The sequence below is a fragment of the Muscardinus avellanarius genome (genome assembly GCF_963383645.1).
Source record: "Muscardinus avellanarius genome assembly, chromosome: X".
Lineage (NCBI taxonomy): Eukaryota > Metazoa > Chordata > Mammalia > Rodentia > Gliridae > Muscardinus > Muscardinus avellanarius.
In genome coordinates, this window is record NC_137792.1 from 87,772,936 (window position 1) to 87,917,114 (window position 144,179).

Sequence of the window (144,179 nt, forward strand, 5' to 3'; positions counted from 1 at the left end):
GTAACTCAGAGGGAGAACACCCTTGGTTCCAGTCCCTAGTGTCTGTCTGCCTGCCTGCCTGCCTGCCTGCCTGCCTGCCTGCCTGTCTCCTCCTCCTCCTCCTCCTCCACCACCTCCTCCTCCACCACCTCCTCCTCCTCCTCCTCCTCCTCCTCCTCCTCCTCCTCTTCTTCTTCTTCTTCTTCTTCTTCTCTCTCTCTCTCTTCTTCTTCTTTTCTCTCTCTCTCTCTCTCTCTCTCTCTCTCTCTCTCACACACACACACACACACACACACACACACACATAATAAAATAAAGGTAAGAAGCTAATACATTCTAATTTAGGGGCCTAAAATCTGGTCTTCTGATTGTTAAAAATCAAATTACTGAAACAAGAGCTTGCTTTTCCTGCATTCCTTGATTTACTAAACCATTTGAAAACAAGTCACATTTAACAAGTGTTGGCAACAAAGTTTTAATAATACATTGTTTAATTTTCAGAAATATATGTTAACCATCAATAACACGATCAAGGTTTCATTGCCCTGGATGTTATTTCATTGGTACATTATATTTATATTTACAAAGGCTTTCAAATTCAACAACACAAAACAAAACAGCTTAATTTTTAAAACTACAATGCTTTAAAAAATGTAAACAGTTTATTTTTACATTATTGTAAAAAAGAAGACTCACTCCATTTTAATGTGGCTTAATTTTTTTTAAGTGAGCAAAGCCTGGTGCTCAAGAATAAAGAATGAAAAGAATTCTTTACATAGAAACATTGTGCTCCAGTGTGGCAAAGGAAAAAATTATATATACATGTACAAAGAAAAAAATCTTAAGTCCACAATTTAGACCACACACAAAAAAATCTTGTCCCCAAATTGAGAAATTTATAAAAACCATTTACACATGGTTATTGACCTACTGAAAACCTATATAACATTTTCAAAACAATAACTCAGTCAAAAGATATCACTTTTCTTAAAAACAAAATTTTGTGCAAAAAAATTGTTTAAGCTAGAAATAAAACTATCTCCCAGCAAAAGGCCAAAAGAGCCACTGAAATAATTTAACTTTGTTAGATTTAGTGCATGTAACCAAAAGGCACACACATGTGATTAATATATTAATATCTTTTCATGCAGAATCCTGTGCATGTTTATAATTATATAACAAAAACACAAGCATAACAAAACATAAAGTCTAACGTTTGGCAATGTTAATCTAGCCATTCTTTTCTAGTTTACTAGATCATTTGACATTGCCTCTCAAAAAATATATTATATTTGAAAAACTTTCAATAAAAATAAAAAAATGTTAGCCTGAAACACTATATTTTTTTCTGTCTGATACATATAGAAACTTACTGATATGTCTATTTTAAATTAAGATACACATTTTCTTTTGTTAATAAACACTTTGATTGCTCCAGTGAAGTCAGCAGAGAGAAGAACTTCTGTGTGATCTGTCTTCACAATACCTAAACATAGAAAAAAGGGTTTTTAGTTGATTTGAAAGGAATAGATAAATAGATGTCCTGTTGCCCCAATTACCACATGCCCATGACACTCTAACAGTGGAAGGGTCAGTCCTCTCTCCACGGTCTTTACCAGCTCCCTTTTGGAGCCTTTTCATTATATTGCACTTTTCCCCCTCTCTGAGGCTCCCTTCTACCTACCTGTGTCAGCTGTTTTTTCCCTGGCTTGAGGATATGATAGTTCCTTGGGGCCTGGATTTTCTCCCTGGAGCCTAGGTTTCTAATTCGTCTAATGCTTCCATTTTACAACAAGAAGCTAGTGTGTTATTCACCTGCAGGACTTGAATGCTATGGAAGGGGACCATGTAGGCAAGTTCGTTGTTAACAGAGATCTCTACTGAGGCAGGTAATAAGGTTTACTGTACTGCAGACACACTGAAATGGCCATAAAATGACGTACACACATTTGCTCTGTGAAGTTTGAGTCGTTTTGGTCCATACTGAATATCTACATAGCTATGCTGAATGGCAAAATGCTTAGCTCTTAAAATTGCCAGTTGTGTAAAAGCATTTTTTTGGCACTGGGATGGAACCCAGAGACATTCTACCTTTGAGCTCTGCCCCCAGTCCTTATTTTATTTTGAAACGGGGTCTCGCTATCTTGCTGAGGCTGGCCTTTAGCCTATGATCCTCCTGTCTCAGCCTCCTAAATACTGGGATTATAGTCATGTGCTACTTTGCCCAGTGTGCAAAAAGCACTTAACAAACAAACTCAGTGTCAGCTTACCTCTATTATAAATTGGTCAAAATGGTTATTTTTGTGGCACTGGGGATGGAACCCACGGGCATTCTACCTTCTAGCTACACCCCCAGCCCTATTTTTTATTCTTTATTTTGAAATAGGATCTAAGTTGCAGAGGACCTCACTAAGTAGCTGAGCCTGGCTGAGAACCTACAATATTCCTGTCTCTCAACTACTGGGATTATAAGCATGCAGCAACATGCCAGCTAAATTGTTCAAAATTGTAGATGTAAATATTGATTGGTAATGTAGAGAATAAACTTTAAACAAATTTTTTATGGTACCAGGGATTAAATTTGAGCATTTTACCTCCGAGCTTCACTCCTAGCCCTTTTAATGTTTTGTTTAGAAACAGTGTCTCACTAGATTGCGGAGAGTCTCACTAAGTTGCTGAGGCTGGTCTGGATCACGTGATACTCCTGTCTCAGTCTCCCAAGTTCTGGGATTACAGGCATGTACCACTATGCCCAATTTAAACTAAACTTTAATTGGGAAGTTGTACACAGGATGAGTCAGATAAAATGGTTTCACTTAGATGTACTAAAAACATATTCTGTGTCTTTGGACAATCCTTACCTCCCCTTTCTATATACCTAAAATGCATGCTGTGTAGCAGTAAAAATGGCAAAGGACTTGGGAATATGAGAAAGTCTAAAGAAAAAAATCATTATATATGATACTTTATGAGACTAAAAAATAATGAAGATAATGTTAATGATAGTGTCGACTATATGCCAGACATTTTTCTAGGCACTTAATGTATGTTATCTAATGCTTATCACAACCCTGTGAACCAGAAGTAAAGAGAGAGGGTAATGGAATATATCTATGATCCAACATCCTAGGTTTATGATTTATTTTTTTTATTTGTATAAGTAAAGTTTGAGCACAAAATACTTTCTCTGTCTATAAAATTGCTGTTAGCAGAGCAGCAACATGTCCTGTCCAAGGGGGACAGATCTCGCCAGACTACTAAAACCAGTTGCACAGGTCCCCTCCTTTTTCTTACTCTGATATATACACGTGCATACAGTTGCACAGGTCCCCTCCTTTTTCTTACTCTGATATATACACGTGCATAGAAACTAGAGTCCTCCATCAAAGTATGATGCACACCTGCCATCTCCATGACTTGAGGACTGCAGGTTTGGGGCCAGCCTAGGCAATTAAAGGATACTGTGGCTCAAGGTAAAAATAAAATATGTGTAAAATTATGAATATGGCATGGTTACCCGGGACAATCATTGGTGGGAGGGGGAAGAGAAAACAGGGGTGGGGGGAGAGGGCATCAAGTATAGTTTAAATTTATACCATTTATGTTTAATAAAAAATTAAAAAAAGAATTCAAGACAATAAGATGACAAAGAGTAGTGAAAAAGAGATGTACTGAAATATGATATATTAAAAATTAATATATATCTCGCCGGGCATGGTGGCACACGCTTGTAATCCCTGCGCTTGGGAAGCAGAGACAGGAGGATCATGCAGGTTTGAAGCCAGCCGCGCGCGCTGGCTTAAGAGACCCTGTTTCCAAATAAAAATGTAAAAATAGGTCTGGGAGTGTAAAAATAGCCTGGAGGTAGAAGGGCTTCCAGGAACCCCAGTACCACCAAAAAAAAAAAAAAAAAATATATATATATATATATATATATATATATATATATATATATATATATCTAAAAAAAAGGGTAGGGATGAGACTTAGTGTGTAACCTTCCTGGTTCAATCTCTAATACTGGAAAAAAAGTTCTTAGACTACATCTATGTAGGTATAAAGCAACAAACACAAATCTGAGCATAAATTAATTAAAATTTGTATCTCTTTGAAAAGGACACAGTAAATGTGGTACTTTTTTTGCGTTATTAAGGATTGAGCCCAGGGACAGTCTACCTCTGAACCTCACCCCAGGCCTATTTTTTATTCTTTATTTTGAAACAGAGTCTCATTAAATTGCAGAGGGCCTCACTAAGTAGTGGAGACTGGCTATGAACCTGTGATCCTCATGTCTCAGCCTCCTAAATACTGGGATTACATTTGTGTACCACCATGCTCAGCTTTTTTCTGTATATTTTAGAAGTTTTTTTCCTAAAAAAATGTACTATATTTTCACTTTTCCTCAAATTGTTTTAAAAGCTAGAATTTCCTGTAGAATGTGTAGAGAAATATATAAAGTGAGCCAGGCGTGGTGGCACACACTTGTAATCTCAGTACTTAGGAGGCTGAGACAGGAGGATCGTGGTTCATGGATAGCCTCAAATACTTAGTGAGTCCTTCCACAACTTAGTGAGATCCTGTTTCAAAATAAAGAATAAAAAATAGGGCTGGGGGTATAGCTCAGAGGTAGAATGCCCCTGGGTTCCATCCCCAGTGCCAATATATATATATAGTATGACTAGGAGGAAAAAAGAAAACATCTGTATCACTAAAGTTAAAAGAAGTGGGATTTAATTTTCAGAAGAAAAGAATGTAAAAAGGAAATAGAAAGCAGTATTTCCAAATAAACATTTAGTAAAAGTTGAATAATTCTAACTTGGTTTATTTTTAAATTTTGTGACTAAAAGAGGTGCTAAACTGAAGTTCACATTTGTTGTAATTTTTTTCTTCATAGACAGAATTGTGCATGGAATGGAGAGTGGAAATAACACTGAATGGAGATTAAAATACCTGAAAATTTTCAGTATTTGAATGCTTTATTTATTTGTGGTACAGAGGATTGAATCCAGGGGTATTTTACCTCTGATTATACTTCTGACTCTATTTTTATTTTAAAACAGGGTATTGCTAAGTTGCTGAGACTGGCTATGAAGTACTGGGATTATAGATGTGTGCCCCAGCTTCAAAGCTACTTATTGACAGCTTCTTCTCACTTCCTAATCTGAACATTTTTATATAACTAGAATTATTAATCATTCTCAAAGAATATACTACAAATGACAGGAAATTATAACCTTATAAAATCAAGAAGCTGTAAATTTGTGGCAAGTGGAAAAAAACTTGCTTTCATTGGAATTTAATTCATTTAGTCATCAAATGTTTACTTAGCATCTATTTAACACTAGCTAGACACTAGCAATACAACAAAGACATATAGAAACAGAGTCTCTGTCCTACTTAAGACTACAATCTAGTAGAAGATTAAAGAAGCTTTGTATCTGTTTAACTTGTTTGCATTTCTCTAAAGAGAATGTTTGCCTATGAAATATTATGAACTCCCAAAATTTTTATTAATTCCTTGGTGAATATAAAAGAAGTAAAACTTGTAAGAATTTTGTTACTGAAGCTGGGCATGGCACTGAATGCCTGCAATCCAGTATTTAGGAATCTGAGACAGGAAGATAGTAGGTTGAGACCAGCTTCAGCAACTCAGCCAGGCCCTCAGCAACTTAGTGAGACTCTGTTTCAAAATTTACAAAAGGTGCTTGGAGTGTGTAGCTTGGAGGTAGAATGTCCCTGGGCTCAATCATCAGTATTCCCCCTTCTCTGTCGAAATAAGAAATATGTTTCTGAAATGTATAAAGACAGGTATATGAAAACTATTAGTTGTACGAACTATTCTTTATACACATGCAAAACTCATCATATCCAATATTAGACCAGTGAGGCTTATAAATGCTGATAAGAAAATGTTTAGAGAAAAATATAGGTACCTACCAGTGGAAGTGGTATCTAAAACTTCAGCATCTTCACTTTTATCATTCCCTTCTGTTTTTTCAGATTGCACATCCAAAGATAACATCAAACTTGGGTTTGGAGCAAAGATGGCTGATGTAACAACTGCATTATGTGCTGGGGAAAAAAGTTACCTCAGGATAACCGACAAATTTGATAATAAGCATCAAGACAAATAAGATAATATGCAAAATATCCTTTAAAATAACATAAAAACTGGGCACAGTGGTGTACTCCAGTAATCCCAGCTGCTTACGAAGCTGAGACAGGAGGATCACAATTTTGAGGCTAGTCTTGGCAATTTATTGAGACCCTTCTTGAAATGAAATTAAGAAAGGACAATAGAAGCCAGGGTGGTGGTATATCTTTAATCCCAGTACTTGAGAGGCTGAGATTGGAGAATCATAGGTTCAAGAACAGCCTCCACAAGTAGCGAGATTCTCAGCAACCTAATGGGACCCTGTTTAAAAAAAATAAATTGGGCTGAAGATGTAGCTTGAAGATGGAATGCCTCTGGGTTCAAACCCTAGTACCCCTCTCTACCCACACACACAACAAAGAAAAAGAAAAGAAAAGAAATAAAAAGACAACAAAAGGTCTACGGAGACAGTTCAGTGTAAGAGCACCTCTCGGCCTGGCATGGTGGTGCATGTCTGTAATCCCAGTACTGGGGAGACTTAGACAGGAGGACTTTGAGATTAAAATACCTGATGATGCTGATTAAAATACCTATCAGCATCCTAGTGATATCATTTCAAAATAAAAAAAAACATGTGGGGGGGTGTAGCTCAGAGTTAGAATGCACTGGGTGCAATTGTCAGTGCCAGGGATAGAGTGGGGTAAGTGTAAAAAACTAACATCCAAATATGTCATATGCCATATATCCTTAAAAACTAAGAAAAGTGCTGGGAACAGTGGTACAATCTTGTAACCTCACCTACCCATGAGGCTCAAGAAGGTGGATCACAAGCCTACTGTCGGTTTGGTTAACATAGTGAGACCCTGTTTCAGAGCAAAAAATAAGGTGAGGTTTGGCGGCACATACTTGTAATCCCACCACTTGGGAGACCGAGACAGGAGGATCACAGGTTCAAGGCCAGGGTAAGGTAACTTAGTGAGACTCCATTTCAAAATAAATACAAAATAGTTCTGGAGGAGTAGTTAAGAGTTAGAACTCCCCTGGATCCTATGATAGATAGATAGATAGATAGATACATAGATAGATAGGCAGGCAGACAGACAGAGTATATATCTTAGTGGTAGAATATGCTTGGGTACACTTCCAGTTCTGCAACAAACAAACAACAACAACAACAACAACAACAACAAAACTAACAGAAGTAACTCAGGGCAATTTAAAACCCAGAAATATTTTCTTTTCTTTTCTTTTTGTGGCACTGGTGATTGAACGTAGAGACATTCTGCCTCTGAGCTATACCCCCATCCCTATTTTTATTCTTTATTTTGAAACAGGGTCTCACAAGTACTGGGATTACAAGCATGTGCCACCGTGTGCAGACCCCAGCAATATTTTCTAAAAAGACCTCATCACATACAGTTTCAAAGATTTCTTATATTTTAGACCAGGATAAATTCTTTCTTGGGATAGAAAATCAAATAAGCCAACTCAAATAAAAGCAAAGGCAGTTATAATTGCTAAACTTCTCTATCTCCACTTTATTATTAACTTATGAAATAAACATAAGTAGGCATTTACTTACCTTTGATGCCTTCCCAGAAGTCATTACGATCTCTCCTGACTGAAGTAAACTTGCTTAGGTCATGATAAGTACTCCAAATATAAACATATTTATCTTCTGAACCGCTAACAAGGTAAGTAAAATCATGGCTAAGTTTGGGGAAGAAAGGGTAAAAAAAGAAAAAAATTAAATTTCCTTCTATGAGTGCTTCTGAATTTCTGATACCTTAAACAATACCTGAGGGAGCTTATTAAAAAAATAGGGTCATAGTCTTATGCAGGAGGTTCTGAATACAGAAGTCTGATGTGGGTGCTAGACTTTTTTTTGCGTGTGTGTGTGTGTGTGTGGTGTACCTAGGATCAAATCCAGAGCCTCAAAAATGCTTGGCAAGAGCTCTATCACTGAGTTAACCCCCCAGCCCTGCCATTTGTATTTTCATCAAAACTCTAGTTACCACGACACTAGTTAAACCACAGTGGACAAACAAACATTAAAGATCAAGGGTTCCAGTTAGCCTCAGCAAGTTAGCAAGGCCCTCTAACTTAGTGAGAGGGCCTTATAAAAAATAAAATAACATGGGAGTTATAGCTCAGAGGCAGAATGCTCCTGGGTTCGTTCTCCATTACCACATTAAAAAATGGCATGATGGTTTAGTGAGTTGGAAGAAGTAAAAAAAACTATCCTCTAGTCAGGTATAGTGGTGCAAACCTGTAATCCCAGTATGTAGAAGGCTGAGACAGGAGGATTGTAGGTTCATGGGCAGTGCATGGTTACCTAGCAAGATCATGTTTTGAAACAAAAATAAAATGGAATAAAAGATTGGAGGTATAGCTCAGTGGTAGAGTACCCTTGGGTTTAGTCCCCACCCAGTATCACACAAAATAAAGAGTTCAAATAACGACAAGTAAAGGTGATGTGCACTCAGAATCCCAATATTTGGGAGGCTCAGACAGGTGGACCATAGGTTCAAGGACAGCCTCAGCAAGTTAGTGAGATCCTATTTCAAACTAAGAAAAAATAAAAGCTGGGCATAATGGTGCACATTTTGTAATCCCAGTACTTGAGAGGCTGAGACAGAGGATTATAGATTCCTGGCCAGCCTCAGCAACTTAATGAGGCCCTATTTCAAAACTAAAAAGTAAAGTAAGATTGGGGATAGAGTTCAGAGTAGAACATCCCTGGGTTCAATACCCAGACACTGCCCCCCACAATGCTGGGCTGGAGGTGTAGTTCAGAAGTAGAATGCCCCTGAACTGAATTTCTAGCAATATACGCACATAGGACAATATGTTCTTAGGTGGGTTTTTTTTTTTTTTTTTTTTGTGTGTGTGTGTGTGTGTGTGTGTGTGTGTGGTGCTGAGGATGGAACCCAGGGACATTTTACCTCTTAGCTACATCCCCATCCTTATTTTCTTCTTTTTTATTTTGAAACAGGGTCTCACTAAGTTTCAGGGGGGCTCACTAAGTTGATGAGGCTGGCCTAAAACCTGCGATCCTCCTGTCCCATCCTCCTAGATACTGAGATTACAAGCATGCACCACTATGCCTGTCTTCTTAGTTTTGATACATAAAAGGATCAAGATAATGGGGGTAGTGGTAGAGGTAAGCCTCCTTTTAAAAGCTTACATAAAGTACAAAAGCAAGAAATCTGGAGCTGAGGGTATTCTAATTCTGGCTCTGTAAGTAACTATGACTTTGGGCCAATCACTTCATTTTCTGGGTTTTGGTCTCTTCTACAGAACTGGGGCAATTCTAACTTGTACCTAGCATACAGGCAGACAAGATAATTAAAAACCCAACATAAACACAAGACAAAGATAAATGGAAAATAGGAGCAGGATAGGAAAATTCTTATATCTTTTGAGAATTTCTCAAAGGCAATTTACCTGAAACTTGCTTTGATCTGGCTGCTGCTATTGACATACCCCTTATACTTCATGGACAGTGACAGATCTCTCAGATCATATAGTCTGATTCTGGAGTCATTTGATGTTACCAGTATCTAAAAATAAATGAAAAGAAATGTTAAAAATATTACCTTTAAATAAAACTATAACCAAAAAGGGGGTTACTGACATATAAAACGAATCGACCTAAAAATAGTAAAAGCAGTATTCTATAGGAAAGAGAATACATTATCTGCTCAGATTTTAAAACTCGCTTCAAGGATATATATATATAGTGTGAAGAGAGCTGGTTTTGAATACTATAGTACCTTATTTTCTCCAGGTAATGGCTCAATGCCAGTAATTTTTCTTCCAACCTTGTTGCGCCCTCTAGTAGATCGGACATGTATTTGTGTATGGTATTTCAAATGCTAAAAACAAATCATAAATTAAAAATAACAGAATCAGAAGAAACCTCAAAGATCATCTTATCCTAATTCTTATACAGATATGGTTATCATTTGCCCTAATTTACATATAAGGCAGTTAAAGCCTGAAGGGAATAAACAATTTGTCCAAAGACCACAAATGTGTATTCTTAAGCATTCAATTATGTAATTAACACAAGATAATAATTTACCTCTGTATCATAGAAAATACATCTACCATCATATGTCCCAATCACTGCATATTTGCCATTTTGACAGAAATTTGCAGCTGTGATCAATTTTGTCTGACCATCTACTTCATTCCACAAAGCCACTTTTTTGTCAGGTATGTTCCAAAGGCGGAGCTTTCCATCCAATGACCCACTTAGAAAATACCTGTCATCCTAAAAAAGTGGCAAAAGAAAAGCTTTTATTTTACTATATCAAGAAACAATAAGTAAACCAAAACACTACATATATTAAAAATAATGTTTAAATGTATTGATCTCATTATATAAGTCTTCTTTTTGGTTGCTGAGGACAGAACCCAGGGCTTCATTATGCTAGGCAAATGCTTTACAACTGAGTTCTGCCCCCCAGTCCCAAAGTATTATTCTTCAACAAGGATTACATTGTGTATTAAAAACAATAACAATGGCTTTCCTCAAGGTATAGATGTTAGTAGAGTATTTGTTTGAGGGTTTATTGTGTGGACAAAGGTTCTGTGATCCATAAGTTTGAGAAATTCTGTGGTTGCAGCTAACCTGTATTCTAACTCTTTAAAAAAGGAGATAAAGTAGTGTTTTCCAACTTACTTTACCACAGACTTATTTTTCTGGGAAGGATAGTGGAGTCAGGTAGGAACATCTAACAGGACCAGCACCTTCAAGGTCTATGCTCTGAGAAACACTCTCCTATGCCTTAACCTCCTCTGGAATATGTAACACTGGGAGAAAAGACTAACACCAGTTAGCAGCTTATAGAACCAGTCTTGTTTTAGAACTCTAATACAATGTCAGGAGAGAATCACCTCATTGCTCAATCTCAGACTAGGGGAGATCTCAATCCTGGGCACTTTAACCTCATAGTAGACATCTAGCAATATCTGAAAATATTTTTGGTTGTCATAGCCTGGGACATGGTATGTGACCAGCATCTAGTGGGTAGTTGCCAAGAATCCTGCTAAACATTTTACAATACACCGTAGAGACTTCCCTCCCCAGTAACAAAGAATGTCAATAGTGCCAAAGTTAAGAAACTCTGCTGTAAACCAAACCAGTCTGACCACTAAGCTATTCTCATTTCTGGCAACATAAAAATTCAAGATTAAATAACTAGAGCACCAAAACAAGAGACAGATTCTCTTCTCTGCTAACGATTATTATTCTTACCTACATTTGAACCCTGTCAAAGACAACATACAAATGATAAGACATTTTATGGCTATGGTTTAGTAAGCTCTACTTAGTGACTACCAGAAGAATTGAATAAGTAAAAGACTTCATCTTGGTCCTCTAATTCAAAATTTTAGTGAAATACAACACCTGCATATGTATGTAAGTTTCTACAATTTACTATTTTATTTACAACTCTGCTACTTTCCTTTCAGGAAACATTTTTTTCTGATACTTAGGATTGAACACAGGGGCATTCTACTTTTGAGATATAACTTTTATTTATTATTTTTTGCGGTAGTTGGGATGGAACCCTGGGGCATTCTACCTCACAGATACACCCCAGCCCTATTTTTTATTCTTTATTTTGAAACAGGGTCTCACTGAGTTGCAAATGGCATCATTAAGTAGTTGAGGCTGTCCGCAATCCACAATCCTCCTGTCTCAGCCTCCCAAATGCTGGGATTACAATAGTGAGCCAGTGTAACTGGCTGGCTTTTTTAAATTTTTGTTCTGAAACAGGGTCTTTCTGGGTTGCTAAGAGTCTCATTACATTGCTAAGGCTTTCCTTGAATCTGTAAACCTTTTATCTCAGCTCCCAAGTATTGAGATGACAAGCATGTGCCACCATGCTCCACTCTTCAGGTAACATAGTAGTGTTATATTTTCTAAGAAAATGTAAACACTACCTGTTATTCCTCTCCAGGTCACTTAAGTTTTTTTTAAGTAGGGCTTTTATGTTTCCAAAATACACTTGATATTAGCCAAAAGGCCAAGAAGTGGTATGTTTCCAAAATAAAATAAAAAAAATTATAAAATAATATTAACTGACTCAACAGACCTTAAAAATAAAATACTATATAAATAACTATTACAACCCAATATCTCGTTCTACCCTGATGGCTAAAATGGAGATAGAAGGAACAATTTTGTTTACACTTGCTGACAGGGTAAATCCAGCCTTCTGCTACATCTTTAGGGGACAGTGCAGGGGTGTTCTCAGAAAGAAACCTCTAACAGCCTGATGGGCAAAACTGATTAACAGATCAGGCCAGACATGGTGGTGCATGCCTGTAATCCTAGTACTTGAGAGGCTGAGACAGGAGGATTGTAGGCTACAGGGCAGCCTCAGCAAGGTAGTGAGACTCTCAGCAAATGAGTGAGACCCTGTGTTCAAATAAAAAATAAAATAGGTCCAGAGACGTAGCTAAGAGGTAGAATGTCCTTAGGTTTAGTCTCTAGAACAACAAAAAATTTTATCAGACATTTTAACTTTTCTTTCTTTCTATCTTTCTTTCTTTGCTTCCCTCTTTTTTCTTTATTTCTCTCTCTTCCTCTCTCCCTCTCTCCCTCTCTCCCTCCCTCCCTCCCTCCCTCCCTCCCTCCCTCCCTCCCTCCCTCCCTCCCTCTCTCTCTCTCTCTCTCTCTCTCTCTCTCTCTCTCTCTCTCTCTTTTGCAGGTTTGGAGATGGAACCCAGGGGCATTTGACCACCGAGCTACATCCCCTGCCCTATTTTTTATTCTTTATTTTGAAACCGGGTCTCACTGAGTTGCAAAGGGTCTCACTAAGTAGCTGAGGCTGTCCGCGAACCGCAATCCTCCAGTCTCAGCCTCCCGAATGCTGCGATTACAAGACTGCGCCACCACACCTGGCTAGATCTGCAAGTTAATTACTGAAGGTTTTTCTCCTTTGGTTTAAATCATGTGAAATACTTTTTTCCAGGAGAAAAAATATTAAAGGATATTCTAGATTGAAAATGAGTAAGAAGAGATGGGCACAGTGCCACATGCCTGTAATCCCAGTATTTGGGAAGCTGGGATAGGAGGATCACAATTGAGGCCAGCCTCAGCAATTTAGTGCAACACTGTTACAACAATAAACCAAAAGGGCTGGGAATACAGCTCAGTGATAGAGCAACCCGGGGTTTAATTCTCAATACCACAAAAAAGAAAATGAGTAAAAAGTGATATCAAGATTAAAAATATATAATTGAGGCATAGTAGTTCATGCCTGTAGTCCCAGTTACTTGGGAGGATGAGGAAGGAGGATCACTTGAGCTCAGAAGTTTTAGGCTGCCTTAAGAAACATAGTGAGCCTCTGTCTCAAAGAAATAAGAGCTACAAATGATCAACAATGTTTCTAGATATTAAACAGGAATTCAGTATAACTTGTAATAACTCTTAGGTTTTCCCTTTTTTAGTTTTTCCCACTTTATCTCTTTCTTCCTCAACACTCTGACCATTCCTATCATTAAACTTTCCTTTCTCATTTTATATCTGCTGTTTCTCTTTTTTCTCCATGTCTAATATCTCTCATATTTATTATTTATTTATTGGTACTGAGTATTAAACCCACAGATGTTATCCCACTGAGGTATACTCTCAACCCTTTTTATTTTTTGTTTTTACTTTTAAACAGGGTCTCACTAAGTTACTCTGTACTAGCTCTGAATCTGTGATTCTCTTGTCTTGGCTTCCCAAGTACTGGAATAAAAGGTGTGCATCACCTCTCATCTATTTTTTTTTTTTTTCGGGTCTGGGGATGGAACCCAGGGGGATTCGACCTCTGAGCTATACCCCCTGCCCTATTTTTTATTCTTTGTTTTGAAACAAGGTCTCACTAAGTTGCAGAGGGCCTCACTAAGTAGCTGGGGCTGTCCGCGAACCGCGATCCTCCCGTCTCAGCCTCCTGAATGCTGGAATTACAAGCGTGCACCACCACGCCCGGCACCTCTCATCTTTAATAGGATACTTTATTTATACCCTATATATCTTTTGGGATGACTATTTAATATTATATTTAGAATAAAATATTCATACTTCTACTGTAGAATAGCAGAATATTTACTTCCTTTTCCATTGTTTAAAGCAAAATGGAACACTAATTTAAGCTGATCTTAACTATGAGGCTATTTTTTCCTATAGTTCAACTGATCTCATCTTCCTTTGAACATGACAAAAATATATAAACAATTACTTACTCTTGGATGGAAAGCTATGGCAGTGACGAAATCTATATGTTGAAAACAGCAAAGGCATTCTCTTCTAGAAATGTGCCATAACCTGACTGTTTTATCCATTGAAGAAGAAAGCAGAAAGTAATTCTATGGAGAAAATGATACTGATTATTCATTACCAAATGAAAACCTTACTTATATAAGTGATTTTTCAATTTTATGTACATCAATAACATTTTTACTGTTATATGTGGCTTCAGAAAAAAAGTGATTATTTAATTCATTTGAGTTCAATCTAAGATTTCTTCACATTACCTGTTCCGAAATCAGCATGTCTTATGACCTATGTACAAAGAATTACTCCACGCTTCAGCAGAGAACCAAGGTGTACTTTAGTTGGAACAGCCTGCGCATATTGAAACCTAGTGACAAATATAAGGTGTCTGTATCCTTTCAGTTATTTTTTACACTGATAACACTGGTGAATTTTAATTCATATAGCTCCTGTCACTTCAAAAGTTTTCAAAAAGATTCCTGAATAACGAAATATGGGAATGAAAAATTGTTGTGCAACTGCATGGTCTAGGCAAGAAAGTTAGAGAATAGAAATTGTAAAATCTCTCAAAACAGACCATTTAGAAGTTGGAAGAAGTAGTGTAATTCACTGAGACACTGTGATGGCCCCATCACCCAGGAACCAAGCATCTATCTGTCAACAAGCTTCCAAATGGTTCATTAATTTCTAAGGAATCATTTAATGAATGAAGAGAGAGAGATAGACAGACAGGACAGACAGACATACACAGAGAGACAAGAGAAAGAGAGAGGAAGAGAGAGAGAGAGAGAGAGAGAGAGAGAGAGAGAGAGAGAGAGAGAGAGAGATTGAGATTCACTCAGCCTCCCAAATGTTGGGATTATAAGCATGTGCCACCACACCTGGCAGAAAAGGAGAATTTTGTTCCTTTTTTCTGGCTAGGGATGGTGAGTTTGGAGTGTGATAAGTACTCAGAGGATCATTTCTGTTTGCATTCTGCTACCGTCCTTAAAAATGCATATTATTCACTGGAGATAAGTAGGTAGCTAGACACAAACTAAATCATATTTCTGCTCCTTCGTAGGGGAATTTGAAAGAATACCAGAGAAGAGTTTATAATAATTTTTCAATTTCTCAAATCTTAGAAATGTGAAAAACATTTACTATTTTTGTAATTCTGGTTGTGTATGGTGACTAACTATTGTCTTTTGACACAGGAATAGACTAAAGAGTAATACTTCAAAGTTAATGGAGTTGAAACCTAAATGTCCTACTAGTCTTTATAGTGAAAAACCTTTATGTATATACCTTAACCTGCATAAACCTCAGGTTTTCAATTCTTTTTTGGTGGTACTGGGGATGGAACCCAGGGGCCTTCTATCTCCAGGCTACACTCCCAGACCTAATATATATATATATATATATATATATATATATATATATATATAATATTATATATTATATATTATATATTATTTGGAAACAGGGTCTCTTAAGCCAGATAAGGCTGGCTTCGAATCTGCGTGACCCTCCTGTCTCAGCCTCCCAAGCACAGGGATTACAAGTGTGCACCACCACACCCAGCTCTGATTTCCAATTCTTGATAAGGAAGCATCAATGACCTCCTGTGTCTTGAGGGTATAAAGAGCGAGCACATTACGTTCTGCCTATTTTCTCAGTGCCTCTGAGGATACTTGGCACTTAAATAGGTAATATAAATGGAACATTTACCAATGTTGTAGGCCAGCACCTTGTATTTACTAATTCAATTAATCATCCTCTGCAACTCTTTGAGGAATCTACTTTTATTCTGCTTATTTTGCATGTTGAGGTTAAGGAACCTGCCCAAGGTTATAGAACTTAAAGGTACAGACTAGTAGGATATGAAGCTCAGGAGTCTGGCTCCACAATTTTATCCTTTTTTATTTTTTGGTGGTACTGGAAATTGAACCCTGAGATGCTCTACCACAGATTTGTGTACTTTTATAAAAATGTGATATGAGGGATTGAGTCTAGGGGCATTCTACCTCCATGCCATACCCTTCCTAACTCTATTTTATTTAATTCACTTATGTTTGGGTACTGGGGACTGAATCCAGGGGCATTATACCTCAGAGCTACATCCCCATCTGCTTTTTTCTAAATAAGCACACAGGGTTGTGCTATGTTGCTGAGGCTGGCCTTGAACCTATGGTCGATCCTCCTACTTCAACCTCCCCAGTTTGGAGATTATAGGTATGTACCACCCATCTAGCTCCTATTATTTTTTATTGTGACACAGGGCTTCACCAAGCTGCTGAGGCTGGCCTTGAACATGCAATCCTCCTTTCTTAGCTTCTAATGTACTGGGATTATAGGCATGCACCTGGCTTCTAGCCTTTTTGTGTGTGTGTGGGGGGGTGCAGGGGATTGAATCCAGACGCATTCTACCTTCGAGCTATACCCCCACCATTATTTTTATTCTGCAACAGAGTTTTGCTAGGTTGATGAAGAGCCTCACTACTTGCTGACTCTGTCCTTAAATCTGTTATCCTCCTGCCTCAGCTTTCCAAAGTAAAAAAAATAAGGTTATAGGCACATGCCACTACACTAAGCCCCCCCTTTTTTTTGATGCAGGGTCTCTCCAAGTTGCCCAGGCTGGTCTCAACTTGCCATCTCCCTGCCTCAGCAGAGCGCCTATTCTTAACTAGGTGCTAAAGTGATCACAAGTATGTTTTGAATTAATGAAATGTACAAACTATATATCACAAGTGTATTTACATGGGTTTATAGTATTGTTCTTTTCAGTGTTCTATGAAGGAAAAAGGAGAAGATTGTCAGTGAGATAGGAAGGAAATTGTGAATATATAACATTCCACAACTAAGATGAGTATTTCAAGAAAGATAAATACCATTAAATGATCATATGTTACAGAAAGGTTAAATAAATGAATTTAAAGAAAATGTATTAATTCTAATAAGATAGTTTAGTTAACTTTATGTTTCAACTAGGTTATAGGAAGCAAATAACTGGAAACCTCACACTCATTTTATTTTCTTAAAGTAACTATTTAAGACCCAACTATTTAATCAAACACTTTTCTTGTTGTTGCTGTGAAGATATTCTGTAGACTAAGTTAACATCTAAAACCAAATGAGTTTAAAAAGATCACCCTTGATGATGTGGGTTGACCTTACCCAATCAGCTGAATGCCTTAGAAGTAAGGTTTTCTAGAGGATAAAAATTTTGCCTTAAGATTACAACATTGACTCCTGCTGTTTCCAGTTTGCAAACCTCTCCTACAAATTTGCCTGCCCCCACAACTGTACAAGCCAATTTCTTAAAATAAAGAATAGTCACTAGAATCTAGGAAAGATACGAGTAGAAGGAATGCTGAATAACAGGTACCAAAATAGTTAGATAAGAGAAAAAAAGCTCTAGGATTTTACAGCACAGTAGGTTGTGTAGAATTTACAACAATTTATTATATAGTTGATAATGAACTAGAAAAGAGTTCAAAGGTACTCAACACAAAGAAATAACAAATGTTTAAAGAAACAGATATTCTAATCACCCTGATTTGATCATTATGCATTATATACATTTACTCAACTACCATACTGTACCCCATAGTTATGTACGATTATTATATATCAAATAAAATTTATAAAATTCTTCCAGTTAGTGTTATGTTTCAGAAAAATACAATTTGCTTTAAGAAAGTAAAATGAATACAAGGTTTCCAATTATTTGCTTTGTACTACTTATCCCAGATGAATATGATTATCAGATTAAGGACATCTTGGATTTCCATCTTCTGACAGCTCAGGGGCATAGGACAGGGAAGAAGTACAAAAACACAATTAGGACTCAGGTTAAAAACCAGGCTACCAGGTGAGGTCCAAGGTTGTTTGGGGAGTTTAGGAGAGAGACAATATGACAGATGGATTATAAGCAGCATCCATAACATAGAAATAGGTATGACAGGTGCAGCAATTCAGAGTATATTAAAACCAAGGCTCAGGGAAAGCTTGACTTGCCAATATATACCACTGATATCTTTGCACTACATGACATTTTCCTGACATGCACCAGTGGTTAAAATAGATGGGCACTACTGGTATCCCTGATATTATTTGGTTAATTTAGTTTATTTTCCTCTACTCAAGGCTTTAAAATTACTTTCCCCACAAATTCTAAATACATTTTCGATTCTGATTACTGAAAAATTTTAATACAAAGAAAGTAAAAGGTGTCACGCACAAATTCTAAAAAGGGTTTTCATGCTTCATATAGCTTTTATAAAATTTAAAACGTCCCCTTAAATTTTCACTAAACTATCAAGATGTTCAGTGACAAAATAACCCCTTTAGTACTGAAATAATTTAGGTGTAAGGCGAAAAATCACAAAACAAATTGTTACACAAAATCATCAATTTCAGGAATGTAGCAGATTAGCTTCAAACCAGATTGTAGTAGTTAAGGCAACATTCATTTTGCTGAGGAAAGTTACTTTGCAATGTAACTGCTCATAAAAAAGCAAAAGGAGACAAATAGATCTAGACAAAAGCTGGTAAGCTAAACATTTACTTATTATCCTGATCTGGTCTTTCTATTTTTAAACTTAGATTAACCTGAAGGTAACTCCCACAAAGGATATATGAACCTCCAAACACTTAACTGCACGATAATCATGCAATTAAAACATTTGTTTTTATCCTAAAGTCATAGTTGTATAAAATTAATTTACAATCCAACTAAGAATTTCTTACTTTAGACCATGAAAGATCGAGAAGATCAGCAGTGTGTCCTTTGTATTTGCAAAATGGCCGTTGACGAAAGGGTGCATTTTTGTCATCAGGGTCTTCTTCAGTTCCACTGCATACCTATTTAAAAGTTAGGATAAATTGTGAAACAGAGGTGTAAAACTAGCAAAACGAAAACTGCACACTCTCTCCATATCACCTGTCCTGTCATCAGCTGGTATGATGCCTAAATGAAATCATAAGTCAGCAAAAGCAAAGTCCCGTTTATGTTGATTTACCATTTATCAGTTTTTCCTTTTATCTCCTTGCCCTAGCAAAACCAGGATCATTCCGGAAGCTATATACTCTGCTATCACAATCTTTTCACTCCTCAGCAGAGCCCCTACTTTGTCATTTTTTAAGCATCATTCTTCAGGTAAAGATATAACCAGGTAATGAGTCATGATTGGTCTAAGCTACTTATGATTATTCCATTTCCTTTCCAAGGGATGGCTAGTTTAGACACTAGAATGTACTATAATTTTCATGGATTATATATAAAGGAGAGGGTTGTGGGGTTGGGGAGGAGAAGGGAAGGCTCCTCTAGATATTTATTCACTCTTAAAAAAGGACATACTTAAGGAACATTTCCATTTCTTGCCTCTGAACAATGTTGTCTGCATGTGACATCTAACACTGTAGCAGCTATCTTTATACAATGAGGAGGGAAAGTACAAGAGAAAAAACAGCAGAGTACAAAATCGGAAGATGGTAGGACCCTGTGTCCCTGATAACTCTATTGAGCTGCTAAATTGGCCAATGTTACAAGAACTTTTCCTCTAGATTTGCCTCCTTACTGTTTAAGCCACTTTCAGTTGGGTCTTTGTTATTTAAAGTCAAAAGTATCCTGAGAGAGGTAGGCAGAAAATAATGTCATATATATATGTTAAGCTTTTAGTTAAATAATTTTTCTACTCATTATCCCAATGAATCCTAGCACTTCTCTTAAGTAGATATTAAATGAAGGTGAAGAAATTAGGAAAATATTAAGGCTCAAAGAGGTTAAATTAACATATTAAAGGTCACAGAATCACCTGTGAACAGCTGAAACAAAATAGGAATATAAGTTATCTAACTCTACATCCAGATGGTCCCTCAGCTACAGTAGAGGATGTAGCAAGAACAAAAATACAGAGTGCTAGATAACCCTTGCTTATTTACACAAGTACGGATAGTATGATGGGGATAGAAGAAAAGGTTTATGGAGAAATAGTAAGAAATGTGAGAAGAAAGGTACTTTGAGACCACATCATAAAAGGCCTCGAACTTGTAGCTTAAAAGGTCATTCTATAATAATAATAATAATAATAATAATAATAATAATAATAACAACAACAACAACAACAACAAAATAAAAACAAAAACAAAAAAAGGGCTGGGAGTGTACTCAGAGATAGAATACTCCTGGGTTCAATACCTAATAATACACACACACACACACACACACACACACACAAAGTTTGGATGATCTAAAGCAATTAAGAGACTGATGTGACTGGTGCTTTAATAAGAGAACACTACAGTACTTGGGAGGCCAATACAGGAATATCAGAGTTTGGAAGCCAGCCTTGGCAACTTAGTGAGACCCTGTTTTCAAATAATATATAAAATTGGGCAGAGGATATAACTTTAAGGTAGGATGCCTCTGGGTTCAATCCCCAGTACACACCCCCAAAAAAGGAGAGGGAATTCTAGATGAAGTCAAATACAGTTTGATAGTTTGGATAGAATGAATGCAGGCAGAAAGAGCAATTGGTAAATTTAAAAAAGAATAATGAGATGCACGGAAAGATGGCGACAGAGTGACACAGCACATCACAGTGGTTGTAAAACTCAAAATTTAACCACAATGAATGCATCTTCTTAACAAGAGAAAAAAAAAACAGCAAAAAGGTGAACAAAGTAATGAAAAATTGAACCACGGCAGAACAAATTTCAGAAGACAGACAGGTGATAGCAAAATGCCCTGCACATACCTTACCTGGGGAATAGCGCAGGTAGTGACTGGCTGGGCCATTTTGATCCCATCTGTTCCGTGCTGGGACTAACATTGTGTCCTCTAAAGACCCCAGCAAAGAAGCCAACAACTTGATGTTAAGTAAGTGCTGCAGCACTGTGAGCAGTCAGCACCTCACTTCAGGTTTGAATGAGATATGACAGCCTGGACACCTGGCCAGAACCTGAGGCAACAACAGCAGCACACCTAAATCTCCAGAGACCCAGAGCAGGGATCACTAATCACCTATATGTCACAGTGGAAGATGGCCCATCACAACCACAAGGACTCTTCTGGCAAGCGGTAGACTCACTGGGTTTGAGACTTTTGTGATTCACCCCTGTAGAGGTTGGGCCAAAATCTGCTGTCAAACACAGCACAGGCACATAAGAGGCCCATAGTGCCAAGGGCGCATCACCCTGTGATTACTCTGAACACCTACCACCAGTGTAGACAGAGACAAAGGCTTGGAGCTTGTGGAAAGTGCACAGCCCTGTGCTTATACAAGGTCCAGACAAGAGAAAATACTCAGTTTAATTAGAAAGAATTAATTAATAAATGCCAGAACTAGAGAAACAATAATTTCCATCAAACAAACAACTAAGTAAAGAAGAACACACACTACCTCAAACAGAAGTAAAAATCAAAATGTTAGGAATTAAAAATCAATTCTCAATAATCATGCTGAATATAAATGGCCGCAACTCCCCAATAAAAAGACATAAAGTGGGAAAATGGATTAAAAAACAGAATCCATCTATTGATGCCTGCAAGAAACATACCTTACTAGTAAAGATACTCACAAACTAAAGGCTAAGATAATCCATGCCAAAGGAATTTGAAGGCAGGCAGAAGTAGCAACTATGGTATCAGACAAATTAGACTTCAAGCCCAAGCTTACCAGAATAAACAAAGCAAGTCACTTTTTACTGGTTAAAAGAAAAATCCAGCAAGAGGAAATAATGATAGTCAACATTTATGCACCAAACACAGGTGTAGCCACTTTCATAAAACAAACTCTTAGGCTGGGCGTGGTGGTGCACTCTTGTAATCCCCGTGCTTAGGAGGAGACAGGAGGATCGTGCAGGTTTGAAGCCAGCCTCGCTGGCTTAAGAGACCCTGGTAACAATTTTAAAAAGTATAAAATAGGTCTGGGAGTGCAGCCCAGAGGTAGAAGGGTTTCCAGAAACTCCAGTACCACCCCAAAACAAAACAAAATAAAACAAAACAAACTCTTTATGACATTAAGTTACACATAGATCCCAATACATTAATACTGGGAGACTTCAACACTCCTCTTACACTGCTAGATTGATCTTCTGGACAAAAGTAAAGACGCCTCAGATTTATTTATTTATTTTTAATGTTAATTATTTTATTCCTTGATAATATAATTAAATAAAATGCAAAAAATAAAAATGCAATGTTATTTTTATTTATTATTTTATTTTTTGTGGAAATTATTTATTAAGTTTTTGTAATCATACATCAGTTTGGAATACAAGACTTGAGAGGATATACAAGCACATATCATCAGATAAGCCCTCATCCAAACCCCATCTCATTCCCTCCCCCTCCCTCGATCCCATGCTTAATTGGTGATTATTTTTGATATAATTGTTTACGTACCTCATGAGTTTTTAAGAGATTCCATCCTCCCCCATCCCCTCCCCTCTGAATGGTCACCTTAAATGCTTCTACTACTCGACCTCCTCTTGTTACCCCTTTCCTCCTAGTTCTTGCTAATTAGGGGAAGCATTTGGATTTTATTTTCTGTGCTATTTCTCTGTGCATGCCACATTGCAAGTTCCGATCCCACTCTTGACGGCCCCAGTAGTGGCCTGGCCACCTGGAGGACTCTGATCCCGCCCTCGTTTGCTCCAACACCAGCCTTGCCTCATGGGAGGCCCCGATCCTGGCCTTGCTGGCCCCCCGCACCAAACAAACCTCTCGGCTGGCTCCTCTCCCGGCCTCAGAGGCCCCAGCACCAGCCTAGCTTCACAAAAGGCTCTGATCCCGGCCTCGCTGACCCTGGCACCGGCCTAACTCCTCAGCAGGCTCCTATCCTGGTCTTGCAAGTCCCAGCTCCGACCTTGTCTCACAGCAATTTCCGTTCCCGGCCTCGCTGGCCCCGGCACCGGCCTTACCCCTCGGCAGACTCCAATCCCGGCCTCGGAGGCCCCGGCACTGGTCTAACCCCTCGGCTGGCATCAATTCCTGCCTCGGAGGCCTCAGTAGCGGCCTTGCCTCATGGCAGGCTCAGATCCCAGCCTCGGAGGCCCTAGAACTGGCCTTGCCTCACAGCAGGCTCCGATCCCGGCCTCGATGACTCTGGCCCTGGCCTAACGCATCAGCTGGCTCTGATCCCGACCTTGGAGGCCCCAACACCAGCCTTGCCTCATGGCTGGCTCCGATCCCGGGTCTTGCTGACCCTGGCACTGGCCTAACCCCTCGGCAGGCTCCGATTCTGGCCTCAGAGGCCCCAGCACCGTTCTTGTCTCACAGCAGGCTCTGATCCTGGCCTCGCTGGCCCCGGCACCGGCCCAAACCCTCAGCAGGCTCCGATCCCGGCCTCGGAGGCCTCAGCACCGGCCTTGCCACACGGCAGGCTCCGATCTCAGCCTCACTGACCCCGGGACCGGCCTAACCCCTCAGCAGATGCCTCAGATTTAAAGAAGACCATAAACCCAATGAACATATTAGACACATACAGAATATTCCACCCATCTACAGCTAGTTTCACATTTTTCTCACTCCTCAAGGAACCTTCTCCAAAACATACCACATCTTGGGCCACAAAGTGAACACTATCAAATTACAAAATGTGACATACACCCTTATCTTTTCAGATCACAATGGAATGAAACTAGACATCAACTATGAGAAGAACCAGAGTAACCACATGAATACATGGAGACTGAACACCATACTGTTGAATGAGGAATGGGTCATAGAAAAACGGGTAAAATTAAGAAATTCCTAGAAACAAATGAAAATAGTGACACAACATATTAAAACCTCTGGGATACCCTGAAGACAATATTAGGAAGAAAATGCATATCACTGAGTGATTTCATAATAGAAAAATCACCAAATAAATAACCTAATGGAGTTGGGCATGGTAGCACATACTTATAATCCCAGTACTTGGTAGGCTGAGACAGGAGGATTGCAGGTTTGTGGCCAGCCTCAGCTATTTAGTGTGGCCTTCTGCAACTCAGTGAAATCCTGTTTCTAGATAAAGAATTAAAAGTGGGGCAGGGAGTGTAACTCAGAAGTAGAAGCCCCTGGATTCAAACCCCAGCACCACAAAAACAAACCAAAACAAAAATCTATTGGCATACCTCAAAGTCCTTGAAAAACAGGAAGAGTTTAACACCAAAGCCAGTAGAGGAAAGGAAATTATTAAAATCAGAGCAGAAATCAATGAAGTAAAGACTTAAAAAAAGAGAAAATCAACAAAACCAAAAGCTGGTTTCTCAAAAGAAAAAATAAACAAGATAGATAAACCAATAGCTAACCTAACAAAAAGAATCAATCCAAATTACTAAAATGAGATGAAAAAGGAAATATTACCACTGACAGTGGGAAATCCAGAAGATTATCAGAAAGTACTTTGGAAAACTATATTTCAACAAATGGAAAATCTAGAAAAAATTGAAAAATTTTTAGATAAATACAACCTTCCTAAACTGACTCAAGAAGATATAGAAAATTTAAACCAACCAATAGCAGCCAAAGAGATTGAAGCAGCAATAAAGATCCTACCATCAAACAAAATCCCATTACCAGATGGTTTCCCAATTGAATTTTATAAAACCTTTATAAAAGAGCTTATCTCAATACTTCTCAATTTATCCAATGAAATAGAAAGATATGAAACTTTCCAAATACATTCTATGAAGCTAATATCACATTTATACCAAAATCAAGTAAAGACAGCTCAAGAAAACCATAAAACTTCTAAACAAATATTAGCAATGTGCATGAAAAACCAATCAAAAACATTATACATCATGACCAAGTTGGGTTCATTCCAGCGATGCAAGGCTGGTTCAATATATGAAACAATCCATGTAACTCACCACATAAATAGAACCATAGATAAAAATCACATGATCATTTCAATAGACAATGAAAAAGCATTTGATAAAACCCAAAAACTATTTATGCTAAAAGCACTGCAAAGAATAGAAGGAAATACCTCATCATCATAAAAGCAATATACAATAGGCTCATAGCCAACATCATGTTAAATGGGAAAAATGTGAGAGTTCCTTCTAAAGACAGGAACAAGAAAAGGATGTCCATTATCACCACTTATTTTCAATACAGTACTTGAGACTTTAGCCGGAGCAATAAGGCAAGAGAAGAAAAACAAAGGAGTACAAATAGAAAAAAAGAACTAAATTTTGTTTTTTGTATATGACATGATACTATTCTTGGAAGACCCAACAAACTCAACCAAAAGGTTAACAGACTGATCAACAAATTCAGCAAAGTGTCTGGATACAAAATCAATCTTAAAAAAATCACAATCATTCCTGTATGCCAACCATAAATCCACTTAAAAAGCAATGCAGAAGACACCCGCACTCATGATATCTCTACAAATAATACAGTTACAAATAAACCTAACCAAGGAGGTAAAAGACCTGTACAAGGAAAACTATAAAACAATGAAAAAAGAAATTGAAGACTTTATGAGATGGAAAGTTCTTCCATGCTCTTGGATAGGCAGAATAAATATTATCAAAGTGGCCATTCTTCTCAAAATGATCTACAGATTCAATGCAATACCCATTAAATTACCAAGGTTATTCCTCACAGACAGAAAATATCAGTCCTTAAATTCATTTGGAACAACAACAACAAAAAAAAAACAAAATGGCCAAAGCAGTTCTCAGTAACAAGAACCATGCAGGAGGCATCATAATACCTGGCTTCAAACTATGTTACAAAGCCATAGTAGTAAAAAACAGCATGGAACCGGGCGCAGCGGTGTACACGTGTAATCCCTGGCCTTGGGAGGCTGAGACAGGAGGATCGCACAGGTCTGAATCCAGCCTCAGCTACTTAGGCACTCAGCAACTTAGTGAGACCCTGTTTCCAAATAAAATATAAAAATAAATCTGGGAATATAACCTGGAGGTAGAAAGCCTATGGGTTCTACCCCCAGTACCACAAAAATACATACATACATACATACATACATACATACATACATAACAGCATAGTATTGATGCAAAAATAGACACGTAGACCAATGGAACAGAACAGAAAACTCAGAAACAAATCCACACACTTACAGCCAATTGATTTTTGATAAAAGGGGCCAAAAACATACAGTGGAACACTAAGATAGCCTGTCCAACAAATGGAGTTGGCAAAACTGGTGAACCATATGCAGAAAAATGGAAATAAACCCCACTTTCTCACCCTGCACAAGAGTCGATTCAAGATGGATCAAACCTGGCAATCAGACATTGCAGCTCTTTGAAGAGGGCATAGTTCCAATACTTCAACACATAGGTACAGGTAAAAAACTTTCTCAACAAGACCTCAAAGGCACAAGAAATTAAAAGGAGGATCAATATGTGGGACTGCATGAAACTGAAGAGCTTCTGTACAGTAAACAATCAAGAACCTCAAAAGACAGCTGACAGAATGAGAGAAAATTTTTACCAACTACTCCCCGGATAGAAGACTAATATCTAGAATATGCAGAAAACTCAAGAAACTTAACATTGTTAAGTGATCAAATAACCTAATAAAAAAATGGGCTAGTGAAGTTTGAAGCCAGCCTCACCTACTTAGTGAGGCTCTCAGCAACTTAGTGAGACCCTGCTTCCAAATAAAATATAAAGTAGGTCTGAGAGTATAGCCCAGAGGTAGAAAGCCTCTGGGTTCCACCCCCAGTACCAAAAAAAAAATTTCAAATTGCCAATAAATGTATACAAATGTTCAACATTAATAGCAATCAGAAAGAGGTAAATCAAAAGTACCCTGAGATTTCACCTAACCCAAATTAGAATGGCAATCATTAAAAACACAACAAATGCCAGCAGGTTGTGGAGAAATGGGAACTCTAATATATTGTTGGTGGGAAAATTATTGCAGCCACTTTGTAAAACAGGATGGAGGATCCTCAGAAGAATGAGAATGAACCAACCATGTGATCCAGCAATACCACTTCTGGGTCTACACAAAAGAATGGAAACCAAACTACCAAACTATGTTTATAACCGTATAATTCACAATTGCCAAACAATGAAACAAGCCAAGATATCTATCAACAGATGAATAGATTACAAAACTATGGGATCTATATACATACATACACATACATACATACCATGGAATTTTATTAAGCCATAAGAAGAAAAGATTATGTCATTTAGCCAGGTGTGCTAGTGCATGCTTGTAATCCCAGTACTTGTGTGACTTAGACAGGAGGATCACAGGTTCAAAGCCAGCCTCAGCTACTTAATGAGGTACTTTGCGATTTAGTGAGACCATATCTCAAAATAAAGAATAAAAATTATGGATGCGGTATAGCTCAGAGGTAGAATGCCCCTGGGTTCAATCCCCAGTACTGTAAAAAATTATTTTATTTGCAGATAAATGGGTGGAACTAGAGAACATTATGCTAAGAAAGATTAGTCAGTCAAAAAAGGTAAAAATTCAGATGCTCTCTCTACTATGTGGAAAGAAAGAAGAAAATGAGTCATAGGAAGAACTATAGACAAAGAAGGATAAACTGTAAATGAACAAATAAGGTGAACTAACTGAGAGGGATGGTGGGGGAAAGAGGGAAATTCTCTAATGTACATGATATACATTCACAACCATATCAAAATCAATTACTAAGTCAAACGTAAGAAGGAGGGAGGGGGAGGGAATGGGGTGGGAAGTGGAAAAGGGCTAAATGAGTGATATGTGCATGTATGTCTCTACCATCTTGTACTCCATTAAGATGTCTATAATGCACCAGTAAAAACGATTATATGAATGAAATAAAAAATAAGAATATTGAGGGTTTGATGTAGGGAAAGGGGCAGAGGATAGATAAAAAAACTACCACTATTATTTGTTCAGAAGTTTTTGTTTATAGTGTGGTAAATTGAACCCAGGACCTTATGTATATTAGGCAAGTGCTCTACTATTGAGCTACATAATTAACCCTGTTTAGAACTTTATAGGGGTTTTTTGTTTTTATTTTTATTGTTACTGGGGATTGAATCCAGAGGCATTCTACCTCTAAGCTATATTACCAGCCCCATTTTTAATTTTTATTTTGAAACAGGTATTGATAAATTGCTGAGAGTCTCAAACATTTCTGAGGCTATCCTCGAGCCTGCGATCCTCCTGTCTCTGCCTCCCAAGTACTGGACTTACAGGTGTCTGCCACCATGCCTGGCTAGAACTTTATAGTTTATAAATACATCTTCCCTTGGGAGGCTGAGATCTGAAGGAAAGCCTCAGCTTCTTAGCAAGGCTCAGTGAGTCACCGTTTAAAAAAAAAAAAAAGAGAAAACAAGACTGGGCGTGGTGGTGAACACTTGTAATCTCGGCACTCCAGAGGTGGAGACCAGAGGATTGAGGTTTGAAGACAGCCTCAGCTACTTAGCGAGATCCATCACAAGTCAGTAAGACCCTGTTTCAAAAAATAAAAGACTACCCGGGCGTGGTGGCGCACGCTTGTAATCCATGTGCTTGGGAGGCGGAGACAGGAGGATTGCGCTGGTTTGAAGCCAGCCTCGCTGGCTTAAGAGACCGTTTCCAAGTGAAAAGGTTAAAAAAAATAGGTCTGAGAGTGTAGCCGTGTGAGTGTAGCCCGGAGGTAGAAGGGTTTCCAGGAACCCCAGTACCACCAAAAAAATAAATAAATAAATAAAAGACTAAAAAATAGAACTGGGGGTATAGCTCGGAGGTAGAATGCCCCTGGATTCCACCCACAGTACCTCAAACAAACAAACAAACAAACAAACAAACAAACGAATAAATATATCTTCCTATCAATAATGGAAGTAGATAGTACACTGACACCTGGAGTTTTTTGTTTTTTGGTGGTAGTTGTAATTGGACCCACGGGTATTCTACTTCTAAGCTACACCCACAGTCTTTTTTATTTATTGTTTTGAAACAGTCTCACTAAGTTGCTGAGGCTAGCCTCAAACCTGCAGGCTTCCTTTCAGTTACATAAATAATTGGATTACAGGCATGCATCACACCTGGTTTAAGATGATGTGACTCAAATGTATAAGGTAGAAATGTCCTTCTATCTTATATTTTAATCCTGGGCATTGAATCCAGAGTTGTTCTACCACTGAGCTACATCACCACCACCATCATCATCATCATCATGATCTCCATCATTATTGTCACTTATTTCGAATCAGGTCTTATTAAATTGCTGAGGCTGGCCTTAAACCTGCAATTCTCCTTTCAGTGCCACCTGAGTACTAGGATTATAGGTGTGTACCATGGCGCCCAGCGACACCTGGAACTTTTATCAAGCTCTTCTAATCGGAGATAACTACTGTCCTTCCCCTCCAAATTTGCTGCTAAACTAGTGTGCATTGCTAAGAAATAGTCTCTTCTTGCTGCATAATATGAATGAATTATAAATTTTTTTTTGGTGGTACTGGGGTTCCTGGAAGCCCTTCTACCTCTGGGCTACACTCCCAGACCTATTTTATATTTTTATTTGGAAACAGGGTCTCTTAAGCCAGAGCGGCTTGCTTTGAACCTGTGGAATCCTCCTGTCTCCACCTCCCAAGTGCAGGGATTACAAGCGTGCGCCACTACGCCTGGCATGAATGAATTATAATTTAATCATTACCTATTTTCTGGTCATTTAGATATTTCGAATTTTTTGCTATTAAAAATAGCAATTCAGCCAGGCATGGTGGCACAGGCTTGTAATCCCCATGCTTGGGAGGCTGAGGCAGGAGAATCGCGCAGGTTCAAAGCCAGCCTCAGCTACTTAGTGAGGCTCACAGCAACTTAGTGAGACCCTGTTTCCAAATTAAGTATAAAATAGGTCTGGGAGTGTAGCCCAGAGGTAGAAAGCCTCTGCTTTCCACCCCCAGTACCACACACACACACACACACACACACACACACACACAAATAGCAATTCAATGATTATCCTGGAACATGAATCTTTATTCAAATTTAATTCTTTCCTTATCTTTATATAAGGAGTATTACTGTGTCAACAATTTTAAACTTGAGACTTTTACTGTTTCTTCTGTTTGTCTTAATAAAAGCAGGAAAGATTATTAAAGGAAATTTTAGAAATATAGAAGCACACATTCTACCAGGGAGCAATTCCACCAGTGTCCCCAATCTTTTTTTTTTTTTTTGTGGTACTAGGAACTGAACCTAGGGGTGTTCTACCTTTGAGTTACACTCCCCAGTTTTATTTTATTTTTATTTTAACAACAGGGTTTTACTAAGTTATTTCCCACTAGACTCAAATCTGCAATGTTCCTGTCTCAGACTCCCAAGTACTAGGATAACAGGTGTGCACCACTATGCCTGGTCCCAATATTTTTAATAATTTTGTGCAAGAAACAAAAATTTCATGTTATGAAATTTCAACTTGTGGAGTCATGTTCATGCTCAAAATAGTTTGAATTTTAGAGTACCTCAAGTTTCAGATTAGGGATGTGTGCGTGCATGCATTTGCGGCATTGCACATGTGCACACACACACACACACACACACACACACACACTCACTATTTTCGTTTTTTGGTGATGGAGATGGAACCCAGAGGAGTTCTACCCTTTAGTTACATCTTCATCCCTTTTTATTTTGAAACAGGGTCTCAGTAAGTTATTGCACACTAGTGCACTTTTTTTCTCCAAAGAATATAAAGTTTCAGTTATACAAAATGAGTAAGTTGGGTGTGGTGGTGCACGCTTGTAATCCCAGCATTCGGGAGGCTGAGACCGGAGGATCACAGTTTCGGACAGCCTCAGCTACTTAGTGAGGCCCTCTGCAACTTAGTGAGTCCGTGTTTCAAATTAAAGAATAAAAAATAGGGTAGGAGTTGTAGCTTGGAGGTCGAATGCCCCTGGGTTCCATCCCCAGGCCTGCAAAACAAACAAACAAACAAACAAACAAACAAACAAACAAACCCAAAAGGATTATGTCCTAGAGGTCTAATGTACAGCATAATGACTATAGTTAATACTGTACTGTATACTTGAAAATGTACTCAGAGTGTTGATCTTAAGAGAAAATAGTGAAGAATATAGGAGGAAACTTTTGTTAATGGGAAGGTTTATGACACAGATTATGGTGATGCTTTCATAGTTATATACTTATCACTAATGCATAAAATTATATATATTAAATATATACTGCTTTCTGTATGTCAATCATACCTGAATAAAGTGGTCTAAAAACTATTTTCTAATATACTACAAAATTTGCTTATTTTGTTTTTGTATCTTCTCCCATCAGAATATAAACTTTTAACAATGTATAAGTTTGTCTCCTTTGTTCATTTATTATATAGCTTTAGTTCCTAAAACAGTGACTATCACAGAGTGAGCACTCAATAAATATTACTGGACTGAATAAAGACAAATGCCAACTCATAGAGCATAATGGTTAAGAGAATAAGTTCTAGTCAAAGAAAAGAGCTGATATTTGATTCTGACACTGTATTTACCAACTGTATGAAATTGGTTAGTTAGTATTTCCAAGACTTTTATTTGTAAAATGAATTTCTGTGTTTATTTCATGGTACTGGAAACTGAACACAGGAGTATTCAACCACTAAGCTACATCCCCAGCCATTTTAATTTTTTTTAAATCTGGAGACAGGGTCTCACTAAGGTGCCAAGGCTAGCCTTGAACCTTGCAATTCTCCTGTCTCAGACTCTTGAGTTGTTGGCGTTACAGAGGTAGCTACTGCTTGGCTGTAAAATGAAGTTATTAGCAACAATGCGTAGTTTCATAAAATGTTGCATAACTACATTTTATCAAATTATCTCTCATTTCCTGTCACTCAAGTTAGAGATTCTACCCCCCCAAAAATTTTAAGTAGTAGTTAAATATTAATAGTTATATTGATATCTTACTAATTAAGCACATTAAGCATAATTTTGCCCAAGAAAAAGCATTAATTTCTAGGTTAAAAGCATACTTATGACTCCTAGTGACAAGAAGAAATTTTACACAGAATATTTATACTTGCAATCTGGCCGAATTATGGATTCTTAGAAACCATGAGGTCTAAACGTTTATGCTCAAGCCAATTATTAAAAAATTCCTTTAAGTCTCTGGCATAACAAAGTAAACTAAGCCTCTTCCTTTTGTTCTTATATTTACTGAGTTCCATTTGGAAATCAACACAAATGGTATAATAGCCAGATTCTACACTTATGGTATTACCAATAAGTAGGTCAGTATATCACTCTGTTTGCTCAAGGGTACGTTAGATACTTTCACATTTTCTATTTTATTAGGATGATGAGAAAACAAAAGAGTGAGAAAGTACTTCAAAAAGGGCAAAAACCCCACACACATCAGAAAAATAAACTTCGTTGTGGTAACTATGACTTACTGTACCTAGAGCTAGGTTAAATACAATTTCAAAGCTTGGCATGATGGTGAACATCTGTAATCCTAGTACTTGGGAGGCTGAGACGGGAATACTGCAAGTTCAAGTCCAGCCTCAGTACTTAGTAAGACCCTATTCAAAATTAAAAAAAGGTTGGTTGTGCAACTCAGTTGTAGGTACCCCTGGATTAAATCTCCAGTACCACTTAAAAGGGATAATTCCAGATATCAAGCCAATGCAGCATAAAACTGTCCCCAATTACAATGACAAAAGTGAAAGAAATCCTAAACAATACTTTTTTTTTAGGAAGAACAGATAAATGTTACTTATTTAAAAATCACAGTATTCTGCCAGGCGTGGTAGCACACGCTTGTAATCCCCGCACTTGGGAGGTGGAGACAGGAAGATTGCGTAGGTTCGAAGCCAGCCTTGTTGGCTTAAGAGATCCTGTTTTCAAATAAAATATAAAATAGGTCCGGGAGTATAGCCGGAGGTAGAAGGGTTCCATCCTCAGCACCACCAAAAAAAATAAAAAAATAAAAAAAATCACAGTATTCCAAGAAGGATCACTAATTTTTATCAAAGAACTATGTCAGTCCTTATTTAAAAGGCATTATAAATGAGAAATATAATCTCAGTCCTTGGGAGGCTGAGACAGAAGGATCACAGATTCAAGGACAGCCTAGGCAACTTAGTTTCAAAATAAAAAAGAACTGGGGGTGTGGTTCAGAGGCAGAATTCCCCTGGGTTGAATCTGTAGTAATACCACCACCACCACCACCAACAACAACAGCAAGATATTGTAGTCAGGTGTGGTGGTGCAAGCCTATAGTCCTACCACTTGGGATGCTGAAAGAAGAGAATGGCAGGTTTGAGGCCAGCATCATTAATTTAGCAAGACCCTTTCTCAAAATAAAAAAATAAAAAAGTGCTGGGGATGTAGCCCAACATATCGAGTTCAATCTCCAGTACCACAAGAAAAAAAGGGTTTATATTCAATAAAGATTGCAGTTAACTGGGGTTTGGAGGGGTGGGGGATAGATAGAAGTAGCTAAGAATCTCTAAGTAGGGGCTGGGGATATAGCTGTATTACAGAGTGCTTGCCTAGCATGCATGAAATCTTGGGTTTAATCACTAGCACCAAAAAGACTGGAGTAGGATTGTTGAAATAAGCATAATACAAGGTGGCAGAGAAAGTCCTTGGTTTTTTTTTCCCCCCCTTTGGTGGTACTGGGGTTCCTGGAAAGCCTTCTACCTCCAGGCTACATCCCCAGACCTATGTTATAGTTTTTTTTTTTTTAATTTGTTTGTTTTTTTGGTGGTACTGGGGTTCCTGGAAGCCCTTCTACCTCAGGGCTACATTCCAGACCTATTATTTTTATATTTTTATTTGGAAACAGGGTCTCTTAAGCCAGCGCAGCTGGCTTCGAACATTCACGATCCTCCTGTCTCCACCTCCCAAGCGCGGAGATTACAAGTGCATGCCACCAAGCCCGGCTAGATTTTTTTTTTAAAAAAACATGGTCTCTTAAGCCAGTGCGACTGGCTTCGAACCTGTGCAATCCTCCTGTTTCCTCCTCCCAAGTGCGAAGATAACAAGCGTGCACCACCATGCCCAGCAATACTTGGTATTTTACTTTTTTGCAGTATTAGGAATTGAAATCAGAAGCACTCTATCACTAAGCTACATCCTCGACCATTTTTATTGCTTTATTCTGAAACAGGGTATCATTAAATTACTGAGGCTATCCTCAAACTTGCAATCCTTTTGTCTCAGCCTCTAAAGTACTGAGATTACAGATATGTACTACTGTGCCTGGCTAATACCTGTTTTAGTTGTAATCAATGCCTGGAAACTTTATAATAAATTAAACTAATAAAAACAAACCCCTTTTCCGTAAAGAAAAGCAGTTAAAATTTCCATCACTACATTAGTCAGAGAAGGCTTTATGGAGGAAGGATGCCATGAGAAATGGACAAAGTTTGAATGCAGAGAAAGGAGAATGAAGGCATCAAATAAGGCCAAAAACAGGAATAAAGGCCCAGAGGCAGGAATTCAACACTGATTGCAGTCCTACCACAGTCAGCATGGGATTACATTCCAAAGACCCTAAAGCCTATGAAGTACAGTTCTTTGACTTGACTCAAGTTAGTCTCAACTTAGCCAGGGAAACAAATTGACAAGGAAGATACAGAAGTACATAAGATGTACTATTAGAACACAGTGAGGAACAATTTTGCCTAATGAATTCAGGGAAAATAATGAGTAAGATATTTGAGCTAAATCTTCAAGGATGAGTATGGCTTTGCCTGTGAGGAAAGAGGATAGGGAAGACGTTCCATGCAAAGCAAACAGCATGTAGTACATGAAAGTGGAAGAGCATCTAGGATCCAGACCCATGTCTGACATGGCAAGTAGGATACACAGGCACTACAGAATTAGAACTGAGTTGAAAAAGTAAGATGAGGCAATATAAGGACGGACCTTATTTTAGAGGTGATAAGGAGCCTTCAAAGTATTTTAAATCATAAAATGGCATTTTCTGTTTTTGTTGTTATTTTTTATTTTTATTTTTTTATTGGTGAATTATATTCATACATCATATTGCGGTAAAAAAATTTGTGTGTAGAAACATGCACACATCACTGATTTAACCCCTACCCAATTCCCACCCTGTTGTTATTATTTTTTAATTGTACTCGAGGTTGAACCTGGGGACATTCTACCATTGAACTACATCCCTTATCCTTTTTTATTTTTGAGACAGGGTCTTGCAAAGTTGCCCAGGCTGGCCTTGAACTTGTGATCCTCCTGTCTCAGCACAAGACACTGTTATTACAGGCATGCATCACTGCACCTGGCTTATTATTATTTTAAAAAATATCTAACATGAGCCAGGCATGGGGGGGTACGTGCCTGCCTGTAATCACAGTGCTTGGAAGGCTAAGACAGGATGATCACAGGTTCATAGCCAGTCTCAAAAGCCTAGTGAGGCCCTCATTAAACTTAAGAGACTCTGTTTCAAAATAAAAAAAATAGAGCTGGGGGTGTAACTCAGAGGTACAATACCTCTGGGTCCAATCTTCAGCACTACAAAAAAAGTAAAAAAAAAATGTAATATGGATTTGAGGGGAAGAGATTTTGATTTATTTAACTTTACATTAATAGTTTGGTATCTTCAGTAATATTCACTATGTGGCAACCTTTAAGCATCAATATTTCCATTTGTCAATTGTAATAGAAAACAAATCATAGACTTTCACAACAGTAACCACAAAACAACAAAACATACATACCCCTGTGTCTGTATCAGACTTTGATGAACTTAGACTTTCCTGAGAAGGTGATGGGGACACACGTCCTAAAAACAGCATAAAATTATAAAAATTTAAATAGGTACACATATCCACCCACCCAAAATAATCAAAAGTAACAACACAGCAATGTCTAATTGATAGTAATAGAATGTAATATTCTGGAAAAATACAAATGAAGAACAATCCTACATGTACCAAATTATGTGTTTTATCATTTTTAAATAATATTATTATAAACTAGCTTAATCATTTCCCTAGGTTAGTAAGCATAACACTGCCAAATCTTCAGTATTAGAAATGAGTACATTCTTATTTATTATAACAAGTAGACGGAGGAACAAAAAAGGGGCAAGGAAGGGTCTGGGCTGTGACTCTAGCAAGTTTTACTGAAATAAGTCTTTCTGCTCTAGGAAAGGCAAAAAAAAAAGAAAGAAAGAAAAGAAAAGAAAAAGAAAAAAGAAAAATGATAAAACAGCTAGGACCAGAAAAACTCAATGTATTGTCAATATAGTTAATTTCTTGTCAAACTCATCATCATCTTCAGTTATATAACATAGCACAAACAAATTCACAAAGGTCATTTTTAATTGAATCCAGGGGGATCTACTTCTGAGCTATTTTCCCCCATCCATCGATCCATCTATCCATTCATTCATTCATTCGTTCATTTAGAAACAGGGTCTCACTAAATTGCTATGACCATGAACATGCAAGCCTCCTGCCTCAGCCTCCCAAGTACTAGGATTACAGGTGCACATCACATCACTCACGAAAGTTTTCTCAAAAACAAAAAACAAAACAAAAAAAAAACATGGGTCCTAACTTGCTAGTTTCATGAATTGCTCTAGACTTCTATGCTCATCAAATTGGCAATTTGACTCTTATAGTTGCACCCATGGCCATCTCTTTTTCTCTCCCTTAACTTCTTATTTTTAGCCTTAGATGATTGGTAAGGGAATGGTTTGTGAAGAAAATTGATTACATAGTTACATAATTTTAAGAAAAGGATTCCATACACTAAAAGCCATTATTTATATCAATTTTACGTATATTCCTGAAAATTTACCATAAGATACAGATATATTCTTACATAGGTGAATTTAGTATTTACACACATAATATTCTGGGGTTTTTCTTTTCCACTTAACAGTTTTTCACATACCCCTTTATATACTGACAATTGGAATTTACATTACTGGCTATTTCCTTAATCATCCTTTTTTTGTGTATGTGTGTGTTATGTGTGTGGTACTGGGGATTGAACTCAGGGACATTGTACCCTTAAGCTACACCACAGCCCTATTTTATTTCAAAACAGTATCTCACTAAGTTGATGAGGACCTTGATAAGTTGCTGAGGCTGGCCTCAAATCTGAGATCTTTTAGTCTCAGCCTCTCAAGTATTAATATTATAGGAGTGTGACACCATTTTTTTGTTTGTGGTACTCAGAATTGTACCCAGGGGTATTCTGCCTCTGAGCTATACTCCCAACCCTATTTTATATTTTATTATTTTTTGTGGTGCTTGAGGATTGAACCCAGAGCCATTCTACCTCTAAGCTAAATCCCCAGCCCTGTTTTGATTTATTTGAAAGCAGGGTCTCAATAAGTTGATGCAAGCCTCATGGAGTTGCTGAGGCTGATTTCAAACCTGCGTTTCTCTTGTCTCAGATTTGTAAGTACTAAGATTACAGATGTGGACTACGACACCTGAGTTATTTTTAAATTTTGGAACAAGGTCTCACTAAGATATGGAGGGCCTCACTAATGTGAGGCTGGCCTTAAATCTGGGATCCTCCTGTCTTAGCCTCCCAAGTACTAGGATTACAGGCATGGGCCACCATGCCTGGTTCCAGCTCATTCTTTACTTGTTAGATGTATATATTATTCTTTGTTTTTCTAGGTTAATGAGATCTTTCCTTTTAATCTATGATAGAACTGAAGGTTGCCAGGAAAAATCAAATAACTATGTTCTCAGTGGTTGATAAAATTAACTGTACTAAACTTGAAAAGAAATAAATCAAAAGTTTTGTGATATTTCTTTTTATTGAATTCAGAAGCTTTTTTGTTGAATTCTGTCTTTGTGTTTCAGCTACTATGGTTAAAGTAATGGTTACTGCAAATGATTTCAAGAAAAGTCATTTTATCTTGAAGCAGTACAGGGCATTACAGGTTGACTATCCATTGTCAAATCTTAAGTTATTTTTTTAATATTTGCATAGATTTTACCAGTTGGATCACCCCTGACCTAAAAATCACAAACCTAAAATACTCTAAAATTAAAACTTTTGAGCAGCATGCCAGTACTCAACAATTTGTAGATTACATAATTTTTTTTTTTTTGGTGGTAGTGGGGTTCCTGGAAACCCTTCTACCTCCGGGCTACACTCCCAGACCTATTTTTTATACTTTTTAATTTGGAAACAGGGTCTCTTCAGCCACCACGGTTGGCTTCAAACCTGCGTGATCCTCCTGTCTCCACCTCCCAAGCATGGGGATTATAAGCGTGCGCCATCACACCCGGCTGATTACAGAATATTTTGAATTTTGGATTTTTGGATTAGGGATGATCAATCTGTATTTTACCTAAAATGTAAAAAAGATACAGAAAGACTACCTTCAGTATTGTATTTCATTCGCATATTGTTGAAATAGTCAAAAGCATTTTTTAATGCCCATATTCTCACTACATTGTCTTGTCCAGCTGAGGCAAGTAATCGGCCACAGTGAGAAAATTTCATGGTCCAGACAGCTCCCTATGAAAACAAAAAAGTTCAAAGTTATTGTGTTAAAAGTTTAGAGATACTATTTGAAGTCAAAGGTTAAAATTATGCTGAATTATACGTACAAAGATAATGCTCACATTACTATTAGTACTTATGCCCCAAAGTTCAATGGTGCTAGAATACCACAAAGGGAAACTTTCAGAGCAAAGTCAGGACAAGATGGTTGCAGCTTGCCATAAACTAACAAGTTCAAGACCCCAAAGGTGGCCAGAAATCTTAATTAGAAAAGTACAAGTCCTATTTTGTGATTTCAGTTGCCTAGCTGAACATGATGGGGAAGAAAGCCCTCGCTTTTAGAGAGGCTCCCTAACTAGAGCTGAGGAAAAACAAAGCTCACCTTAGCCATGACCCTTATAGAACTGCACACTTAGAAGAAATACTGGAATAGTGTGGTTGCATCTGGCCTCTCTCATAGAAACAAGGTTCTGTAGTATGTGGCTAGAATCTCTAGATGCTGAAGAGTGGTTAAGTATGTGTGTATGTATGGAGCCTAAAGGATACAAACCCTTAAATTGGAAAAGTCAAAACCTACAACAACAATACTATTATAACTCACATCTGGATGTATCAAAAAGAATGTCCAAGTTGGAAGCACTAGCTCAATTACTGGAATAATATTCATTTCTACAAAATTCAAGTGTAGTAAGAAAACCTGACATTTAGAGTCCACTACAGTGGGATTTTATGTAAATAGGAAGCAATGAGGGAATCAACAGATTATAAGAAAATTCATCAGGTTCCTTAACAAAAGTATTATAATCAACTAAGAAATTTTATGTGTAAACTGGGTGTGTGTGGTATATGCCTGTAATCTTAGTACTTGGGAGGCTGAGACAGAAGGATTGTAGGTTTGTGGCGAGCCTCAGCAATTTGGTAAGTTCCTCTGCAACTTAGTGAGACTCTGTTTCAAAATAAAAAACAAGGCTAGGGTTGCTCCTGGGTTCAATACCCAGTAAACACACACACAGACACACACACACAGACACACACACACAGACACACACACACACACACACACATACACACACATTATGTGCAGATTATAAGCATCAAAATTTAAACTCCAGTCTGGTTGCCATCTGTTGTTTATGATTGCTTCCTTCTAGTTAAGCACTTTTAGAGTTAAACTCTAAATAAATTCCTAGATTAAGGGCATAGCATCTCTTGTCCAGTTCTGAACAAAAGATTACTATCTTCACTGAATTCCTAGGTTTTTTGAAGATATTTGTAATACAATTTGTGTACTTTATTTTTTTTATTTTTTACTTTTTTTGGTGGTACTGGGGGTGGAACCCAGAGGCTTTCTACCTCCGGGCTATACTCCCAGACCTTTTTTATATTTTACTTGGAAACAGGGTCTCACTAATTTGCTGAGAGCCTCACTAAGTAGCTGAGGCTGGCTTCAAACCCATGTGATCCTTCTGTCTCAGCCTCCCAAGCACGGGGATTACAAGCGTGCCTCACCACGCCCAGCCTACAATTTGTGTACTTTCATCTATGCTGGGACACTTGACTTCTGACAGACAATGTAAACCTCTATCTCTCCTTGTTTTAGATGTGTGTCTCACTTCACAAAAAATTACATATGTAACACATAAGACCATATATATTTACATATATATATATGTGTGTGTGTGTGTGTGTGTATATATATATATATATATATATATATATACATATATATATATATATATATGTATATGGCTTCAGAAATATTTGCTTAAATTTTTTACAATATATTGGAGAACACTAAACTTTTTCCAAAGTGGCAACACCCTCTAATTTAACTATTTTCAAGCTTGATAGCTTTGTATGGCTTTCTTAATGACAGAGGCCTAGAGTTTTCATACTTATTACCTCACTTCTTTTTTGCATACCCTTGGGGATTGAACACAGGAGCATTCTAACTCTGAGCTACAATGACAATCCTTTTTTTATTTTTTGTTTTAAAATAGGACCTTGCTAAGTTGCCAAGGATGGCCTCAAACCTGCAATCCTCTTGTTTCAGCCTACCAAGTACTGGTATTACAGGCAAATACCTGACTTCTTGAATAGTAATTCAGAAATATTCTTCATTACTTATTCATTATATCATATTAACTTAAATTTACCCTTCTTGATGTTATGCTAGCAAAAGTACATACATAAGTAGAAATCAGTTTTATATAAGCTGAAGTATTTCTCTCAAAAAAGTATCAATAATAAAAAATGAAAAGGTTGCTTACCATATGTTCTCCACTAAGATCCTGCACCACTTTGATCTGATCAAAATCATAAGGTCCTTTGAAACCATGTGCCGCTTTGAATTTGACTGGTCTTGTATATGGCATTCCTTCATCATCACTTGATGAAGGATCATCCTGATCAGTATGAAACACTGAAGCAAAGACAGAAATCAATTCCAGCTAATATATGTATAGCTATTCTCATGTTTTCATATCTACTATCAAGAAAATTCATTAAACAGAGAAGCAGACTTTGTCTACTACTACATACCATATTGGTTAAGTGTATGGAGTTTAGTGCCAGTCTACCTGAGTTCAAATTCAACTCTGATATTTTCTGTGACTACAGGCAATTTTTTTTCACATTTCTATGCCTCTCGATTCTTCTCATTTATAAAATAGGAATGATCACTGTACTTACTTCATAGTATTTTATGGGATTAAATGAATTAATATAGATAAAAATGCTTAGAACATGGTCTGGCACAGCACAAGTACTACATAACTGTTCAGTAAATAAAGCAAATGAATACAATAATAGCAAAGGCACTGGAAGTTAAGATCTGTGTAAATTTAGAAAACACCTATTTTTGAAAATATTTATAGAAACTAAATACTCTGACAAAACAAATGTTTGTGGTATTATACTGTACTGAGGATTACACCCAGGCTCATTCTACCTTAGAGCTATTCCCCAAGCTCATATTTACGCTTCTGTTTTGAATCAGAATCTCGCTAGGTTGCAAAGAATCTTATTACATTGCTGAGGCTTTCCTTTAACCTGCAATTCTCCTGTCTCAGCCTCCCAAGTACTGTCCATGCCAAGCCTGACAAAACTAATTAACAATTAATTATTGAACAATCAACCCTTCCAGACTGTCATAATCACAAAATATATAGATTTATACTTAATATACATACATTATTTTTAATCATATAATTGATAAAATAACTTATAATTTCCCCAAATACTAAGATGTGAGCTATAAAGACTGATTAAGTACAGTGTTTATTGAAAGCTACAGGCTAAATATAGATGATCATAAATTTATTCACTATTCAGTTGAAATATTCTTATTTTACTTACCTTCATCTCTTACACTTTTAACTTTATTTATAGCACGTTCACCATATTCCTCAGCAAGATGCTTTGCTCTCTTTACTGATTTTCCAAGGAACTTCTTTAGTTGGGTCCTTAGCAAAAATACACAAAAATATTTATTAACACAAATACTGAGGTTTAACAATTCATAAATAAACATATCAGTCATGACTCACTAAGTAAATCATTTTGTAATCAATTTGCTACACAAATAATAGATGATTGACTTCTCAAATTTCTGTTCTATGGAAAATAATTTGGCTAAGTAGGCTTTAAAGGAAATAAAGGCAGTTTATCCTAATTTATAGCATCATATATTCTGGAGCATCAGCTTTCTAATTACTATCTTGCTGTCCGAATAGTAAATGATAGAGGGGGGGCCAAGATGGCCACGGCCGCAGCAACAATAGCTGACAGGGGACAAATAGGACAGGTATTCCTCTGAGAAACCAGACATTAGATTTTGGTTTAATATCTGATCGGAACAATATATAGAGACATTTATAGCCATGACTTCCTAACTAAAATATAAGAAAGAAAAGGACCAAGATGATGGAAATGGCGGCGGCAGCGGAGGCCAGTATTCAGGAGAGGTAGCTAAAACCAATCCAACCCGCCTTGAACTATTGGAAAAAATCTCCCTCCAAAAAGGCTGCTCTTTTCCCACATTCTCAGGAATTCTGGACGACATACTATGTAAGAAAAATGCCCAGGCCGGGCATGGTGGCACACGCTTGTAATCCCTGTGCTTGGGAAGCAGAGACAGGAGGATCGCACAGGTTCGAAGCCAGCCGCTCTGGCTTAAGAGACCCTGTTTCCAAATAAAAAAAGTATAAAAATGGGTCTGGGAGTGTAGCCTGGAGGTAGAAGGGTTTCCAGGAACCCCAGTACCACCAAAAAATAAAAATAAATAAATTAGAAAAGTTTAGAGATTCCTTATAAACCTGGGAATAGATCCACCATATAATCCAGCTATACCACTCCCAGGTATCTTTCCAAAGGAGTTGAAATCAGAGAACTATGATAATATACGCACATCCATGTTCATAGCAGCACAATTCACAATAGCCAAAATATGGAACTAAACCTAGGTCTCTATCAAGAGATGAATGGATTGCAAAATTATGGGAAATACACACAATGGAATTCTACTCAGCAATAAAGAAGAACAAAATCATGTCATTCGCAAGGAGATGGAAAGACTTGGAGGATATTTTGTTAAGTGAGATCAGCCAAGTACAGAAAGAGAAGAGACATATGTTTTCTCTAATATGCCCAAACTAGGGAGTATTAGGGATAATAGAGGGACTCCAGATAATGGGGGGGGGGCTTCAGCAAAGCTAGAAAGGAAGGGTAGGAGAGGAAGAAGGGTGAGGTTGATTAATGGAGGAGCTACATTCGAATATGTGTATAAGTGTGAATGTAGCATGGTCAACCTGGACACTCATTGTTGTGAGAGGGAGGGGAAGTAGGGGGAGGAGCACCAAGTACTGTGTGAATGTATGCCACTGTCAATATGATCCACATTATGATGTGAAACTATAGTGTACCAATAAAAAACATAAACTATAAAAATAAATTAGAAAAGTTTAATATATGATAAAAGAGAAAAGTAAATTATAAGGACTATAGGGATTACTGAAATTGAGAAAATAAAAGAAATTTGCTACAAATTAGAGTATTCAGGGAAAATCTCGCATAGCTGGGTTTAGAGAGATCAATAGGAATGGTAAAGAAGAGAGAGGAGAAAGACAACATCAAGGATAATTATGTCCTTCTAACACTTTTGGTACTTATAATCAGAAAAATAATAAAAGGATGATGAAAAACTTACTGGTCATTTCTTAAATGCCAGATGATTTAAAACTGACCAATAAAACCTCAAGGAATTCAGAGTTAATCAGCCACGAACAAGAAACAGTGGTGGTAGGCAGACATATAAATTGGTTAGAGTGTATATTTTAAAAAGTACTGGGTGTGGTGGCACATGTCTTGGGAGGCCGAGGCAAGAGGACTGCAGATTTTTAGCCAGTCTCAGCAACTCAAGTGAGGTACTCAGCAACCTAGTGAGACCCCATTTCAAAACAAAAAATAATAATAAAATAGGGCTGGGGGCATAGTTCAGAGGCAGAATACCCCTGAGTTCAATCCTTAGTAACACACACACACACACACACACACACACACACACACACACACACGGCAGCTCTCCTATATTTCTAAGAAATGCCTGGAACTCACGTTTTCTGTTTTAACCTTCCACCATCAGTATCTGTTGGTTGAGACTGTAACTTCTCTTCATCATCTGACTGTGCCGCATCAGTACTACAAGAAACAAAAGTGGTTTAGAAAAAAATCAATTCTCCGGCCCGGCATAGTGACACACACTTGAAATCCCAGTATTTGGGAGGCTGAGACAGGAGGATCACAGTTCACAGACAGCCTCAGCTACTTAGTGAGGCCTTGTTTCAAAATAAAGAATTAAAACTAGGTCTGGAAGTGTAGCTCAAAGGTAGAATGCCCCTGGGTTCCATCCCCAGTACTACACACACACACACACACACACACACACACACACACACACTCAACTCTACACTTTTCAAAAATCTCTATCCTTTATTTTCCTAATCAGAATAAGAAAATAAATTAGACTAGTAAGCTTTATATAATTTCAGTTTGAATGATGACCTTGTGAATTTAAAGGCTTCAGGGATTAGAAGAATGAATCTTGAAGCAAGGTACAATGTACAAGTTTCAAGTGAATGCAACTTAGTAACTCATGAGAAACCTATAATAAACAAGGCTTTTTTTGCTGGGCAAAATATGCTGTGTCGAAATGTTAAAAAGTAGCTTGTAGCCAGGGAGGTGGAGTAGGTTTGTAATCCCTGCACTTGGGAGGCTGAGACAGGAGGATTGCGCAGGTTCAAAGCCAGCCTCAGCTACTTAGTGAGGCTCTCAGCAATTTAGTGAGACCCTGTTTCCAAATAAAGTATAAAAATAGGTCTGGGAGTATAGCCTCTGGTTTCGACTCCCAGTACCACAAAAAAAAAAGAAGAAAAAAAAAAGTAGCTTGTAGATATCTTCCTCCCCATTCCTCAGGTACATTATATTTAATAAAAAGCTCTTTTTTGGTTTTCTAGAAATTGTTTCTAAAATCTACATACATTCCATTGTAATGTATCACCTTACTCTAAAGCCATTTTATAGCCCTGTGAAATACTTAGAAAATGTATGATCCTAAAATAAGGTTTCAAGAGTAAGAGTTCATCCCTCATGCCTTTTTAACCTCAATATGTTATTTTGTGCTGTCTCTAATGTAATACAAATAATTTAAGAGAAACTAAATATTATGTGATTTAAGATTTATAATACTTTTCCCAAGTAAGTTATAAAAGAAAATAAAATTAAGGAATACTTACATTAACTAACTCTATTTGAATTTCAGGCTAAATTAATAATAAATTAAATAAAATTGGAGGCTGTCATAATTCATGAATGAATTCCTTGCCACTCTGAAATACTATAAATGATGAATAATGACATTACTCCACCATACCTTACATATTCCTTTGTCCTTCTCATGATGTGTAGAGTGAGAGGATTAATACCTGTTGGCAATTTCTCTTCAGCAAGACTTAAAGGTATTTCTTCGCCAGTATCCAGGTTCTTAATCATTACACTGGCTAAAATTTCCTGAGATAAAAAAATAACATGCAGATGACCTACAACAAATTTAAGTTAAAGATTTTCTAGATACCTTTAATATGGTGCACAATCATTTTAAGGTTTTTATTGAGATATAATCACATACCACAAAATGCTGTCACTTAAAGCACACAATTCAGAGGTTTTTAGTATATTTAAAGGGTTGTGCTATCATTGCTACTAAGTTAGAACATTTGCATCACCCCAAAACAAAACCTCCTAACCATTAGCAGTCACAACTCATTTCCCTTTCCCTCTGGATCCTGGCAATTATTTTCTGTCTCTATAGATTTGCCCGCTCCAGACAATTCATAAAAATTAAATAATATAGTACATAGGCTTTTATGTCTGGGTACTTGTAATTAGCATGCTGCTTTCAAAGTTCATCTATGTTGTATCATGTATTAATACTTTATTCCTTTCAATTCCTAAAAAATTACCATTGTATGGATATACATAGGAATAAAAAATCTTTGGAAAAATGGATATACTAATTATGCTCATACAAACACTGTATAGATATATCAAATTATCACACTGTATCCCATAAATATTTACAAATATTAAATATCAATTAAAAGGAAACATTAAGCCAGGTGTGGTGGCATATGCTTATAATTCCGGTACTTGGGAGGCTGAGACAGGAGGATTGTAGGTTCATGGCCAGCCTCAGCTACCTAGTAAGGGCCTCTGTAATTCAGTGAGACTCTGTTTTGAAATAATGAATAAAAAATAGGGCTGTAAGCTGGATATGGTGGCACACCCTTGTAATCCCAGTGCTTGGAAGGCTGAGGCAGAGGATTGCACAGGTTTGAAGCCAGCCTTCGCAACTTAGTAAGGCTCTCAGCAACTTGGTGAGACCCAGTTTCCAAATAAAATATAAAATAGGGCTGGGAGTGTAGCCTGGAGGTAGAAGGCCCTGGGTTTCCATCCCCAGTACCACACACACACGAAAAGGGCTATGGGTATAGCTCGGAGGTAGAATGCCCCTGGGTTCAATCTCCAGCATCACAAAAAAAAAAAAAAAGAAAGAAAAGAAGGAAAGAGAAGTTGTGGATAATTATACATAATATAAAATTTGCCATTTTAACAATTTTAGGGGGATAACTGGGATTATATCCAGGGGAATTATACCACTGAAATATACCTCTAGCCCTTTTTATTTTTCTTCTGAAAAAGGATCTCATTAGGTTGCTGAGGATCTTGCTAAATTGCTGGAGCTAGTCTCAAAACTGTAATCTTTTCTTGAAGGTGTGATCTTCTTATCTCAGCCTTCCAAGTACTGGAATTACAGGCATGCCCCACCATGTCCAGTAACAATTTTTAAGTATATACTTCAGAGTTATTAAATTACATTTGCACTACTGTGCAACCATCATAATTATCCATCTACAGAATGTTCTCATTTTCCCATTATGCTTTTCCTATTTTATTTTTCTAAGAACAAAAAGAATAAACTTCTACCTCATCAGTAAGCTCTCTCCCAGAGTTGGATCTAGGTCTCTGTGGACCCAGCACTTCACTTGCTATCGTCTGCCCATCAGGTGTTTTTCCATTTTCCTGAAATTATAAGTTTATAAAGAATGCAGATGGAGTCAATTGCTATAATTTTCAATTATTCATCACTACACAGTTCTAAAGAATTCTGTAATTCAGATAATGGAACCCAGTGAAAATATAAATAGAACACTCCATTTCAGTACTTCATTAATCTCAGTATGCTGAAAAACCTTAGATTCTAAAACTACTGCAGCCCATGAAGTAATGGGCAGCAATTATGTATCAATTTATTCACTTAAAAAATGAGTATATATTCTATGTGAACCTGGACAAAATCAGTTCTCTACTAAAACTGCTACTAATTCAGGCTGTACAAGGATATCTCCAAGACAAGGTTTGAAATCTTCTTTCTGTAAAGACCAGATAGTAAATATTTTAAGCCTTTTTTTCAGATACAGTTTCTGTAACAACCCTTTAAAATGTAAAGACTATCCTTAGCATAAACATAAAGAGCCTGTTTAGCCTACAAAAGCAGGCTTCTACTCTAGGGTTACAAGACGATAGTGTCATAGCTCGTAGTCTGCTATTGTGCTTCACCTCAGTTATCAAGTAAATAACTCTTAGTCCCAGAATTTAGCAGTTATAACATTCATGTTATATTGTCTTTTGTGTAGCCACTGACTTGCATGGAAGTTTTTTTATGATTAGGATAAAAACTTATAAAAAGTTTCACAGTTTTGACCAATATAGGTTAGATAAATAAGTAAAAAGTTTAGTTGATGTTTATTACTATCAGTAGTATCACTAATAGAAGCATGTCATTCTGAGTACTTACTACCTACCAGATACTGGTGTATGTTAGAAATTTCATCATGCAAGACACATTCAAGAAAGTTATTTTCCCCATTATATCAATGGGGCATCTGAGACTCAGATGTTAAATAGTTTGCTAGGCTTACCCAGCAAGTTAGTAAAAAGCTAGAGAAGGAAAATAAGGAGGCCCAGCTTGGGACAAAGAAATATTTGGCCTAGGGGAGATAGAGAGCTCAATAATAAACAAATCAGCTAGCCAACATATTAGAAAGTCTCCTAATGCCTATTATCAAATGTAATATTAATTCACCAACCTGGGCAGTAACTATTTTATCTCCACTGGTAGCACTTGCCAAGTCAAGAGAAGGCTGAGAATCCCTTACTGCACTCTCCGAAGTCATGTTTGTAGTTAGGAGAGAATCAGATGTAATATTCTCTTTGGGTATTGCAGTAATAAAAATAACAAGAACAACAATTAGTATTTACACACGATCATATATGTATGTGTGTGTGTGTGTGTGTGTGTGTGTGTATATATATATATATATATATATATATATATAGTGTGTGTGTGTGTGTGTGTGTGTGTGTGTGTGTGTGTGTGTGTTTGTCTGTATAGTGTTGAGGACTGAACCAGGGGACATTTTACCTCTGAGATACACACTCAGCCTCCCCCATTTTTGTAGTACTAGGGATCAAACTCAGAGACATTCTGCCTATGAGCTATACTTCCAACTCTATTTTTTGAAATAGAGTCTAAGTTGTGGGAGCCTTGCTAAGTTGCTAAGGCTATCCTCAAACTTGTAGTCCTCCCATTTCAGGCCCCCAAATTCTAGGATTACAAGTGTGTGCCACCATGCCTGGTACTCCTAGCACTTTATAATTTTGAAACAGGGTCTCACTAATTTACCACATGTTGGCCTCAAACTTGCAATTCTCTTATATCAGCTTCCCAAATACTGGGATTACAGGTGTGCACAACCACACCAAGATTCTTACATGTATCTTTTATTATTTATTTTTATTTACTTTTTATTGTTGTATACATGTGAATATAACATTGTCAACCTTGACACTTGGTATTGGGAGGGAGAAAAATGGGGACACAGGGGGGACACTAAGTATTATGGAAATGTATGTCATTGTCAACATGATCTACATTATGATGTAAGACTATAATGCATCTTATATGTATCTTAAAAGTGCTTTAACCTTTATCTATTTGATTCTTCAAATAAACCCATGAAGAAAGTGGTTTTATTATTCTTATTTCCTATATGGGGAAACCAGGATTGAGACAAGTTATTTAACTTCATTCAGACTATACAGCTCAGAAATTAAGAGATGGAAGATATGACCTTAAGTCTCCAAAGTCCATGTTCAATTCACTATACCATTCTGTTTATCAGATGGTAATAGATGTGAACGTTTTAAGTCTGCTGAAATTTTCAATGGTAACATAACTTATCACTAATGTAAAAATTTATACTTTTTAATCTGTTAATAATGAAATATCTTGTATAACTTGGCCAACAGTATGGTTTCATAGAGCATGAAGTGAATGAAACAAAGTAGAAAGCTAGTTTAATCTCCCAAATCTCCCCATGAAAATAGTTATTTCTGAAGTAATACTTGCCATCTAGATCAGGTGTTTTGAGAGCTTCGAACTCCAATTCGCTTTTCTTTTTCCTTGGTGGTGGAGCAGGTCGAGATGGAGGTGGGGGTCTTGGAGGTGGGAAATTAGTCGGAGGGGGTGGGCGTGCTGGAACAGGTTTCTTTGTACTAGCTACTATATCAGGTTCTGTAGTAAGGTGTCTTGGGGGCTTGGCAGGGGCCGTTTCTTCTACAGCAGCTGAATCTTTAGTAGACAGAGAATGGGAGGATGCAGGGTCTAGAACATCACTTTCTTTGACTTCCATTGCTTCTTTGTTCAATACGTCTGTTTCCATTTCAAGCATATGAAGTGGCTCAGGTGAACTTATTTCAGTTAACTTAGTGGTTTCATTTACTGACTTCCCACAGGTATCATCAGAAGGAAGACATTGTTTTGATTCTAATTCAGTTTCCTCAATGACATTCTGACTTTCTACCTTTTTGCAATCTTCCTGTAGTACCTCATCTATGGCTAACAGTCCAGGTATATTGCTAAGGTCTGTTTCTGCCAAGATAGAACTGGCAGTAGCCTGACTAGAGAGTCCTTGTCCTTTGGAATCCAAAGTTTCATCTTCAAGCTGTAGTACTTTTTGACTCTCCTCAATAATACTTTCAATTATCTAATGAAAGGTCAAAAAGTAATTTTTAAAAATGAAACTATTTACAAAAACATAACCAATCATTTATTTCATACATTGTATGTACCAGACAATGTTCTTAACACTTTATATATTTTACTTTTTACAACCTTATGAAATTACACTCCTACTATCATTTTATAAGTGAGAACAAAGGCATAGAGGGATCAAGTGATTTGTCTAAGGTCAAAGTTACTAAGTGACAAAGCTGTCAGAATCTACACTCTTAAAATGTTATGTGTTAATACATAGTTATAAAAGTTAAATTAACCCTGTAAAATAAAGTTCATGCCTAAACTTGCATTAAGACTCATAAAGTCACAGTTCATGTATATAGTTTTACTGAATTAGTTGCAATAACTACCAGTTGGTTTGTGTCTAGTTAAGAAAAGCATCAGAACCAAAATCCATCTAGGATAAGAGTTTAATTTATTGAGGTCTGAATTCAAGCCTTTGTTAGAAAACGCTAGCAGATACAGAGAGATTAACATTGTTAAACAGATTATGCGTATACTACTACTCTACTATTGAGACTGGTAGCAGGTCTATGAAAAGAGGACAAACAGCTATCCCACCTTGCATTGCCCCCCCCCTATTTTTTATCTGTAGCTTAAAAATTAAGAAAGTCTGGAAATGTCTTCAACCAGTATTTGGCAGAAATATATTTTCTAACTAGTCATGTCATTACTAACACATGAAATTCTCCAACCCATTTATTCCTCCTCTATGTGTAACCACAGATAACTCCTGCTTTCTCAATCCCTTGACTCCAGCAAGTTAATGGAATGTATTACAGAACTGTCCTAATCTGGCTTACCCCAATTACATGCTAACAGAAACTGGATATTATGCTGCTCAATAATACTCACCCTTGGTATTTCAACATGTTCTATATACTAGCTTTTTCTTGATTTTCAAATTTTGAACTCTAGAAATTAATTTTAGTTGGACATGTTGGCACATGCTTGTGATCTAATACTTGGGAGGCTAAGACAGGAGGATCTCAGGTTTGTGGCTAGCCTCAGTTACTTACTGAGGCCCTTTGCAACTTAGTGAGATCCTGTTTCAAAATAAAAAATAAAAATAGGGCTGGAGGTGTAGCTCAGAGATAAAAATGTCCCTGGATTTAATCCCTAGTACTGCAAAAAAAGAAATTACCTCACTTTTACCAAAAGAATATTAAGTAGGTCCACTTCATTTGTCAAACAGGTGGTTACTGAGTAGTAAGGAAGTCACTGATAGCAGAAGATAGATTATAATGGGTTCAAGAAAAAAAAATAAGTGAAAACACACAGAGACAGCAGGTATGGTTTACATTTTCAAAGAGCTTGTTCCTTGCCTAGCAATGCAACAGGCTTCAGCGCTGCAAAAACAAAACAAAGCACTTTTTTTGTGGTACTGGGGATTGAACCCAGAGGCATTCTACCACTGAGTTACACACATATCTTCCCCCTGCTTTTTTTTCCATACTAAGGACTGAATCCAGGGGCAGTCTACCTCTGAGATATACCACAAACATGTGTGTGTGTGTGTGTGTGTGTGTGTGTGTGTGTGTGTGTGGTGTGTTTTGTTTTACTCTGAATTGAACCCAGGGGCATTCTACCTCAAAGCTATACTGCCAGTCCTATTTAACTTTTTAATTTGGTGAGCCCTATTTTATTTTTAAGTCATTAAGTTGCAGAGGGCCTTGCTAAGTTGTTGTTCCTCCTGCCGAACTTGCAAGTATTGGGTTTATAAGCATGTGCCACCACACTTGGCTTCCCTCAGCCCTTTTTTAAAATTTTTATTTATTCATTTCTTGGTGTGGTACTGGGGATAGAATCCAAGGACATTCTATCTCTGAACTACACTCCCACCCCTATTTTATTCTTTTTAAAATTTTGAATCAGAGTGTCACTAAGTTGTGGAAGGTCTCACTAAATTGCTGAACCTGGTTGTGAACCTGTGATACTTTTGTCTCAGCCTCTGAAGTACTGGGATTACAAACCTGTACCACCAGGCCCACCCAGCTAATTTTTGTGTTTAAAAGAGAGTCTGGCTGGGTTGCTAAAGATATCACTCTATTGCTGAGGCTGGACTTGAACCTAAGCTCTTCCTGTCTTGCATCCTAATTATTGGGATTTTAATTAATTAATTTATTTATTCATATATATGTATATATATTTATTGGTGCATTGTAGTCAAACATCACAATGGAATACAAGACATGTGAGGATATCCAAGCACAGATCATTAAATTAGCCTTTATCCTATCTCCATCCCATTTTCTCCCCCTCCCTCAATCCCATGCTTGATTTGGTGATTAACTTTGATATATTTGTTTACGTACATCATGCGTTTTAAAGAGATTCTATCTTTCCCCACCCCATCCCCTCTGATTGGTCACCTTAACTGCTCCTCTATAGGGCCCTTTCTTCAACCAGATCTCCTTATACTAACCATTTCTTCCTAGTTTTTGCATAATAGGAAAAGCATCTGATTTTTTATTTTCTGTGATATTTCTCTGTGTATGGCCTCACTGCAAGTTCCGATCCCACTCTTGAAGGCCCCAGCACCGACCTGGCCTCCCGGCAGACTCTGATCCTGGCCTCACTGGCCCCGGTACTGGCCTCACCCCTCAGGCGGCTCCGATCCCGGCCTCAGAGGCCCCAGCACCGGCCTTGCCTCATGGCAGGCTCTGATCCCAGCCTTGCTGGCCCCGGCACCGGCCTCACCCCTTTGCAGGCTCCAATCCCAGCCTCAGAGGCCCCAGCACCGGCCTTACCTCACGGCAGGCTCCAACCCTGGCTTCGCTGGCCCCGGTTGGGATTTTAAGTGTGTACCACTGCACCCAGCTAACTCCTAGCCTTTAATTTTTTATTTGAAACAGGGTCTTGTTATGCTGTTGATGTTCTTAAAATTGCAATTCTCCCATCTCAGCCACCCAAGTACTGGGAGTACAGGTGTGTGTCACCACAGTCAACTTACAAAAAAATGCTTAGTTATTAATAAAACAGGTTATAAAAAATGATCCTGCATTTTTATAAGCTGAAAAGAAGGAGCCTCTGGAAAGGAAGATAACAGAGCAAAGTTCTAGAGATGGAAAGAAGCCCTACCATGTATTTCATCCAGCATATATATTCTCATCTAATCGTAACATAGTTCTTGTGGTGTAGTTTGATTTCCTTCATTCTACAAAAGCAGGCATCTAGGATAAAGACATGAAGAATTTTGCACAATGTCCCATAGCTAGCAAGCTACGAAGCCAAAATTAAAATCCAGGTCTTTCTTAAAATCCAGTGTTCTTTTTGTATCATAAAATGATATTTTGGATGAGGAAAAAGAAAGAATATCAAATTATCAGTGATCGGTAACATGAAAAAGAGGTCAGAGATAAACAAATTTGCAAATAAGGGAAATAGGAAAAGAGATGATGGAAAGGAATGGATTTGGGCTTCTTAGCTTCTTGTGTCTATATGTAAAAAGGAAATAATGTTGTTGGCTAAGGAGGATGCAAGTGGGCATAACAAGGATAAGGTGAGTATAAAGGTTTGAACTAATCATTGTGCATCATATAAAGGCCCTTCCTAGAAGAGGAATCAAAATGAAGTTGAAAATCATGCCTTCCCTAATCCCCTACCTGGGAACAATTTCTCTCTCCTCTGAACTTTGATCATTCTTACTGTTCATTACAGTATCAACAATATAAATACAGGGAATATATGGGCTAGTTCTACATATGCTTATTCTCCACACCAGATAATTAGTTCCTGAAAAGCAAGGCCCATATTCTGGGGTGCACTGATATGCCCTCATGATACTTATAATATTTATGGTGCCTAGCCTTGTCATTTTCCCTTGGTTTTAGTGAGTAATAAAAAGGGGAAGAGAACAGTGAAAACCCGTAAAAAACACAGAAATGTTCATGCTAAAAGCACTGTCTCCTTCAAAAAGCTCAGTGTTTTCACACTAATTGTAAACCAAAACCTGGATACTTTAGTATAGCACAAGGCATTCTCAAGATCCAGCCCTAAGTAGACTCATCCTCACACATCTGTGCATTCTCCGTCACCATGGCTCTGGTAATGTCTTTCTTCTCTTATCTCTGTCCAAATCTTACCCATTCATCAGGAACCAGTTTGGATGTTACTTTCTCCATGAAGTTTTCCTCATTCCTACCCTCAAGTAGAAAGTAGTTTCCCACTGTGTTCCTATAATAATTTGTAAGTTTATTTCAAGACACTGCATTTTATTTTGTGTTATCCAATTTTTTCTACAAAAATTTTATTAAGTAAAATGTGTGAGCAGGGCCCAGAGTATATCTCCACAGTCTTTATCAATGCCTCTATACTTAATTCAACTAGAAAAGGGTAGAACAAAAAAAGTATTAACTCAAACAGGTGTTGTGTTTAACACCTGTAATTTAAGTCTCTGAGAGACTGAGACAGGAGGATTACAGGTCCACAGCCAGCCTCAGCAATTTAGTGAGACCCTGTCCAGCAATACCACTTCTGGGTATCTACCCAAAAGATAGTAAACCAAACTACCAAACTAGTGCATGTGTATTTATGTTCATAGCTGCACAATTCACCATAGTCAAACTATGGAACCAGCCATGATGTCCATCAACAGATGAATGGATTATAAAACTGTGAGACATGTACACAATGGAATTTTACTCCGCCATTAAAAAAATCCTCAGTTACATCATTTTCAGGGAAATGGATGGAACTGGAGGATATTATGCTAAGTGAGATAAGTCAGTCACAAAAGATAAGAAATCAGATGCTTTCCCTAATATGTGAGAGCTAGGGAGAAATGGGTCATAGGAAGAACTTGAAATGAAAAAGGAAATCCTACAGAGGAGCAAACAAGACAACCTAAATGAGGGGATTGGAGGGGAGGAGAAGGAAATACTCTAAAACACCCAATGTACTTAAACATACTGAAGTCAACCACTAAGCCAAGCAAGGGAAGGAGGGATGGAATGGGGTGGGAATTGGGTAGGGGTTAAATTGGTGAAGTGTACATGTATGTACACACAAATTTTTTTACCCCAATATGATGTATGAATATAATGTACCAATAAAAAATTAAAAAAAATAAAAAATAAATAATGCATCTGGGTTCAATTCCCAATACCACAAAAAAGTGTTACCTCAAGTCTTAAGCTTCACTGTACTGTTCCACAGTGTTTTCTCTCTACCTTTTCAGCTTCTAAAATCCTTAAAATCTCTTTTTGGCTATTATATTTAGAGAGGATAAATTACAAATGAAAAATTACAAATAGTTAACTAGAATAAATTCTTAAAAAGGGAAAGAAAAGTAATAGTGGGAACAATACAAACATTTCAGGTTTCAACAATGAAAATAGGTATATGCATTGTAATATATTTGTTAGATGCACCAAGTAAAATCTGAGTATTAAAATGGGGTAGTAATATGATGAACATCTAAAAATGGTAAAAGTAAATGGCAGGATATAATATTTTACCTACACTATGATCAGGTTAAAGAAAAGGATGCTTAATGGGTGAGACCAGAATGAAATCCTGAAAAATCAAGATAACCATTAAAGTATAGAACTATAAGAAATTCTCATTTAAAAAAAGATTCCATTCCTGTTATGCATGCCAACACACAGTATCACCACTTTTCCCAAAGGGAATTTTTTCCCTTTTAAAGAAAAAGCTATAACTGACATTAAAATATACAGTTCAAGCTGGGCGTGGTGGCACACACCTGTTAATCTCATTACTTGGGAAGCTGAGACAGGAGGATCGCAGGTTTAAAGACAACCTCAGCAAGTAGTGAGACTCATCAACCTAGTTAGACCCTGTCTCAAAATTAAAAAATAAAATAGTGCTGGGGGTGTAGAAGTAGAATGTCACTGAGTTCAATCCCCAGTACCATAAAAATGTAGTCCATTCAATTCTTAAATTCTTTACGGGTAGAAAATTATCTCTCCAATGGGGGCTAATTTGCCTCATACCCTTAACCCAACATTTGGTGATGTTTTTAGACATTTTTGTTTGTCTTGACTGGGGTGTGGGTGGCATCATACTGACATCCTAACAGGTAGAAAAATCCTATAACACACACAAAACCCCTTCCCTTCTTCTCTACAATGTATTATCCAGGCTGCTGGTGAAACTTTGGGGTAGAGAATGTGTCATTTTGTTGGCCTCCAGAAACTCATTAGCTAGAGTAGTACCTAGGGCATAGAAAACATTAAAAACTTTATAAAACACATATTCTTTTTCCAAAGTTTTACCCTGATACTGAAATTGCCCATTTTTCAAAATATTTAGCTTGTGCCCAGTGTCTTTTAAGGAAACCAACTTCTGAAGATTCATAGCACTGACTCTGATTAATTAATTAATTAATTAATTTAGTGGTACTGGGCGCACCCAGTTTTGCTTTATTTTGAAATTGGGTATCACTATATTACCATGTGGTGGCTTCAAAACTGTGCTACTGCACCTAGCAGCACTGTGTGTGTGTGTGTGTGTGTGTGTGTGTGTGTGTGTGTGTGTGTCTGATACTGGGAATTGAACTCAGGGACATCCTACCTCTTGTCTATACTGACAGCCCTATTTTTATTATTTATTTTGAAACAGGGTCTCACTAAGTTGCAGAGGGCCTAAGTTGCTGAGGCTGGCCATGAAACTGTGATCCTCCTGTCTTGGTCTCTCAAATACTGGGATTACAAGCGTGCGCTACCACACCTAGCTAGCATTGATTCTTTAAAAGATATCAAGGATACTATTAGAATAAGAAGTTTTTGGAACCTCTGACTCCTAAAAACATTAGAATTTGCTGCACTGAGCTTTCTAATACCTGTAACTCCTGGCTAACAATCTAAAGAGTAGCCTTAGCTTATTCTAATAAAATACTGGTAGAAAAGTCAAGTGTGGTAGCACATGCCTGTCATCCAAGTACTTGGGAGGCTGAGACAGGAGAATTGCAGGTTTGAAGATAGCCTCTAGTAAGACTTTCATCAACCTAGTGATACCCTGTTTCAAAATAAGAATAAAGTAGGGAATAGGAGGATAGCTTAGAGGTAGAATGCCTCTGGGTTCAATTCCTAGTACCTCATACACAAAATAGAGGCAGAAAAAAACATTTTATAAAATACTGTTTCAGCGTTGTTACCAATTAATTAGAATATGCAAATGACTTCTGAAAAGCATGGTATGTCTTCAATCAGAAATTCAATAGATTCAAGAAACACTAAGCAGTGCTGTGGTGCATGCCTTTAATCCCAGTACCTGGGAGGCTAAAACACAAAGATCATATTTAAGGCCAATGTTGAAGGTTCAAGGCTAGCCTGTGGGAACTTACTGAGACCCAAGTAATGGAGGGGAAACCTCAGCAAAGCTGAAATGGAAGACTAGGAGGCAGAGTAGGCTGAGGTTGATTAATGGAGGCGCTACATCCAAATATGTGTAAAAGCATGGATGTAGCATGGTTAACCTGGATATTCATTGTTGGGAGGGGGAGAAGGGGAAGTGGGGGTTGGGAGAAGACACCGAGCACAGTCTGAATATGCCATTTCCAATATGATCCACATAAAAATAAAAAAATAAAAATATAGTAAGGTTGGGGCTATAACTCAGAGGTGGAATGTACCCAAGTTTAATCTCCAGTACCACACACACATAAGAAGAAATACTAAACACTGCCATGTACACTAAACAAATACAGAAAATTTTTATTTAAATATACTATGTAAATATGATATCCACTACAAACTAATATTGACATATATTTCTAACCTTTTTAGATACATCTTGTTTCAATTCTTGTATAGGGGATTCATTTTCAGCTTTGTATGTAATGTTTTCTGTTTCCTGTTTAAAAAAAAGAAAATAGAGACCAACTGATGATACCCTTTCTCAAGAAATACGTTTAAAGACTGTCCAAAAAGGGTGCAAATGAGAAAATACAGCAATAATAAATCAAAGACCCATAAAAGGTTTAGATGTCTGTATAGTGATTTTATGCCAGCTGGGACAATGTGATTTGCATAAAAGGGTTAACAATCAGCAATTCTGTACTTTTTTTGCAATAGAATATTTACAATTAAAAGTCAAAAATTGCCCAATTTTTTATCAGTAAAACTGTACAGGAAGATAAGAACTTCTGAAGTACCTTTGCAGCTGTTAAGAATTAAAAATTTAGGCAAAAATGGTTGAATCAGAATTCTTTTCCCCAGCCGGGCATGGGGGCATATGCTTGTAACCCCAGTACTTAAGAGGCTGATACAGGAGGATTTCAGGTTCGCAGCCAGCCTCAGCTACTTAGTGAGGCCCTTTGCAAGTTAGCGAGACCCTATTTCAAAATAAAAAATAAAAATCAGGCTGGGGGCGTAACTCAAAGGTAGAATGCCCCTGAGTTCAATCCCCAGCACCATAAAAAAAAGAATTCTTTTTTCCTTTTTAGGTGAAACTATCATACATAAAAAAAAGAAAAAATATTCTCTGGTAAGAGAGAAAGCAAAAAGAAATATTGAAATGTTATCTTTAAGTCATCAAAAGCTTGGTATCAGACAAATGAAACTGTTATATAAGATTATCATTGTTAATTTTGGATAAATTGCTATAATACTAGATGTCATCCACTAAGCCAAGCATGGGAAGGAGGGACGGGGAGGGAATGGGGTGGGGATCGGGTAGGGGCTAACTGGGAGATGTGTGCATGTATGTCTACAAAAGTTTTTTTTTTTATCCCATTATGATGTATGAATACAGTGCACCAATAAAAAAAAAATTTAAAAAAAGAAAGAAAGAGGGAGGGGGAGGGGATGGGGTGGGAATTGGGGAAGGGCTAAATGAGTGATATATGCATGTATGCCTCCACCATCTTGCATTCCATTAAAATGTATGATTATAATGCATCAATAAAAATTTTTTTAATTAAAAAATAATTCTTTTCCCTAAAATATTGCTCCAAAAATGTGCAGAAATACAAAGGCATATAACACAGAAAAACATGCAGAAAAAGTCTTTTTAAAATTCTACATGCTTAGCTGGGTGTAGTGGTGCACGCTTGTAATCCCAGCATTTGGGAGGTTGAGACAGGGGGATCCAGGTTCATGGACAGCCTCAGCTATGTAATGAGGCCCTTTGCAACGCAGTGAGATTGTTTCAAAATAAAGAATAAAAAATTGGGGCTGCGGGTGTAGCTTGGAGATAAAAATTCCTCTGGGTTACATCCCTAGTGCCAAAAAAAATTCTACATGCTTAAGATATATAAAGACTTGTCCAGAAGTTTAATGAAGCACATAAACAGCAGATGAAAAAATTAAACCCACCAAAAATACATATATATCTACGTATACATTTATATACACATACGTACATATATATATATATTTGGGAGGTTATAGAGAGTACAAATAGTTACTGCAGTTCTGCTGGAAAAAAGTTAGGGTAAAATAAAACAATTATATATTTGTAAATAATATCATATAACCATTTTGATAGATAAGTGGCCTAAGACACATAAGAAAGCAGTTAAATATTAAGGTGACACTTATACATGTATCAGGGTATGATCATGATAGGCTCTATGATAAAACTGCTTTAGAGACTATTATGAGTTTGACATGTTAGTGAAAATTCTGCAGAACTTAGAATAACTTTAGTTGGTGAGGTTTATTCCACTGAATTTCTTCCCAGGATTTGGTGAATACTACTAATCTTATACAAATTCCTCTATAGAAAAAAATTGTTTCATGGAATATTAAGTAAAATCTAAACTCTACCATAGGTCATTCCAGCCTAACATGACATGGCCCCTACCTAAATCTTTTGTGTGTGGGGTGGGAGTACTGGGGATTGAACCCCGGGGTGTTCTACTTCTGAGATACCCCCTCTCATCCCTTTTTAATTTTGAAACAGGGCCTCACTAGTTTTCTGAGAGTCTCACTAAGTTGCTGAAGTTGGCCTCAAACCTGCAATCCTCTAGTCTCAGCCCCCCAAGTACTGGCATTACAGGCATGGTTCTACCATGCCCAGCTCCCTGCCTGCCTCTTTGATATCTCCTACATTTCTGAACCCCAATTATACTTTGGCCAACTGGATGGCTCTTTGTCAGTAGGGTTGGCAGCTCCATTGTATTTTATCAAAAAAGCCTTCCATAATTATTTAAATATGACTTATCATTGAAATGACTGTGTTTACTTGCTTATTTTTGTTCTTTCCTGCCCCACTAAAATGTAAGCTCCATGAAAACAGGGAACTTTTTTATGTCCATCACTCTTTGTCCAATACCTATAACAGTGATTGGCACTAACTAAACATTTGCTGAATGAATGTTGAATAATGATGCTCTGTTTTTCTTCAGTTAATAAATATATTTGGGCTTTTGGGGAGAACTGGAGATTGATCCCCGTGTCATTTTACCTCTAAGCTACACCCCCAAGCCCATGTAAAAAAATTTATTTGGAAACAAAGTCTCACTAATTTGCTGAGGCTGTCCTCAAATCTGCAATACTCCTGTCTCAGTCCCCTCCTAAGGACTGGGATTACAGGCATGGGCCTCCATGCCAAGCTAAAATATATTTCTTATATTTATGTATTCCTTTTTTGTGATACTAGGCATCAAACTCAGGGGCATCCCAACTCTGAGCTATACTCCCTAGCTCTTTTTATTTTAAAACAAGGTCCCACTAAGTTCCTGAGGGTCTTGATAAATTGCTAAGGATAGTCTTGAATCTGCAATTCTCTTGTTTTAGTCTCCCAAGTACTGGGATCACAAGCATATACCACCATGCCCAGCTAGTTTATATATTCTTTGATTCTTGATTTTAAACTAATGAAAATCTAATCAAAACCATTTAGAGCTGGGTTCGGTGGCACATGAGTATATCACAGGTTTTGAGGCAAGCCTCAGCAATTTAGTGAGATCCTCAGCAACTAAGTAGAGACCCTGTTTCGAAATAAAAAAAAAATAAAATTAAAAGAGTTGGGGAATATCTCAGAGATAAATTCAATTCCTAGTACCCTAACAAAAACCCAATTAGTAAGATAACCTTTACGAAATGATAAATTGAAAGCTTTCATCATCAAGGACAGTTACTACTTATTGGAGAAGCACCTCCAACCATTCTATCAATTAAGTACATTAATTCAATTATCCTCCAATAACTGTCAAGTACAAGCACTTTTCTTTTTTCCATAACTGGGGGTGGAACTCAGGAGCCTTCTACCTCTAAGTGACACCCCCAGCCTTATTTTTTTATTCTTTATTTTGAAACAGGGTCTCGCTGAGCAAAGGGCCTAAGTAGCTGAGGCTATGGTCAATCGAAATACTCCTGTGAATCGAAATAAGCCTCTCCAAATGCTGGGATTACAAGCATATGCTACCACACCTTGAAACGCTTTTCAAAACAGATGTGGTTATCTTCCTTAAATTAAGCTAAGCAAAAATACACACGAATAATTCCTGGACCTCAACTTAATCTGCTTTAACTAAGTACTTACAACATATAATACCATGGATTAACATTATTAAGGTAATCAAAACTGCCTAACATAGGGCTTTCTTTCTTTTCTTTCTTTCTTTTTTTTTTTTTTTGCAGGTCTAGGTATGGAAACCAGGGGCATATGACCTCCAAGCTACACCCCCTGCCCTATATTTATTCTTCATTTCGAATCCAGCTCTCACTAAATTGCAGAGGGCCTTACTAAGTAGTAGCTGAGGCTGTCTGTGAACAAGGATCCTCTGGTCTCAGCCTCCCAAATGCTGGGATTACAGGCATGTGCCACCATGTTGGGCTTTATAGGGCTTTAACAAAACTCTCTTGGACTTTGAATTTTGAAAGATAGCAGCCCTATAAGGTAAAACTTCTCTTAAGTCATAAGTTTAAAGGAGTGACCTGCAGACTACCTGATCTCCAGAGAAACTAATCAGAAGTTTTCTTAGTGAAACATAACTTAGTATATATAGACAACTACAATTTATAATGTTCTCCCAGTGATATATAAGGTTAGAGCTTTCTAACACCTTTTAAGGATCTAGGGGAAAGGCAATTGAAACCAAGCATGTTCCTGAAGACAACCAACACCATCTTAGGTATATCTGAAACACTCTTCATGTGTTATCCTCTTCAAGAAGGTAGGCCATCTCATTACTAAAATGTAGTACTAAATCCTAGCTTCCTCACCATCAGGCCATTTCTCTAAACCCCACCTATTAGAGTGTCAGAAACATGATTCCATCCTGTCAATTCATACTACAGTTTTGATTCATTTATGTTGGGTTATTAGAGAGCTGATTGTATCTTATTTTCTCGTGGTATTTGGTTATAAGATTTGAGCTTTTTAATTTTAACCAACACAACAAAGTTAAGTTTCCAAAAATCTATTTCATAAAGAATTTGTGCAAATGTGAGCTATAATGGCCAGGCACAGTGGCCTGTGGCTGTTATTCTAGCTACTCAGGAAGCTAAGGCAGGAGAATAGCAAGCTTGAGGCCAGCTTGAGGCCAGGCTGGGGAACTTAGTGACAACCTGTCTCAAAATAAAAAATAAAAATGACTAGGTAAGAGATGGCTCAGTGGTACAGCACCTGCCTAGCATGTGTGAATCCCTCAGTTCAATCGCTCATACTGCAAAAACAAAGTTATCTATACTCACAGAAATCTTCATTATTACCTCCTAAAAACATTAAGCTGAAAGTAATCTTAGCATTCTGGAGGCTGAGACAGGAGGATCATGGTTCACGGGTAGCCTCAGCTACTTAGTGAGGCCCTTTGCAACTCAGTAAGACCCTGTTTTAAAACAATAGGGCTGGGGGTGTAGCTGGGAAGTAGAATGTTCCTGTGTTCCATTTTCAGTGCCCCCTGCCCAAAAATTCATCCCACATCTCATTTTTAGTAGTTAAGAAAGGGGAAACTATTGGCAGTGACTAAAGTGACATTTAAAAATTTTTTAAATGTGGCTTCTACTCTTTTTTGCTGAGAGAAATAAAAAGGGAAATAACTCTTAAATGGCTGTCATATCCATCTATTAATTTCTTTCAATGATATTCCCTTTGTGTGTCACATCTTGGCATTCCACCTGCCTCTAAATGGCTTTCTTTGACTTAAGTCTCTTTCCTTCAAACTTTCCTCCATCCATACACCGGTTTTCTTAATTCCCCAGTAGAAAACTTTAGTCACCATAACTCTAAGACATGTACAAACTAACTTCTTAAGTGCCTTACTTCAAAAATTTAAAGTCCAGGGTTCTTAATCTGACATCCAAGGCTCATCACAATCTGGTTCCAATTTGTTTTTCCAACATACTATCTCTGACATTTATTTCTGGTCACACTAGTATTTCAATAATCCTAGTAAACTGTGCCCTTTTGCACATTAATTAGCTCATAGTGTTTCATCACATACCATACATTCCCAATTGTTCCCTATCTACCTATGCAAACATCCCCCCGTTTCCAAAGCCCAGCACAAATTCAACTTCCTCCTTGAAATTTTTCTCTGCTATTCCAGGTAACAGTACTCTTATGTCTATCTTGCCTTCCCTCTTCCAACCTGCTTATAGTAACTAAACTATTTTACAAACAGGATCTCATATATTGTCTGCTTATATATACAACTCTTTTGTGAGAATATAAAATCACCCAAAATCAGAACACAATCATTTATATTGCTTAAGATATCAACAGATACATTATTATATATAATATATATTCAACAGCCTCAATATATTCATACCATAGAATATTAACAGCAAAAAGGAACAAAGCATTGAGAAAATGTAACAACGTTGATGGGTCCTTTTATCAGATCTCAAAATGTCACATACTATATGATTTCATTTTATAAAAGTACTCTCAAAATGACAAAATTACAGAGATGGAAAACAGAATTAGGGATGATGTGGGGAACAAGGTGGCTGTGGCTAAAAAAGAGTACCACAAAGGGAATCTCCACAAGATGATGCAGTTATGCATGTTGGTTGTGGTAGTGATTACCCAGACATACACATGTAATCAACTAGCATAGAACTATACACTCACATTGCCTGGATGTCATATTCCTGGTTTTGACATTCTAATTATTGTGTAATCACTAGGGCAAGTTGGTGATGGATACACAGGACCTCTCTGTACTATCTTTGCAGCTTCCTATAAATCTGTAATTATTTCAAAACAAAAAGGTAAAAAGGAGTAATATTTAGATTCTTATTTATTTATATATGTATTTGTTATCTAATTTTATTGGAGTTAAGAATAATCTATAATTACTGGGGTAAAGTAAATGCCCCAAACCTATTTGTTATTACCTAAAATATCTTAGAGATAAGGCACTTTCAAATCCTATAAGGATAAACAGAAACTGCCTGGATATAGTCACTGGAAAGCAGTGAATGAGGATGGGAGAAAAGACAAATTTCAACCATATACCTTTGACCTAAGTCATTATTATTATTTTTTTTGGTACCATGGAACCCAGGGGCATCTGCCTCCGAGCTACACCCCCAGCTCTATTTTTTTATTTTTGGTTTTGAAAAAGGGTATTTCTCACTAAGTTACAGAGTGCCTCATTAAGTAGCTGAGGCTTGCTGTTAACCTGCGATCCTCCTGTCTCAGCCTCCCAAGTACTGGGATTACAAGTGTGTGCCATCATGCCTGGCTAACCCTAAATCAATTTCAACCTTGTACCTACATTACTCCTAAAAATGACATGAAAAGATGTTCAACATCATTAGCCATCAGGGCGATGCAAATCAAAACTATGCTGAGATTCCATCTAATCCCAATTAGAGTGACAAGCATAAAGATATCAAATAATAAATGCTGGCAAGGATGTGGGGAAAGAGGAACTCTTACACTGTTGGTAGGAGTGCAAACTAGTTCAGCCACTATAGAGATCAGTGTGGAGATTACTTAGAAAACTGGGAATAGATCTACCATATGATCCAGTTATACCTCTCCTGGATATTTGTCCAAAAGGGTTGAAATCAGAGAACTACAATAACATATGTATATCCATGTTCATAGCAGCAGTTTGTAATAACCAACCCAGGTCTCCATCAACAGATGAATGGATTGCAAAATTATGGGAAATACACACAGTGAAATTCTACTCAGTTATAAAAAAGAACAAAATCATCCCATTTGCAAGAAGATGAAAAGACCTGGAGAACATTATGTTAAGTGAAATCAGCCAAGCACAGAAAGAGAAGGGACTTATGTTTTCTCTAATATGCTCAAACTAGGGAGTATTAGGGATACCAGAGGGACTCCAGATAATGGAGGAGAAACCTCACCAAAGCTAGAATGGAAGGATAGGAGAAGAAGACTGAGGTTGATTAATGAAGGTGCTATATCCAAATTTGTGTAAAAATATAAATATAGCATGGTTAACCAGGACACTCATTGTTGGGAGGGGGAAGGGGAAGTGTGGGGAGAGGGTACCAAGCATAGTCTGAATGTATGACATTTTCAATATGTTTCACATAAAAATTAAAAAAATAAAATAAATGACTTTCTTTAATGAACCTCACTCTTTGCCCATCTTTTCCCCTAGACCACTTCCCTGGCTCCACTGAGCTTTCTCCTCCATTGTCTGAAGTTCCTCTGTTATCCCAGTTGTACATATTACAGAAAACATTATGACCCTTCAATTTCTGTGACTGGCTAATCTCACTTAACATATCAATATCAATCTCAGTACTTTGTATTGGGAAGGGGGGAGATGTGGAGGTAGGAGGGGGCACCACGTACTGCATGCATGACAGTGTGCACACGTGTCACTGTCAACATGATTTGCATTATGATGTGATGCTATGATGCATCAATAAAAGCATATTAAAAAGAAAAATATTTAGCCGGGCGTGGTGGCGCATGCTTGTAATCCCCGCGCTTGGGAGGCGGAGACAGGAGGATCGCGCAGGTTCGAAGCCATACGCACTGGCGTAAGAGACCCTGTTTCAAAAATATAAAATAGGTTTGGGAGTGTAGCCCAGAGGTGGAAGGGCTTCCACGAACCCCAGTACCACCAAAAAAAAAGAAAAATATTTATATTAAATATTAAGTAAATATAAAATAATTTGTCCATGTGGGGGTACGTGCTGGGGCTTGAACCCAGGGACATTCTATCTCCAAACTATACCCCAAGCCTTATTTTATTTTTTGTTCTGAAACAGGTGTTCACTATGTTGAAGTTGGCTCTTCCAGGACCTGGAATTACAGGCATGTGTCACCATGCCTGGCTAAAATAATTCTTATAAAATATTAATAAGGAATTATAACATTAACATCACCTCAGTTTATTTGTGGCACTAGGGATTGAATCGAGAGGCATTCTACCCCTGAGCTATGTCCCCAGACTTAATTAAATTAATGTATTTACTTTTGTGATACTGGAAACTGAACTCAGGGGAGTTCTACCCTCTGAGATACACCCCAAACCTTTTCATTTTTTTTTTTAATTTGAAACAGGGTCTAAATTACCACATATTGGCTTAAACCTGCAATCTTCCTGTTTCAGCCTCCCAAGTACTGGGATTACAAGCATACACCATTATACCCAGCTATGATAAAACCTTTCTTAGTTTAAGAAAAAAGAACATTACCATTAACTTTTAAGTCTCTGTGTATTGTTCAGTGTTTTCATTAAATTTCTCCACCCTAGAGATGACTACTAGTTTATATTTTGTGTTTATCATTCCCTTGAAATTATTTATAGTTTTAGCATGCTTGTACCTCTAAATCATCTAAACAATCTTAAACAATATACTCTTTAATTTGGTATGATTTTAAAGTTAATAAAAATGGAATCACAGTATACTTTTCGGCAGCTCACCTCCCCAATACTTTGGTGCTGAAATCCATCCATATAATTATATATAACTAATTATTTTCTCCTACTGTAAAATATTCTATATAAATATACCACTACTTATCAAAGAGATTGATATCTGATATGTATAAAATAAGATGGGTATACTAGAACTGAAAGAAAGAGCATGTATGAGATCACATGCACACATACAAAAATGCATATACAATACATACTGTATTTGACCTAAGTTCTGTTTGGTGATATTTTTGTACATAAAATGTGTCTTTCTTAGTATCTGGGGGTATAGCTTAGTGGTAGAAAACTTGCCTCATATGTACAAGTCACTGGGTTTAATTCCTAGCGAGTACCTCTTGGTAGTATAATATCAAAATACCAAACTCCTCTGCTTATATTAAGAGGCTGGGATTATTTTCTTATACAGTGATGATATCAATATGTGTCCACAAGGAATATGTTTTGGTTGCTCCATATTTTGTCATGCAACTATCATTTTTTCAGTCAACATACCCAAACACACAAAAGTATTGCATAGAGCTCTTTTATTCTAGAAATCATAACCCAAACAAATATTAGCGAAGATCTAAAATATACTTCTACCCCATTTCAAGAATGCATAATTACACTCAATACGATATAATGGCAATGTTATTTAACAAAACATAAGCTGAGAAAAGCAAAAGCTAGAAGATGATAATTACATAAATGAGAAAAAAAATTAGCAGGATTCCTAAAAATTTATCTTTGAGAAAATACAACTTACCTTAAATGATGAAAGCCCAAGTTTTCCTGGAGACCTGTTCAGAAATAAAAACAGGAAGGTGCTGAATAAAGTAGGCAGGAAAAGAAATACTTTTATGTACTATTAAAGACAAATTTGCATGTTCAAAAATATGTACTTTCCCCCTGCAGTACTGGGGATGGAACCCAGGGGCATTCTACCTCCAAGCAATACCCCCAGCCTTATTTTTATTCTTTATTTTGAAACAGGGTCTCACTGATTTGCAAAGGGCCTCACTAAGTAGCCGAGGCTATCCATGAACCACGATCCTTATGTCTCAGCCTCCCAAATGCTGGGATTACAAGCCTGCGCCACCATGCCCGGCAATATGTACGTTACTTTGTGACTGAAAATTTTTGTTTATATATAGAAAATATGAAAATATAAATGCAGATAAGAGCTGGGTGAGTTGTCGCAAACTTGTAATCCCAGTTCTTAGGAGGCTGAGACAGAAGGATCATGGTCTGCAGAAAGCCCCAGCTACTTATTGAGGCTTTCTACAAATTAGTGAGATCTTGCTTCAAAATAAAGAATAAAAAATATGGCTGGGGGTGTGGCTTGGAGGTAAACTGTTCTTGGGTTCCATCTCCAGTACTGCAAAAAAAAAAAAAAGCAGAGAAGAAAATATATAATCTTACCACATAAAGATTTGAGTACCTTTGGATTATCTGTCTACAAACATATAATACAAGTATCTTTGTAAATAATTTTTTGTAACTCCATGATAAATTTCCTTAAAACAAGCTCTAGATGTCAAACGGGGGCCCAAAGTGTACAAACTTAAGAAATTTGAAAAACTTTCACATTGCCATCCAGAACAGTTATACCAATTATACTCCCAGGCATGTTTAATACTTCTGCCAAAAATGAGTATTTTTAAACTTTGCCAATTTGATAGGAACAAATATATTCAATTATTGTTTTAATTTGAATTTTGATTTCTAGAGTGGCTAAAATTTTCATATGCATTACATATTCTGAAGAGAGAGAAATTTTATACTAATTTTTTTTTTTGTGGTACTTGGGATTGAAACCAGGGGCATTCTACCTCAGAGCTACACTCTCAATCCCATTTTATTTTTATTTTGAAATAGGGTCTCACTAGGTTGTTGAGAGTCTCACTACTTGCTGAGGCTGGCCATGAACCTGTGATCCTCCTGTCTCAGCCTCCCAAGTACTGACATTACAGATGTCCTGCTCAGACGTCCTGCTCAGCTTATTTTTTAATGGAGTAAAACTCTATTCTTAAACACAGACTATTATAGAAACTCTATTATAATATTTATTTTATTAATTTTGTAGTACTGGGGAATGGATCCAGGGTGATCTACCACTGAGGAATATTACCAAACCTTTTTATTTTTAATAATCTTTCTAGGTCACTGAGGCTAACCTCAAACTGGAACTTGGAATGCTCCTGTCTTAGTCAGTTTCCCGAGTGACTGAGATTACAGGCATGTGCCACTGCACCCAGCCTAGATAGAAACATTTTTGTTTTACTTATTTTTGTGGTACTGGGGCCTGGACCCAGGGGTGTTCTACCTCTGTGCCACAGCCCCAACACTTTTTATTTTAAAATAGGGTCTTGTTAAGTTACTGAGTGCTAACCTTAAGTCTGAAATTCTTCCTTCTTAGCCTCCCAAGAACTGGGGTTATAGGCATGTAATACCACTCTCTGCTAAATATATCAATTTTGAAAAGAAACTTTTCATCAATTATTTTCACCCTTCACATTTTCCCAAATAAAAGCACTCTGATATCTGCTTTAAAGCACAAAGGAAAATGACATTCCTGTGGCTACTTATTACACTCCAGGGATATAGTAAAATATAATATACTACATAGTAAGAGACAGTTACATCATTATATGATATTACTAAGATTTTTAAACAAAATAAAACATAATGATCACATGATACAACCTTGGGTTGAAAGGCACCTTTGAGAACATCTAATAAACATAACTTATCTTTACAGATAAAGAAACAGGTCCCAAGAGATTGACTTTTCCTCAAAATTATAATTGGGGGAAGAACCAAAAGAAGCACAGGCCTACTACTATGTTTGTTGTATGTCAAAATGAGTGATGACATTTGACATGGAAATCCTTGACCACTAATCAAAACTAGTTCGATAAAAATTATCTTTGCATAACAGAAAATCAATCCATTTATTAAATAGTTATAAGTACCTTTTATATACAAAGTCTAAAATAAGATAAGTTAGACAATTCCTAGTCTGGATTTTTAAAATGCATGTTTAAAAAAACAACAAAAATGCCGGGCGTGGTGGCGCACCCTTGTAATCCCCGCACTTGGGAGGCAGAGACAGGAGGATTGCACAGGTTCGAAGCCAGTCGTGCACGCTGGCTTAGGAGACCCTGTTTCCAAATAAAAATGTAAAAACAGGTCTGGGAGTGTAGCCCAGAGGTAGAAGGGCTTCCAGGAACCCCAGTACCACTAAAAAAAAAAAAAAACAACAAACAAACAAAATTTCTATAAAATATTGCTTGTTTAATTGTAATGTCTGGTCAATATAAATTTATGTTAACAAAGAAAGAGTTCTAGAAATAAAAACTTTTATATTACCAATTATTTGGTTACCTTGCCAAATCTATAGGTATGTAATAAGAACCTATACATGCAAAGTCTATGACTAAATGTATTCCAATTTCAAAAAAGAAAAAAAATCCATGTCTAAAATAATAAAATACAATCAAAACAACAATGATTAAAAAACTTGAAAAGGCCTTAAATTTCCATGTGGTACAAAATCTTAATGCCACTGTGTATGGGGGGGAGAGCTGTGATAGATAAGCTTTTATAAAACAATTAAGCCCTATATGAACTGGAGAAAGTTAGATAGAAAATCCACTCTCCCCATAACCTTCACACCTTGATAAATGTGGCCAGATTTTTTTAGCTGCCTGTCATTAAAAAAAAAAAAGACCAAAAAGCCAGATTTATCTTTTGTATATAACTGGCTGTAAAAACAGCATTTTCTGGCTGATTCACGTAATCCAAATTACTGGCCAATTACTGACAGATATGGTGATATTTCAGATTACAAAGAGTAATTTCTTCCTTTTGAGACCAGCAGAGTGAAAATAGGCTTTTAAGCAGAGGTATCTTGCTTGAATATTGTTTCTATGATTTATCCTATGTGTGATCAAATCACTGAATTATTCAATTTCTTTAACCTTCTATCCTGTTCTCTCTAAAAACGTACAGTCATTTACTTAGGACTGCTAGGACAATTCAGCAATAGTTTCTTCAGCAGCTTGGAATTTCTCTACGTTTCTCAAAGGTGTTTTGGCAGTTTGTGAGTATTGAGAACCTAAGAACAATTTTCTGGAACAAAGAAAATGTACCCTACAGTTTGTCAAGCTCCAGCCTATTCGACAGAGACAGGATAAAAAAAAGATCATACTGAGCTGGTGATTAAAACGAGGTCTTGCTTATAACTGATGATGTCATTAAACAAAAATTGATAACAAATATCCCCACTGGAAGGTTTCCCAAAAGGGGGCTTGCATATAATAACAAACTATTAATTATTAAACACATACTGAACTATACTAATGTGTTTTTACTATATAACACCACTATTAGGTAGTTTTATTACTTTCTCTGTTTTATAGATTAAAAACTTGACTTGAGCTGGGTGTGGTGGGGCACACTTGTAATCCCCGCGCTTGGGAGGCAGAGACAGGAGGATCGCACTGGTTCCAAGCCAGCCTCGCTGGCTTAAGAGATCCTGTTTCCAATTAAAAATATATTTTTAAAAAGGTCTGGGAATGTAGTCAGGAGGTAGAAGAGTTTCCAGAAACCCCAGGACCACCAAAAAAAAAAAATTGACTTGGGTAGTCAGCTTCAATCTTTTAAATTGCGTAGGCACGGGTACTTTCTTGTGGGGATCCCTCACCCCTGCTTATTTATGTTCAGCAATAACTGAGATTTGTCATTACCAAAGAAGTGGCCTCAAGATAAGTGACATCTGAATAGTCTTTAGTATTCTTGAACAACTCAAACTTATGTGCAACTGGGTCTCTAATTTTAAAGTAAAGTTATACTACTTCAGTTTTTTTTGTGCCTGAAGAAGAAAACTAATGTCAAGTTTAGGGTAGGAAGGAGAAATGGGGAACTAGATGTAAAAAAAAAAAAACAACTAAGTTCTACTCTTGATTTTCCTACCAACTAGTTGCAACACTTAATTAATTAATTAATTAATTAATTTATTTACAGATCTGTGGATGGAACCCTGGAGCATTCAACCTCCAAGCTACACCCCGTGCCCTATTTTTTACTCACTAAGTAGCTGAGGCTGTCTTCGAACCACGATCCTCTGGTCTCACCCTCTGAATGCTGGGATTACAAGCATCCATCACCATGCCTGAATTGCAACATTTTAAATAAGGGCTTTTAGATTTTTCTCCTTTTAGGAAATTATATTTTGTAGGAAATTTTATTTTAAACTTCATTAGTTTGGGGGTGAAGATATGTTTCTTTTTTTACATGTTAAAAGTCAGTATTTTTTTTTTTCACAGAAAAGGCTCATCCTAATCTCCACATAAAATGTTTATTATACTCCTCACAAATGGAGAATCAGAAAACTCTAAAGTTATATGTACATGTTAACACCTGTTTAAATCTTGGTGGTATTTCCAACTTTTTTTTTCGTTTAAATTTTTGTATTGGTGCATTATATTCAAACATCATATTGGGGTCAAAAACTTGTATGTACAAACATGTACTAAAGAAAACCTAACAGACCAAGATGAGAGTGTGTGTGTGTGTGTGTACTAGGGAACCTAGGGGCATTCTAACTCTGAGCTGCACCTCCAGACCTATTTTTATTTATTTTAAAAAAAGCATTGCACTAAGTTTCAGAGGCCTCGCTAAATTACTGAGGCTAGCCACCAATTTGTGATCCTCCTGTCTCAGTCTCAGGATTACAACAAGTGCACTGCCATTCCTGGCTCAGGGTGCTTCTTACCAAGCTTAACAAAAACCTAACTAAATTTCCTTGCCCACTTAATATAAAAACAAAAACAAAAGAATAACAAAAAACCCACAAATTTTAGCCGGGCGTGGTGGCGCACACTTGTAATCCCCACGCTTGGGAGGCAGAGACAGGAGGATCACGCAGGTTCGAAGTCAGCCGCGCGCGCTGGCTTAGGAGACCCTGTTTCCAAATATAAAAATGTAAAAATAGGTCTGAGAGTATAGCCCGGAGGTAGAAGGGCTTCCAGGAACCCCAGTACCACCAAAAAAAAAAAAAAAAACCCACAAATTTTGACATAAACTAATTTTAAACAGAGTAAATATTCTGAAATTAAAATCTATTTTTGGTACTAGGGATATATCCAAGAGTGTTTCACCTCTAAACTGCACACCCAGCCCTTTTTATTTTTAAAATGAAACAGGAAATTGCTAAGTTGCTGAGGCTGGCCTTGAATCTGAGATTCTCCTTTCTCAGCCTCCCAAGTTCTGGGATTACAGGTGTGTGCCACCCCACCTGGTGAAAATGAAAATCTTAAATGAGATGACATAATGTTTATATACATATAGAATGATTAATCAAGCCAATATATCAATCACTCCACATTATTATTTGAAATCCACACTTGCAGCAATTTTGAAATATACAAAAATATTAACTACAGTCACACACTGTAAAATAAATCTTAAGGATTTATTCTTCCTGTCTAACTGAAACTTTATACATTGATTAACATACTTGACTAACATCTCTCAATACCTTCCCCTCCTCTCTAACCCCTGGTAACCACCATTCTACTATCTACTTATCTTATTTTGGTCCTGAGGATTGAATACTGGAGTATTCTACCTCTTTTCTATACTTGTAGACTTTTTAATTTTGAAATAGGATCTTGGTGAGTTCTTAATGATCTTGATAAGTTGCAAGTTGCTGAGGCTGGCTTCAAATCGGTGATCCTCCTGTCTCAGCCTCCCAAGTACTGAGATTACAGGTATATGCCACTATCCTCATCTTCTATTTTTTATTTCTATGAGTACAACTTTAAAAAAAGATTCGACATATAAGATCATGAAACATGTGCTTGGTTTGAAAGTATTTTCTCCAATCCACAGGTTGTGTCTTCACTCTATTAACTGTTTCTTTTGCTGTACAGGAGTCTTTTTAGATTAGTGCAACTCTGATTGTCTATTTTTGCTTTTGTCACCTGTGCTTTTAGGGTCAAATATAAAACAAACAAAAAACATTGCCCAGACTAATATAGAATACAAGCTAATTTATTAGTTTTTCAGCATAGATTCTGAAATTGAAGACTGTGTCTGTCAATGGCATTATCAAATTTAAACATGAAAAGAAACTTCAGAAACACTTTTAAATAGTGTGCTTTAAATAAGTATTAGTATTCTACTAAAATATCTTGCATGGCTTGCAGATCAAATACTAAAAGTAAACTGGGCATGGTGGTGCATGCCTATAATCCCATTACTTGGAAGGCTGAGACAGGAGGATCACATGTTCATAGCCAGGTTTGGCAAGTTAGTAAGGTTTTCTGCACTTTAGTGATGCCCTGTTTAAAAAAAATTAAATATGATTGGGGGGGTATAACTCAGAGGTAGAACGCATCTGGTTTCAATCCCCCAGTACAATAAAAACTAAAAGTAGCGTGTCTTCCTCTATGATTTTGTATAAAAGGATTAGTACTTTCAGATTAATACTTCAGCAACTTTCAATGATTCATTGTATTCTGATTTCTAAGAGGAAGTTATTTTCATATAATAGCTAATGTTCAGTTTATACTAAAAATTCTCATGCTTGAATATAATACATGATAGATGCTTTCTTTAGTCCCTATCTATTTAGTATTTTAATTACAGTAGTTTTCTTTTTGAAGCCAGGGTACTGGTGTTCAGTTCCAATATATTTTAATATTTGTACAATGGTTACTATTTTAAAAAATCTAGCTGGGCGTGGTGGCGCACACTTATAATCTCCACGCTTGGGAGGTAGAAACAGGAGGATTGCGCAGGTTCAAAGCCAGCCGTGCTGGCTTAAGACACCCAGTTTCAAAAAAAAAAAGTATAAAATAGGTCTGGGAGTGTAGCCTGGAGGTAGAAGGGCTTCCAGGAACCTCAGTATCATAAAAAATGTACATTGCTTCAAACACTGCCATGGTGATTTTGTATGAGAGTATAGGAATTATTTTTAAAATAAATTCTGAACTGATTCAGTGAGAATCTTCATATATCTACAGTAAAACTTCATTAGAATAAAGTCATTGCTCCCAAACATAGGTACTTAGTCACTGGGGTATGGATATATGACATTACCTACAACTTACCCAGAAGTTGCTAAGACTCCATAGAAAGCATAATGGGAAATCCTTTATAATCTCTGACATAATAGTACTACATTCAATACAACCCCAGCTACAGGTGCACATATGGAAGCTAAGCAACATTTTATCAACTCTGCTGTAAAGCTTGACACCCTGAAATGTGCTAATCATGACTCTCTAATTTAGTATGTTGAGAATAATATTTATTTACTTTATAAGAAAAAAAATAAATCTAACAGAAAATATATAGCAGTGTGGTAACTTAGTGAGACCCCATTTCAAAATTACAAAAGGGCTAGGGATACAGCTCAGGAGAATGCCCCAGAGTTCAATTCCTAGTACCAAAAAAACCCACAATTATTTAGACCATCTATCTTATTTTATTGTCAAGAAATTGTGGCCAAAAAGGTCACATTAATTCCTTTAACATTTCCCCATTACTTACCATGTACGAGGCATAGTGCCTGTATGTAATGCAGTAAACTAAAAAGACATAATCCCTACCATACTACAATTTACTCTAAGGTTAAATACCTAATTAGGCTTGGGGTGAAGCTCAGTTGTACATTTATCTATTAACATGTGCAAGGCTCTGGGTTTAATCTACAGCATCAAAAAAAAAATAAAAAACTAGAACCCAAAGAGTTTCTTTGCTGGTTCCAACAACCCATGCAGTCTCTTAATTTACTCGCTTAGTCCTAATGTTCCCTTCATGGTTCCACATGGGTAAGTAGCCAGTTAACTGAAACTATAGTCATTTCTTAAAGTTTTGATTTATCTAGATTTTATTCACCATTGTTTTTAGGGAAAGCATGGTAGTTCCAGAGGTTGAAAGGGCAACATGACATCAATCTAGAAGTATAAGCTCTACAATTTTAGCTAAATAGTTAGAATCTAGATGCCTGAACTTTAGTTGACTTTTTCCTCTACTCCCTCACCAGATTATTATAAAGCAAGTGACAGAAACCACTGCAATTCTCCCCATTAACATTTCAATATGCATCTAAAAGGGATAGAGACTTCTATTTAAGATATAAGCACATTATAAAATTTACAATTTGTTATAATCAACATTCAGATTTTGTAGAATGCCTCAATTATTTTTACAGTTGGTTCATTTTAATCAAATAAGGTCCATACACTGCAATCAGATGACATGTCTCTTTCAATCAATCAGTAGGTTCCCCTTCAATCTTTTATTCTTGCAATTCTTGTTTTGAAGAAACTATGTTGTTCATCCTGTAGAATTTCGCATGGTCTGAATTTTGTTGATTGCATCTCCATGGTGATGTGTCACAAGACATATTTTAAAGGAAAAATTGCAGGAGAGATTGGAGAGATGGAATGGGCACATATCCAGGGAAAATTGCAAAAACCTGTAAGAAAAGTATCAGAAAGTCTGGTGCTCAGAATATGCTAAGATTAAAAACAGAAACAGAAACAAAAACAAAAACAACAAAAAAGACAAAGATTTCCTTTAATCTATACTTAACAAAAACAAAGTACGGGTCTGCCTATATGTGGATAAGTACACATCATTATAACAGAAAAGGCTGTCTCAATTATTTTTCCAATTAAGATCACTAATAGTTAAACCAAAAAGTAAAAGACAAGTGTAAAATGAGGAAATGGAATCCCAAAGCATTCAAGGAGATGAAAGTACTTGAATATTCTAAATAAGTTTGGCTGTACTGTCCAAGGCAATTTATTTCTTTTCTCAGTGTATCTGAGGATTTACAAAGCTGAATCCATATCTAAAAGCTCTTAAAAATATTAGAAAGCCAGGTGTGGTGACACACACCTGTCATCCCAGTTCTTGGGAGGCAGACAGGAGGATTGTAGATTCAAGGTAGCCTCAGCAGCTTAGTGAGGCCCTTAGCAACTTAGCGTGGCCCTGTTTCAAAATGAAAAATAAACTGGTTGTGTAGCTCAGAGGTAGAATGTCCCTGGGCTTAATTCCCAGAGCCAAAAATAAATAAAGTAAAAAAAGAATGAAAGAAAAATCAGGGAAAATGGAGGAGGATGCTGTAAGCAAAAACAAAACAAAACAAAAAAACCAAAAAAACCCTCTAATTATTAGTCAACACTGAGCGGGTAAATGTCACAAACCATAGAAAGACTAATTTTATGTCAGTAAAATGTTTTATCTGAGACAAAATTTGCTATATTGCCCAGGCTGGCTTGAAATTCTCAACCCTACTGTCTGTTTCCTGGGTAGCTGGTATTACAAGCCTGTACTACCAAGCCCAGCTTCAAACTAACTTCTTAAATACACTGTTAAATGGCTGATGAATCCTAGGAAGGAAAAATAGGCCTAAGAGTGAGGAAAACTTCAACAAAATTCCGTCATGCAATATTAACTTAAATTTTTTTGATAGATTTACTGGCTTCCAATATAGATCAAGTGCTGTACGTACACACACACACACACACACACACACACACACACTCCAGATTAAAGCACTAAATTGTGTGGTAGTGCATGCCTGTAATTCCAGTACTTGGGAGGCTGAGACAAGAGGATCATAGGCTTGCAGGCAACCTCAGCAACTTAGTGAGGACCTCTGCAACTTAGTGAGACTCTGTTTCAAAATAAAAAAAAATAAAAAATGACTGAAGGTATAGCTCAGAGGTAGAATGTTCCTGGGTTTAATCCCCAGTACCGCACACAAAAAAGCACTAAATTTCCTACCCTACTTGATATTCTTACTAATAACTTAGCTGAGGAAACTGATGATATATGTATCAAATTTGTGGATGACAAAAAGTTGGGACAGACTGGTTATAGACTGGCCAAAAGAATTAAAAAAGATTTCAACTAGAACAATAGATACAGTCTTAACAGAATGTAATGTAGTAGGGATAAATGTAAAATGCATGATGGGAAAGTCACAGCTTAACAGAAAATTATGTAAAAACATTTAGGCTTGGATAGAGTAAGGGCTGAGATATAGCTACCAAAAAACTAATGTGCTCTTAGGCTAAATTAACAGAACTATTATATCCAGAGCAAGGGGTATATAAAATGTTCTGCATCTTCTAAATGATGAGTACACTTAAGAAGATTGTGTACTATTCGGGATATTGTATTTCAAAAAGAACATTGATAAAACAGAACATATTCAAAAGAGAGAAACCAATTTGGTCAATGTTTAGTAACTGAGTAGAATGATATAAAGAACTAAGGGTAGCTGAACTGTAGAAGATGAGGAAATTTAGCTGTATTCAAATGTTTGAGGCATCACACAGCAGAACTAGAACTAAAAGTAGAAAATACAAAGTGGTAGTAGTTTGCTCAACCTGATGAGTTTAGTTATCAGCTGGAGTTAAGAAATAGCAATGAGCTGTTTCCCTGGTAAAATATTTAAAAAGAAATTGAATAACCTTAACAGAGATGCTGCAGAAAGCTTGAACAAATGACCCAGTCTATGGCCTTCTATTTCTAGAGCCACAATCTCTTAAACCACATGTGTAAAATGAAGGAGTTAGATTTAGATTAGTTGAGTCCTTAGGCACCTTCATTTAGTATATAAAGCCTTACTGGTTGTCTACCATGACATTGAGGAGAAAAAGATGAGAAATATATAGCCTTTGCACACAGGTCACAATCTGGTGGGTAAGGCAAAAATATGAACAGACCATTTCAATATAATACTGCAATAACAGACAACACATGACATCCTGGAAGCATACATAAGGAGCACTCAAGTGTATCTAAGAGGGAGAAGGGGATACATTTGGAAAGTAGTCCCCAGCCATTTCCACCACAGAGAATAACATAAGACTATAGAGAACTAGAACTGCTTCAAATAAATGCATACCAAATACTTACTTTGTACCTAAACTGGTACTCACTGAAAAGGATTTTTCTACTTAATCATGGTTACTGTACACTGTCCAAATATAGGCCTGCATTGATTAACAATAGGGATGCATTGTAATAAATGTCCTGTTAGAAATTCTGTTGTGTGACTGTCACAGAGTGTACTTAAACAAAGACAGCTATGATGCCACTAGCAAGATATAATCTTCTGGAACTGTCACTGCATATATGTAGACTGTTGACCAAAAACATCATTGCTAGGCATATGACTAGTTCTTAAGTGGCAAGAGTTGGAAACCTAATTTTTTCTTTTATTATTGGTGCATTGTAATTATATATCTTTTTTTTTTTTTTTTTGCGGGTCTGGGGATGGAACCCAGTGGTATTCGACCTCCAAGCTACACCTCCTGTCCTATTTTTTTATTCTTTATCTTGAATACTGGGTCTCACTGAGTTGCAGAGGGCCTCACTAAGTAGCTGAGGCTATCTGTGAACCGTGATCCTCCGGTCTCAGCCCCCCAAATGCTGGGAGTACAAGTGTGCGCCACCACGCCCGGCTTGTAATTATATATCATAATGATGTTCAGAGTGATTGAAACATACATGTACATATCACTTGATGTGTTTCCCTCTGGATCCTACCCTACTCTCTCTCCTCACAAATATATTATTGAGACTAGTATTAATAACACTTATATATAAACAGCATTATTTGAACTGTTTTATTTAAGTCTAATTTTTAAGAATTAGTCAAGGAGAGCAGAGCTCTTTGTGATTTTTGCTCTGCTTTAGGAATCTTAAAATTTATACCTAGGTAATTGGATTAAGTGAAATTTTTAGGTATGCTGTAGCTGATTTCTTCTTTCCTTTAACTTGACATAGGAACCATTAATTTTTCCAAGTGAAACTTTGCCCCTGTACAGGTCAAATAATAAAAATGAAAATTTCATGAACTGAGGAGTTTATTTTACGGATTTTACAACAGACAAGTAATCACTATAATGTCTATTCATTATTTGATCTAATATGTGTTAAACTAATGCATGCTTTTTTACTTTTTGAATTTATTTTGTAAAGTATATACAGTGCCCAGGCATGGTGGCACATGCTTGTAATCCCAGCATTTGGGAGGCTGAGACCGGAGGATTACGGTTCTCAGACAGCCTCAGCTACTTAGTGAGGCCCTTTCCAACTCTATAAGACCCTGTTTCAAAAATAAAGAATAAAAAAAAACAGGGCTGGGGGTGTAGCTCAGAGATAGAATGCCCCTGCGTTTTATCCCCCGTACCTAAAAAAAAAAAAAGTATATACAGTGAAGCTTTACATATAGGCTAATATTGTTGATGTCTATGTTTTTTTGTGTGTGTATGTGTGTGTGGTACTGGAGATTGAAGGCATTCTACCTTCAATCTATGTGTATAAGAAACATACATGAGTGTTGTTGTGTTTAGACTTTGGTCCAATCCTCAAGGTATCTCATTATGTACATGTAAATATTCCAAAATAAAAAATATTCAAACCGAATCCCAAGCATTTTAGAAAATGGATGTTGAAATTGCACAGTTAATTATAAAGCATAATAAATTAACTCCTGTGACTCATCAATTTACCTTAGAATTAGAACAGTACCAATACAGCAGTTTACTGTATGCTTTATTTATTTTATCTGCTTATCTCTCCCATAGAAGTAACCACTATCCCAGATTCATGTGATGATTCCCTTATTTCTTAATTTTTAGAAATTTCCATGCCGGGTATGGTGGCGCACGCTTGTAATCCCCATGCTTGGGAGGTGGAGACAGGAGGATCACGCGGGTTCGAAGCCTGCCACACTGGCTTAAGAGACCCTGTTTCCAAATATAAAGCATAAAAATAGGTTTGGGAGTGTAGCCAGGAGGTTGAAGGGCTTCCAGGAACCCAAGTACCACCAAAAAAAAAAAAAAAAAAGAAAGAAAGAAAAAAAAGAAAGTTCCATCAAACATGCCTGTATGTGTCTTTAAGCAATATAACGTTAAGTTTTATAATTGTTTTTGGCGATACTAGGGGGCACTCTATCTCTGAGCTAAACCCCTAGACCTTTTTATTTTGAAACAAACAGGGTCTAAGTTGCTGCAAGCTGGTCTCACACCTGCAATGGTTAAACAAACACCCTGCAAACATCCTGTCTCAGCCTCTCAATTACTGGGATTACAGATGTGTGCCACCTTGCATGGCAAGTTTTGCTATTTTTGAGCTTTGTTTTCACTGATGCACTTCAAAGAAAAAAGTGTTGGACACTAAATAACACTGCACTAAAATATCTTGGTATTCTTGTCAGAGTAAAGGTCATGCTTGTCATTTATGTGCACTTAAATCTCATAACTGTGTCCACATCTGCTATTCTTATGGTTTCCCCCAACCTAGGGCTGCTAGATTTAGTAACTAAAAATACAGAATATCCAGTTAAATTCCAATTTCAGATAAGTATTTAAATATTTATCTGAAATTGGAATTTAACTGACTGCCATGTACTTTATCTAGCAACTCTACCTCATCTTCAAGCAAATAGGTGGGGCAATTCATTTTATGATATGCTGGTGTGCGATAAAAGGAAGAAGCAGAAGGAACTGCATGGCCAGTGTCATTATAGAAATATTTATCTAAATATTTTACAGTATTCCTTGAATGGAGAAAAAGATCTGCACATATGTATAGTCAGTCAAAGCTTTTCCAGTCAGTGCCTATGTGTTCAAATGCAGATATATATTATGTGCAGTTACAGAAATGTTCAGTGAACAGTATGAAGGTATTTTAATAGCTTCATTATTTTGTCTCAGATTGCTCCCCCCTGCAAAAAAAAAACAAAAACAAAAACAAAAAACTTAAGATGACTACTGTAACAAACTGACGAAATTTTCTCTTTTTGTGTGGTACTGGGGTATGTTAACTGCAGGGGCATTTTACTTCAGAGCTAGACTCCCAGACCTTTTTTACTTTTAAACAGGGTCTTCTTAGTTGTTAAGGGTTTCACTTTGAACCTACAATACTCCTGTTTCAATCTCTCAAGTACTGACTGGGATTATAGTGGTGCACCACCATGCCCAGCCCCAGTAAAATATCTGGATATGTATATTGACCTACAGCCATTGTTTATACAGATATTTATACAAAACTGTCTTCATTCAACATGTTTAAAATGAGGTTAGCTAATATAGGTCAAATAAACATCAACAGCCAATTTTCTAGATGACTATCAATTAAAAGTATATATTTTAAAAAAGATTGTTTTATTTATCCAGATTGTTTTAAGACACTCTTATCCTTTGATAAAAAGAATAATAACATTTCAGATGCATTATTCCTATATCAATCAAAAATTTATGAGTCTGCTGGTCGTGGCGGCACATGCTTGTAATCCCCGGACTTGAGAGGCTGAGACAGAAGGATCGCACGGGTTCGAAGCCAGCCTCAGCTACTTAGTGAGGCTCTCAGCAACTTAGTGAGACCCTGTTTCCAAATAAAATATAACATAGGTCTGGGAGTATAGCCTGGAGGTAGAAAGCCTCTGGGTTCCACCCCCAGTAGCACACACAAAAAATTGATGAGTCTTATGAAATATTAGTTAGAATTTGCTTCTCAATTCTGTCAACTCATTATCTCTACATCCTACTACAACCCAGTACTAATAGCTCCTAGATTTTTTTTTTTGGTAGGTACTAGTGATTGAACCCAGAGGCATCCTAACTCCGAGCTACACCCCAGCCCTATTTTTTTTATTCTCTACTTTGAAACAGAGGACCTCAGTACGTAGCCGAGGCTGGCCACAAACATGTAATCCTCATATCTCAACCTCCCAAGTACTGGGATTAAAAGCATGTGCCACCATGCCTAGCTTAGTTCTGAAAGAAATGTGTACAAGAGACTATACCAATTAGACTACCCAAACAGTAGTTAGTTGTACTGCTTTACCATGCTTAATGCAAAATTAACATTTTAAAATCAGTTACTGGCAAACAGTAAGAATTTAAGTTGGCATTTCAGACTTTCAGTGATGGGTTTCTCTGCAGGCAATTACTGGATCTTCAACACTCAAGCCTTAGGGTAATTAAGATCTAAAATTATGACATGAGTGCTTAAGTCTACATTTTTTGTAGTACTGGGGATGAAACCCAGGTACATTCTACCTCTGAGCTACACCCCCAGCCCTATTTTTTATTCTTTTTTAATTGATAAACATAGTTTAATTATTTACAAAGTTCTTAAAAATATAGTAAGATAGATCCAACACAGTATTATATGAATTGCATGAGCTCTGAAGCAAAAAAGTAACTTATTTAATTCTGCCATAATCAAAAGATCATCTACTAGCAAACATTAAAGACCCTCACATGAATTATCAGGCAACTACCTCTACAGATGTGATACACACTTAGACACAAATCACTTAAACCATGTATGTGTACACATCCTGACATGAAGATAAGAAATACATATATAATTCCTATTTCCCCCCCAAAAGAATAAAAATACATCATTGTAAATAAATAGACTACCATTTGGTAAGAATAAAGTTCAGTAATATGGCTCTAGTTATACTCTGTTCTTTGGTCTATGTAATTAAGCTATAATTTACTTTATTGGTTTCAACTATTGCATCTTCCTAAAAGGCAACTTATACCTTATTTAGGTGAAAGATAGTGCTACATTTTTTTAGAAGACTTAAAGCAGAGAGACTTAATAATATGGAATTTTACAAAAGACAAACTTGAAATTTAAAAGACAATAAAGGGCTATTTCATATAAACTCATGGTAAAATATATATAGTATGTGCATAAAATGCAGATTTTTTCTCATTATTTTCATCTTTGTTGTTTCATTCTTCAAAAACTCAGTATTTTGAAAATTTGCAATGTAACAAGAAAGTATATTTTTAGTTAGGTATCTTAACGAAAAATGTCATTTAAAATTAAAAAATGAAAAGGAAAGCATAATGATAACTTAGAAATTAGTAGACTAAATATTTCTTAATTTAGAAAAATCTTGTCTTACAATATTTCTTCCTAATTTTCCTTTTTCCACTGACTTATATACTATTATGAGCTATATATGTAAAGTATTTTTTAATTTATTTATTTATTTTTATTGGACATAAATGGTATACATTTAAACTATACTTGGTGCCCTCTCCCCCCTGCCCCTGTTTTCCCTTCCCCCTCCCACCAATGATTGTCCAGGGTAATCATGCCATATTCATAATTTTATATTTTGAAACAGGTTCTCACTGAGTTGCAAAGCGCCTAAGTAGCTGAGGCTGTCCACAAACTGTGAACCTGTCTCAGACTCCCAAATGCTTGGATTACAAACATGCACCACCATGTCCAGCGTTAAATCTACTTTTTAAAAGCAACATTTTTTTTTTTTTTGGTGGTACTGGGGGTGGAACCCAGAGGCTTTCTACCTCTGGGCTATACTCCCAGACCTTCTTTTTTTATATATTTTATTTGGAAACAGTGTCTCACTAAGTTGATGAGAGCCTAAGTAGCTGAGGCTGGCTTTGAACCTGTGCGATCCTCTTGTCTCAGCCTCCCAAGCGCGGTGTGCGACACTACACCCGGCATAAAAAGCAACATTAAATTTCAATGTTTTTGCCGGGCATGGTGGCGCACACTTGTAATCCCTGCGCTTGGGAGGCAGAGACAGGAGGATTGTGCAGGTTTGAAGCCAGCCGCGCGCGCTGGCTTAGGAGACCCTGTTTTCAAATAAAAATGTAAAAATAGGTCTGGGAGTATAGCCCGGAGGTATAAGGGCTTCTAGAAACCCCAGTACCACCCCCCAAAAAAATTTCAATGTTTTCAAAAGGCCAGACCTCAGGAGCCAGCCTATGTTCAGTTTTTCACTCATTAGCTGTAAGTAGATTCTCTGCCTTATGGGCTTTGTGTTTCTCTACCCTTTATCAGAAAACACACATACACACAGTCTGTAAACCTTCTACCAATACACACACCTTTTATAAACCTTCAACCAACACAAACACACACACACACACACACACACACACACACAATCAATAAACCTCTCTCTCTCTTCTCTCTGTAAACCTTCTACCAATAGGAAGGGATCAGTATGCGGACTAAACCTACATTTGTCACCTGTTTCACATTCAACAAAATAATTAGGAACTCAAAGAACTACCTCCTACATAACAGAAATAAAATATTAGTGCAATCTCGTTCTTAATATCCCCATTTCCAAACTTTTCATTATACTTCATAAAAGAATATACCAACACCATTGTACAACAGAAAAATGAACTACCAAGGTCTTTTCTTCTTGTCAGTAAGAGGACTCACTATTTTAAGCTCAGAAAAAAAGGTTGTTGGCTCTGAAGAAGCCTCTAGTCAGGCTGCAAAATCCTGGACAGACTCCTAAGGAGGTAAAAAGAAGCAATGAAATGAAAGGAAGGAGTAAAGTGTGAGTCAGCTGAAATAAGCCGGTTGCTTGGGCAACATTTTTCTTCTCGGAAGGTGACTACAGGGCTTAACAGAGAACTAGTCTATAGTTTTATTTTTGTCCCCCATTTTTGCCTTGCCATAAGGAAAACAACAATAATAACAAAAAAGTGGCATGAGCTTAAGCAGTGGTTTAACCAACTTTAACAAGTAGTACAAAGAATAGCTTGCCTTTGGAAAGAAAGTATTGAGATTCTAAGGTCCTTGAGGTGAACAGGATAAGAACAGAGATAAGGGCTTAGCCAGTCATTAAAGTAAGCAGCTAATTAAAGGGTTTTGATTTCTAAAGCCTAGCAAGCTTGAAACAGTAAGATCTGATAGTAAGCCAAGACCAACAATAAGTGCTAAGTCTAAGCAGGAAATCAGAAGGTTTCTGATGCTCAGAAAACACTGGCACAATGACTTTTTTGCCCACTGAGGTAAGGCAGAAAAAAAAGCAGTAGCAGCAAAATTAAAAAATAAAGATAACCAATCTCAGATTGAACAACAAAAACAAAGAAAATGACTTTCAATTTAGAGAAAAAAGAGAGAGGAGGGGGACTCAGAACAGAGCTCAGAGCCACAGAGGAGATACGTTGGCCTCACGCCCAAGGACGCAGCAGCAGCGCGTTACTGATGGCAACAGCGGCGAGTTCACCGGACGGCTACAGACCAACGCACTCAACAGCCCACCAGGATCCAGAGAGGAGCAGCGGACAGTGAGCCGAGGTGAGCCGCTGTGGAACAGCCAGGCAGAATTTGGCAGATTTTGGCGCAGGGAGCATCTAAAGCTCCCAGTGGCTGGACTCAGCACACCCTGCAGGGACTCAAAGCAGAGCTCAAAACCAGAGAAGAAATGCGCCAGCCTCATGGCCGAGGGCGTGGCAGCGGCGCCATAAAGCCACTGGCAGCAGCAGCAGTGAATTCACTGAGTCCACTACAGCTCCAACAGCGCACACAACAACAGTGAGTCAAATTGTGGGCCCTAGAGGAGAAATCCCAGTACTGTATTCCCAGGGACTTGACCCAGTGGGGGAGTGGCGGTGGCAGAGATATCACAACATAGGAGAACGCCCAGCCTGGCACCCCCCATGGTCTAAAGCAGCCTCGATTGACTCCCTGGGTCTGAGACTCTGCGATACAACCCAGTAAAGGAGTAGTGGGGACTGAGATACCACAGACTCAAGATCCAGAGCAACTTAAATGAAGTCATAGTGACCCAGGGAAAACCCAGAGAAGGCACAAACTTCCTAAATCATGGGAAAGAGGAATAACAAAGCAGCAATGAATGCCCACAAAACCACAACATCAGAACCCGATAAAACAAATTCAGAGATTTCTAGAAGATCAAATCAGGAAAATAACTGTAGAAATAAGAGGTGTTTCGAAAAGAAATCAGTGAGAGCCAAAAAGAGATAAAGGATGCAATTAATGAAGTAAAGGCCTCAATTCAAAGTACAAACAACCGATTAGATCACATGGAGAACAGAATCTCACTTCCAGAAGATGATCAGTCCAAAAATGAACGCATAGTTTCTAATTTAGAAAAAAAAATCAGACAGCAAGAATCTGACATTGAAGAAATATGGGCCCATTTTAAGAGAGCTAACCTAAGAATAATTGGAATAGAGGAGGGAAAAGAATTTGGTGAAACCAAAGGGATCTCTTCAAGGAAGTAATAGCAGAAAATTTTCCAAACACAGAGGAAGAGGTCGATACTCAGGTCCAGGAAATTTATAGAACTCCCCTTAGACAGGACCGGAGAAGAGGATCCCCAAGCCACATAATTGTCAAAATGACCAATGTGGAAGCCAGGCAGAGAATCTTAAAGGCAACAAAAACAAAGGGCCAAGTGACATTCAGAGGCAAACCAATTAGAATCACTCCAGATTTCCCAAAGCAAGTCATGAGAGCCAGAAGGGCTTGGAGTAACATATTCCAAACTCTGAAAGAAAACAACTTCTAGCCAAATATTTTCTACCCAGCAAAACTTTCTATCAAATTAGATGGGGAAATAAGAAGCTTCCATGACAAACAGAAACTGAAGGAATTTATGTCTTCAAAACCAGTGCTAGAGAAAATACTCAAAAGAGATGAACTACAAAGAAGAAATAGGTAACACACACCAGAACCAGAGAAACAAGATTTTCCACCCAACAGACAACTAAGATTGGTTATCTGTGGAGATTCATTATTTATGTTAGTCTTTTACCTATCTCTAAATTGTATTGTTTGCTTTCATTGTTGCTAATTTTTAGGATTTCTAGTTGGAATATTAATATACCTTCAGATATAGCATTTGGAAATATTTTATCCCATTCTATCAGTAACTTTTAACTCTACATTGTTTTTGGATATACAATATTTTTTTATTTTTTAGGGAGTTTATATACCCTTCTTTTGCCTGTGCCATTGAAATCATATCCAAGAAATCACTGCCAATTTCAATGTTGTGAGGTTTTATGACCCAGATTTTCTTCTAAAAGTTTATAGTCTTAAGATTTATATTTAGGTCTTTTATCTATTTTGAGTTAATATTTGTATATGGTGTTAGGCAAGGGTCCAATTTTATTCTTTTTCATGTAATTATTATTTTTAACAATATTTGGTTAAAAGATTATTATTTCCTCCACCAAATGTTTGTGGAAACCTTGTCAAAAATAACTTGACAATATATGGAAGAATGTATCTCTAGGCTTTTATTTAACTCCAATGGTTTATATATCTGCCTTTAGAACAGTACTACACTCTTTCAATTATTGTAGTTTTATTGGTTTGAAATCAGAAAATATACATCTTCTAGCTTTGTTCTTTTTCGAGATCGTTTTGGGTATCTAGAATCCATATTCCATACTAGGATAGATTTTTTCTGAAAAATAAGTAAATAAATGTATGATAGTTTCACCTAAAAAAAGAAAAAATATTCTCTGATAAGAAAGAAAACAAAAAGAAATATTAAAATGTTATCTTTAAGTCATCAAAAGCTTGGTATCAGACAAGTGAAACTGTTATGTGAGATTATCATTGTTAATTCTGGATAAATTGCTATATTGCTAGATGTCAATCACTAAGCCAAGCATGGGAAGGAGGGATAGGGAGGGAATGGGGTGGAGATCGGGTAGGGGCTAATTGGGTGATGTGTGCACGTATGTCTATAAAAGGTTTTTTTTGTCCCATTATGATGTATGAATACAGTGCACCAGTAAAAAAATTTAAAAAAAGATGTATGACTTCAATGCATCAATAAAAATTATAAAAATAAATTAAAAATCACTATTTGTTCACAAAAAAATAAAATAAAATGGTAATTAAGGCGGGTATATTGGTACTTTATGGTAACTGTTATGTGAGATTATCATTGTTAATTCTGGATAAATTGCTATAATGCTAGATGTCAACCACTAATCCAAGCATGGGAAGGAGGGATGGGGAGGGAATGGGGTGGAGATTGGGTAGGGGCTAACTGGGCGATCTGTGCATGTATGTCAACATAAGTTTTTTTTTTTTTATCCCACTATGATGTATGAATACAGTGCACCAATAAAAAATTTAAAAAAAATAGAGAAAAAAACTGTTTTGTTTTTAACATCTTTAAGTGCATTTTAAAAAAATGGAATGCAGTTTTCTATACTTTAAAGTATATATGGTGATTATAAGTTATATTGTTGTGGGACATTTTACTATATGTTAAACATGAAAAATCTCTCATAGATCCGGGCATAGTGGCACACACTTGTAATTCCCACGCTTGGGAGGCGGTGACAGGAGGATCATGCAGGTTCGAAGCCAGCCCCACTGGCTTAAGAGACCCTGTTTCCAAAAATAGGTTTGGGGCCGGGCGTGGTGGCGCACGCTTGTAATCCCCGCACTTGGGAGGCAGAGACAGGAGGATCGCGCAGGTTCGAAGCCAGCCGTGCTGGCGTAAGAGACCCTGTTTCAAAAATATAAAATAGGTCTGGGAGTGTAGCCCGGAGGAAGAAGGGCTTCCAGGAACCCCAGTACCACCAAAAAAAAAATAGGTTTGGGAGTGTAGCCTGGAGGTTGAAGGGCTTCCTGAAACCCCAGTACCACACACACAAAAAAAATCTCTCATAGAACCTGGAAAATCATAAAGCACCTTCAACCAAACAGTAGTACTCAGATTGAAAAAAATGATATCTAAGAGGAAATCATTTGGTGGCCTTTCAAACCTAAATCATTTATGATAATATCACATCCATTCTTATAGTCCCATTTTAAGTTTGCTATTACAAAAAACTGACAATCTTATAAAGTCTTTAAATGGTAGGAAAATGTCAGTGCTACACATTATAACTTAGTTTTCTTTTCTTTCCTTTTTTATGGTACTGGGGGATTAAACCAGGGTGTTCTACATTTGAGCTATACTCCAGCCCCTTTTTTTTTTAATTTTAAAGTGGGGTCTCACTAAATGACAATGCATTATCCTTGAACCTGTGATCCTCCTTTCTCAGCTTCCTAAACACTGGGATTACAGGAATGTGCTACTAAACCTAGCCAAATTAGTATTATTTTCCTTGTATATCCTGAAATGTCATATTTTAAATAGGCAGTGGAAAATGGTAATCACTCAAATTCCCCTAGTTACACAGCAATGCTGGTTTACTAACAAGACTAATAAAAAGCTGAGAATATAGTTAAAACATTGTGTAAGAGGGAATTCATTGAATTTTCAAGATGTGAATTGTTGCTTTAATTGTCCTTTTTAGGAGGCCATACTGGGAACTGAATCTAAAGCTTCACCCATGCTGGGCAAGTGCTCTACCACTGATCTTTAGGTTTAGCCCCATTTTATTATCCTTTGAATGACTATCTTCATCTATAAGTACTATGAAAGGCTAGAAGTAGAATATATCTAAAAATGCTTAAGCTGGGCTTGGTGGCGCAGGCTTGTAATCCCAGAATTTGGGAGACGGAGACCAGAGGATCACGATTCGCGAACAGCCTCAGCTGTTTAGTGAGGCCCTCCTCAACTCAGTGAGACCCTGTTTCAAAATAAAGAATAAAAAATAGGGCAGGGGTTAAAGCTCGGAGGTCGAATGCTCCTGGGTTCCATCCCCAGAACTACAAAAAATAAATAAAATAAAATAAAATAAAATAATACCTATTTATCAATGATATTAAAAAATAAAAAGGGAGAAAATTTGGCACAATAGCTCTGTCTCTTGATGATTTTTTTCCAGAACTAGAGATCGAATCCATTGGTGCTCTATCACTGAGTGACATCCCTAGCCCATTTTATTTTTATTTTGAGACAGGGTTTCACTAAGTTGCCCAGGCTAGTTTTCAACTTGCAATCCTCCTGCCTTAGCCTCATGAGTCCCTGGTATTACAGGTGTGTGCCACCATGCCTACCTGTTTTTTGAAAGCAAGTTTTGTGGCAATATTTGTAAATAACCTTTAATAAAATAAAAAAATGTGGTAAAAAATAAATCTGTTCACACATAAGGTAAATTACAAATTTAAAGTGGACCTAAAACTATATCTTGTCTAAAATGACAACCAGATTTTTAAAAATTATGTATATTATATTTAAAATAAAAAAATAAGGTTGGGATGTACCTTACAGGTAGAATGCTTCTGGGTTCAGTCTCCAGAACCAAAGAAGTAAATAAATAAAAAGAAGGAAAATAGAAAAATAATGTCCAACATTAGTTGACCTTATCCTTCTCTATATGTTACAACTTGGAGGGCTATGTAACACTTTTTTCTTATTTTGAATACATTCATCCCTGAAAACAAAGTAACAAGTAACTGATATGAGATTTAATATGTACTGGATATAGGATGCCCTCAAGTTACAAATGTTCCATAAATCTAAACCACTGTCCTGTTTCAGCTTCATCCCTCAACTCCCTCCTTTTATAAGAACTAGTATGTGTATATGGGGGGTCGATTAAGAAGAGAAATGAGAGAACCAGGAAGTTCAAAAGTATAAGAAATTGTGAATGGAAGTGGAACACCAGAGAGCAATCCCCACTTAAACCTTTAGCTGCTGCTACACAAACTGTGGACCTCCCCCTCTAGGCTAAGAAATAGGGCAAAAGCTAAAATAAATGTCAACAGCCAAGTACTATGAGCTGAGGTATAACAAAGATAGTAAAATTCACTTAAAGAGAAAAGGACTGATCTTAGTCATTTACCTTTCCCCCTTAAGCCAATCCAATAGAGATAAATAGCTTATCAATATAATAATTTTATCAAGTGAATTTGCTCTGCTCATCTATCTTTCACTAATCTGGTAACCAAATCCCACCTGAGATACTAACCAACCCCATTTACCAATACATATACTCTATCCAATTTAACCTATTTTTAAAACTCCTTCCCAAGCTTCCTACCCTTGATATTCCACCCATCTCTGTCCCTTTTCAGTTATAAGGGACGAAAACTATTAATGCTGGAAAATCTCTGTACTAACGATACTGCTTAAGCTGGGAAAAAGAAAATTCACAGGGAAGGGTGGAATTGGAGATGGGGGCAATGTTCAAACAACCTGCCATGTCATTTTGACATGAGTAGATATTCATATTTTAAAATAGAGGCTTTAAAAATCAAATTGTTAACAGTACTGCTAATAACTGAAACATGATTTTCTCAGTCTTTTTAATTTAAATAGAGACTTTTAGAGACAGATTTAAGAAAGGACTATGGATATTAAATCCATCCATAGGTGTTCTTACCAGTTCAAGAACAGTCAACCACTAAGCCAAGCATGGGAAGTAGGGATGGGGAAGGAATGGGGTGGAAATTGGGTAGGGGATAAATGGATGATGTGTACATGTATGTCCACACAAGTTTTTTTTTATCCCAATATGATGTTTGAATATGATGCACTAATCAAAAATTTTAAAAAGAACAATACTAGAAAGAATATTACTATCCCTTTTTTTTAAGTCTCCTTAGTGACCAGGATGCCTACTTGGGACAAAGTGAGTTTGAATACAGCACACCCTAGTAGTTATGGTTCTCTAAAAAGTTTAATCTGTGGTTTCTAAGAATTGCCAGGGTTTAAAGAGCTTTGTGCTGAAAGAGTCTACAGAATAAAAAAGTTGTTAAAGTTTTCCATTATAAATTTAGAAAAGTCTTGCGTGGTGGCGCACGCTTGTAATCTCCGCGCTTGGGAGGCAGAGACGGGGAAAAAGTATAAAATAGAATAGGTCTGGGAGTGTAGCTTGGAGGTAGAAGGGCTTCCAGGAACCCCAGTACCACCAAAAAAAAAAATTAGAAAAATCTGATACTCTACCTGCAAATTTCCAAAAATTAATCCCTTCTCTTTAAAAATTTTAAGGATCATATTCCTGTGGAGGAAAGTAAAACTTTTTGTTCTTTTCTTTTGTGGTGCTACACATTGAACCCAGAGTCATTCTATCACCAAGTGACATCTGCAGCCCCTTTTATTTGTTATTTGGAAATAAGATCTTGCTAAGTTGTTGATGGTGGATTTCAGCCTGCAATCATCTTGTCTCACCCTCCCAAGTATTGGAATTACTGGCATTTGCCACTATGCCTGGCAACTTTCTTTTTTAAAGTCTACTTGTGCAATTAAAAGTTATCATAGGGGGCTGGGTATGGTGGCGCACGCTTGTAATCCCCGAGCTTGGGAGGCAGAGACAGGAGGATCGCAAAGGTTAGAAGCCAGCCTCACTGGCTTAAGAGACCCTGTTTCCAAATAAAATATAAAATAGGTCTGGGAGTGTAGCCTGGAGGTAGAAGGGCTCCATCCCTATTACCACCATAAAAAAGAAGTTATCCTAGGGGAGCATTATCAAAATTTAACTATAGTCTTGTATAGGATATACTAGTCTTAAAACCATCCAAATCATGGTTTAAATAATTCCAGCCAAGGAGATTTAATCATTTCACTGACAAAAGTATAAACTAGCAAGCTTACTATAATGACCTTTCAATTCAGAATACATAAAAAAAAATAAAAAGTAAAAATGTCTGGGAGTATAACTCAGTGGTAGAATGTCCCTACATTAAACCTTCAGTATCACAAAAATAAGAATAAAAATATAGAGTCCATATGGAACTATACACATATAAAAAACTCATCAAAGAGCCAAAGCAATCTTGAGCAAAAATAAGAAAGCAGGAGGCACTGACACTACCTGACTTCAAAATGTACTCTAAGGGTATAGCAATTAAAATGGCACAGTAATGGCACAAAGACAGACCAGGAACAGAAGATGAGCCTAAAAGTAAACTCATATATCTACACCCAACAGAACTTTTATCTCCCACCAATTAAAAATACAACTCAAATGAGTTAAAGACCTTAATGTAAGACCTAAAACTATAAAACTTCTGGGAAAAAAACAGGTAAAATGCTTCAGGACAATGGAATAAGCAAAGATTTTTTTGGATAAGACTCCAAAAGCACAGGGGAAAAAGGCCAAAATAGAGAAATGGAATTACATCAAACTAAAAGCTACTGTGCAGCAAAGGAAACAATCAAAAGAGTGAATAGATAATCTATGGTACAGGGGATAGTATATGCAAACTATAAATTTGACAAAGGGTTAATAACCAAAATATATTAAAAAAATCAATTTAGCCGGGTGTGGTGGCGCACACTCATAATCCCAGCATTTAGGAGTCTGAGACCTAAGGATCGTGGTTCATGGACAGCCCCAGCTACTTAGGTCCTCCGCAACTTAGTGAGACCCTATTTCAAAATAAAGAATAAAAGATAGGGCAGGGGGTAGCTCAGAGGTCGAATGCCCCTGGGCTCCATCCCCAGACCCCCCAAAAAAAACCTCTCAAATTTAGTAGCAAAACCCCCCCAACAATCCAAAAATGACAATTCAGAAATAGATATTTCTTAAAGACATACAAATGGCTAACAGTTACATGACAAATTGCTCACTTTCACTAATCATTAGAGAAATATAAATCTAAACCACAGTGATATTTCACTTCACTCCAGTCATAATGGCATTTATCAAAAAGAAAAAAAAAAGCCTGGCGTGCTGCTGCATGCTTGTAATCCCCGCGCTCCGGAGGCAGAGACAGGAAGATCGCACAGGTCCGAAGCCAGCCTCAGCTACTTAGTGAGGCTCTCAGCAACTTGTTTCCAAATAAAATATAAAATAGGTCTGGGAGTATATCCCGGAGGTAGAAAAGCCCCTGGGTCCCCCCCACCCCTGGTATCACCAAAAGAGAGAGAGAGAGAGGGTGGGGGGGATATAACAAGTGCTAGTGAGGATGTGAAAAAAAATGGAACCCCTGGTACATTGTTGATGGGAATTTAAATTAGTACACCCATTGGAGAAATATGGTATTGCGAAGTATTTAAGAGATAAAAATATTTGTTATGCAATCATGAAAAACTTAAAAGACACATATGATTATTTAGTCTTAATAGGCTCCTGCCTATTCAAAGGCAGAAAGATAACATTTCTGATTAAATTTTTAAACAGATTTCTCAAATTAGAATGAATTAATCTAAAGGCTAAACATTCTAAAACATATAGAATTCATTTTTGTTAAAAGCCAGATTAAGCTGGGCATAGCGGCACACAGGTATAATCCCAGTACTTGGGAGGCTGAGACAGGAGGATTGCAGGTTCTAAACCAACCTCAGCAATTTATCAAGATCCTGTTTCAAATATAAAGGGCTGGGAGTGTAGCTCAGAGGTAGCATGCCCTTAGGTACACTCCCCAATTTAAAAATGTCAGATTATTGATTTGGTAGTTGCTAATGAATCAAGATGCTTTTAAGGCACTTCACTTAATTTGTGATGACACCCAGTCTAAAATCCTATTTGCAAATATATTTCCTAAATGATCACTTTTGATCTTGAAATTTATTCTATGTGTAATACTAAAAAGGAATGGCCAACTGATAGCAATGATACAATGCATTCCATCTTTAAGACAATGGTTAACATTGGAACTGAGAAAATTACCATGAGGAAATTGCTGCCTGAACATGTTTTTGTTACATTCTGTATGTCTAAAATATTTTAAAATGGAGAAAAAATGGTTGTGTGGACTTGAAAGCAACTTACCCTGATGGAATGCCAAACTAAACTGCCAGATAGCTGCAGCTGGTAATAAAAATGCTAAGACCTGAAGCCTTCAGCAGAACCTGATTATATGGTAATCCTAGTATCTCAGAAAAGGCAAAAAGAGTAAGAAGAATAACTGATAGACTGGTTGCTATAGTAACCAAGATAAATCTGTATACTGACTAGAGGAAAACACTGGGGTTGCCATCAGTTAGGAAGCCCACAATATGTCTTAGGTGCTTTTTCCTCAATTTTGAATCATGAGATGACAGACTAACACAAAGACTATTCAGTTTGAAACAAGAGAGTAAAGAGTGCACGCAATTAAAAAAAAATAAAGATTTACTGGGTTAGCTGAATAATATCCAAAAGCCAGAGAAGAGACCTTATGAAAGTTTGTAGAAATTAACTTTGCTCCAGAGAACAGAGATGTAGGTTGATTGTCAATTCAACTCAAATATGTGTAGGGCATCATAAAACACCTACAATTTTTATAATTTCAAATGTTGTTTGAAAAATGAATACTTGAGATATTTCATACAGGTTATTAATTTCTTGCAGAAAGGATTATTAAATTCACATCATGTGTATCTGAGTATCTAAAACAATACTGGAAGCCAGGCACAGTGGCACATGCCTGTAACCCTAGTACTTGGGAGGCTGAGACAGGAGGATCATAGGTTGAGAGCAGCCTCCGAAACTTAGTGAGAACCTGTTTTCATATAAAAAATAAAATAGGGATAGAGTTATGGATCAGAAGTAGAATGCCCCTAAGCTCAATTCCCAGTATTGCAAGATAACTAATTAATAAAATAATACTAAAAGCCAGGTGTAGTGGCACACATCTATAATCCCACTATTTGGGAGGCTGAGACAAGAGAATCTCAGGTTTGAGGCTAGTGCATGCTAATTTAGGGACACCCTGTTTCAAAATTTAAAAATAACGTAAAATAAGTTTGGGGCATACCTCAGAGGTACAAAACGCCTGGATTCAATTCCTAGTACCAAAAAATTTAAATAAGTAATACTAAATGGTGGATATTGTCTTATTTCAGTTATCCAGGCTCAAGAAGCAGCCTCAAAACCTGGTCTCTGTATCCACTGCTGGGGCTATCTTTACCACTTCCACGTCCATCTCTACAAATTCTATGAGCTACTCCTCAATAACTCCTCTACTTCCACTACCATCTCCACTACACCTCCAATAAGTAACTCTCAAAATGCAGCCAGAGTGTAGGGAGCAAACAGACTCTTCCTGGGACTTGGTTGGCACATTCATCTGAATTTGTCAAAGTCATAAACAATGAACTATATGAAGAGAACACGGAAAGTATGTGTAAAGGTTATATACCCCAAACTAGAAATTACTTTCTATTCTATAAGACAATCAATGAGCTTTTATCCTTAAATAGTCTAGTTTCTGCCGGGCGTGATGGCGCATGCTTGTAATCCCCGCGCTTGGGAGGCTGAGACAGGAGGATCGCACAGGTTCGAAGCCAGCCTCAGCTACTTAGTGAGGCTCTCAGCAACTTAGTGAGACCCTGTTTCCAAATAAAATATAAAAAAGGTCTGGGAGTATAGCTCGGAGGTAGAAAGCCTCTGGGTTCCACTCCCAGTACCACAAAAATAATTAATCATCATCATCATCATCATCATCATCATCATCATCATCATCAACATCATCATCTAGTCTCAATGAGCTTTTATCCTAAAATAAGTCTAGTTTTTTGTATGCTTATCAACCCTATTTTGTGAAATAGATTATCATAAAAATGGAGTAAAGTTTTCAATTTACAGCAATTTGTACTGTAAATACAAATAACCCCCTCAAATTGGGGGATTCAAATAACCCCCCAAATTGCCATACTGCTACCAACTGTCCTACTTCCATGAGTCACCAATTGACAGTTGGAGGTCACTAAATTTAGAACTTAAATTTACTAATTAATATGTAGAAGGTTTGACTGTGACAAACAGCATTTATAAATATGTATCTTTCTCTGTGGTTCTGGGCACTGACTCTATGGAGTTCTACCTCCAAGTTACACACCTAGACCTGTTTATTTTTTTATTTTTGAAGCAGGGTCTTGCTAGGTTGCTGAGAGTTTCACTAGATTGCTGAGGCTGTCCTCAAACCTCCAATTCTCCTGTCTCAGCTTCCCACCACACTTGGCTCATAAATATATTTCTATCTATCCACAAAGCCAACAGCAATCTAATATAATCTATGATTAAATGCCAACTCAGAAACAGCCATTTAAAAAAATCTTTCCTAAGGTTATTTCCCATCATAGAAATATTTTAAATGAAAACATATAAAATTTCAATTCAGAGAGAAATATTTCTGATGCCTAAGTAAATTGAGAAAGCTGAATTTTCAACAAAGGCAACCATGTCACTTATTGTGGTACTAGGGATTCAATTCAGGGGCATATTACCTTTCCCTGAGAACCAGCCCTTTTTATATTTTGAAGTAGTGTCTAGCTACATTGTTGAGGCTGTCCTTGAACTTGTAATCCTCCCATCTCCACCTGCCAAATACTGGGCCTGCACCAACAAGCTGGGCTACTTTGTTTTCTAAACAGCATTTATTTTATTTTATTTATTTTCATTGGTGCATTGTAGTAATACATCTTAATGGGATAAAAGACTTGTGGAGACATACATGCACACAACACCCAATTAGCCATTACCCGATCCCCACCCCATCCCCTCCCCATCCCTCATTTTTGTAGGCACTTTTATTTCAGCTCCAAATACTTAATCATAATTTTGCCATTATTACAATCTAAACATGGTATACTAAAGTTAACACTAGATTAATATAAATAAAATAAATGAAAATAATCACTGTTCTTAAGCTATTCTGCCATGTTTTTCATTCTAATTTGGAGAAAATTAGTGAGCAATAGTTAAGAACCTAGAAGACTCAATGTTTCTTGATAGGCAAAGTGTGAAGAAAACTGCAATGCCAGATAGACGCAGATCTTCTTAGAAACCTAGCTGAGCCAGGGTTGTGGTGCACGCCTGTAATTCCAGTACTTGGGAGGCTGAGACTGGAGGATTGCAGGTTTGAGGAGTGCTTCAGCAAGTACTGAGGCTCTTATAAACCTAGTGATACCTTGTTTCCAAATAAGAAATAAAATTGGACTGGGTGTAATGCTAAGATAGAATGCCTCTGGGTTCCATCTGCAGTACCAAAATAAAAAAAAAGAAAGAAAAAGAAGCCTGGTTAATAAGATACATCAAAAACCTTTAACAGTGATACCTAGCATTATTCTCCCTCTTTCCAGACACATGGCACCATGATAGAAATGAGGAACCAAGATATTTGTATTTTAGTTCAAAGTCTATCACTAATCAACAATATATTATTTCTTTCTGAGCCTAGGTTTCACTTTCAGTTAAATGTGAGAACTGGGTTAAATAATATTGAGTCCTCTGCTACTTTAGAAATATAATTCTATCCTTCTGAGGCCTCAAAATATTTGGTTTTCTGGGTGTGGTGATGTACGCCTGTAATCCCAGCACTTGGGAGGCTGAGACAAGAGGATTGAAGGTTCGAATCCAACCTCAGCAATTTAGCAAGGTCCTCCTCAAGTTAGTGAACTTTGAATGCCTCTAGGTTCAATCTCTAGTACCACACACAAAATATTTTGACTGCCACTAAAAAAACAAAGAGTGATGAAAATGTTACATTTAATTATTTATTTTTGTGGTCCTAGGGATGGAAACCAGAGGCACTCTATCTGTAAGCTACACCCCTCAGGCTTTATTTTGAAATAGTGTCTAGCTATGTTACTGCTCCCTGTTCTTGAACCTGAAATTCACCTGTCTCTGCCTTCCATATACTGAGATTATAGCCAATTACCACCATGTCTGGATTTATTTATCATTATAACATCTTATAAGTGCTGGCCTTTATAATGTGTAGGTATAAACCGGGAATGGTGGTGCACACCTGTAATCCTAGTACTTGGGAAATCAAGACAGGAAGATTGCAGGTTCCAGGAGAGCCTTAGTAAGTAGTAAACTCTCATCAACCTAGTGAGACCGTGTTTCCAAATAGGAAATAAAATTAGGATAGGGGTTTAGCTTAAAGGTAGAATACCTCTGGGTTCAATTCCCAACACACACACACACACACACACAAACACACACACAATGTGTAGGTATAATCCACAGGAATTAGCAGGGCCATTCTACATATACATAATTTACCCAGAAAATAATCTCAGATCTATTTGTCTTAAACCATGTATCAATGCCACCAAATCTGCTTAAAATAAAGATCTGATATTAAAATAAAGATCAGATGATTATATATATATATATATTATCTGAGCATGGTCGTACACACCTGTAGTTCCAGTACTTGAGAGGTTAAAACAGGAGGATCTCAAGTTTGAGGATGGTCTCAAGCAACATAGACTCTCAACAACCTAGCAAGACCCTTTTTGCAAAATAAAAACTAAAAAGGGCTGGGAGTGTGGCTTGGAGGTAATTTGCCCCTGGGTCCAATACCCAGTATCACAAAATAAAGGGGTGGGGGAATTTTCTAAGAACAAAAGCTTTTCAATAAAAGCAGACTACTGAATTTCAATACAATGACTGACATTTAAAGTTTGAAGAGTTCTCAAAATGTAATCTCAACATAAAGATAAGGAAATGAAATGACTCACAGTCCAGGACTCTTTTCTACTATACCACAGTTCCTCTTCCCTTTCCTGCTGTATTCAGCATGACAGCAGAAAGAATGACAGACTGTGAAACTGATCTGAGCTGTAGTTCTAGCCCTTGCTGCGGCACCACAGACAAGCTATTTTTTCCTTTCTTGGCCTCAACTTTTCACATCATTTTGTAAAAAAGAGTTTAACTAGATGTTGTTAATAGACTATGATCTTATAAAATTTTTCCCTGACAAAATAAAAATGTATATTCCTGAATGAGAAAAGTATAAATTTTAGCCAAGGGAAACCAAAAGTATGGCCTGTTGGATTTATTTATTTTTTGAACTCATGGCCTAGCAAATGCTAGGCAAGTGCTCTACCACTGAGGTACATTCTGAACCCTTTTTATTATAGTTTGAATCAGGGTCTTGCTAAGTTGTTGAGAGTGGTCTTAACTTTGTGATCCTCCTGCCTAAGCCTTCCAAAGTAGTTCAAATTGCAAGTGCATAGCACCATTCTAGGCTCAGTTGCTGATTTTAAATATATGCAGCAGTTTAATTCATCAAGTTGGTCCTGAAGCATTTTACTCCAGAATCTATTAGGGGAAAATATATCCCACCCTGTTCCACACCCAATGGGGCAGCTATGATGTGCTAGAAAAAAAATGCTGGGCCAGAATTCTGAAGACTTGTTTTTAAATCCTATTCCTGCCACTTTCAAGCTTTATCTTCAAAAGAACAATTCACTTTATTTCTCTGAGCCTAAGCTTCCTTCTATGTAAAATTGGAGAATGGAATAAGGACTCTGGACCTAAAGTATCAAAGTAAAGCCTCAAAATATACTACATATTACAAACTTGGGAAAGAGATGATCTGCCACTGCAGGAAAGTAGGCTGTTTACACTCAAAACTCTTTCTATAGAAACATGGGATGCTTTTTAGTTTATTAAATTTGTATTCAAAGAATAGATTAACAAAGCTGAATATATACATAATGGAAGGGTCAATGGAAGAACAAATCATTTTAGGAAATGGAATGAGTATTTGGATTCTAATGATTAACAAAACATATAAAAGAACTCTCCACTGCTTCCTGAGTTTTAAACTTGGTGATATGATTTGTGTACTCTCAAACACACAGAGCAAGGGATATTTCTTAAAGTGTCCAAATTTAGCCTATTTATTTGTTAGTATTTGTATAGTATGTTGCTCTTGTTCATATAAAAGGACAGAAGACAGTTCTGATGACCATCTGTTTCCACAAATCAAAATTTCTCACTGCATTTCTAGGTGGTTAGCTGGCCAGCAGACAGCCAAGTCCGCTCACAGTACCTTTCCCAAAGGACAAAACCTGCCACAAAGGACAGAGGCAAATGTAAATAATAACCTTTTTTCTCGTGTCTCAGTATTGTTAGTTCTTTTCAGATGCAGCTTCCCAGATGAGTTTATTTTCTTCCAAATCCTGTCACTAATATCACTAATATAGCATAGAGCTAGGAAATCCAAACCTTGGTCTCAAGGGATTTAAAACAAAACTTTTCACCCAGTATCAAAGTGTTTTAGTAGTTATATTATCAAAGAGGTAGGAAGTGACTATCAATTCTATCAAATGACTCATCCAGTTTACATAAGTTAAATAGCTCCAAGTTCTGTATATGTCCTCCTAAAGTAAGCACTGTATAAATATATTTAACAAATTTGCTAATGCCAAGAAGGGAATTAATATTTCAACAGTTTTTGTACCAGGTACTGGGTTAACCAGTTTACACTGGTCCTTAGATAACTGTCCTTGGAGATTAAACTTACCCAATGAAAAGGAATTATAACCATATATTTCTAGATCGATAATAATTATGTAAATTCACTGTTATTTCCTTCTTCCACTCCAGTAAACGCACATGCACAAAAATACTAAAGGATTAGGTTTCTTATTTAACCTGAATTGACAGTTCATTACTTTGAAAGGAAAATCACACAAAAATTTAATTTCGAGGGAATCCAACATATTTGAAAATTCAAATGTATTTTCTACACTCCTCTATATAACCATGAACTTGTGTCAGATACTGAGCTTGAAGGAGATTCAGTACCATCTTAAGACTAGTCATTACCACCCCCAAAATCTTAACAATAGTGATATGAAGGATGGTGGAAACACACACATTTGCAATCTATCTACATATGTTGATTTCTCAATTTGTTGCTGTAACTTTTGGGGTAAATACTGTGTTAATATATACTAGATTTTAGAATGACTTTCCAGAATGCACAGGTAACTTTATTTGCATCGAATTTTATTTCTTCTACTGGGCAAACATGAGAATTGAAGGCTGTTGAATTCCCAGAACTGTATTTGTGATTTACACTAATATAAAAATATAACCAATTTCTAAGCTTTTACAGCATTAAAATAATGTATGTCATTGCTTGCAGTTCCACCCGTTGGTATAAGAGTTCGGCGGAAGCACTTTAAACATTATTTCAACTTTGTAAAATTGAAGAAGTGGAAAAGTATGTAGAAGTATTGGTCAAGCAAGCTTTCCAAGTACTGTACTTTCTATTCAGAATCACCGATATTAATCACCACTAATTCATCTTGCAGAATTAGATAAAGGGTACAAAGCTGGGAGTCTCCTTCCAAAGCACCAGATTACTCAGCACTTGTTTCTACCTCTGCAGTCGGTTGTGTTTATTTATGTCTTGCTACAGTTTAGACCACGTTATTCTCTGTAATGCTAAGGACCTTGTCTTCGACTCCCTTTGCTTCACGGTAAGGTGCTATTTAATTAAAACACTGTTGCTCCAGAATATCTCAGCTAGAGGACTTCCTTAAGTAAACACCCCACCTATATCCCACTCCTTTTCTGTGCAAGGAAAAGTGGACAGCAACTAAGGAAGAGTTACAGCCATCTCTGAAACAAATAGGTAAGTTAGCGGTAAAAGGAAAAAAAAAAAAAAACCTGCCAAGTGCAATTTCTCCAGTTAACGCTCCTTAATATATGGTCCCCGAGGCCAAAAACGGATGTTTGAAAGGTAAGCTATGAACCCCATAAATACAAACCTCTGGCTCTCAGGCACATAAGCGGCACCACTTAAAGGGTGAACCAGATTAGAGAGGAGATACAAGAGGACACTTGGGGCTGTTTGCTAGGGACAGGGAGGTCTCCGAGGTGGACGATTTTTCCTCTTCCAATTTACCCTGTGCTAAGGAGCCCCAAGTCTGGGCTTTCAAGTATTGGAGTTGAGACTCAGAGGAACAGCTGTGGAGGACACAGCGGGACCTGAGAGGGGTATAGGGGAAGTCACAGGAGAAGCCAGGGAACTGTGACGACCGGCTTCTGGGCTATAGCTCCAGTTACTTACCCTACAGGGTGCACATCTTCAGGGGCATCATAGAATTCCTCAGTGTCGCTTTCCGACGCCATTTATAGGACACACCCGCGGGTGAGGGGGCCGGCGCCGCCTGGAGAAAGGGTGACTCTCCCGTCTCCTCCTCGTCGTCCTCCACCCCGGCAAGACTGTGGGGAGGTGGGTTCCAGGCGAGGTTAAGGAGGGAGCAGACAATCTGAAGAGAGGAGCCGGTTAGGGACAGGGGGCCGCCCGCAGTTGTCGGACTGCGGGAATGACCGGCAGCTCGGCCGCCTGAAGAGGCGGCAGTGTGTCCAGGGACTGTTGCTGCTGCCGCTCTGGGCGATAGGTGTATGAGGAGCGCGAGCGAAGAGGCGGTGGCTCTTCTAAGTGGGGGAGGGCGGGCGTGCCGGCGACAGGGCTCCAATTTCTCCCGCAGCAGCAATTACAGCAGCTGGGAGAGCTAGTCGCCCGCAAAATACCGACGCGCACCTAACCTCGCGAGATTTCGGGAGGGGCCAGTAAGACGTGGGCAGGGCGAAGAGGTGGCGGGGGCGGTCCCAGAGAGGCGGCACTGTGATTACTTACGCCGAAGAAGCCTATCAAAACGGCGCAAGCGCGTTGAGGGCGTTCAGGAGGGGCCGGAAGTAGCCTAGAAAGGAGGGTATGATCCTCTTGCCGGGAGGAGTCTAGGACCTGCGCAGTAGCAACGCGGAGCTCTGACTCTGAGGGCGCGTGCCCAGTGAAGGTGGGGTCTAACACAACGTTTTACGAAGTCTACTAACTCTGCATTTCCCAAAAGAGGCATTTTAAAAGGGATGATTTTAAAGTCGGCTTCTTGTCTTTTGAGGAAATGTTGCTAGGTAACACTGGGGTGGGCATTTTGGTGTGTATTTACGTGGTCTTATTACCCGGTCCCGAAATAACCCTCCATAGGGGGTCGGTAAGTCCACCACCTTTACAGTTATCGAAGTAATGAGCCCTATTAACTACATGGGCTCTAACTGAGATCCATACATAGATGGGAACGGTCAGAGGGTGGGGTCTGTGAGAGATACACCGGGAGTATCCCAGTTCCATAAAATAATGATGAATTTATTGCTGAAGCCGAGCCAGTATAAAGCCTCGGGTTACTTTTTCTCCTCGCATATCTAGCGCTGCCCACACTTACTGTGAGAGAAATTCTTACATACTGTCCAAAATGTGAGTCAGCTAAATGGTAGATGTATATTGGGCAGATACCGCTGCAGACTTAAGGTCGTAACTTATCTTCAACTGCCCAATGTCCAGTGATGAAAATAGAAAGGTACTTTATAAAAGACAGTCTTTCTTAAACAATGGGTCATTGACCATCAAAGTGGTAACATTGATTTTCAGTACAGTCACGAGGCACATTTTTTTCTCCCACTGACGTCATGATAAGCAGACTGGGAGCTGTTTGTGTGGCCTCAACGTACTGATACTCAAGATGGTAACAAAAATGACTGGGTTAGGGCCAGGGGCATTGCCACAGAGAGGCTAGAAAGGGGCTCGAGAATCATTGTCAAAGAACCCAGGCAGAGACTGGTGTGGTCTGGTGGATTTGTTTAAATTCAATGCCATATACTGTATATTCTGTAACATCTCACAGGGTTTACCAAAAACACTGCAGCGTAAAATATGTAAATATTTTTGCAATACAACATGATTGTTCATATGGGATAAATAAATATGAGTACATAAATTCAGTTCAGATTAGAGAACACTGACAAGTAGTATAGATCAATTTGATTGTCAAATAAGTTCCTTAAAAAGTAAAACAAACACACCTGTAATCCCAGTACTTGGGAGGCTGAAACAGAAAGATCACAGGTAGGAAACCAGCCTCAGAAACTTAGACTTTCAGCAACCTAGCGAAAAACCCCTGTTTAAAAACAGAATGGGAGCTGAGCAGTGGCCCACGCTTGTAATCGCAGCATTTGGAAGGCTGAGACAGAAGAATCGGTTTGAGGACAGCCTCAGCTACTTAGTGAGACCCTTTGCAACTCAGTCAGATCCTGTTTCAAAATAAAGAATAAAAAACAGGCCTGGGGGGTTGTTGCTTGAAAGTAGAATGCCCCTGGGTCCCATCCCCAGTATCGCAAAAATTAATTAATTAATTAAAAAAAAAAAGGACTAGCGGTGCGTGGTGGCACTCACTTGTGATTCCAGCATTCCGGAGGTTGAGACTAGAGGATCACAGTTCACAGACAACATCAGCTACTTTGTGAGGCATTTGCACCTAAGAAGAGACCCTGTTTCAAAAAATAAAAAAGAATAAAAAATCAGGCTGGGGGTGTGGCTCGGAGGTAGATGCCCTGAGTTCCATCCCCAGTACCAAAAAAAAAAAAAAAAAAAAAAAAATCAGAAAAGGGACAAAGGGACTGGGGATGTAGCTTGGAGGCAAAGGATGGGGATGTGGCTCAGTAGTAGAGTGCTTGCCCAGCATGCGCAAGGCTCTCGATACTAACTTCAGCACCGCCCAAACAAAAACAACTCAAAAACCTGATTTCTAGATCTTTTGGGATTTCAGCAGTGTACACAAGGGGTTTGTGGATTCTTGTGTGTAAAACTTTCATCAAAAGCAAATTTATTGTGTGTATGTGTGGGTGTCCTACTAGAGATTGAACTCAGATACACTACCTCCAAGCTATAGCCCCAGCCTATTGATTGATGGATTGGTTGATTGATCGGTACTGGAGATTGAACCCAGGAGTATTCTACCTCTGAGCTACACCTCCAGCCCTGTTTTATTATTGTTATTTTTTATTTATTTGTTTACATATATATATATATATATATATATATTTTTTTTTTGGTGGTACTAGGGATAGAACCCATCTACCTCAGGGCTACACTCACAGACCTATTTTATATTTTATTTGGAAACAGGGTCTCTTAAGCCAGAGAGGCTGTCTTCGAACCTGCGCGATTCTCCTGTCTCAGCCTCCCAAGAGCGGGGATTAGGGGATTACAAGCATGTGCCACCATGCCCAGTATATTATTTTTTTTTTGAAGCAGGACCTCACGTTGCAGAAGGCTTTGCAGTGTTGCTGAGGCTGGTGGCAAACCTGTGATCCTCCTGTCTCAGCCCCCCCAAGTACTGGGATTACAGGTGTGTGCCATCATGCCTATTTTATTTTTAAAATAAGGTCTTAGTGCTGGGCATGGTTGCACACACTTGTAATCCAAGAATTTGGTAAACTGAGACAGGATGATTGCGGGTTTGTGACCAGCCTCAGTTACTTAGTGAGGCTCTCCACAACTTAGTGAGACCTTGTTTCAAAATAAATAATTAAAAATAGGGCTGAGGGTTTAGCTCAGAGTTAGAATTCTCCTTGATTCAATCTCCATTACCACACACGCACACAAAAATAGGGTCTTATTAAGTTACTTCCCAGTCCTCCAACCAGCAATTTTCTTGTCTCAGCCTCCCAAGTACTGGGATCACAGGCATTTAACACCACTCCAAGCTAGGTTTTATATGTTTTGAGTGTGTGTGTGTGTGTGTGTGTGTGTGTGTGTGTGTGTGTGTGTATGGTACTGGGGATGTAACTCAGAGATCTTCTACCTCTGGAATACACTCCCAGATTTAATTTATATTTTATTTGGAAACAGGGTCTCACTAAGTTGCTGAGAACCTCACTAAGCTGCTGATGCTGGCTTTGAATCTGCAATCCTCTTGTCTTAGCCTCCCAAGGACTGGGATTACAAGCATGCACCGCCATGCCTGGCTTATATGTTTTAAACATGTTAATGAAAAGAATTGATTTTAACATTGTCACCAGAAAAAATGAAAGTTGGTAAGGTGATAGATATATTAATTAGCTTGACTGAATCTTCCTATAGTATAGGCATAGATCAATACTTTATACTAACAAAAAATGCAAAATTATTATTTGTCAACTAAAATTAAATTAATATGTTTTCCTTAAAGGGACTTTCTTTAAATTGCAGAATTATTGTTCCTTTGGCATACTAAAAATATTTCTAAAAGCCATGTTTGTAAATGTTTTTCAATTCATGTACTGTTTGGTGTCCTGTGCTTTTCTAGATAAAACACAGATAAAAATTTCGAATGAAAATTCAAAGATAAAGAAGACAAAAAATAATTTCAGCCTACCAAGAGTTCAGTCTAGCAATGAAGACAAATATTGAATCCTAGTTTGCAGCTTTACTTCAATATAACATACCACATCTCTTATAGTGAGTTAAACATTATGGTTAGAAAAAGTCAAAGGTAATAGGAATGATAAGCAGCTAACATATTTAGAGCTATTAATATGATCTATTTATATGCTTCTATCAATTGCATGAAAAAGCTTATTTCTGGGAACATTAAAACTCATATGCATATGGCCTATCATCATTTTTAAAGATGTCAACAGATGTCTTTATTTTCCTGAAATATCTGTTTTTGAGTTTTAATGCATCAGAATTTAGAGTTAGTCCAATGCAGTGGCTTTGAAGTCTTTCCTTGCATTGGAAATGGAACCCTTTTGTGTGTGGTGCTAGGAACCGAACACAGGGGCATTCTACCTCTAAGCTATACCCCCAACCCATTTTTTAAATTTTTTATTTTGAAACAGGGTATCACTAGGTTGCTGAGAGTCTCACTATGTTGTTAAGGCTGGTCTCGAACCTGCAATCCTCTTTCTTAGCTTCCCAAATACTGGAATTACAGGTGTGTGTCACCATGCTCAGCTGAAATAGAGCCCTTTAATCAAGCACAATTCCATGCAAAAGTCCACATATCATAAAAATAAAAACTGTTCAATTTGAAGCAGGGATAGTTCAGGCCCCTGTGTGGCTTTCCCTAAGTGCCATAGATGATGATAATGTTTCATAAAAGAAAAAACAAAAGGAAAGAAAAAAGAAAGTATTGAAAATGTCTTTTCTAAAGTCTGGGCCAAAGTCTGGTCCAAAACTGGTAAGCAAATTATGGTCCACACTGTCTGTTTTCCTAAACAACATATTATTGGAACAGAACCAAACCTATTTGTTTATGTTTTGTGCATAGGCTGTTTGCATGGCAGAGTTGAATAGTTGAGAGAGAGATTATATGGACTGTGAAGCCTAAAATATTTAGCCATTTGCAGAAAACATGTGCCGACCCTTGGTCCATAGGGCACCCTGGAACTAAAACTACCCTTAAATTGAATGGTTATTTGAATTAGTTTTGCAACTAAGTTATATGCCACAAAATCATATGTATGGATTAAAATAATGATAAAACCCTTTCCTCACTTGGCTTATTCCCAGTGAGTATAAAAACTACAGAGAGCTAAGGCTAATGTGTGTTGAAGGAACAATGTTTATGCTTGGCTAACTTCCTTTTCTACATAGTAAAGCCTCTAACTCTTAAGGGTAAAAGTCATGGCCACCATGAGAAATGACTTGTCTTTGGGATGCTTGCTTTCTCCCCTTGACAAGAATAATATAAATTCTCAGTATCCTTGGAGCCAATTTTGTGCCAACCCAAAGGGTGATTTCTTCAGAAGATTAATAATCCAAATATCTTGTAATTGATATAGTCATTTGTTACAAAAAAAGAGCTCAGGAAAAAATATTTACAGGGCAGGTAGTCAGGGACATAATATTGATATAAAAAGATTTAACATTGCAATTTCTATGAGAGTTTTTTTTTTCAGTACTGGGGATGGATCCCAGGGGCATTCTACCTCTGAGTTGCATACACCCCGAGCCCTATGTTTTATTCTTTTATTTTGAAACAGTGTCTCACTGAATTGCAAAGGGCCTCACTAAGCAGCTGAGGCTGTCTGCAATACTCCCGTCTCAGCTTCCCAAATGCTGAGATTACAAGCATGTCTGTCAGAGTTTTTTTTTTTAATGGATTTTGAAATATCAGAATCCATAAAAAACATTCTAAAACTGTCCCAAATATGTCAGGACTAAGATAACATTCTATGATCTGTTTGAAAAGTCATTTGAGTTGTAAATTATAATAGTAAATGTTTTAAAAGTTGTTTCTATTTGGCTTTTGAATCTTTATATTTTTTTTCAGAGAGCTAGTGTATTTTCTCATAATTGGTTTACATGAATAGTAAAATAGATTATCATCTCTAAACACAAAAGTACTGAAATTAGAGTCTAAAAGTGTATTGATATCCGGGTAGGGTGGCACACGCTTGTAATTCCCCCACTTGGGTGGTGGAGACAGGAGGATCGCGCAGGTTCAAAGCCAGCCACGCTGGCTTAAGAGACCCTGTTTGCAAATAAAAAGTATAAAATAGGTCTGGGAGTGTAGCCCGGAGGTAGAAGGGTTTCCAGGAACCCCAGTACCACAAAAAAAAATGTATTGATAGATACAGAAAAGGCCAACCTGCAATTTTAAAATGTATCATTATTATATAATCAAATACAGTGTAACCATGTGTTACTGTTCAGGACTCTGGAATCATCTTTTTTATTGAACCTAGGGGCCTTCTTTTTGTTTTCTTTTTTTTTTGACACATTGTAGTCATACATATCAATGGGTTACAAGATGGTGGGGGCATACCTACACATACCACTTACTCATTTAACCCTTCCCCACTTCCAAACCCATTCCCCTCCTCTTCCTCCTGCTCCTGTTTGGCTTAATGATTGACTTTGATATGTTTATTAATGTTTGAAACAGTCTTGCTATGTTGCTGAGGGTCTCCTCACTAAGTTAGTGAAGTTGGCCTCAAACCTGTGATTCGACTCTTTCAGCTTCGCAAATACTGGGATTATAGGTGTGTGCCACCACTCCCAGATTCGCAGTTTTTTTTTTGTTGTTTGTTTGTTTTTGCGGTACTGGGGATGAAACCCAGGGGCATTCTACCTCCACGCTACACCCCCAGCCCTATTTTTTATTCCTTATTTTGAAACAGGGTTTCACTGAGTTGCAAAGGGCCTTACTAAATAGCTGAGGCTGTCTACAAACCTCAATCCTTCTATCTCAGCCTCCCAAATGCTAGGATTACAAGCATGCACCACCAGAACTGACCCCTAGTGTTCTTTATATAGTAAATCTCTAGGAAGATGTAGATTGATCTTATGAAGCCCTTCTAACTAGCAGTATAGATAACTCTCAATTGTCATACCTGGGTTAATTGATGCCATGCCACACTTAAAGTGAGAATACTATGATTACCTTCCTCAAAAAGTCTGCATAAAATATGCAGTGAGTGGTTTATTTAAGAAAAAAGATTACTAGCAGACAGGAACACATCCTTAACGTAAGTTATTAAGGAGTAAATTCTTATATGCTTTAGCATGATAAGAGCTTATGATGTGGTAGATGAAAATAGAATGCTGCATATATAATTCATTTATTTAAAACCATTGATTGGTTAATCTGTGTTTGTAAAGAGAATTCTGGAAGGATTCATGGTGATTGTCGTTGGTTGCAACTAACATGGTGGTGCACCCTTATAATTCCATTACTTGGGAGGCTGAGACAGGAGGGTCGCAGGTTTGCAGTTACCTCAGTTACTTAGTGAAGCCCTGTGTACCTTAGTGAGACGCTATTTCAAAATGAAGAATAAAAAATCGGGCTAGGGGTATAGCTCAGAGGTAGATGCCCCTGGGCTCAATCCACAGTACCGCAAAAAAAAAAAAAAAAGTATGAGAGATTTGTGTCTTATTTGTACCTTTTTGTAATGATTAGATTTTCTACACTGACTAGGTATTCATTTATAAACCAGGTGATAATATTAAAAGAAGATACATAAGCTATCATTTATAAGATAGACTTGCATACAATGTTAAGACCCCCTTTTTTTAGTCTCTGGAAGAGTTCATTAATTAGCACCAAGAATCTAAGCTTGGAAAAAATACCCATAAACAAATCTTGGAATGAAACTAGTCTACTGGTAAAATGTCATACTTTCTGCACTGCAAACCTGACATGTAAAGAAAATAAGTGATGGTAATTTTAAAGCAACTGTAAAATTATGGATTGCAGTGGAGTTTTTAGGAATAAGGTATAATATTAAAGATAACTCCTAATAAAATGAACTAAGTGTATTTTTTCTTAAAAAATACACAGTATATATGGCCTGATATAGAGGTAAATTTATATGAACTTTATGCATCAAAAACCTCACTCTGGAGCCAGGTATGTCAGCATACACTGTAACCCCAGTACTTGGGAGACTGAGACAGGAGGATCACAGGTTCAAGGCCAGCATGTGGTAACTTAGTGAGCTCCTGTTTCAAAATAAAAATAATGTAGGGCTGTGGGTATAGCTCAGAAGTATGAAGGCCACTGGGTTCAATTCCGTGTGTGTGTGTGTGTGTGTGTGTGTGTGTGTGTGTGTGTGTGAGAGAGAGAGAGAGAGAGAGAGAGAGAGAGAGAGAGAGAGAGAGAGAGACAGACAGACAGACAGACAGACAGACAGACAGACTGGGGTTGAACCCATGGGGCATTCTACCTCCAAGTTATATTTTCAGCCCTATTTTATTTTTTATTTTGAAACAAGGTCTTACAAAGTTGCTGAGCTTTAAATTTTTGATCCTTTTGTCTCAGTTTCCCAAGTACTGGGATTACAGGTGTGTGCCACCTCTTTTGTACCTTCCATATGTGGCATCTGTATACATGTATTTTAAATTTTTTTAATTGTTGAAACTGAATCTAATGGCAAACATAATTTAGAAATATCAATCAATAGGCTAATACATATATAAACACACTTAATAGCAACAACTAGAATTTTATGGTGCTGTTGACTATTTGTGTTCTCTCAAAATGCATATGTTGAAATCTAATCCCTAGTGTGATGGTATTTGGAGGTGGAAAGGAACTTTAAAGGTCACTAGTCTAAGCTCATATCTGATGCATGAATTCCTTCTACAAACTTCCCTGATAAATGGTCATTCAAGGATATGGAACTTAATATTTACCCAATCAATCTTTTGATAACCTCAAATGTTAACATTTCTTCAGACCAAATCTGTATTTCTGCCAGGTATGGTGGCACAAGCTTGTAATCTCAGTACTTGGGAGGCTGAGACAGGAGGATCGCTGGTTCACAGCCAGCCTCAGCTATATAGAGAGGTCCTCCACAACTTAGAGAAACCCTGTTTCAAAATAAAGAATAAAAAATAGGAATTGGGGTATAACTCGGAGGTCGAATGTCCCTGGGTTCAATACCCAGTATTTAATTATTTATTAATTCATTTATTTCTTTGAGACTGGGGATTGAACCCAGGAACATTCTACCTTTGAGATACATCCCCAGTACTTTTTAAATTTTTTTTGAAACAGTCTCCGGTAAGTTGCTGAGGGTCTTGATATGTTTCTGAGGCAATCTTGAACCTGCAATCCTCCTGTCTGTACCTTCCAAGTACTAGAATTGCAGGCATGAGCCACCATACTGGGGTCCTTATCTATTTAAATATTGTTCTTAGCCTGTCAAGTTAGTACACACCTATAATTCCAGTACTTGGGAGTTAGAGAGACAGGAGGATCATAAGTTTGAGGCCAGCACAGGGTAACTTAGTAAAACCCTGTTTAATAATAAAAAAATAGGACTGGTGTATAGTTCAGTGTAGAACATCCATGGGTTAAACTGCCAGTAAATCACACACACACACACACACACACACACACAGCCAATTATAATGTTTTGTGCTGCTATTATGGAGTACCTGACACTGACACTGGGTAATTTGTAAAGAATAGAGATTTTTGTTTCTTACAGTTTTAGAGGCTACAAACATTGAGGGTTCCACATCTAAGAAGGGTTGCACCATCCCTTAATAGAAGGCAAAAAGGCATACAAAATCGAAGCAAAAAGAGATTGAACTTACTTTTTTGTTGTTGTTGTTGTTGTTGTTGTTGTTGTTAGTGAGTATTGAACCAAGGGACAGTCTTCCTCTGGGCTATACTCCCAGCCCTTTTTACTTTTTATTTTGAAATAGGGTTTTGCTAGATTGCTGAAGGTCTCACTAAGTTTCTGAAGCTGACCTTGAAACTGTCATCCCCCTGTCTTAGCTTTCCAAGTACTGACTTTACAGAAGTACACCACTACTCCCAGCTTGAACTTGTTTTTATATCAAATCAACTCTCCCAATAACTACCATACCCCACAATAATAACAATAATCCATTCTTGATGGCAGTGTCCTCATAACCTAATTACCTCTTATTAGGTCCCATCTCCAAATCTGTTGCACAAGAGATTATTTGCCATGTGTGAACTTTGGGGGACAAATTTCAAACCACAGCAATGATTATCAGCAATGTTTATGTTTTATATTGGGAATACATAATGATATGTTTATGAATGTGTTCAGGAATGAAATAAAAATTTTAACTATAAATTTAAGTCAGTATGTTAAATATGCAGTAATATATGTATACACTAAACATGTCCAACATATATAGAGGGTGCCTATTTAATTGTATGTCTTTGTGTGCCTAGAGGCAATATATTCCATTAAAATAGCAACTCATGCTTTATGCTATCTCATTTAATGAAAAATAACACTATCATTAAATCCTTGCTTACTAGGTTCTATATAATATATGCACTATATACTTTGCATATATTATTCAACTTAATCCATATACTATGTGAGAAAGATGCTATTATTATCACCATTTATTGGTAGGAAAACAAGTTGAAATAGTTAAGTAATTTACCCAAAATTTCACAGTTAGTGTTTAGGGATTTGAGCCCAAATCAATTTAAATTCAGAGCTTGAACTATTAAAAACTTGAGGGTAAGGCTGAGTATGGTTATATATGCCTGTAATTCTCAGTACTTGGCAGGCTGAGACAGGAAAGCCACAGATTAAAGGCCAGCCTCAGCAATTTAGGGAGACCCTTTTCAAAAATAAAAAATAAAAACAGGGCTAGGAGTAAAGCTCAGAGGTAGAATGCTCCTGGATTCAATCCCCACTACATAAAATAGGACTTCAGTTTAAGAAAGATAATATTATCATCTTCACTTTGTAAGTGTGAAACTGGAACATTCAGAGTTGTGATATGCCTAAGGTCACATATCTGTTTTATTTCATTATTTCAATTTTTCATTTTCTCCCTAGATTTTGCTGTAGTTTTACTACTTTGTAATAAATGACTCATGATAATAAGTGAAATATCTGAAATAATAACATTTCAAGTAAAAAAGCAATTCTTTCATATTTTTCATTTTTATGGTATGCTTTATCTAAATGGATACATCTCATTTGGGGGCTGTAGGAGGTGAATTTCTTAGTCCCTAGCTTTTGGCGCATACTCATCTTCTCCCAGTTCTTCGATACAACGCTAATCTAGATGCTTTTGTAAAGAGATTTTGTAGATGTAATTAAAATGCCAAAACAGTTAACTTTAAGATTATAGAGATTATACAGCTGGATCTGACCTTATCACTTGAGTTCTTTAAAATCAGTTTTTCTGGCTGGTAAATAGCAAGTCAGAGAAATGTGCACTGGCTGGCCTAGAAAAAAGCAAACATCTATGCTGTGAATTGCCTACGGAGCCAAGATTTTTGGATTGTGGGCAGTTTCCACAGGGTGACAATGGCCCTGAATGATAGCCAGCCAATAAATGGGACCTAGTCTTATGACTGCAGGGAATTGAATTCTGCCAGTAGCTTGAATGAACTTAGAAGAGGACTCCAAGCCCTGAACGAGAATACAGCCTTAGCTCATACCTTTTCTACCTCTGAGTTACACTCCCAGCCCAATTTTATATTTTGTTTTGAAATAAGGTCTTGCTGGGTTGTTGAGAGTTTTACTACTTGCTAAGGTTGTCCTTGAACTTGTGAAATATGTGTGTTGGGTCAATCACCAGTAGTTTGTACATGTGTGTACACGCATGAGTGCACATGTACCTAAGTATATAGTTCTTATTATTGCAGTTTAGTTTCAGTTAATCTCAACCAATTTTTTGTTGTCTTTGTAAAGTCTCAAGTTACATAGTTTACCATATACTCTTATGAGTTGCCTGTTGACCATGGTCAATATCCTAATGTCAGTTGGTCATGGTTACACACACCTGCAATTTCAGAATTTGAGAAATTGATACAGGAGGATTGTAGGTTTGAAGCCAGCCTCAGCAACTTAGCAAAACTCTCATAAACTTAATGAAACTGTTTCAAAAGAAAAAGAAAAATAGGACTGGGAGTGTAGCTCAGAGGTAGAACATCTATGAGTTCAATTCCCAAGATCACATACATACATACATACACATATGCACAAACACACACACGTTTTGATGTTTAAAGTGAACAAAGCTATATTAGCAACATCTCTTTCTATGATGGTTTTTAAGCTATATACAGCCGTGGACAGCTTGTTAAAATACAGATTACTGGATTTCACTCCAGCTCGACTGAATTTTGATATCTTAGAAAGATCCTCAAATCATTTTAAGAAGCATCCCCAAAGTGACTGTTTTACAGGTGGTTCTAGGCACTTTAAACAAGGTTTGTTTTGGGTAGCTTTATTTAAGAGATAGAGTCTTTCTGTGTTGCCCAGGCTGGCCTTGAACTTTTGGGCTCAAGCAATCCTCCTGTCTCAGCCTCCTGAGTAGCTGGGATTACAGGAATAAGCAATGATGCCCAATTTCATGCTAAATTTTATTCATAAGGATTTGCCTTTTTACCAACAGATTTAGGACACCAGCCATAAACACTTAGAGACATTTATAGAGAAATGTCTTCACTCCTCCAAGTGACTACAATCAGGGAAGGGAAGTCTAAAGTGGGAATATTAAGATATATAGATATAAGAATCTTATACCTATAATCTCAGTATTTGAGAAGCTGAGATAGGAGAATTGCAGGTTCGAAGCCAGCCTCAGTAACTCAGCAAGACCCTCAGCTACTTAGCAAGACCCTCAGTAACTCAGCAAGACCCTCAGATACTTAGCAAGACCCTCTTCCAAAATTAAAAAAATTAAGCTGGGTGTGGTGGGCACACGCTTGTAATCCCCATGCTTGGGAGGCAGAGACAGGAGGATAGCGCAGGTTTGAAGCCAACCTTGCTGCCTTAAGAGACCCTGTTTCCAAATAAAAATATAAAAATAGGTCTGGGAGTGTAGCCCAGAGGTAGAAGGGTTTCCAGGAACCCCAGTACCACCAATAAATAAATAAATAAATAAATAAATAAATAAATAAATAGGACTGGGGTGTGGCTCAGAGGTAGAATGCTTCTGGGTTCAATTCCCAGTACTAACCAACCAAGAAACAAAGACAAAAACAAGAATTTTACATATCCATACATGCTTGATGGTAATTACTTGTGGTAAGAATGCTTTTGAAGATGCTTAGTGCTATTTCTGGAGTAAGGAGAAAGGATTAACTGAAAGGAGCTATGGAAATGCAGTCTGACATGACAGGTGGGAGATATAGAAGGATATACTTGTAAAAAACAAATCCAAAATTGAATGTGGAGAGAGGAGAGAGGAGAGAGGGGAGGGAAAGGGGTTAAAAGAGAGGGAGGGAGAATATGAATGAAAAACAGAAAACATATAGGATGACCAGTGCCAGGAATTGGAAGAAGCTCATGAGAGACAGGTATAGAATATGTGATGTTGGTTGCAAAGTGTAGGAGCCAGGGAGAGAGTCTGGAGAGGCCATAGAGAGAAACTGCAGCCTATGCTGGATGTTATAATTCTGGAGCTAAGGACCAGGAAGAGTGTGGGAGTAGGGCCTCTATTGCAAGCAGGGAGGAGGAGATAGGGAGAACAGGACATCCTAGGAGCAGCCAGAGGGAAACTAGCCAAGTGGGTGGTGAGCGGTAGACAGGAAGCTACTGCGGTTTCAATCCAAAGCCAAAAACTGTGTGTGCTGAAGACCAGATAACAAAGAACTTTGCCCCTTGAGAGACCAAAAAGGAAGTTAAAGCCTATGCTATGATCTGTGACTGGAAGTTAGAAGTTAGGAAGATAAATGTGAAATTCAGGACAAGTTGGGGCTCTAGGGACTATTTGCATGCCTCTGTTTTAAGGGAGTGAAAATAACCTGCTTAGTAGTTTCACCTGTGCAGAGTTCAACCATGCTTGCTACAATTGCAAAATAAGTAACTTTTCCCCAAATTTTCTTCTCAGTGCCTTCAGATTGTTGTGTACTGGAGTGGATTAAGGGAGCTGCTTGGTAGAGGAAAAAAACGAGAAACCAGCCAGAGTGGCTAGGTCCATAGGACCTCCATTAAAAAAAAAAAACATTATGCTCATTTTTTGTGACACTGAGGTTTGAACTCATGGACATTCAACTCTGAGCTATACCCCAGCCCTATTTTGCTTTACTTTATTTTATTTTTTGATACAGGATCTCACTAAGTTGCTGAGTGCCTCATTAAGATACTGAGGTTAGCCTTAAACCTGTAGTACTCCTGTCTCAACCTCCCAAGTACTAAGATTACAGATGTGTGTCACCATGCCTAGCTTCTACTTTTTATTTTGCAACAGGGTCTCACTAAGTTACCGAGGGTCTTGCTAAGTTTTTGAGGTTGGCCATGAACCTGCAATCCTCCTGGCTTAGCTTCCAAGTCCTAGGATTGCAGCATGTTCCACCACGCCCAGCATATTTGCCATTTATTTTTTCAAAACAGTTCTCCTTAGAACTAGGGCTGAGACAACATCTACCTGTTTGGTGTTTATAGCTTTGACTATGTTTCTGCATAAGCGTTTGTTGATATGTATTCCGGTTTACATTTTTGAGTGTGGTTTTGGGGATTAAACCCAGAGGCATTCTACCTCTGAGCTTCATTCCAGGCTTTTTTTTTTTTTGCAACAGAGTCTCACTAAGTTACCGCACACTGGCCTTGAACCTACAAGCCTCCTGTTTCAGCTTCTTAGGTAGTGGGACTATAGGCATGTGCTACCATACATGACTCCAGTTTCTTTTAAACCCTGTCTTTTTTGATCTGACTACACATGCACCTGGGCTCTTTTCTTGCTGTCAGTTCATGACTATTAAATATTCAAGACCTTGTTATTTTGGAAAGGAAGAGTGGTATCAGCCCATGAATATCATAAGTATGTATATGTTAATGAGGTGAAAAGAGTTTAAAAGGCCCTTTAACAGGACACACCTCCCAAATTAGGGTGCAGGTTAGAAGAATATATGTCCCAGGCCCAACTCAGGTTAGGTTTTCACGTGTTCCTATGTTTCACATGTCCAGAGTTGTCCAAACTATGGTTAGACATTCTTACCTAGGATAAGGCTCAAGTTTTCTGGTGTCTTCTTTGTTGTGGAATGACAGCAACAGATGTTCTCTATTTCCATGGTCTCATAAATGTCTCTCCTGCGTTTCTAGAAATATCTTCAAGTTTTTTGGGCTGGGTTGGCTGATCTCTCTTCAGGACTTTTTAGCTAAGCAGCTGTTGATAGGAATGTGATAGTGTAATGAAGTCATGTAGGGAAGCTGCTCTGGGGATAAATTGTCCTTAGTCCAAGGATCAAGTTCTATCTATAAAAGAGAATCTTATATGGCTTCATTGCACTCTGAGTCCATTACCAGGCCCTGGAATGTTGCTGCCTTCCAACAGTAAAATTATCCCCAGGAAATACAACTAGCTAAAATGTGACTAACTTCTGCAGAAATTTAGTAATTTACCTATAGTGGTTTTATAATAATTAAAGGAAGTTATAATCATTATGGGTATATTGTTGAGCAGGTTTAGGTTGATATCAGTGAGGACAACCTTGATCTTTTGTGCTATCATTAATAATAGTTGGTCTCTATCAGTCAGGCAATTCAGATTCATTCATTATTTGTTTTCAACAGTTACTAGAATTAAAAAAAATAAATAAGACATTGTTTCTTTATCCCGTAGTTTCAGATATACTGAAAACTGGTTAAAATACTGCATGTCATATATTCACTACATATGAGAACAGTGGTTCTTAACCTGGAATACACATCAGAGTCATTTGGATAGCTTTTGAAGGTCCTGATGTCCAGGTGGCATCAGAGTGTACCTAGAAAGGGAATGAAACTCCTTGGCTGAATCTTGAATGCTGAATACTTTACTAGATTAAGAAGAGAAGGAGCTGGGTATGGCGGCGCATTTTTGTAACTCCAATACTTGGGAGGTTGAGACAGGAGGATCAAAGGACCTCGGCAATGCAGTGAGGCCCTCAGCAACTCAGTGAGACACTGTTTCAAAATAAAAATATAAAATAAAATAGGACTTGTAGCATAGCTCTGAGGTAGAATGCCCCTGGTTTCAATGCCCAGTACCACAAAGAGAGAGATGTGAGAGAGAATTAGGGAGGGAAGGGCAATATAGGCAAATAAAATAGCATTTGCAAAGGCACACATGGGGGAACTGCAAGTTTGGAAATATTAGATCTTGATATGCAAGAGAAGTAAAATGTGTTTAGAGAAGTAAGCAGTAGCCAGATCATAAAGGATTCTGAATAGAGACATTTTTTTTTCTTTATGTTTTTTTTTTTTTTATGGAACCACTGAAGGGTTTTAAGCACAGGCCTGCCACGATCATGATCAGGTTAAAAACTTATTCTAGCGGCATGTTGAGGAAGAAGTGGACAACCCCAAACTGGGTCAGAAAGAAATGTTAGGAGGTCCTTAGCATTATCCAAGCAAGAAGCCTTGTAGGTCTCAATTTATTCCATGGTTATGGTGATACAGGGAACAAACAAATGTGAGATTATAACATATATATATATATATATATATATATATATATATATATTTTTTTTTTTTTTTTTTTGTGGTACCGGGGGTAGAACCCAGGGCCTTCTACCTCTGGGCTGTACTCCCAGACCTATTATATATTTTTATTTGGAAATGGTCTCTGAAGCCAGCAAGGCTGGCTTTGAACCTGAACAATCCTCTTGTCTCTGCCTCCCAAGCTTGGGGATTACAAGCGTGCGCCACCACACCCGGCAGAGACATATTTGAACAGTAAACTAAGCTCATAGCAGGGAAGGAGGGGGCTCATGGGGAAAAAAGGCATAAGTCTGAAGTTTCTTATTTGGGTGACTGGGAGAATAAAACATGGACTGAATCATAGCTCAAAAAGGGAAGTCCAACTTTGGGGAGGCATGTATTTGATTTTATTTTAATACTATTTTTAAAATTAAAACAATTGCTAGGCATGGGGGTGCACACTTGTAATCCCAGCCTTTGGGAGGCTGAGACAGAATCATGGTTCACAGCCAGCCTCAGTTACTTAGTGAGGCTTATTGCAACTCAGTGAGACCCTGTTTCAAAATGAAGAATAAAAAATAGGGCTGCGGGTGTATCTCAGAGGTAGAATGCCCTGGATTCCATCCCGAGTACAACAAAAAATTAAAACAATTTATTGCTATAATGTAATTGTATGTGATAGTGAGATTCATAATGACACATTAATATATACATGTAACATTATTTGGTTTGTTTTAGTTCCCACACTTCCCCTTTCCTTCTCCTCTTCCTTTTTCAGATCCCTTTCATGTGTTTGATTTTAGTGTTTAATTATGAGGGAATAGAGCTGGGTGTAGTGGCACATGCTTGTAATCCCATTACTTGGGAGGCTGAGAAAGGATTGCAGGTTCGTAGCCAGCCTCAGCTACTTAATGAGGCCCTCTACAACTTAGTGAGACCCTGTTTCAAAATAAAGAATAAAAAAAATAGGGCTATTACTACAAAATCAATGCCTTTCATAGTCAGAAAACACCATCAGCAGAGAAACAAAAAAAATGTAATTACAAGGGACAGAGAAAAAGAGGGCTGGAAAAACGAGACACAGAAAGAAACCAGATCGCAGTGCTGCTGCTGGATCCGCAGTGCGGAGTGGCGAACGCCATCTTTCCTTGCAGCACAAGGCCCCAAAGAAGATGGGGACTCAGAACGGAGCTCGGAGCCACAGAGGACATACGCCGGCCTCACTCCCGAGGACGCGGCAGTAGCGCATTACTGCCGGCAACATCGGCAAATTCACCGGACAGCTCCAGACGAACGCACTCAACAGCTCACCAGGCTCCAGAAAGAAGCGGTGGACAGTGAGCTGAGGTGAGCCGCTGCTGAACAGCCGGGCGGGATTCGGCAGATTTTTCGGTGCAGGGAGCATCTAAAGCTCCCAGTGGCTGGGCTCAGCGCACCCTGCAGGGACTCAGAGCAAAGCGCAAAACCAAAGAAGAAATCCTTCAGCCTCACGGCTGAGGGCGTGGCAGCGGCGCCATATTGCCACCAGCGGCAGCAGCAGCGAATTCACCGACTCCACTACAGCTCCATCGGTGCACTCAACAACAGTGAGTCAAATTGCAGCCCCTAGAGAAGAAATCCCAGTACAGCACTCCCAGGGACTTGACCCAGTGGGGGAGTGGCAGTGGCAGCGATATCGCACCATAGGAGAACGCCCAACCTGGCACCCCCCATGGTCTAAAGCAGCCTCGATTGACTCCCTGGGTCAGAGATTCTGCGATACAACCTAGTAAAGGAGTAGTGGGGACTGAGATACCACAGACTCGAGATCTAGAGTACCTTAAGTGAAGTCTTAGTGACCCAAGGGAAGAACCCAGAGAAGGCACAAACTTCCGAAATCCTGGGAAAGAGGAATAATGCTGGAGCAATGAATGCCCACAGCCCCACAACATCAGAACCTGATAAAATAGACATTCAGAGATTTCTAGAAGATTAAATCAGAAAAATAACTGTAGAAATAATAGAGGTATTTCAAAAAGAATTCAGAGAGAGCCAAGATAAGGGTTGCAATTAATGAGGTAAAGGCCTCAATTCAAAGTACAAACAACCGATTAGACCACATGAAAAATAGAATCTCGCTCTTAGAAGATGATCACTCCAAAAATGAATGCATAGTTTCTAATTTAGAAAAAAAAATCCAACAGCAGGAATCTCACATTGAAGAAATATGGGCCCATTTTAAGAGAGCTAACCTAAGAATAATTGGAATAGAGGAGGGGAAAGAATTTGGTGAAACCAAAGGGATCAGCAATCTCTTCAAGGAAGTGATAGCAGAAAATTTTCCAAACATAGAGCAAGAGGTCGATACACAAGTCCAGGAAACTTATAGAACTCCCCTTAGACAGGACCGGAGAAGAGGATCCCCATGCCACAAAATTGTCAAAATGAACAATGTGGAAGCCAAGCAGAGAATCTTAAAGGCAACAAAAACAAAGGGCCAAGTGATATTCAGAGGCATACCAATTAGAATCACTCCAGACTTCCCAAACCAAGTCATGAGAGTCAGAAGGGCTTGGAGTAACATATTCCAAATTCTGAAAGAAAACAACTTCCAGCCAAAAATTTCCTACCCAGCAAAACTTTCTATCAAATTAGATGGGGAAATAAGAAGCTTCCATGACAAACAGAAACTGAAGGAATTTATGTCTTCAAAACCAGCGCTAGAGAAAATACTCAAAGAGATTAACTACAAAGAAGAAATAGGTAACACACACCAGAACCAGAGAAACAAGATTTTCCACCCAACAGACAACTAAGATTGGTTATCTGTGGAGATTCATTATTTATGTTAGTCTTTTACCTATCTCTAAATTGTATTGTTTGCCTTTATTGTTGTTAATTTTTAGGATATCTAGTTGGAATATTAATATACCTTCAGATATAGCATTTGGAAATATTTTATCCCATTCTATCAGTAACTTTTAACTCTGTTTACATTGTTTTTGTATATACAATATTTTTTTATTTTTTAGGGAGTTTGTTTACCCTTTTGTTGCCTGTGCCATTGAAATCATATCCAAGAAATCACTGCCAATTTCAATGTTGTGAGGTTTTATGACCCAGATTTTCTTCTAAAAGTTTATAATCTTAAGATTTATCTATTTTGAGTTAATATTTGTATATGGTGTTAGGTAAGGGTCCAATTTTATTCTTTTTCATGTAATTATTATTTTTCAACAATATTTAGTTAAAAGATTATTATTTCCTCCACCAAATGTTCGTGGAAACCATGTCAAAAATAAGTTGACAATATATGGAAGAATTTATCTCTGGGCTTTTATTTAGCTCCAATGGTTTATATATCTGCTTTTATAACAGTACTACACTGTTTCAATTATTGTAGCTTTATATGGTTTGAAATCAGAAAATATACCTCTTCTAGCTTTGTTCTTTTTTGAGATCATTTTGGGTATCTAGAGTCCATATTCCACACTAGGATAGATTTTTTTCTGAAAAATAAATAAAATGTATGATAGTTTCACCAAAAAAAGAAAAAATATATTCTTTGGTAAGAAAGAAAGCAAAAAGAAATATCAAAAGGTTATCTTTAAGTCATCAAAAGCTTGGCTTCAGATAAATGAAACAGTTCTGTGAGATTATCCTTGTTAATTTTGGATAAATTGCTATATTACTAGATGTCAACCACTAAGCCAAGCATGGAAAGGAGGGATGGGGAGGGAACAGTGTGGGGATCAGGTAAGGGCTAATTGGGCGATGTGTGCATGTATGTCTACAATAGTTTTTTTTTTTTAATCCCATAACGATGTATGAATACAGTGCACCAATAAAAAAATAAATTAAAAAAATAGGGCTGGGGTGTAGCTCAAGGTAGAATGCCCCTGGGTTCAATCCCCAGTGCTGAAAAAAAAGTGAGGGAATGAGCAATCAGGAAGAAATTGGTAGAATGTACTTGAATATACAGGGTTGGAGATTTGAAAAGTAGACAGGAATGGAGATAGAAAGTTTATATTTGCATTCATTAAAGTGATAGGAACTATGGGAGTAGATCGATTCCCTGAAAATTTGAAGACATCCTTTCTTCCTTTTTTTTATCTTACCTGACAGCCCTCTAGTGACAAGTACATACTACATTTCTCTTTTATACTTTTATTCCTGCATTGTAATTGTAAAACATGGTGAAATTCAAAGTGATACATTCATACATGCACACATCAGTGCGTTCAGCTCAGATATTAACACATGCAGCCTTCATGGGCATTGTTGACATACTATCTACTTTTGGTGATGACAGGACAGGAGATGTCATTACTGGAGACAGACACCACATGGTAGCAAAGTAGATTCATTTCCAGAGCACATGTGTAATAGTTTCTGAGCACTTATTTCCATAAATATCCAAGAGAAACTTAAAAAGAGTTGTTTATATCTTCTGCAGAGCAGATGAAAGAGGATTCAGATATATAATTTTGTGATTGTATCCTCTATTATCCATAGGCTGCTTTGGCAAAAGTAATCTGTATTACTCATAAAAGAGGTCCCAATTAAACTTATACTAAATTGGAAATTATCAAATATATTTTGCAAGAATCTCCCACTGACTATACAATCATTAACATTTTTTGTATTAAAATGACACATTTTGGATATATACTGATGAAGATTCAAATAATATAGAATTAAATGCTATGATTGTTACTCTTTCTCCAGTCACATTCCCATCAAAGAGGTAACCATAATAAACAATTTAGGGAGTTTCTTTCAAAATATTTTTATATACACACAGTTTTTCACAAACAAAACCATACTATCAGATTGATTTGCCTGTTGATTAAAAATGTAATAATAAACTAGATTCATGTCAATCCATCTTCTTTTTAAAGAATAAATTTACTTTGTGACTGTTTTGCAACATATTTAATCAGTCTGTTCATAGGCATTTAATTTTACTTTCTGCACCTAGCATTCTAGTAGGAAAATTTCATAATTGAAAATTCATTTAAAAGCTGTGTGTAGGCTGTGTGGTGGTTATTTTCAGTACTTGAGAGGCTGAGACAGGAGGATCACAGGTTTGAGGCCAGTCTTGGTAATTTAAGAAGATCCTATTTCATTATAATTTTTTTTTCTAAGCCATGCATGGTGGCACACGATTGTAATCCCAGCATTTGGGAGGCTGAGACAGGAGGATTGCGCAGGCAATGTAAGTCTTTTTTCTGAACTCTCTCCAAATCTGGATTTCATCAATTTTTTAAATCTTTGCCAACAAATAGGTGAAAAATAGCATTCTCTTATTGGCTAATTTATTTCCTAAATATTAGTGGGATTAAATTTTTACATGTTAACTGGTTATATTTTTCTGTAAATTATATGTTGATATTCTTTACTGATTTTTATGATGGGCTATTTGTTTCTTCCCACTGATTTATAGGGCTATTTGTGTATTTAATGTATTAATCCTTTTCTTACATAGTAGATACATTTCCTTCCTCCTTTTTGTCTTAGTTTATCTTTTGTCTTTTAAATTATTTACCTTATTTGCTTCTCTATAGGATCTCCTTCTTCATCTAGAGTTCCTCCTGTTACCCATTTCTCCCTAGCTTTCTGAGGGGATGGGAGGGAGTAAGAGGAACCTCTCTAAAGCACATGATGTACTTAAACAACCATATCAAAGTCAATCACTAAGCCAAGCATGGGAAGGAACGAGGGGAGGGAATGGGGTGGGGAGTGGGTAGGGGATAATTGGGTGATGTGTGCATACATGTCTATACAAGTCTTTTATCCCATTAAGATACATGACTATAATGCACCAATAAAAAATGTTTAAAAATTACCTTTTGTACAGATGTTTTAAATGTTTATCATTAAATCTATCATTGTTATACTTTTATTGGTGTATTATAGTCTCACATCATCATGTAGTTCACAGTGATAGTGACGTACATGCACATAGCACTTGATAGGCTTTCCCCTGGCTCCCTCCCCACTCTCCCTTTCCTCATGTAAGATATTGAGATTGGCCTTGGTATTCTTACATATGTAGAAATGTCAGTGGAAGTGATTCCTTCATTAACACTCCCTTTCCTTCCTCCTCCCCAAGACCACCTCTTTTGCTTCACTGGAGTTATCTAAAGTCCCCAGTATATCCAAGTTACTCCCTACCTTCCATATATGAGAGAAAAAATACTACTCTCCCCAGCCGCGCGCGCTGGCTTAGGAGACCCTGTTTCCAAATAAAAAAATGTAAAAATAGGTCTGGGAGTGTAGCCCGGAGGTAGAAGGGCTTCCAGGAAACCCAGTACCACCAAAAAAAAAAAAAAATACTACTCTTCACTTTTGTGACTAATCTCACGTAATTTAATGTTGCTAAGGAAGGCTTTTCAGTCAAAGGTTATATAAAATATTTTAAATAATTAATTTTTAACCTTTTTATAGTACTGGAGAATGAACCCAGGGATATTTATCTCTGAACTATACCTCCAGCCCTACTTCATTATTTATTTTGAAACAGGGTCTCACTAAGTTGCAGAGGACCTCACTAAGTAGCTGAAACGACCATGAATCTGCCATCCTCCTGTCTTAGCCTCCCAAGTAATGGGATTACAAGCATGCACCACCACACCTGGCTAATTAATTAATTTAAAAATTATTTTTTGATAGCGGATACTGAATCCAGGGGCATGCTACACTGTGTGCTACACCCTCACCTCTTTTTATTTATTTTATTTTGAAAACAATATCTTGCTAAGTTGCTAAGGGTCTTACTAAATTGCTGGAACTGGCCTTGAACCTGTCTCGGCCTCCCAAGTACTGAGATTATAGGTGTGTGCCACCACACACAGCTGTAATAATCATTTTCTTCCTCTCTGAATTCAAACTCAATTGTTATTATATACTAGAAACTGAGATACAAATATATTACTGAACTGTTTTCTTTGTTACTGCTTTATGTATGTTTTACTCTCTGATAGAGCTAATATTTTTCATATTCAAAAATTTCTAAAATGAACATTTACAGATGAACTTTAGAATTAACTTTTTATATTTCTTTTCTTTTTTTGTTTGTTTTTTTGGTGGTACTGGGGTTCCTGGAAGCCCTTCGACCTCTGGGCTACACTCCCAGACCTATTTTATACTTTTTATTTTTGGAAACAGGGTCTCTTAAGCCAGCGCAACTGGCTTCTAACCTGCGCGATCCTCCTGTATCTGCCTCCCAAGTGCGGGGATTATAAGCGTGTGACACCACGCCTGGCTTCGGCTAACTTTTTATACTTCTAAAAAAATTCTTTAGGTTTTTGACAAGAACTTGTGTTAGATTTATCCATTTATATTGGAAAAATATTTTATTTAATTCAAGTGTTATGTTACTCTATCATGGAATTTGGTATGCATTTCTAGTTTAAAGATATTCTTTACATTTCTATTGTAATAATTAAATATTATTAGGATACTAAATTCAACTTTTATCTTGACTCCTATGATTTTAATAGTTTTTATTTTATTCTTTTATTTATTTATTTTTTTGGTGGTACTGGGGGTGGAACCCAGGGGCTTTTCTACCTCTGGGCTATACTCACAGACCTATTTTATATTTTATTTTGATACAGAGTCTCACTAAGTTGCTGAGAGCCTCACTAAGTAACTGAGGCTGGCTTCGAACCTGTGCGATCCTCCTGTCTCAGCTTCCCAAGCGCTGGGATTACAAGCGTGCGCCACCACACCTGGCTATTTTATTCTTTTCACTTTTACAATTAGATTATCATACCATCAGCAAGTACATTTTCTCTTCTTTTACAATATTTAGCACTTGCTTCTTTTTTTCTTATTTTATTTTTTCTGTATTAACACCAAACTGGTGATAGTAATATTTTTCTTGTCATTTAGTCCCAGTAGTTCAACCACAGAAGATTGCTAAACTCACATCTTTTGCACTTTAAATTTAGGTCCAAATTTTAAATACTGACTGGATATTCCTTGGGACTTTAAATTCAGCATGTCCAAAGCCAAGTGTGAACTCCTAATTACCACACCCGCACAAACCTGTGCCTAGCCAGCATTTCTTTATTTCTGATATTCATGTTCAAATGACTCAATTATTCTAGTAATTCAGGTTTCATTCCCTGAATCATCCTTGATTTCCTCTCTACTTCTCTCCTCCCTCACACTACTTTTATTCAGAAGCTCCTCTTGATTTGGTGTCTGTCCTCTTGCCTCTATTCTATTCTTACTATTTTACCTTATTTGACAAACGACTACTCTTCGTGTTAGGTATGGTATGTGGAGATACTAATGTAAATAATCAGAATTGCTGCTTTTGAAAGTTCCCAAGTAGTTGGTGAATGTTCTTAAATTTAACTGCACTATATTAAGAGAGATGCTACAAGACCTGTATGTATAATGAACTCTGCTAGTCCAGAGAAGGAAGTAATTCCTTCTGTTTGTGCTGAGTCAGAAAGAGTTGACATTTGAGTTCAACCTAAAGGAAAAGTATAAATTTTATCAGATGAAAAAAGAGGGAGTGTAAAAGTATTTCTAGAGTTGGGCATGGTGGTACATGCCTGTAATCCCAGTACTTGAGAGACTGACACCAGAGGATTATAGGTTCAAGGACAGCCTCTGCAACTTAGTGAGGCCTTCAGCAACTTAGTGAGACCTGTTTCAAACTAAACAATAAAATAGGTCTGGGAGTGTATGTAACTCAAAGGTAGAATGTTCCTTGGTTCTACCCCTGCTCCACGCACAAAGAAGTTCTCAGACTTGGAGGGACTGACATATATACAGATAATCACAATAAGAGGTAGAATACAATTTTTTTTTATTAGACTAGAATAGTTGGTTCGGACAACTATTCGGACAACAATAGTTGGTTCCTTTAGGCAATTAGAGTATTTGGGTATGGAAGAGATACAGTGTTAAGCAGTCTTAGCCAGATTTGACAAACTTCTCAAAATATGTTTATGACTGGATTTGTAGTATATTGTTTTTTTCCTCAAGGCACCTCTTCATTGTTGGATTGGGGGAGGAGAATTACTTTCTCTATCAAATAATGGGATACACTTTGTTAATTGAATCAGCAAGCACGTTTTGTATAGTACATATTATTAGACCTTGGTAATATACTATGTTATAAGACAATGTCTGTCGCTTTAGAGAGCTACCAATCAAATGGATGTATTGGAACAACATATAGTTATAATACAATGAACTAGGAATTGTGGAAGAAACTTTCATTTTGTATTATGGAAAGATACAGGACAGATTATTAACTCAGCCTTTTTTTTGTGGTACTGGGGTTCCTGGAAGCCCTTCTACCTCTGGGCTACACTCCCAGACCTATTTTTACATTTTTATTTGGAAACAGGGTCTCCTAAGCGAAGCGAGCGCGCGGCGTCTGGCTTCGAACCTGCGCGATCCTCCTGTCTCTGCCTCCCAAGCGCGGGGATTACAAGCGTGCCCCACCACGCCCGGCCTTAACTCAGCCTTTGAGGATAAGGTAGCAGATTAATTTCTGGGAAGTTATATCTGAGTTATATCTGGGAAGTTATATATGTGTGTTAAAGAATATATAAGACTTGCCGGGCGTGGTGGCGCACGCTTGTAATCCCCGCGCTTGGGAGGCGGAGACAGGAGGATCGCGCAGGTTCGAAGCCAGACGCGCGCTGGTTTAGGAGACCCTGTTTCCAAAATGAAAATGTAAAAATAGGTCTGGGAGTGTAGCTCCGAGGTAGAAGGGCTTCCAGGAACCCCAGTACCACCAAAAAAAAAAAAAAAAGAATATATAAGACTTAGCATGGTGGTGCGCACCTGTAATCCCAACACTTGAGAGGCTAAAACAGGAGAATAGCAGTTTGAAGTCAACCTCAACAATTTAAAAAGACCCTCAACATCTTAGCGAGAACTTGTTTCAAAATAGAAAATAAAAAAAAAATGGCTGGAGGTGTAGTTCAGAGGTAGAAAACATCTGTTTAATCTCCAGTACTGTGCACAAAAAAGAATATATAGGAATTAAGCAAATGAAAGAGATGTGCATAGCTAAAGCATTTGTAGAAGGAGATTACCTGCAAAGATGGAGATGGGAAATTACAAGGTGCAAATAGAAAACTAAAAGCAATTTTAATGGCCAGAGCAAAAATGTAAGGCAGAGAATGATAAGGAATTTTACTAGAATGGCAAGAAAAGACTGCCTCATGGATGGCCCTACAGTCCTTGTTTTAAAATTTGAGCTTTATCTTTCAAGTGAAGGGGAACCACTGAGGGGCTTTAAGGAGAATGTGTTGGCTTTCCATCACTATAACAAATGCACAAGATAATCAACTTAATAAGAGAAAATATTTGCTTCTGTTTATAGTTAGGATGTTCTAGTCTATGATCATGCAGACTCATTGTTTTTAGTCCTCTGGTTTGGGGACAATACATCCTGGTGTGACTTGTGGCAAAGCAAAGGTGCCCATTTCATGGCCAGGCAACAAAAAGAAAGAGAGAAAAAAAGAGAGCAGGGTCCCACTATTCTCTTCAAGGGCACTACTCCAATGATCTGAGGACTTCTCACTAAGCCCCAAGTTGTAAAGATTTTACTAGTTCCCAATTGTGCTCCCCGGGACCAATCCTCCAATACATTGGCCTTTGGGGGAACATTTAAGATCCAAACTATAGCAGAGGAGAATTCCATAGTAAGGTGGACATTTTACAATGATATGTTTAACTTAGTGAGGCCCTCTGCAACTCAGTGAGACTCGGTTTTAAAATAAAGAATAAAAAATATGGCAGGGGCTGTAGCTCAGAGGTCGAATGCCACTGGGTTCCATCCCCAAACCCGCAAAAAATAATAAATTTTAATGGGCACTTTTAAAAGAAAAAAGCTAAATAAGACTGGGATAGAGAAGAAGGACTTCTCTCTGCCCATTGACTCCAGACTCATGACTATAGCAACTTGTACTTTGACCTCCACCCTGCCAGCCTTCCCTGTAGAGTTTGGACTTAGCCCTCATAATCAGATAAGGAAACTGAAGAACAGGGACATTAATCAATTTTTCCAGGGCCACAGGACTAACATTTGTTGGAACTGAGTTAAAATAGATGAAGAGAATTTCTGTTTAAAAAATATTATTTTGTTTATTTCTCTTTGATTTTATATAAAAAGGAACTGGAAAGACTATTGTTACTGGTTCCAGTAAATCATCCTGAAGGAAAGATATTACTTAAGTTCTTGTATTTATCAGATGAAGTAAAATGCAAAAATTAATAAAAAGTTCCTTGTCACCATATATATCACATTTAAACTTGATTAGATTTTCTAGGACTAGTACTAAATTTGTGAATATTAACAACGTTTTAATCTGAATAGTGTTCATGGGTAATTAACATCAAATATAAAATTACTATTTCTTTGATAATAGAACAGGAATAATGCCATAATTAAATGACAAGGGAAAATACATCTTTTACATGTTTTCCTACTAATACTGTACATATTCAATGAAGTACACATTCTAGGGGACAAAAAGAAAGAAGAGAGGAAGACCTGGAGAGAGGCAGAAAAGAAGAGGAGAAAGATAAAATTGAACATTACTTTTTGGAAGCAAAAAAGAAAATATGACTTGCAAATGCTTTCTTGGTAACAAAACATGCCACTACATTATCATGCTCCTGGATGTCAAAGTAATGTTTTATCATGTGACAAAATGAAGAGAATTTGTAAATAAAGGTCAAAGGCATTGAGAGCTTACAAGAGTCTAAAGGGATGAACATTTCAAACTGACACTGAATTAGGAGATGATTTTATACTTGTTAGGGTCTGATTTAATTTACTTTAAGAGTAAACAATACAAAAGAAATTGTAAATATTGACTATTTCTCAAGGAATATACTAACAAGGCATGGAGATAGATAGCAAGGCAGTTAAAATGTCTTCATTCCCTCAGAATGAAATGAAATCCTTGTCTTATAAGGTCCCATCTAATCTAGCCTGTGCATACTATTTTTATATCACTGCCTGCCAGTTTCCCCCAGCTACTGATTCTCTAGACTCACTGATCTCCATATTATTGTTGCAAACACAAGGGTATCATAATGTACTGATTCTTTGGCCTGGACCACTTCACCTCCAGCTATTTGCATTTCTTTATTTAGATTTGTCATATGTCTCTTTGAAAGAGGCCTTCACTGATGCACTTATCTAAAAGAACATTCCTCTAAAAAGTTCAGGTATTCAGAGATACAGAACAAAACAGTGGTTACTGGGATGGGTGAGGAGGAGAAGAAATGGGGGAATGAAGGTCATAGTATAAAAAGCAGACATTTCTAGCATTCGGGAGGCTGAGACTGGAGGATCACGGTTTGCAGAGAGCCTCATCTACTTAGTGAGGCCCTTTTGCAAAGCAGTGAGACTCTGTTTCAAAATAAAAAATAATAAAAAGTAGCGCTGAGGGCATTGCTTGGAGGTAGAATGCTCCTGGGTTCCATCCACAGTACTGCAAAAAATAAAATAAAAAGCAGACATGTAGGATGAACACACATAAACATCTAATGTAAACTGGGCATGGTGACACATACCTATAATCCCAGTAACTGGGAGGCTGAGACAGGAGGATTGCAGGTCCAAGGCTAGACTCAGCAATTTAGCAATACCTTGTTTCAAAACAAGAAGTAAAAATGGGCTGGGGGTGTAGTTCAAAGAATGCTCCTGGATTGAATCCTCAACACTACCAAAAGAAGTAAATAGAGATCTAATGTACATCATGAGTACTATAAGTAATAAACTTGTACTATATATGGGATTTGTGCTAAGTGAGATTTTTAATCTGTTCTTGCCACAAAAACAAATAACAAGACAATTGGATAATCATGTGAAATGATGAATATGCCAATTTGGTTCACTATAGGAACATTTTCACTGTTTTTTCTCTGCATATATCCCATAACATCATGTTGTATACCTCAAATTATACACAATAAATTTTGTTTGAAGGTTTTTTTTAATGTACCATGTAAAAAGTTGGAATGGAGTTTAACACACAGTGCCTTGTGGGAGTACTTAGTATGGGTTAATGTGGTGTTTCTGTTGAGCTAAGGATGAAGTCTATTGCCTCATGCATGAACTCTATCATTGAGCTATATACCCAGCTCCAGATTTGCATTTTAGGAAAAGCTGTATAATGTTATTAATGAGGGCAGTTTGTTAGGGGCTTTTAGATATTATGAACAAATATGGGAACTCACTGGGATTTCTGAGTCTATTCAGTACTTTCTGAATTATAGAAATGTCATAAACTTAATTATAATTGTATGTTTAATATGTCTATCCTCACTATACCCTAAATATTGTGAGGAGCAGAACCACAATCTAGTTAACATTGCGAATTCATCCTTTATATGGTGCATGGCACGTTAACAATGCTTAGTGCTTGTTGGATTCGAGCATTCTTGATCCAGGTATGTGTTTTACAGTGTGTGTGGGGCATTTGGAAGGATACTGTTGCAGATAACTGTGGGAGTTGCCTGTGGCAGAAATGCATCACTTATGTGTGGTCTTCTTGCATTAGAGAAAATGAGAGATGACACTTTGGGAAATAATCCATCTTCTCATTTTCTTTTCTGTCTCTAAAAAGGATGCCCTGGGTATCCCTGGATATCAGCCATGCATACTTTCCTTAATGATTTCCTCTCTCCCTATTGGGTTATTTTAATCCCATCTGATGCTAATTGGATACAAACTTTTAGGCCAGGGGTTCTCTTGGAGGTAGGGGCAGTGGCTGGGTCTCCCTGGTCTTTTGGCTTATATGATAGGGCATCTGCTTAGTGATATGAATCTTAAATATATCTATAAAAACTGATTTCCTTATTTGTCAAAAACTCAATTTGCTGACTTACTTTAGCCAATGGTTTCCGAACTGAGTATCACAGGAATTTGAAGACTTTGATGCCATCCTGTTTCTATAGTATGTTCTTAAATTTAACCAAAATCAGGTTCCTTAAGAAATAGGTTCAAGAATAAAGTAATATATTTTGGAGGAAGCATGTGATAAAATAGTTTTTTGATATGATCAGAGTTTGATTAGGAACATGTTGAGGTAGGATTGATGAGGATATAAACAGGTAAACAGGAATTTTACTTGCTGGCATGCTGTGGGTGTAGCCATGGACTACGTAAAAGCCCTCCTACTTTTTTGTTGGGATGCATTTTTTTTTAGCATTTAATGAACTTATTTGTGGCTTCAAGCCATAAGAAAGTCCCTATCCAACACCTTTAATCTTCTTCTCAGGTCTTATGCTGAAGATTTTTTTTTGTGGTACTATGAATTGAACCTAGGTGTACTCCACCAATGAGCTAGACCCCTGTCCCTATTTTATTTTGAAACAGGGTCTTGCTAAGTTGCCAAGGCTGGCCTCCAACCTGTGATTTTTTGTCTTGACCTCCCAAGAACTAGGATCACAAGTGGCTTTCTGAAGAATTTGACCTTTATTATGACAGGCTACTTTGGGATCTTCTCCAGAACTTGTAGTAGCCCAAAGGTACCATACCAATGATGGGAGCAGTTCCAGTCTTTTTTTTTTTTTTTTTTTTTTTGCAATTTACTTGTGCCTGCTGATTGAACAACCTCCATGATTTATCAAGTTTACAGTTGGGCAGAAACTATATTTTCTTTTGAACTAGTAGTGCCACCTTGCCAACTGTCCCCAAGATAATCTGGGTGACATTTTTCAAATTCAAGCCTGTGGTAATGCAGGCCATCATCTTGCCAAATGTGGCCGTGGCTGTGGCTTACATGGCATCAAAGGTTTTCATTCTTCCTTAGTCTGGATGGCAGGTTGATGGCTCAGAAGAAGGAACAAACCTACCAGATGCAGTGCCCATGCCTGAAATCCTAATACTTGAGAGACTGAGATAAAGATTGTATGTTCAGGGTCAGCCTCAGCAACTTAGTGAGGCCTGTCTCTAAATAAGAATTAAAAACAACAACAACAAAAGGCTTGTAGAATGCAATTGAGTTCAATCACTAGTATCTTACACACACACACACACACACACACACACACACACACACACGAAGAAAAGAAAATTAAAAAGAAAGAAGGAGCAAGTCTTCCTTCTTCTTGAGAAAAACTGATAATAGGCTTGTTAGCATCGAATACTGGGGTAAGTCCAGCAATTGCTTTATCTAAATAGTTCAGGGGGTTTCTACTCCAAAATAATTGGTACTTTGTCCAACATCTTGAAGATGTCTCAGCCAAAGAGAACCTGCAATTTTGACATCTATGCTTTCTTTTTGTTGTGTGTGGCATTGAGGATGGAAGCCAGGGTATTCTACCTCTGAGATACATCTCCATCTCTATTTTATTCTTTTATTTTGAAAAAGGGTCTCACTAAGTTACAGAAGACCTCACTAAGTTGCTGAGGCTGGCCTTGAACCTCCTGTCTTAGCCTCCCAAGTATTGGGATTACAAGCTTGTGCCACCATGCCTGACTCACATCTGTGCTTTCTAAAACATTCCTGGGTCAACTCAAGGATGCTTTCATCCTGTGTTCAGGCACTGGAAGTTCTTCATGACTACCAAAACTGGTAGGAGATTGTGGCCTTTTCATTGATCTTTGGGGAATGGTCAGAGTGTATGACACAGGGCAGAGGGAATTATCAGATATTCTACTACTATTCCATAGATAAAGCTACAAGGGTCCTTTCTGTTTATGACTCCTTAAATCCAGTTGAGTATGGGCCTTCAAGGTTGATATTTGATTAGGCCTGGGTTTTTTAAAGTTTGTGTAGCCAGGCGTGGTGGTGCACACTTGTAATCTCTGCGCTTGGGAGGCGGAGACAGGAGGATTGCACAGGTTCGAAGTCAGCCACGCTGGCTTAAGAGACCCTGTTTCCAAAAATAAAAAAAATATAAAATAGGTCTGGGTGTGTAGCCAGGAGGTAGAAGGGATTCCAGAAACCCCAGTACCACACACATACACACACACACACACACACACACACACAATTAAAGTTTGTGTAATGATGGAAATAAGAGAAATTTGTGATAGTCACTTACAGTCATTACATTTAAAACATAGTGTTTTGGAAAACTGTTATTTTTTTGTGTGTGTGGTACTGGGGGTGGAACCCAGAGGCTTTCTACCTCCGGGCTATACTCCCAGACCTTTTTTAAAAATTTTATTTGGAAACAGGGTCTCACTGAGTTGCTGAGAGCCTCACTAAGTAGCTGAGGCTGGCTAAATTTTTAATATTTTAATACTATACTAAAAAGAGTTCCAGGAGTTGGGCGTAGTGGCACATGCCTATAATCCTACTACTTGGGAGGCTAAAAAGAAGGATCACAGGTGTGAGGCCAGCTTCAGCAAGGAGTGAGAGTGATTAACCTAATAAGACTCTGTTTCAAAATTAAAAAAAATAGGGCTGGGGGTATAGCTTAGAGGTAGAAAGCCTCTGGGTTCAATCCTCAGTAACACACACACACACACACACACACACACACACACACACACACTCTACATGGTTCCAGAAGATGAGCATTGTAGCATATGCCTATAATCTCAGTACTTGGGAGGTTGGGGCAGGAGGATTGGTTAGTGAGACCCCTCAGAAGATTAGCTAGATTGTTTTTCAAAATAAAAAAGTAAAAAGTTCTGGGAGTGTACTTCAGAGGTAGAATACCCCTGGGTTCAATCCCCAGTACCAAAAAAATGGGGGCCAGAATCTTAGGGCAACTTACCATTTTGGAAAAAGACCTTTAGTATATATACATCCTGCACCAAAATAAAAATGAAAAATATTAAATACTTAAAATATTAAAATATATAATAACAGGTAGATACATATTTTTGTATAAACAGCATAATTTTGTATAAATAGCATATAGAAGACTATTATAAGTATGAAGAAAAACAGAAAACAAAAAGGAAAAAATAGTTTCCAGGCGTGTAATCCCACCATTCAGGAGGAGGAAACTGGAGGACCTCCCTGGCTCCACTAAGCTTTCTCCTCTATTGTCTGGAGTCCCTCTGATATCTCAATTACTCCCTAGCTTACACATATGAGATAAAGCATATGACCCTTCACTTTCTGTGACTGGCTGAGCTCACTTAACATAGTGTTCTCCAGGTCCATCCATTTTCCTGCAGATGACATAATTTCATTCTCGATTGCTGAATATAATTTTATTGTGTGTATATCCCAGAATTTTGTAATCCATTTATCTGTTGATGTACACCTAGGTAGGTTCCATAATTTGGCTATTGCGAATTGTGCTATTATAAACATGGATATATTTTGATTTCAATATCTTTGAAAAGATACCCAGGAGTGGTATAGCTGGAACATATGGTGAGTCTATTCTCAATTTTCTGAGAAATCTCCACACTGATATCCATAGTAGCTGCACTTCTACACTGTTTCCACCAATTGTGTAGAAGAGTTTCTATTTTCCACATCCTTGCCAGACAAATGTTAAACTTGGGTTAATATTCATATTATATAGAAAGCTATCATACGTCAATAAGAAAAACTAAAAAATGAACATTACAATAATATAAATATATCATAAACAGGAAATCATCATACAAAAGAACAAATGAAACAATAAAAATGTCGTTTTGGACTCTGACTTTATCCTGTTTTCGGTTAATTCACACTTGGATTTATAGGCTTCTGGTCTTTTGCCAAATTGGGAAGTTTTTAGCCATTACTTATTTGAGTACATTTCAGCCTTGCCCTCTTTCCCCTCTCCTTCCTGAATTCTGATGACATGATGGTATACCTTAAATTATAGTCCCAGAAAGCTCTGTTCATTTTCTCTTTTGTTCAGATTGGGTAAACTTCAGTGTTTTATCTTTTTTTTATTTTTATTGGTGCATTGTATCCATACATCATAATGGGATAAAAAGAACTTGTGTAGACATACATGCACACATCGCCCAGTTAGCCCCTGCCCAATCCCCACCCCATTCCCTTCCCATCCCTCATTCCCATGCTTGGCTTAGTGGTTGTCATCTATATGTTTAAGTACATCATGTGCTTTATAGAATTTTCTTCTTCCCCCCTTCCATCCCCTCATTTAGGTTGTCTTGTTTGCTCCTCTATAGGATTTCCTTTTCCATCTAGAGTTCCTCCTATGACCCATTTCTCCTTAGCTTTCATATATTAGGGAAAACATCCGATTTCTTATTTTTTGCAACTGACTAATCTCGTTTAGCATACTGATATTTTTCCTCTGCCCCTCACTCTGCTCATTCAATGATTTTTTTATTTTTTATTTTTGTGGTACTAGGATTTGAACCCAGAGTCATTCTACCTCTAATCCATATCTCCAGCTATATTTTACTTTTTGTTTGGAAACAGGGTCTCACTAAGTTGCATAGGGACTCCCTAAGTTTATGAGGCTGGTCTTGAACCTGAAATCTTCCTGTCAGCATCCCAAGCACTGGGATTACAAGTGTGTGCCACCATGGCCAGCTATTATTTTGTTTTTCAATTACACATTTCCCAGAGTTATTCTTTATATCTTCCTGTTTCTCTGCTAAGACTTCTATTTTGTTCATTTATTTCAAATGTATTCATAATTGCTGTGGAAACATTTTTGTTTCTATAATGGCTACTTAAAACTTTTTGTCAGATAATTCTAATATTTCTGTCATCTTGATGTGGGCATCTATTGATTCTGGATTTTGTTTTGTTTTCTTGCCTTTTTTCTCTGTAGCAGTGAGGATTGACTCTAGGGACTCTCACATACTAGGTAAGCACTCTATCACTGAGAGGTACCCCCAGCCATTTTTAGTTTATTTTTTACAATGTCTTACTAAATTGCACAGCCTGGCCTCGAACTTGTTATCCTCTTGCCTCAGCCTCCAGAGTACTTGGGATTGTAGGCATGTACTACTGTTTTGGGACTGATTGTCTTTAATGTATCTTGAGATCTTCCTGATTCTTGGTATAAGGTATGGGTTTTTTTTTTTTATTAAAATATGGTCATTTGGAGTACTAGGTTATGAGATTTTGGTTCTTTAAATTTTCTGTTTGAACTGACTTCCTCTGACACCACACAACAAGGGGAAAAGGGCACTGCTTTGTTACTGCAGGCTGAGTTGAAGGATTACTGGTTTCCCACTTGGCCTCTGGTGACAGTTACCGTAGGTGCTTACTCCTTGCCATTGCTGAACAGGAGTGGGAATTCCAGTCTCTCCTAGGCCTCCACACATGTCTACCTGGTGATTGTCCACAGATTCTCTAGTGACATCACAGCAGGGAGTAGTCTCATTATCACTGGGCAGTGACTGCGCAAAGCCCCTTCTGAGGTCATCCCAGTTGGAAGAAGGAGGGGTCCATTGTTACTGTTAGTCTCCCATTGTGATCTCTCCTTTCACAATTTGCAGAAAGAGGCTCTCATCACCCACCATAGGTGAAAATTCTGGCTTCCAGCCTTATTTTTTTCTGATGCCATCCTGGAGAGGCAATTAAGGGATCTTTCTACAAGCTGGAGAGAGGATAGAAGTTGAAGCTCCTCTCCTGGCCTTTGTTGACAGGTGTGGGGATAATGCCATAGATTTCTGTGGGATTTGGTTATAACAGAATAGTTATTATCTAAAATATTTCTGTCTCATTATTTTATCCCTTTTCATAGGCCTTTGCACAGAGAAATCAGTCTTTTTTTTTTTTTTTGTATTGGGAGTGGAACCCTGAGACATTCTTCCTCTGAGCTATACTCATAGATTTACTTTCTTTTTTTATTATTTGGAAATAGAGTCTAAGTTTTTGAGGGAATCTCTAGGCCCTCACTATTCTCCCTCTCTCTCTCTCTCTCTCTCTCTCTCTCCCTCCCACCCCTCTCTCATACTAGGTATTGATCGCAGGGGTGCTCTACCTCTGAGCCACACCCCCAGCTGTATTTTTAAATGTTTATCTTGAAACAGAGTCTAGCTAAGTTGCTGAGCCTGACGTCAAACCTGTGATCTTCCTGTCTCAGCCTCCAAGTACTGGAATTACAGGTGTGCACCATCACACCTGACGAGAACAACATATCTACTTATCTTTCTAAAAACAGACTGCATTTATATTTAATCTGACACGAATACTTCTGTTTGAAGTTCCTATACATTTATTATATTTACTGTTACTTTTGGATTTTTTTTCTATATCTTATTGTATGTTATTATTCTGCTTTAACTCCCCCTCCCCTTCTTTGGCTTGATCAAGACATATATATGCATATATGTGTGTGTGTATACATATACATTATATATATATATATATGTAGTACTGCAAATTGATTTCAGAACATTCTACTTTTGAGCTACACCCCCAGCCTTTTAGTCTTTTATTTTGAAACACAGTCTTGCTAAGTTGTTTGAGGCTGGCCTCTAACCTACGCTCCTCCTGTCTTAGTCTTCCAAGTACTGGGATTACAAGTGTGTGCCACCATGACTGTTCAGATGCTTGCTCTTGGTTTGTTTTTCCTTTTAAGATAATTCATCTTTTCTCTCTGGACACTTTAATATATATATTGTGTATATATATATATATATATATATATATATATATATATATATATATATAATGTGTGTGTGTGTGTGTGTGTGTGTGTGTGTGTGTGTTTGTGGTGCTGGGGATGGAACCCAGAGGCTTTTTACCTTCAGGCTACTCTCCCAGACCTATTTTCTATTTTATTTGGAAACAGGGTCTCACTAAGTTGCTGAGAGCCTCACTAAAGTAGCTGAGGCTGGCTTCGAACCTGTGCGATCCTCCTGTCTCAGCCTCCCAAGAGCTGGGATTACAAGCGTGCACCACCACGCCTGGCTTATATTGTGTATTTTGATATTTAACAGCAGTGTGTTCAGAGGTGGCATGTCTTCTTTTATATAGGCTTTTAGAATTTGTGTTTTCTAAATTTGAGGATTTAGAATTTTTTTTCTTGGTGGTACTGGGGTTCCTGGAAGCCCTTCTACCTCCGGGCTACACTCCCAGACCTATTTTTACATTTTTTTAAATTTGAAAACAGGGTCTCCTAAGCCAGCGCGCGTGGCTGGCTTCGAACCTGAGCAATCCTCCTGTCTCTGCCTCCCAAGCAGGGGGATTACAAGCATGCGCCACCACACCTGGCAGGATTTAGAAATTTTATAAATTCTGAAAAATTATCTTTTAATGTCTCTATCAGTATTGCTTACTGAGCAGTGCAAATCCACTCAGGGCTATTGACACATTGGCATTCGTCATTGTTTTGCTGCCTTCTTCTTCATTCTTCCTTCTTTCTTGTCTGGGGATTGACTCTAGAGGCATTCTTCCTCTGAGATACATCTTCAGCCCTTTAATTTTTTTTTGAAAGATGATCTTGCTAAGTTATTGAGAGTCTCACTAAATTGCTGAATCTGGTCTGAAACCTGTGAACCTCCTGTCTCAGTAGGGAGTACTGGGATTACAGGTGTGCATCACCACATACATCTTCGTCATTTTCTGATTTTGGGAGAATTTCTCTTCTTTTTGAGTTATGTTACATACCAAATAGATATTTTAAAAATACAGAAATTTCTGATTATTTGATAGCAGATGATTGTCCATAATTTTTAGTTCTCCACATTCTGGGAAATTTAAATTTAAAGGAATTTTCATCCTTTAATATGTCTCTGAGATTGTGTATATGACAGCATTGTAATAACATATAAGAGTTAAATTAAAGATAACATTATACGAGTTATAGTTAAAGGTTCTGCGAATATGTGACTAAAGGCAACTGGTACCCTATGGTTGAGGGCTGGCAATATGTGGTAATGTGTGAGGTGAGAAAAGGTTGCCTTCCATTTAGTTTTTCAATTTCTTTATTACCCTCCTGTTTTTGTATAAATGTTTAACATATTTTAATGTATTTTATTCTGAGTTTCATCATTTGTCTAATGAGGGTATAATAGCTCAGTTTTGTAGGGGTGTTACAGAATTAAGTGAGATGACATCAGTAAAATGCTTGATTCAGTGCCTGGCACAAAAACATTTTTGAAGGAATATTAGCCTTTCTCTCTTTCTTCCTTCTCTTCTCTTTTCTTTCTCACTCTCTCTCCCTCTTTTCAACTTTTTATTGGTGCACTGTATTCATACATCACAGTGGGATAAAAACTTGTGTAGATATACATGCACACATCGCCCAATTAGCCCCTACCCAATCCACATACCATTCCCTCCCCATCCCTTCCTCCCATTCTTGGCTTAGTGGTTGACATCTAATATTATAGCAATTTATCCAAGATTAACAATGATAATCTCACATAACAGATTCATTTGTCTGATATTAAACTTTTGATCACTTAGAGATAACATTTCAGTATTTCTTTTTGCTTTCTTTCTTACCAGAGGATATTTTTTCTTTTCTTTTTTTAAGGCAAAACCATCGTACATTTATTTTTTTCAGAAAAAATCTATCCTAACATGAAATATGAATTCTAAATACCCAAAATAATTTCAAAAAAGAACAAAGCTAGAAGATGTAAATTTTCTGATTTCAAACCTATAGAGCTACAATAATTGAAACAGTGTAGTACTGCTATAAAGACAGATATATAAACCAGTGGAGTAAAATAAAAAGCCTAGAAATAATTTCTTCCATATATGGTCAGGTTATTTTTGACAAGGGTTCCAAGAACATTTGGTGAAGGAAATAATAATTTTTCACTAAATATTGTTGAAAAATAATAATTACATGAAAAAGAATAAAATTGGACCCTTACCTAACACAATATACAAATATTAACTCAAAATAGATAAAATACTTAAATGTAAATCTTAAAACTATAAACTTAGAAGAAAACCTGGATCATAAAACTTCACAACATTGAAATTGGCAATGATTTCTTGAATATGATTCCAAAGGCACAAGCAACAAAAGAATAAACAAACTTTCTAAAAAAATATTGTACATCCTAAGACAATGTAAACAGAGTTAAAAGTTACTGATAGAATGGGATAAAGTATTTCCAAATGCTATATCTGAAGGTATATTAATATTCCAAATAGACATCCTAAAAATTAGCAACAATAAAAGCAAACAATACAATTTAGAAATACGATTTAGAAATAGGTAAAAGACTGAGATAACTAATGAATCTCCAAAGATTTTAACCTATAAACACATGAATATATTCTTCTTTGCTTAGTTTTATGCTGGATGGAAAATCTTGTTTCTCTGGTTCTGGTGTGTATTACCTATTTCTTCTTTGTAGTTAATCTCTTTGAGTATTTTCTCTAGCGCTGGTTTTGAACTGGCAATATGGCGCCGCTGCCACACCCTTGGCCTTGAGGCCGGCGCTGCTGGCAGTATGGCGCCTCTGTCACACCCTTGGCCGTGAGGCTGGTGTATTTCTTTTCTGGTTTTGAGCTCCGTTCTGAGCCCTTTCCTTTCTGGAGCCTGGTGCTGTGAGGGAAGATGGCACCGGCCCGGCTCTGCCGCCGCATTGCAGGCTTGATTTCTGGTCTCTGGTTGTTCTTCTATTCTTTTTTATCCTTCTGTCTCTGGTGTTTACATTTTTTATTTTTCTGCTGGTGGTGTTTTCTGGCTATGAAAAGCGCTGATTTTGTGGCAAGAGAGATCGAGCTTTAGCAGGACTCCTAAATGCTGCTTTTCTTGGTCGCCATCTTCCTGGAAGTCTCAGTCTCTCTCTCTCTCTCTCTCTCTCTCTCTCTCTCTCTCTCTCTCTCTGTAGTACTGTTTCTGAGGCTGGTCTTGAACCTGTAATATTCCTGTTTTAGCCTCCCAAGTACTGGCATTACAGGCATTTGACACCTTACCTAGCTCGTCCCTTTCTCTTTAGTAGAATTCCTTTCTTTCTTTTCTTTCTTTCTTTCTTTCTTTCTTTCTTTCTTTCTTTCTTTCTTTCTTTTTCTTTCTTT

The 144,179-nt window shown here is 37.4% G+C and overlaps 1 protein-coding gene across 3 annotated transcripts; it reads right to left on the minus strand.

The window, feature by feature from the left end:
- Positions 1–1,370: 1,370 nt before the first annotated feature.
- WDR44 (WD repeat domain 44) lies at positions 1,371–103,764 on the minus strand (the record flags this gene model as incomplete). Of its 3 annotated transcripts, none has more annotated exons than XM_080718546.1 (20): positions 1,371–1,465; positions 5,917–6,051; positions 7,656–7,759; positions 9,521–9,636; positions 9,850–9,951; positions 10,161–10,352; positions 14,324–14,446; positions 19,086–19,199; positions 35,996–36,060; positions 38,633–38,771; positions 41,027–41,178; positions 42,114–42,220; positions 44,370–44,453; positions 45,685–45,821; positions 47,298–47,393; positions 48,461–48,587; positions 49,779–50,419; positions 58,195–58,269; positions 67,995–68,028; positions 103,703–103,764. In XM_080718546.1, the coding sequence occupies 20 exons, from the start codon at positions 103,762–103,764 to the stop codon at positions 1,371–1,373; spliced, it is 2,700 nt and encodes an 899-aa protein (XP_080574672.1). The 3 variants fall into 3 exon arrangements, with proteins under 3 accessions (XP_080574672.1, XP_080574671.1, XP_080574673.1); XM_080718545.1 differs by having other exon boundaries at positions 7,656–7,783; XM_080718547.1 differs by lacking the exons at positions 10,161–10,352; positions 58,195–58,269 and having other exon boundaries at positions 7,656–7,783.
- Positions 103,765–144,179: the final 40,415 nt, after the last annotated feature.